General features: G+C 29.5%; 1 protein-coding gene across 1 annotated transcript; it reads right to left on the reverse strand.

The window, feature by feature from the left end:
• Positions 1–22,395: 22,395 nt before the first annotated feature.
• LOC107443081 (solute carrier family 7 member 14) lies at positions 22,396–104,978 on the reverse strand. The gene is made up of 12 exons (XM_016056829.4): positions 104,336–104,978; positions 52,035–52,175; positions 50,005–50,158; positions 44,212–44,442; positions 43,916–44,124; positions 40,773–40,931; positions 39,752–39,948; positions 37,253–37,377; positions 33,220–33,613; positions 30,251–30,502; positions 26,628–26,755; positions 22,396–23,301 (listed from the first exon to the last, which is right to left on the reverse strand). The coding sequence occupies exons 2-12, from the start codon at positions 52,152–52,154 to the stop codon at positions 23,021–23,023; spliced, it is 2,250 nt and encodes a 749-aa protein (XP_015912315.3). The 5' UTR covers positions 52,155–52,175; positions 104,336–104,978; the 3' UTR covers positions 22,396–23,020.
• Positions 104,979–111,604: the final 6,626 nt, after the last annotated feature.

Here is a 111,604-nt window from a genome sequence, read left to right on the forward strand (position 1 = left end):
ACTAACTCAGTGGCGCGACAGCCCATTAAGAGGGCCAAGGCCGACTGTGCCCATCTCAGTTTTCTTGACCTTGGGCTCTGGGGTGCAGGAGCATATGTTCCGGTCAGGTGGTCTGCCGAACGCGGAATCCCCAGTGTTAGTTCCCAAGCATGCTTGGTACTCATTTTATCGACCCACTGAAGGGATGAAAGGCTGAATGTATGTATATATGTAATAAAAAAATTATAAATACTTTTGTATTAATAAAAGCATTAAAACTCTTTCGTTTTCATAAAATATCTTTGGTAAAGGATAAGTGTAGAAATTCTATTTTGGGACTTCAAGGTTGAAAACATACCAATGAATAATAATTAGATTTATATTTCAAAAGAGGAGTTATTTTAAGATCTTTCACTTCCATATAAGGAAGGATTAAACGATTTTCTATGAGTAATAAATAATTTTGATGAGGAGTAAGAATACAGGGAAGGCAATATGACTGGCCTCTTCACATATTTTAATTATCGTATAAAGCAGAGGAGCGATGGTTTTTGCGTGCTTTTTGGTGTATAATGTTTACCAACTAAACTCCGTCGGATCTGACTGGAACTTTGTCTCCCCCTCTCTAGCCGGGAGAGCGGGGATGAGATTTATGCTTCACCATCGATTACTAAATAAAAGCTTGTGCACAACATGGCCTCATTATTCCTTTTTTTTGACTAATAAATCCACCAAAATATCGGGGTTGTTGCCCTGATATTACAAGTCGACAGGATGATTGCTTGCGGAGAAAACTTACGCATTTCTATCGCTTAGGAACTAAGCTTAACGGAGGCTAGTTGAGTCGTCGGAAATCCCATCACCCACCGGGGGAAAAATCGATGGTGAAAAAAATGCATCAAAAACATCGAATATCTCATTCGCATGGACAGTTGAAAATTTATCTAGTCAAATTCTTCTGCAACTCATGGTAATTAATAATTCATCCAGTATCTTCAACAAAAAGCAAGTTCTTCGATCATCAAACTTTTTGTTTATATAAATGATACCTAATCCAGTGGAGCTCATCTTAAAGATGAATCATCGACTTTCCTTTTGTGTATGCTGCATATTATGTCTAACGTTCTGAAGACGATGGATGCAACTAGAGAGCTGAGCTTCAATATTTCACCACCCTTGAACTCCCCACTGCTCTGGATTTAATCGTCGATGAAGTGTTTTCACACACCGGAAAGGTTTATGATGGTCTACTTAGATGTTCGACATTCCCTCCATCCTACTCAGAACTCAAAGCAAAATAAGCTTCAATTTCTCCTTCACGCTCGGTGTTAATTTATAAATCATTTTAACGAAAAAAAAATTTCCTTTCTATTAACTTTCATCTGATGTTGCGGCTTTCAAGATATGTTTTGGATTAATTCGAACTTTATCCAGCTGCGTATCCTTTGAGTATTTTTTTTAAAACATTTATTTCTTTGATTTATAGTGATTAATAAGAAAAAACACTCATGTAAATAAACAAAAATCATAGATTATGATTTTAAATTTTTTCTCATACTTGATGTTTCAATTGAAACTATTACTTTTTATACAGTGATCGTATTTACTGTAGACATTTTTTTTCTTCTTGAAAGTTTTATTTTCAGTGAACTGATTGTTTTGTTTGGCTTAAAAATGCTTCGAAAAATCATTTTCTTATTTATTGTCTAATGTGTTACAGTTTCTAAGATTTATTGATTGGTTGAATTTATATTTTTGGTTTACTGTGGTGTTTAGGGTGAAGATAAAAATGCCATTAGAATATTCTTATTTTGAATGCAATTGCGGTGTAGTAGAAATTAAAAATTAAATCAAGAAATGTATAACTAATACAAATAGTTTGGAAAATGATAAAACACAAATTGAAATGTATTATTAACTGAATACACTCAAAATAAATACAAAAAAAAAAAAGAAATTTGAAAAATTCTTACTTTTTAGGACTTGGTCAAAACTAAATATTCCTGTTAAAAAATGTGAAAACTTGAATGTTACCCAAACAAAAGGACAATTAACACTTAACAAAATTTGTGAGTTTCCATTATTACGATAGACGAAATTTTTAACTCAGTTAAATTTTTATACTTGATACTAATTTACCATATGCTTTAGTAGGGTTGTAAACTTGCAAAGATTTTTGTTTGTTTATTGATTGCGTCGGGCCAGTTGTTACTTAATGTGATAAGAGATTGATCACCTATGCTAATTCAAACAATGACAACTTACCTTTGCACATTAGACAGCAAACTTCTCAAAATGTTAAGGTTAAAAATTGTGGGGAAAAAAAAGTTTGATGTTTCAGTAAAAGTAAACATCAAAAAAATAAAAGTTAGATGTTTCAGTAAATGTAAACATCCAAAAAATAAGTTAAAGATGTTTCAGTAAATGTAAATATCCAAAAAATAAAAGTTGAAGATGTTTCAGTAAAAGTAAACATTGAAAAAAATAAGGGGAAGTGTAACAAAAAGAAAAGAAAAAATGGGAAAAAGAAAGATGGACCAAGAAACTGATTACAAAATAAAATAAAAATGAAAATGTAAGAAAACAAAATTTTGAAATAGTACATGTATCATGAATAGTATCCAAAAGAACAATTTTTTAAACTTTTTTCAAGGGAAGAAGTAATCCCTAAATGTTTGACAGATCCGAATCTCGTGTGGAGATGTTTGGCGAGGAAACTCGAATTTTTTTTCATCTCAACACAGTGAAAAAAAAATTATGAACTATTTTTGTTTATGTCCAATCTGGGTCTCTCAATTTTAATGTGCTTCATGAAATTCTGTTTTCCTCCATTTCAACGGGGAATACAGAATTTCATCTAGTAAATAACCCCATTAACCACACAGAATCTTAAATTCTGATTAAATGACACTTGTTGTCCAGTTCATTTTGCATAAAAATTTTGTATATTTATGTGTGGAAAAAATTTTGAAAAGTTTAGTAGAAAAATTATAAATATATGTTTAATTTTTCTTTCTGTTTAGTTCAATAAACAGAAAAATTTTATTATTATGTTTTTATTGTTGTTACTGTAAATAATTTTTTTCAGATAATTGAAAAAATGTTATTTATAGTTGGAAAGAGAACAGTCGTACCTATCTAAAGTTTATAAATTCATAGTATTCTAAAATTTTATTTTGGCTTACCAATATTTTTTTTTGGTGGGGATGTAATACAGAAATTATACATACTTTTGTATCAATAAAAGCATTAAAACTCTTTCGTTTTCATAAAATATCTTTGGAAAAGGATAAGTGTAGAAATACTATTTTGGGACTTCAAGGTTGAAAACATACCAATGAATAATAATTAGATTTATATTTCAAAAGAGGAGTTATTTTAAGATCTTTCACTTCCATATAGGGAAGGATTAAACGATTTTCTATGAGTAATAAATAAATTTGATGAGGCGTAAGAATACTTGGAAGGCAATATGACTGGCCTCTTCACATATTTTAATTATCGTATAAAACAGAGGAGCGATGGTTTTTGCGTGCTTTTTGGTGTATAATGTTTACCAACTAAACTCCGTCGGATCTGACTGGAACTTTGTCTCCCCCTCTCCAGCAGGGAGAGCGGGGATGAGATTTATGCTTCACCATCGATTACTAAATAAAAGCTTGTACATGGCATGGCCTCATTATTCCTGTTTTTTGACTAACAAATCCACAAAAATATCGGGGTTATTGCCCTGATATTACACACACACACACACACACACACACACACACACACGCACGCACGCACACACACACACACACNTTAATAAATATATATATATATATATATATATATATATCATAATTAATTCTGTACATTTAAATTTATAATTTTGGAGCCAAAATGAACAGTTATTATTAATATTCAGTTATTATTAATAATGAAAAAAATATTCCGAAAGTTCTTAAATGTTTTGCTATGTTATCAGGTAAGGTACTGTCTTAATAAAACTGCTAAATGATTTTTCTGCTTTTGAAAAAAAGCTACAAAAGTACAAATTTTCTCAAAAAATAAGTAAACTGCTTTTTTTTTTAACTTAATTAAATTATCTACAGCACGAAACTTGTAGCAGTTGTTTTAGTATTCTTCATATGGAGTTCGATATAGAGTTATGGAGATCAATATAGAGTGTTAAATTTCAATATTTTTTGTCGGTGATTGGTTGAAATTATTTTTTGAGGTCACGAAGATGACGTGAGTCTTTAGTCACCACCCAAGTGTGACTAACATTTTACTATTAGAATAAATAAGAGGAATTTTTGTTTAAATTAAGTAGTCCTGACTGAAGTTCTGTGGGAAACTTTCAGTAGGGAGAATTAGAGGGATATTTAGTTGGTGTTTAAGAAAGTATTTAGGACTTGGGTGGACAATTTCCACTGATACAATTTCATCACAAAAGTACTCATACTTTTTCATTTTAACAAGACACAATATTTTAAAACTCTTATTTACACTCAACGATCTTATTACTTTAATATACACTTCATTTTAAGAAAGTAATTGACTGTAAAATTCTTTTTACGAACCTGATTGTTGAGTTGATACATGAAACTTTCTATCTTTTCAAATAATTAACTAAAAACGTTTTACTCTAAAATAGCGTGTTATTATCATGAGAGTAATCGATGTTTAAACATATATCTAAGTAATAAGAAATGATGAACTGTCGAGAAACTGTATTAATTATTATAATATTATAAACATAAATAGTCTACAAAATTTAATAAAAATTGTAGCGTATCTACCACTACAAAATTACAACTACAACTCACTAGTATATAAGACATGTTAAATCAACTCCATGTTGGGGAACTTTTTCATAGATGACAGTTGACATGGTCGATAACTACTAACCCCTCAATAATTTTCAAAATTAGTTGTTTTTTCCATAAAAATTTGTTAGGAAAAGAGAAAAAACTTCATTGTTGTCATATAAGAAATATGTACTTCTAAATAACGTTGTGCACAAATTCTCACGTTAATAGCATATAGAGAATTAATTGCCTACATGCTATTATATAACCTTCAATATAATAATACTAAAAATAAGATATTAAGTATCAAAAAACGTGCCTCTTAAATGATAATTATCTTTTTAATAGCATACATAGGTGCTATGGCAGAATCCATATTCGAATGATACTTTATGAACCCTATTCGCCAATATAGCTGCAAAATCGCAATAATAAAACTGTTAGTCAGACATTTAACAATATTGATAAGCGTTTAAAATTTCAATTACATTTTTGAATGCATCGGGTATAAAAATTCATAAATTCGGGAATTTGTATGTTATCCCAGGAACGTGCCGTGCATTTAATCCTATGAATAAAGTTTTAATAAAAAAGCGATAAATAATTATAATCATTCCTTTATATTTTTAACAATAATTTTGCTATTTTTAATATTCCACGTTTAAATTCAGTTTTGATTTTTTTATTCTTAACATAAGTAGTGAATTATTTCCGCCCACTATTTTTTAAAATTAGGATATAAAAATTCTTATTTTGATGGTAGTGTTCATTATTTATTAGATTTATATAAAATATTTCTTAGGATATCCTTTAATGAAAAAGTTGATCTTTTATTTCCTACATCATAGAAAATGTCCGAAATTAAAAACGCATGCAAATTGTTTACTGGCGATTTTGTGATAGCCCGCAAAAAAAATTTTTGGAAAAAATTAGGCATAGGTATTTAGAATTTCCCAAAATTGACGTAAGCAGTCTTTGGAGAAACACAACTTCTTTATATTATTCATTGTTAAAATTTTAAGGATTTGAAATTTTATTCAGAGAAGAAGAATACTCGATATTTAAAAATCAACAATAATTTACAGCAAATTAAAAATGGTAAAAAACATATTTAACAGATGGAAGCACTAGGAAAAAGAAACTTTTTTCCTGGCAAGTGAATGTTTTGAAAAAAATATTAAGATGTCGCCACTAGCTTACTAAAGTTTTTGAGGCTCGGAAAATTATGATTTTTTTTTTAAAATTCAAAATACACAATCTAAATGTGAACTTAGAATATTTTACTTTCGAAATTAAAGATAATTCATTCACTAAGTTGGAACACGAAGAAAAATTATTCGTATCAGTTAACTCGTTCGATACACTTCTAGAAAATGTATATCGAATATTAAATATGTGTCTTTGCATTAGTCCTCCATTAGTACATTAGGAAAAACGGACTTTTTTTTTAAAAGTTTTCGATTGATGAATTGCATTTTAAGATGAAAAATTCTTAACTTATTTATGTAATTGGACACAAATATGAAAAATTATTCTCTGAAGTTATTTCCGAATACTAATAGAAACTAAAACATATTTAGTTGAGTTGCTTCTTTTCTTTCATGTGACATGAGGATTTTAGTGGGTTCGAGTATGGATCAAATTGTAGTATTGATGGTGTGTCTGAGTATTTGTGTCGCTAACCTTTAGAACTCTGTTTTATGACTTACAGAATGCTTTGTTTTATTTACGGAATCTTTTTCCTCTATCAGAAGTCGCTATTGTCCCGCAGTGGACTGATCGTTAAGACACGGTTCCCCAGCAGATCACTGAAGTCAAGCATCACTGGCTACTGTCAGTGTGCGGGTGGGTGACCACTTGGATCAGTCTGCATAGGGACCGAGGGTGTGCGGTATTGGTCCTCGTTAAACTGTGCTACCGTAAAGTGCTCGACTTCGCTCGCAGGTTGTCGGGCTACCGAGGCGGAGGTGCCATCCCCTCCGCAGAGGATCAAAATTGTGATGGCGTGTCTTCGGATCATCCTCCGGGATGTTGCCCAGACCGTCGCCAATAGCTCTGGTGCGACGTAAATTAACAACAACAACAACAACAGAAGTCGTTATTATTTTTTTTAATTTGTGTACAATTTTTTAAATACCATGGAGGCTTACAAAGTCAGTTTTTTAGTGCCGTTGTTGTAGTTGTAGTTCATATACGTCGCACTAAAGCTGCACTATAGGCTATTGGGGTTTTTTAGTATCAAAAAGCAGCTGGAAAATTCAGTGGAAAATACAAAGAAGTTTACTGACTATAAAAAGCAGGTAAATATGCATTTAAAAAAATGTCATAGTACACAAAGAAAATTTCCTGACGTATTTTAACTCAAACATGACTGAATTGTTTTGTACTGTACTTTTATTTACGTCGCGCTAAAACTGTACAATGGGCTAGTGGCGACTGTCTGGGAAGCATCCCTGAGGATGATCCGGATACAACATACAAACGTCACATCCCGTTTTACAGAGAGAACAAATTCACACACCATCATCCACTTGCAGATCCTAATTTTGACCTGAACCACAGCACAATCAATTTTCGTACCCCTGAAGGTATTTATCTGCATGGGAACTTGGAGGACTTTCGAACCCGACAGATTTAATGTGCACCAGTCACCGTTTAGTACACGAGAAGTCTTTGGCCAGCGGGGATCGAACTCACGACCTCTCGGACATGGGTCCAACGCCTTACCATTCAGGTTAGCTCAACTCCACACGAATATGAATAACTATTCATTGGAGTTAAGGAAGTATTTCCATTGCACGTGATTGCAGTAGACGATCGTGTGAATGTTTAAAAACTATATTTAAGGCGAACTGCTTGCTTACGCCCGTCCCGCAGTGGACTGATCGTTAAGACACGGTTCCCAGCAGATCATCGAAGTCAAGCATCACTGGCTGCAGTCAGTCTGCGGATGGGTCACCACTTGGATTAGTCTGCGTAGGGACCGAGGGAGTGCGATATTGGTCCTCGTTAAACTACTCTACCGTAAAGTTCTCGACTTCACGCCTAGGTCATCTGATCCTCTGCAGAAGATCAAAACTGTGATGGCATATCTTCGGATCATCCTCAGGGATGTTTCCCAGACCGTCGCCAATAGCCCATTGAGCAGCTCTAGTGCGACGTAAATATACAACAACAGCTAGCGCACGCGAGAACTGCATGACGTACGATCACATATACGAATTGCATGCATTGTAATGCTTCTACAAAGCGTTCCTGAATGCTAATGAAAAATCTGTGTCTTTGCATTAATCTGCAGTTCTGCAAATGAGAAAAAATGTGTTCTAAAACAGACGCACCATTTTACTGAAAATATTTTCTTTTACCTGTACATAATTTAATAACGAAATTCTTATCTTATTACAATCAATACCATTTATAATCAAACGAAGATTTTTAATCGTTCCCTGTTATTTTTTACATATTTGCAAAGCTAAGTTCGCATTAATTTTTCCCCGCTGTTCTTCAAAGTTTAGCATTGGAGAGTGTTTTGTCCGTGTACAAGTGTGCTAGGAAAAAGAGCTTGTCGGAATCTGAGCTAGTTTCAACATTGAAGGTCATGCTGTTTTCCCAAATGTAGCTTTGTAGTTGGGATCCTACTGCATTTTGTTGTGATTAATTGCTTATAACCCTAAACGATAAATATCAAAAGAAAAAACTTTGCTCTTGTTCTGGTAATTTTATGGTAAATTTCCTAGTTGTTATCCTGTTGATAAACATGTAAGTAATTCATTATTTTATTTAACGTATCTGCAATTTTATATGGTTCTTACTCAGGATTCGTACGGTTTTTATTTAATTAAATAAGTAAAAATGGCCTTAAAAAATCTTTATTAATAGAACCAAATAATTATATCTAGGCACGAAATCCAGTATACTGAAATTCGAATTTTAAAGTGAAATCTGATAAAAATAAATTTGAGGATTCTGTACTGTGACACAACTTTAAATTTCTAAAACCGTGCGAGTCCTCTTATTGAACGGAACTTTTATTTCTTTTATAAATACTAAATTATTTTCCGTTCTATTTGTGAATTCTGTTTCTGTTTTTCGTATATATATATCCGATGATGGAACATCTAACTTATATAGATAGAGGGATATAATAAATGACAGGACACTATTGTAAATTTTTTCTTGTATTGTATGATATTTTTTTTCTATTGCCTGGTATTTTTTTGTTCTATTGCATGATGTGTTTGCGTCGCTGTTATCCAATATGCAATTAATTTCTCTTTCAATAATATATTAATAACCAAGATTTTTCGTAAACACTAGTGAATACTAAGTATACCTCACTTCTCTGGTACGTAAGGAGTGGTAGGAAGAAGGTAAAAATACATTTAAGTTTATGATGGGATACATTAAGGTTATGTGTTTTTGTCTAAGTATTATTTTCAAACGACAAGTTATATGTATGTATATAAACCTATACGTTTTTTAAAAACTTGTACATTAAGGCAAAAAAAATAAACTAAACTGAAAATATAATTTGGAAAAAAATCTTCAGCTTTCCGAACAAATCTTAATTTTGGATTTGAAATTTCCACACCCTTATTATTTGTGAATTGATCAGGTATTTGTATAAATGTAAAAAATAATTTATTATCCAATGTATTCTATCGAACGACGATGACAGGCTGGATTTTATTTTTAATGGTGAAATCACAAATGCAAACATCCTAAAGGCTATACATTTTTGACAACCAAACATTGTAAATGTTTAAATTAAAATAAATTGCTTTCGTTACTTCTCCAAATGATCGATATATAACACTAATTCGTACTGAGGAAGCACAACTTTGATAATATCTGGAATTTTATGTTATTTAGGTTAGTTTGTGTTTATTTTTGCAAGGATTCTGTTTTCCTTACGTAAGGTTTCCAGTGAATTTGTAGCCCAGCACACGGAATATTGTTCACACGCAAAGTTTTTTGCCTTCCCTAAAAAATTATGAGTGAATTTGTCTTTAATTATTGACCAACCCCACATATGAAAGCAATTATTTTTCACTTTTGAAAAATGTGGTGTTAAAAATGTACTATTTTATGTTCCTTTACCTCTTAACCTTTTGACGCAGATTAAATACCGATGCCCTTTTTACATATTTTTTTCTGGCGCTCTAATTACAAGCAAAAATACATTTTGTACTTTATAATTGTAAAAAAATCTAAAAATATGTTAGATTACTACTACTAATACTGTCTACTAAAAAGTGTTAGATTAGAAACTACATTTGTACCAAACTTTAAAAATCCATAAAAAGTAGTTTGAATTTTGTTTCATTCGTGTTCAAAAATTTATCAATAATTGATTTTGTAAGTTAAAGAAATTTCCACAAGGAATAACTGTTTCCCTTATATCTAAATAACTGCAAGTTTGAAAAATTATTGTTTGGCCGTGTTTGGTAGTCTTACTTATGTAGCAGAAAAAGACACCGGTGTTTCATGCTGTATTTCCTGACCATAAATTATTAAAATGCTAAATAAATTATTTTTTTACTAATACTGTCTACTAAAAAGTGTTAGATTACTGAAACTACATTTGTACTAAAATTTAAAAATCCAAAAAAAGTAGTTTGAATTTTGTTTCATTCATGTTCAAAAATTTATCAATAATTGATTTTGTAAGTTAAAGAAATTTCCGTGAGGAATAACTGTTTCTCTTATATCTAAATGACTGCAAGTTTGAAAAATTATTGTTTGGCCGTGTTTGGTAGTTTTACCTATGTAGCAGAAAAAGACACCGGTGTTTCATGCTGTATCTCCTAACCGTAAATTATTAAAATGCTAAATAAATTATTTTTTTACTAATACTGTCTACTAAAAAGTGTTAGATTACTGAAACTACATTTGTACTAAAATTTAAAAATCCAAATAAAAGTAGTTTGAATTTTGTTTCATTCATATTCAAAAATTTATCAATAATTTATTTTGTAAATTAAAGAAATTTCCGCGAGGAATAACTGTTTCTCTTATATCTAAATAACTGCAAGTTTGAAAAATTATTGTTTGGTCATGTTTGGTAGTTTTACCTATGTAGCAGAAAAAGACACCGGTGTTTCATGCTGTATCTCCTAACCATAAATTATTAAAATGCTAAATATATTATTTTTCATTTATTGTGACCTGTTGTTGTTCTTGACATGTGCCTGTTTAGGCAGAGGGGGTGCGATTCTTCTTGTTTTTCCAGTGGCGCCATCTATGGCCAAGAATTCGACTTCTATCACACCATACGTCACACCCGTTTATAGGGCGGATCCATTCACGCATCCATTCATTCATCAACAGATCGTAATTTTGACCTGAATCAGAGAACGATCGATCTCCTATCCAGTACCCCCAGAGGTTTTGATTTGTTAAGGGAACATGGAGGACTTTATTGCGACCTAAATTAATTTAAAATATTTAAAAAAGTATGAAGAAAAAAAATTTTTTTTTTTAAAAATGAGTCAAAGGGTTAAGTCTTAAATTAAATTATGAAAATGCAGTCGCTGTTCTTGTAAATAGACAATTCTTTGAAACTGATTGAATCTCTTAGGCTAATCCTATGTAGAGTTCCTAATGGTATCGTTATCTTCGCGTTGGTGAAGTAAAATCATAACATAAAACATAGGATTTATCATTTTATTGCTACACATGAGAGAATAACTGAAATCTGAGATCCATCAAGATGGTAAATTCAGTACATATACTTCATAATAGTTTGATTCGATATCAGTACAGTGTACACCAATTAACGTAAAATATAAAACATATTGAAAATAAATATGGAAAGTGGAGATTTGTACACATGAAGAGTTTTGATTTCTTTTTTGTTAACAAGTGTACAGTTTAATATTTTTTTATACTTTTGCGATCGTATTAGTCTTATGTTGAATAACATAAAAACAGCTTGGAAATAGAATTTTTTGTGTTGTATTAACCGTTATCGAAATATTGCAATTCTTATTTTTATGCATTGTACCGCAATAAAGATTTAGGCTTTTATTACTAATGATGAATGAAAACAACACACACCTGCAGTCATATAAGATAGAAATATTGCTTATGAAATTTAATTCCTTACAGTTTGATTGATTTAAAAACTGAATTAGCAATAAATGTCAATGCTTCAATGGTAAGAATATATAATAAATTTAAAAAAATTCTAATTTATAAATTATTCATTATTACATCAGTGTTTATGCTCTTGTAGAAGAAAAATAAGATTTTTTTTAAAATTTTAATATAACAGGAACAGTAAGGATGTTGCCTTCTAAAGTTAAAGTATGCAAAACATTTGCTTTCAAATTATCTGTCACGAATGTATTAAAAATTTACTGTATTTAACTGTATATTCTTTTAACAATATAGTTTTTAATAAGACTTAAGAAAAACGATTCGAAACATTTACATATTTTTTAATAAAACTATATGTTAAAAACGCAAGGAGCAAACCCAAGAACTGAACTAAACTGTGAATACCGAGCAATATTCAACTGAGAATTGGTGGATATATAGCGGGCAATGGCCATTAACCTTAAAAAAAATAGCATAAGTGTTGGAAATACCAAGTGGTAGTTTACACCTGAAACTGTATTCATTTTGAACAAGATATCACCCTCTTATCACAAACTATTTATGGCGTTGTCTTATTCCAGAAATTCAATGTTGTTGATTTTGTCTGTTATAGAAACGATATTTTATTAGTTGTACAAAGTTTGAAAGTTAAATTTATAAGCAATATTTTTATAAAAGATCTGGACATATTTTTTTTACACTTTGCAGACACACAATTTTAGATTAACCACTGACGAATCGTAACTTATACTGCTATGAAAAAACAGCATTTTTAAAGTTTAGCTTTTTTATTAGTAAATTTTGTTCCTTATTAATACTCATATTCGAAATATTACATGAAATTAAAGACTTCAAATACAAAATCCCACTTTCCATCAGTTACATGTCTATTTTCAAATGCAAAATTTTAATTAACTCTTATAATCATCAATCACAAGAAGTATTTATTTTAGTAGCTTTGAAAATTTAAACATCGTTCAAGAAGTTGCTGCAATTGAAATGCTACAATTGCATTTATATTTATAGAACACGGAAAGAGGAAAGTTTAAAATATAAAACATACATTTCACATTTCGAAATATCACATCAAGAAAAAATATGCAAGATAACGTTATCGGTACTTATCGTTTATAAGAACCACACTGGCGATATTTCATTGAATTACGCCAAAAATGTAATTATACTGTGCATTTAATGTCTTCTAGAGGTCACGGTTAGCGCTCTTTTGCTAAATTGAGAAGTAAAATTAATGTGGTCCTTATAAAGGAACAGTATCGTATTATCAACATATACATATAGGAGAACGTCACAAAAAACTGTACAAGTGAATGTCTACTGTACAAATTATTGTCTGCAAAAATTGCAGCATTTAAGGCAGGAAATGCAATTATTTCGACCTTCTTTCTGGTCAAAAAATTATTCATAAGTGAATTATTCATTTTTTTTATTATTTTCTAACCTAATGTGCATTGAGCTTTATTATTAGCTAATTACATTCCAAATTTGGGCGCATTTATTTTATTATATTTCTTCCTTTTTAAACAAATGTTTTAGTTAACGATGGTGAATAATTCAAACTAATTGAAAGCAATACCATATACTCTGTATGTATTCTGTATTTTGCTTTCTGTTTGAATAACAGATGTCAGTAATCTTGCTGAAAAAAAACCTTTTAAAAATGAAAGAAGTTTTATAAATAAACACAAAAATTTTAATTGTTATAAAATGAAACTTTTTGATTTTTTGAGAAATAAATTAGTAAAAAGAACAAAACGGATATTAAGGCAGTTTACTTAATCAAGAGTACATGAATATTACAAGAAATGCAAAAGTATGAAGAAGAAATTTTAATATTTTGTATGTTTTTTCAGTGATCTGTACTACTTTAATGAATTAAGTAATCGATACTAAGTATAAATCAATTGGAATTTTTAATGCAGTTGCATTATTAACAAAATTAAAGCAAAATCACTTTTTTTCTTAAACCAAAATATTGTTTCAAATATTTTTTTCATATTGAAGTTAACTTTTGCATACATAGCATACGACAAGTGTGCTAACCAAAACAATGTCCGGACATTGTTGAACCAAGGTTATATTTACAAAATAATGTATTAATAAAATAATAATGCTAAAGATTATAGAAGTTTTAGAACATAATTGCTATAACAATTGTGGGAAAACTTATAAGAAATTAAATTTAAAAAAAAACAACGTACATACCTGTTAGGCGAAAATAATATATTTGAAATATTAAATTTCACTTTCAACATAACGTTAAAGATATTTTATTGGTAAATTTAACTGGATGTTCTTTAAAAGAATCTGATTTGTCTTTTTAATAAGTCCTATTTGAAGAGCTTAATGGGAAAGGTTCAAGTGAAATATTTATGAATTTAGAAACAGGAACATTGGAAACTATAAAAAGAGCAGTAAACTGTTTATAAGAAAAACTTTCAAATAAAAAGCTTCGTAATTTATAGATAGAATGAATATGCTGAACATAGTATGTTTTTAAACGTAACATTTTGTTAATTTTTCTGAAAGCAATGTCACTTAAAACCTTTTTCCATTAAGCTCTTTTTCTTCTTTGGCGCTTAAAAAATTAAAGTTTTAAATCAGAAAAAAAGTCAAAATTAAGGAAACAAAGTTGACACATAGTATTTGATGGAGGTTGGCAAGGAAAATATTCGCCAAACATCATTAGCATATGTGCCTAGTTGAGTATTTTGAAAAAGTAAGCATTTTACAGTGATATATTATTTCAGTACTTTTTTACACAATTTAATATTTGTTTCATGTTTCAGTATCCACATTCAAGAAGAAGGTAAAAAGAAATTCAAACATGCATTTTTTTAAATGTGGGAACATTAATCAAGAAATATGAAAGAACAAATGCTAGAATACAATAAAATACATATTAAAATGTAGTACATACATACATACAGACTCAAAACAATTGGCAAAATTGCCAGCCATTTATAGAAACATGTTTATCTAAAAATAAATACTAAAATTATCACATTATTTGACGTTACATGTTTAAGTTATTAGACATCGATTGAAAAGCTATATTTTTTTAATAGTGTTTGATAGTTTGTCATGAAGTGTATTCACTTTTATAACAACAATAAAAATTGTGTTCAACATATAATGAAATCTTTAGTTGATATATAATTAATAATTGTGCATCAATGTTTGGAAACGAATTCAAGTTCATTTTTCAATGAACAGCAATTCACAAGTTTCATTAAGTTCAATTGAATACTTGAAAATGATACAAATTAAAACGCCGATAACTGTTTACATAAATTATTTTCCAATTCCATTTCATAATCTTATTCTTTATCGTTCGTTGGAACAGTAATTTGAGAGCTTTTGTGTTATGCAATGGAAATCTTACTTAATAATAGATATTCATATAATTGAAGAGGTTGTAAAATTCTTTTATGTGTTAAAACAAAATATAAAACCATAGTTTAGTCTTTATGCAATTTTAATGTTTTAACTTTCAGCTATTATATATCACTTATATAAAGTACCTAACTGAAACAATACTTTCAAGAAATAAACAATATTTTATAATGTTAATTTGGTTTATTTGTGATCAATAATATAAAAATCTATTTTAAATTTTTCTAATTCTCCTATAAAAACACATAATAAAGAACAAAAAAAACTAATTTTATTTTAAAATATTAAAGGTCTTAAAATTTGCGACAGGAGTATTAACTTATGATAATTGGGCAAAAATTGAAACAATGGTAAAAATGGTTTGCTGATAGTGTTTATTAAGATTTCCAGTATTGAGCCTTAAAGAAATATTTAATGATTTTATGCAATATTGACAAATTTTAATGAGAAAATATCGCGTTTATTCAATAAATAAAATATTTCTTTAGAATGGCGGCAAATTTTTCTAGAGACGATCATTATTAGACAGAATCCCAGTTGCTAACAATAGCCTAAATACGTCAGCAAATTTATACTGTTAGCTTTTTGTATTGTTGCATTTGTTAAAAAAAGTTTCAAGGTAGCTAAACTAATTGTGCTCCTACCTCTTTATATTTTGGTTGGTTCAGGGGTAGCTAACATTTTACATACTTTATACCAGCCTTTTTAAGAGAGATCAATATAATTATAATTAAGCGTTGCTTTAAAAGATAAAAAAAGTTTTAAAAAAACAGGAGGAGCAGAGGTTTTCCGAAGTATTAAAACTGGCTGAAGCGCCGCTTTTAATCACCGTTGGCTACCCCTGGGTTAAGGAACCCCTATAAGAGATAACACCTTCCCACGGGTCACTTTAATAGTCCGAAGGAACAAACAAACTGCGCAGTAGGGGTGAATAAGAAACATGTCACAACCTTCGGATTACTAAAGGATCGGATTTCTCGCTTAAGGTAACTCGTTCGAAGGCATTTTCTCTTCTATAAGTTATGTCATTGAATAAAACATAAAGTGCAATTACGAAAATTTCTTTGTGCAAAACTAGGTCTCGGAAAACTATATTTTTTTCGTCATTGTCAAATAACTATATAAAAACGTTCACCGTTCACACTTGCTTCAATCACTGCTCACTCAATATAAGCAAAAATTTGTTTTGGCAAAAATTGATATGTAGCTTTTAGGAGAACATACAAATAAAGGCACTAGCCGTAGGGAAAAAGAAGGCAGTTAATTTTTGTTTCTTTAAATCGGATATCAACTCATTGCTATATTTTATTTTTCTATTTCTATTCAGTACAAAAAATAATTGATTTTAAAAATATTTTTCTCAAAATTAAACACTTTATGCACATGTGAAGTATTAATCAATTATAATCAAATATTATACATAAATACAACAGATCAAAACGTTGAAAACTGACCGATAAACTGCAATAAGAGTATAAAAACATCACATTTCATTTCTATTGAAACATATGCACAACATAAACATATATATTTACATCAAATTTTAATTTGCTGAACTTAAGGCGAAAACTTAAAATACAGATATACATTTTTAAAATTACATAATTAAATAGTAGGAATAAATTATGCTTGTGTTATTAGAAAAACTGATTCTTTTTATAGAATGAAAATATTGTTCATAAATTGATACCTTTATCTGTTTTATGATTTTTAAGAAAAAGAATACTTCACATTTTTTGATATCTGTTCACATGGATAGTTAATTGTAAAGTAGTCTGAATAAGTTTATAGCATAGCCCCACGTTGATATCAAACATAGAATTTACTTCATTGATTTATTTTTTAAAGTTTTATTGAATCGCACAACAATAAGGAAATTTTGAGCACCACTTTCGATACGACTAAAGAGTTATGCATAGTAAAGTCCTTGTCCTTAAAACTTCCTTGAGAATTTCAATATTTCTTTTATTTATTTAATAGTAGTAATAAGATATAAACCAATAAAAACTAAATTAGTTTGCTCTCATATTTTTAGCATTTTTACAAATTTACATTTAATAAATCACAGAGTAAAGAGGGCAAGCTAGAATTAAGCTTTGGATTCCTTACATTGGCCTCCATTTAATTCAAATTAAATTCATTTCTTAGATATATCACAAGTTGATAAAATCTACCGATTGCTGAAGAATTTTGAAAACTGATTTTTCAAATAAAGCATTTTCCCCCCTCTTTATTTTACCACGTTTTATTTTACTCGCTTTCGTATTTAAGGGGTAAATCTTGCCATCAATTCTAACTCATTCCAGCTTGCTAGACAACTGAAATTTCAGTGCCGGATTCAGTGGAAACCAATGCCGGATAAAGCAACACGTTTTAATTAGTTGCTTTAAGAAGAATTTATTTTTATTTTATCTCCAATCGGTAAAGAATTTTGAAAACTGATTGAAAAAATTCCGTTCCGAAAACTGATTTCCGTTTTACGACGTTTTACAACTTTGTTTCGTCTCTGTGGGATGGTAAGTTATGCAATCGAAATTTCAATCACTTCCCGACTCATATTTCAACTTTAAAATGTCAAAAAGAGTAAGTTTTAAGAATGTCAAACTCTATGTCAAAAAGAGCAAGTTTTAATTAGCCCATGACTGCTTCAAGAAGAATTTATTTTTATTTTATCTCCAATCGGTAAAGAATTTTGAAAACTGATTTCCGTTTTACGACGTTTTACATTTTTGTTTCGTCTCTGTCGGGTGGTAAGTTATGCAATCGAAATTTCAACCACTTCCCGACTCATATTTCAACTTTAAAATGTCAAAAAGAGTAAGTTTTAAGAATGTCAAACTCTATGTCAAAAAGAGCAAGTTTTAATTAGTCCCTGACTGCTGCAACTAAAATAAATTTTTATTTTATCTCCAGATAGGGATTTATCTTAAAGAGAAATTTCATTATTTTTTGACAATAGCTAACTGGCAAACACGAAACTAAAATAAGGAAATTAGAGAAATAATGTAATTTTTTTTTAAATTTAAAACTAAAAACGTGGGTGTGTTACTGTCGCAGTTAATTTCTATTATTACCTGAAATTCCTAAATTTTTCGGTAAGGGAGGTTGTTTTTCTTAAATGTGCTGTCAGCAATTTAGCTGATATATATTGATCACCTATATAAAAATTACTAGTGTTTTAATACACATCCTAAATCAGAAGTTCTTTTATTTATAAATTTCAATGTACATTTTATTTCCATTTACATTTTCCATTTACATTCTATTGATTTTCATTGAAAATAGCTAGGGCTAATTTTATTTAAGACACGTTAAGCATATTTTAAGAAAAGGTGAGTATTATATTTAATCACTTGACTTCTCGAAATAATGGTTACACATTTGGCACTTTTTTTAATTAAATTACAATATTTTAATATATTTTAGACCTTGCGATTATTTGCAATTTTGTGCTGTAAAACAATCTGCACATCAGCCAATTAGTTTTTTTTAAAGGTAAGTATGTTTTATGACCAACAACAGGACTATCTTATGCGACAACTTCTAGTCGCATCCCAGAATGATTGAAATTAAAAGAATAGGCCAAACCTGGTTTTTAAAGACAAATGTAACGTAAACTTCAATAATTTTAATTTTCATATTGCTATTGGTGTTCTCTGATTTCTATAAATTAAAACAGTATATTTATTGAAAATAAAATGTATTCTTAAAATTATATATATATATACAAATTTTAAATATAAATTTCATTTTTGCATTATATTAATACTGAAAAGAGCACGTCAATACAATTGAATTATAATACGATTAAAAACTACATGTGGAACTTTCACAGCTAAAACTTTTCACTAAAAATCATTGAAATTTTTCACTTTAAAGTATAGCGGTTTCTGTTTTCAATTATATATAGGACTTAGAAGCACCTTTTGCTAGAAAAAGAATTTAATAAAGAAAAGTTTTTAAGTTAATTTAATAAAAACAATCTTGTGTAAAATTTCAATACCGACTTTAACATTTTTTAGCACAGCCACTTAACTCAAAAAACAAATATTTTAAAAACTTAAAAGTTACAATAAGTTTTCATCTAAGATTTCAGCATGTATAGTGGATAAACTGGAAAAAAAATTCAGCTTACTAAAATATTATTTAAAAATTAAATTTATATTTTTGGAATAATGTTCCACAGTAGAGGCTTTTAAAATATAAAAGGTTAATTACTAAAAAATTTTTTAATTTTTTCACGCTTTAATTAGACATATAGTTTAGATTAAAGGCACTGTAACTATTTTCTTGAATTGATAAATTTTTCATCTGAATTAAATAAATCACTTTCGCACTTACTCTGTTTTCATAAAAATAATGACCCATAGACGAAAAATTTAGCATTTTGTAGTAAGAACAAAATACTGTTGCCGTTTAAAACAATATATTCGTTGTAATGATTCCCCGTTACGTCATCATTAAATATTGCAAAATTACACGACTTTCTTAAGTAATTAGTTTACTATATAATAAATTTATATTTATAAAAGATGAGTTTTAAGACATCTGAAATTTTAGTAGTTGTAGTTTGTAATCCAATTTGGTAATTCTGTCGAGACAGTAGAATTAAATATTGCCATTTCCAATTTTGATTTTAACTACTTTTTAAATTATTTCAAAATTCAAATTATTTTACCTGAAACGATGCGGACACCTATACAAAGCATAATTACAATTATGATGATTAAAGAATGTATGTTAAAAAAATGTATTGCTAACTTTTTGAGTAAAAAATTATAACTAGTGAAATATATTTTTATACCTGAATAATTTGTTTTAAATAATTATATCAGTTGTTTAAGAAAGAGTTTAGTCTTAAGCAAATATTCCTTGAAATTTTAAGTAATATTATACACAAAGATAAATAGTGTTGTTGCTTTAACAACAAATCAAATAAAATAAAATCTTTTCTATAAACTTGATATTAGTCATTTACTAAATATAATTAACGAAATCAAATAAACTAAGATCTTATATGTAAACTTGGTAGAGGTCATTTATTGAATTATTTGCATAGTTTTTGTTTCAAGAAAATACTAAAAATAGATATTTTACTTATAAAATGTTGGAGTTGGATTATATCATCAGACAAAAATTAGCCTTCCCTAGAGAAATCATAAAAACAATTTTATACGCTGTAATTCTGCCTCCGGAGTGGATAACCGTCTTGGTTCTGTTCGGAAGTGATTTTTCAAAATTTAAGAAGTACACCGAAGTGATTTCACAAAATTTAAGTGTATTCAGTTTAAATCCTTCTCTAAGGATTTGATATCGCAAATCCTTAGTCTCACAAATTACAAGGATGCTGTATTTGTTGTTGATTTGCATTAGCTGTCGGTCATCTCAGTAAGCTCTTCTAATGCGTAAGATGAAAAACACCCTCAAAACAAGACAGTTCTACCAGTATTAAATAAATCCCCTTCCTTCTCGCTCCCGTGAAAACAACGGGGTGACGTTTCGCCCTCTATTTCTCGCTCCCGTGAAACTTCCGGGCTGGAGTGTTCAGTAGTAACGCGCCAATAAGAGAAAAACTAATTCATTTCTTTTGCCCGGAAAACAATTTAATTCTCATTTTACGCACCAGATGGCAGTACCAGGATATTTTTTAGGTAATTGTAGATAGTTAGTTTATTTTAAACTCGATGTCAGCACTACTCAAATACGTGTATTTGGCAAAATGGGCACTTTTATGACCGTTTTCGTGAAAATTAACCGATCGTTAAGGGGATAACGTTTTTCATGAATTGTCTAGGGAATGACTATCTTGAGGTTTGTCTGGGTTGATATAATAACCGGTATATTAACAACAAGTTATCATTGTGCATATTTGCAATGCATTTTATCATTTAATAATGCGATCTTAAATCATTAAATGTAAATAATTAGCTTAAATTATTAATTATTTTAGGTCTGCCTACTTACAATATTTTGTTAAACAAAATATTTAAAATATTCAAAATATTCATTAAATTCTTCACAATTTATACCAAAAAGAGAAAGGAAATAAACGGGGAAAAAACTACTGGATTCGATGATATTTTATTTTGTTTGCTTCATCTCTCTCTAAGCATACTTATAAAAACATTCAAAACAATTGTGCTGAGAGAAAAACAATTGTGCTCCTTACAAAAAGTATAAAAGAATTAGCTAAATCATTAGTAGTTTTATTTCGTAAAAATCAAATTGAATATGATAAACGCCCGCGATGTGAATAAATTGTACTATTGAGAGTTTACGCAAAATGTGTTATTTATTTTATAAAATTAAGAATACATATTTAATTCTATAAGAAAAGTAGTTTTACCTAACTTATGTGTTAAATGGCTTAAATCAAATATACTTCAAAATACAAGAATTAGGTAATCATAATGCTTATGATATAATATTAAATTGAATTTAGAGATGTTTACATTACTGTTTTTATAAAGCATTCTTTTAATAAAGAGGAATGACTGTACCATATATTCGAATAGGGGGTTAGTAGTACTATTTACAATAATTATGGTGACAGGCGATTGGCTTTTACTAAGAAGGCTCATAAAAGAAGGCTTTGGAGAGTTTTCCAATGGCAGTCATAAATATCACAAAGATTCACTTTACTGAATAAAGCATACAAATATTTTGTGCATTGGCGGTTTCTTGCTAAATAATCACCAAACAATCGAAGACATCGGAGTTAAAAAGTAATAAGCCATGTCTTATTAAAGTTTCATTCCCCAACTGTAAACAATTATATTCATTATCATTTTGCTCAAGTAGCATAAATTTCTGTTGAGAAATAGATTAGATGTTACAGGAACTTAACTACAAAAATGTGGGTTACTTTTTACCCTTTAGGTCTTCAACTATTTTTGAAGTATGGTGATATTTATTAGTAAACAGTTTAAATTTATGAACTTTATTAAATAAAATTGTTTTTTTTTCTGAATCAAGTAAATCCCAATAGTATATAGACCAAAGCACAAAATATATTTGAAGCAAAGTGAATATTTCAATATCCTAATGACTTATTTGCGGTCAATGACACTTTTCAATTGATTTTGTTTTATTCACCCAAGGTATTGTATTTTTGGAATGTACATTTGAATGTACTTAAAAATTAATAAATCAGCATCATCTGTGATGTTAATAGCTTTCTTAACGATTAACAAAAGTTATGACGACAAAATATAACTCAATAAATTTTACATTTTCAATAAACTATGAATTTCGTAATTTTAATTCTATGACCTACGAATATCATAAATGTTAAGAAAGTTACCACCAAAATTGCTTTCATCTTCTATCACTAACTATCTAAGACATTTTCAATGAATCTTTAGATAGCATTATTGCTGAAGTACAAAGAAAGTCAACATAATTTAGACACACAAGTATAGTAAACAGGCACAACAAATTTGATTTAGAAAAGAAAATTGACTCTATGACAGCGGGGCCCGCTTTGTTTCCTTCCTCGCAGTCTGTACAAATATAGATATCTATACATGCATGTTACGTGTCAAAGCCCCTGACATCATGTCACAAAAATTGTTTCTGAAGTCTTATCGATGTATATCAGTATAATTGATTTCTTTCTTCAAAGGGCTGGGGCTATGTCCAGATTTTCTTCATTTTAAGCAAAAAATCCAGACAGGCCCCACCACGGAAAACAAGTACCCCACTAATATACATAATTAAATTTAAAAAAGGATCTAGTCGAATTTCGACCACGGATCTTCTTCTAATGGATCAGGAATAGGGTTGAAGTAGCCGTTACCAGTGGTTGTAGTGGGTACGTCATAAGATTCTTCTTGGTAATCATACGTTTGATGCTGCTGCTGTTGCTGTTGTAACATATACTGTTGTTGTTGGCTGTTATCTGGTGCAGCGAGATTTTGCATTCGTTCTTCGGGTATTTGTAATTCCAAAGGCTTATCCGTGTGGATTTCCAGAGAGCTGTTTTTGATGCCATAGTAGAAGTACATGAACATTCCTTATTGAGAAAGACAAAAAGACAGAAATAAATAAAACATAGGTGGGTGCCCATGAAATATGATAATAAATATCACTGAATAACAAAATTAAGCATTCTCAGACAGTATGAGCATTTTTCGACAATTAGGATATTTTGAAGTGGAGACTCATCCAATTTTAGATTTTGTCCAGCATTTAAGTTATCCTCATAAAATTGGGTTTGATATTTTATTTTGTCCCAAGTCATGTGGAATCCCAGGCACTGACTTGACCGATGTTGCTGCGCGATCTGCTATTAACCATTTCACTCTGTCTGTACCTTTCTCAGATATAAAAATACATGTACGACAGATATTATGAAATCTTTAGGGTTGTAACAATGGCATCTTCAAATCAATCATAAATTGCACTCTGTAAAAATTGATTTGAACCCATTGCCTGTGTTGCGTTACGTCTCCGAATCGGCCGCACTCAACCCCAATCTTCACTTGCTGTTTGGCCAACTTCCACCTCACTGCAACCTTTGTAACATTTTACTCACAATCCATCACTTTTTAATTATTTACCCATGTTTTAACCAATATCGTTTTATCTCTTTTTGGTAACTATATTTTTTGTATAAAAATTTTTCGGATAAAGTTTATGATCCTAACATCTTTGTATTTCTAAGCGCTATTTTATATTGTATATGACTATTCTTACCTATTTTGTGAAATTTTATCGTATTTACTCTTTTATTTACTTTTGAAGGCAGTTCAGCGCTATGTACAGTTTTAAAAATTTCATGTATTTTAATAAGATAAAATAGTAATATAGATATTATCTTTTGATTTGTTATAAAAATCGTTGATTTGGAGCAGCATGCTGAACCTTTTGCCATTAATATCTACATTCAATTCAATTTGAAATAAGCATTGAGCTGTTAAGTGGTGCTTTCACGTTTTTTTAAGCATTAAAAGATCAATTGTTTTAGTTTTCTCTTTTATATATCAAAAGCGAAAACTATTAGTAAAACCGCATCACTATATTTTATGATAAAAACAATATTTTATAATAATCTGAATAACAATATTTCCACTTGGCAACGGAATGATTTATTGAGCGCTCAGAGTTACTTTTGCGCTAAGAGTGGAGGATCTGTAAGCTGAATGCGAATGCTTTAAATAACAACAAAATAAAGCATGATTTTCTGAGTGGTGCTTACGGTTTCTCCACTCTTTGCAAAGCATTTAAAGAACGATTGTGTCAGTTTTGTCTCTTTTTACAGCAAAAGGCACACATTTAGTAGCAACTGAATAGCGAAATAAGAATATTCATTTGCTGATTGATGCTTAGTGTTCCTGAGGAATGCTCATCATTTACAAGGCTTATAGGGACATCCTTCATAAATTTATAAGTCTCCCCCCATTTCAGCAAACACAAGTATAGATGTGTATTTTTTTTTAGTCGGTTAGTTTTTTTTAAAATTTAACAATGTCATTTATGAACACATTACAAATTCCTTATAAAATTCACTGGTAACTGAGAGTAATATTTTGATTAGTTCAATTTTCAGGAGACAAAATTAACATCGTTAAAAAGAATCACAAACAAAATAGTCCGAAAAAGAAACATCGGAAATAAAAACGTCCTTTTAAGATTGTTATGCAAAACTGACTCACAAGGTATCAGTGTGTTTGTTTCAAAAATTATGTGAATTTCATAACCAATTTGAAAGTACATATTTTTTTAATTAGGCATCTTTCTTCTTTGATGGTATCACAACAACTATTAACAATGGTTTATCAGAGGATTAATCGTGTTTAAACTTAAAATTACTAACAAAATTGATGAAGCGTTTCACTTTGAAAGAATTTAAAAAAAATTAATTTGGTTATGATTATTATATCATAATACCATAGGTGAAATTATTAGAATTGAGAATATTTTTGAAATCCTTAAGATTCCCAGTAATTTAAATAAAATTTTGTGTAAAGTTTTTACCATTAACTTTAAACTAATTTTTACATGTTAATTAATTTTTACAAAAGTTAATTAATTTTGGGCACAGGTTTCATAACGAACTTTTTTATTCCAGTCCTTTTTCTTCGAATGCTTTATTTTAGGGTTGTTCTTTCCGGTGCTATTTCCTCATTTACAAGCGAAAAAGCAAATTCTCAAGCATGACACTATGGAGTCTATTTTATACAGGTTTGAATAAACTTAATGCCTTTTATGCAGAACAATTTGAAGCAGTTAATATAGCCAACAGCTGATAAAACTTCAATAATAAAACAATTGGAAAATAATAGAATCGGTTGATTATGCAAAAGAAGTCAGCCAAAAAAAAACTAAGGGGTTTTTTGAATAAAGGAAAAGCCCGAAGGGTTTTTAAAACATCCCAAACAACTAAATGAAATATATTTTAATTTCTTTGCGCTAATTTTGCAGCAGAAAGAGTGCCATTGTAGTTTTTTTCATCTGTACTATTTTGCATTAAATTTTAAATTAACACGAAACAATACAGATGTTAATAATTTTAAATAAGCAAACAAAATTTTTGTATCAAAATTTTTCCTGATTTCTATTAAGCAATTTTTTTCTTCCAAATTTATGGGCTCCACTTCTTGAACGCCATGTCAGCTATCGCTTACAATTCCATGACACAAAGTGTTAAAAGTATTTTTGATATTTTAATTTTCTTATTTTAATGATTTCTTAGGACACATGGCTGATAATGGATCGAACCATTGCAATCTTATTTTAAGTTAATATTACTTTTATTTTGCAAAAAATATGATTCAAATTTTCAGTTTCTACATTTTTTTATGGTTTTATTACCCAAAAGAATAACCATTCTATATATGTTTATTTTTTTAAAAGATTGTTCATAATTTTTCTTGATAATTGTGGCGAACAAAAAGTTTTGTCCGACTAGTACCTTTAAAACTGAAATTTCTTGCTCTGCTTTAAACCGTAAGGTTTTGTTTTTTCTTAATTGAGCGAAATAACATTTTGTTAATACACAAAAGATCACTTTAAAAAGCACATCTTATCAAGGTCAATCAGGATAATTTAGTTTAGCGAAGTTAAGTTAAACACCCAGAATAGACACCCAGGTACTTACAATATTTTAGTGTAGAGCAAAAATGGTAGTTAGGGGAAGAAAATTTTTTAATCAGTTTAAACTTGATTTAAAATGTACCATGGTTGCAAATATTGGACTAATATCTAACTCGCTCGAGCTCGCTTTAAAAAGGATAAAAGTAAAATACATAGATTTTCTTTTATTACAAGAAATAAGCACAATAACAAATTTCTATGCAAGTATTAGAGGGGGTTTGTTTTAGTTTCAAAGATGCTTACCTAAAGTCATCCAAATAAGAAACCTCACCAAAGTAAGGACAGATAATTTGAAGATAAGGTAGATGTTAACAGTTATAGCTATGCCAGGAATAAATGGAACACAGGGAGCTTTGAACTTGAGATCGCATCTTAAAACAAAAAAGGCACATATCAGTTTAAGAGATGCATTATTATCGAAACAAAGTCTTATGTTTCAATTAATGTAACAGGAATAAATCAGAATGGAACATAATTAAAGTTAATTTGTTTTAATAGTTATATCCTCAATGAAGAGCTCCTTTACCTTAAAGCTATCGCTGTCCAAACTCTCTAATTCGAACTGCAACTATTTGATCGCCTTACCTTATTTTATAGCCGTCGTTGAACAGCAGACCTAATTTAGGGATTGCGACTACTAATGTTCAACTCCGTAGCCTTGTAATTTTGAACCCAATTCAGAAGACAAGGGAATTCCTGGATCATGTATTGGGGGAAATTTGCCTTCGTGGACTTTTTTGATTAAACCAACCCGCATTAGCGTTACACGGAGAACGAAACACGAAAGATGTGTCCAAAATCGCCTTACCTTATTTTATTACAAGACCTTATTTTATTGCATTTATTGATTACCTTACCTTATTTTATTACATTTATTGATTTTCTATCGCTCTACATAGTTCGAGGTTAAATCACAGGTTTGAGTTTTTTTTCTGCTAATATTATTTATCACTGCTCTTCATACTCCGAACTTGATTTTTGGGAGTTATTTCATTTTGAAAAATTCTAAAAAATTTTTTGATAACTTTCTTGTATCCAACAGTTTTAAATATTTGGAAGTATATACACAATTTAATTTGTTACACATTGTGGTTCACACAAAAGTCCTTTCACACCTGTTTCTTAGTTTCTTATCTCATTTTTATATTTTTTGTTCAAACTTGTTATCTGTCGCTATTGATTATTAGCTTTACACGTGTTTGTTTCTTTAATTTCTATTTCATCATTTGGTGTTTAAATAGGAAGAATGCCCTTGTTTATGGAACTGAAACTATAGTATGTCCGCTTATGTACTTTTATTTGTGCTTTATTCGCGTTGCTTTTTACCTCGGTCTACATAGCATAAAATATACTTTATCCTTTGTTAGACATAATTAACGTATAAAATATTCTAAACGTTAAATGCACTTGCTATATAAAAAATGTTGAAATTGTTTCTGCAATGGTTGTAATTTTATTTCAATATAAGCTTCATGAGACTTGAATTACCTTGCATATTTTATGCGAAGTATATTTTCTGTGAACAACGTTTTATTTCTTGCATAAATTTTAGCTATTTTTTAGTGTGTTCGAATAAGATCAGTCATTTTGTTTACAATTTACCAGTTTTAAGTGGTGACTTTTTGTTAAATTCTTTAAATAATTATACTTGTCCAAATTAAAATTCAAACCTTTTAATATTTTCGATGCCTGTGAACAAAAGTGTAAAAAATATTAGGAGTTCAGTGTTGAGGGAATATTTTGCATTTGAGCTACAATTTTGAAGATGTCGTTATTAAAATTTTATTTAAATGGTTGCAATAAATAGGAATTTGAAAGTAAATCCAGAAATCTTAAAACTACCGGTTTTCTAGAAACAAATACAAATAATTAACTAATACATTTCATGAGTCATATGATTTAAATATTAGAATACTTGTTTTTGTAATAATTATAATATTATGGAAAATAATTACAGAAAATGTGTTATGGTAATTTTTAATAAGTTAGCGAAACTTGAATTGAGCGAACTATTTACTGCAAACTATGGCAAACCATAATTTTAATGGAAAAAAATATGTTAATTTTGAACTATAACAAAAAATTTATCTGATATTCTCAAAGTGCTTAATTTTATCTAAAAATCAATAGTGATAGCATGATGTGCTTTGGAGATAAAGACAACCTTAAAAACTTTTAACCAATATGAAAGTTTGTGCGTTCATATGCAATTTACCGTAACCAAATAAACTCATAAGTTAGAGTTTGCAGAGACGTCTCCATGCCTCATATTTTTCATTTCATCTTAGAGATTGTAAACTAGTTTATTTTTGACATTGTGAGGGAACCTTCTACGTAAAAATTTGAGTTTTAATCACTCTCTTTTAGAAGACCCTGGATGAATGAAAGCCGTAATTTAAATTTTGCAATACAGTATTCCGAATAGTCTCATATTTTTAAGTTTTGCTAAAATGCTGGCCGTTTTCACCCTAAGTTTGTAACTAAATCATGTTTGCAGAAAAAAGTTCAATTGAGGATAGGTTTATTGTGCATTTGATAAATATTTGACATAATATCAGAAATACGAAATTGTAATTTTGGTGACAATCACCATTTATACGGAAAGTAGATGAGTTTAGTCAGACTCTGTCTAAAACTTCTACAGAAAACATTCCCATTCTATATATTTAAAAAAAGCTTCCTTTTACATTTGATTTATTCATATTTGCTTGCAAAGCATATTTTGTTCATCTCAAATCAGTGACATTATAAAAAGGTCATTAAGCAATAAATTAGTGACATCATAAGAAAGATCATTAATCAATAAATTAGTGACATCATAAAAAGATCATTGATCAATAAATTAGTGACATCATAAAAAAGATCATTTTTTTAGCACATTAGTAACGACATAAAAAAGATCATTATTAGTGACATCATAAAAAAGATGATTTATCAATAAATTAGTGACATAAAAAGATCGTTAATCAATAATTATTTACATTATATATTATCAAAAAGATCACTCAACACTAAGAAACTAAAATATATCAATAAACTCTGACTTTTGAAAACTTCCTAACCACTGGTAAATGAAAAATGATACAAACCCCGCTATAGTGAACCTTCAAAGGACCGAAATTTCGGTTCACTATAACTGAGAGTTCACTATATTCGTTCCACAAACAATTTTAACTAATGATTCCGAACTCCTTCTTTTCATTATACATTATTTAAATAAATGACCAATAAAATGAAACACAAAAATGACTGAAAAATAATACGTAGTAGCAAAAAATGTGTTAACTTGCTTTTATTTGTTATTACTCTTCGTCTTGTGTACAAAAAAAATTAGTAATCTTTAGCTGATGCAGGGAAAAATTTGTTCATATATCTGCCTGGGTAGGCCTTAGTTTAGGGATGGAAAAGTGTAATAAAATAAGCAAACAAGCGAAAATGCTTAACGCTACATTCCACTCTACAGATGGTTTTAAAAGTCAGTATAAGTATTTATTTTGAAGTAGACATTTCAAAACTATTTTTTAAAAAAATTCGTCGTAGAAAGAAAAAATTTCATAATATCCAACTTCCTCACTTTTTCAGTTCACTATTTCCACAAAAAATAACATTATACGTGCATAGCAAGGCTCTGGACCGAACTATATTACTATATCCGGGAGATCACTATAAACCGTGTTCACTATAGCGGGGTTTGACTGTACTTTAGGATGAAGTTAAATGAAATTCATATTTTCAAAGGTTCTTTAGGAATAAAAGCTTGTTTTAGTTTGAGGGGGGGGGGGAAAGTTAGTCATTTTTTATTTTTGAGATATAATTTTCGAACTAAAAAAAAGGTATCAATGGTTGGATGGAGAGAAGAGACTCACCTAGTTTGTGGTTGGAGTGAAATGATGATGAGGCAGAAAATGATACCGAATAGGAAGACGAGCAGGAAGAAGATCGCTGCACCGCTTCTGTTTTCTAGAGCGGGCATCGCACACACTACGATCAAATCCATGATGATGATAAGCAGATAGAGCACACCCACCATCTTCATGACAAAGATACCTGTCGCTGCTGATGCCTCGCCTGGATTCACCCAATGGTAGGGCAAGAAACGTAAAAGTCTCATCATAATCCTTAGGACGATATTTAAAGTAATAATTAGCCAACTTCGATTGAATAAAAGGAATAACAACTCAATATTGAGTAGTGAACTGAATATTAAGCTAATGCAAATTTAATTTACTAAAGTTCTATAAATCTAGACCAGCGGTTCCCAATTTTTTTTGACTGTAGAAATGAAAGATCTTATTTTGGCAGAACCCTCAGACTTAGAATAAATTTCATTAGCGTTTGTGAACTTATTAACTAAAGAGTATTAATTATTTTGGAAAAATATAATGATCTAAATGTTTTTTTATTATTTTGTTAAGATGTCATGAAATAATGGAGAATGAAATTATTTCATCGCTTAGTTTTATCAAGATTATTCCTAAAAAATGGTTTTGTATCAGTTGAATTGACAGGTCTAGAGCGGTTAGATTCCGTTAAAATAAAAACAATAAGGGCGAAAATACATGTAAAGAATGTTTATCATCGAAACATGCTTCTTCATTGTTTAATTTTGTTATTCCTATTTGATGGGAAATACTAATTCAATAATTCATAAATACATTCTTCTTCATAATTTATTTATTATATTGTTATTAGGAAAAAAATATTGTTTTGAATTTTCTTTTTTCACACAGATTTCAATTAAATATAATTTCATAAAAATAACGAAAATGTTAAATAAATAATGGATTGTTAATTCGATACAAATTTAACTACAGGTTTCAAAAATCATAGCTGGTTAAAAGAAGTCTTAACTCTCGAAACCCCTATGACCTTAGGGTTCCTCGTAACACCATTTGTGAACCGTTAATCTGTACAAATCTTCCAGTTTTTTTTACAGATGAATTTTTATTGTTTCGATATGTTTTTGAACCGAAAGTGTAAGAGAAAAAGTTTAAAACCAAATATAAAGAAAATCATCAAAAAAAAACTGTCCGGGAATTTATTAGTACCCAAAATCACATTTTAAAAGCATAACAAAATTTTCTAGGATAATGAAACATCAAAATCCCCGTTTTGCTCAGATATGTATGCTCTTTTTAATTAATGTATGTAGTAATGTTATGTAAGTGGCTTATTCTTACATTGTCCCAAACTTTTCTATTCTTGTGAGCTCATGGTGTATTTTAAAAATTGTTGCTAAAAAGAATCGCTGTTATAACAGATTATAGCTAGGCTCTTATACATATACTGCTAATTTCATGTTAATGAAAAGTAAAAAAAAAAATCAGAACGCTCTTTATTCATTAAAAAATTTCACGTGATTCGTCTTATCGAATTAGAATATACATGTTTAAAATCATTTAAATTTTATGAAATAGAAATACTGTGAGTTTCAAAAAGCATGCATTAACTATAGCTACAAATTTTCTTGCTGTAATACATGTACTGTTCACAATTACCAAGGTTAGTGCATCCGATTGGTATTATTGTGTGAACAACATTTTCACTCCTTACAGTTTAAGGGCTTGGTTCAATCTAACGAACCACATGTTAGTCGCATTTTAAAATTGTCCAGAAGAACGTTTATTAAGAGCTACGTGGAAAACACATATAAAAAGGCAATATGATATTTTTCAGCGTTGTGCTGTTACCTAGTGAAAATTCCAGAGACTTCAAAAGTAGCTTTATAGAAACAATACAAAAGAACAGTTAGATGTAAAAATATCACCTTTTAAAAAAGTGTATTTTATTACTATATCTCTCAAACGAAATTAGTACGTATCAATCGAAACTATGCTTACTATTATTATACTTTATATAGTTGTATTACGCTTATAATAAAAACATTCACTTTTATGATTAATACTTTATCTATTCTTCAGAAATTAAGAGTAAAAGAGTAATCTAGGAGTAAAGATAAGTAAAAAGGAGTTACAAATATTTTGTTGATGCACATTTCAGTAAACTTTTTTTGATTATACATTCTCATGAATCCCTTTTAATTGAAAGTTAAGATACTCTGACCATTAAAATTTTTTATAAAATAAAATTTAATGTTATTAGCATCAAAACTTTCTTGCTAGAATCAGAACACTTATTTATAAAAAATTATCGCTCATAGGCTGCAATAGTGGCACAACTCAAAAAACACGCGTTTTGGACTAAGAACAGGTGTAAAAATGAAATGAAAATACGCATTCTTTTCAGAAGCAATACTAGCACAACTCATAATTCAATTTGAAGGTTATCTTCGTTTAAGCAAGCTAAAGCATTTCTTATGCATTTTCCTTAGCAATGAAAACTTTAAACCCACTAATCTCAAAACATGATTTTTTGAGCTGTGCCGCTATTACAGCCCATGACCGTTATAAGCATTAATAAAACAATAATTAACTATAATACTCGCTCAAAACACTGATTAAATAACACCCTAAATAACCTGATGCAAGAGAGCAGCAGAAAATTAGGTGATTTGAGCTAACTCTGTGAATGTGTGTTTTAGAATAAATCGCTTTTGGAGTGCAACTGCTTCTGTATTAAAATTCTTTTAAAAAATAAACATAAATTTTAAATAGCAAAATAAATGGGATTGAATTTTTATAAACGTTTTAAGTGATCACATTAGGTCAGAAAGACCGATCCCTATACAAAAGTTTTAATTTTTGTGTAGAATCATCTTAGTTTTTGATTTTCTGTGACTCTGCAGAATTCGTCTTATTTGCGTTGCTATGTTTTGTTTGCAGAGAATAATGTCTTGTTGAATATAATTCTGAACCAACCCAACATTATTACTAACCTTTGTGGTAAGCTAAATACTGCTGCTAGAGGTGGGGCTTGAGAAGAAGAGGGAGGCGGAGGAACTGCACCATAACTTGTGTCTGTACCATGCATCAATAGATCATCGTCTCTCTGAGCTGCGTCCCTGATTAAATCGGGTCGTTGATGATCCCCGAAGTCCAGATCACCTCTTGGACTTTCATCGCTATCTGAAGAATCGTATCGGTTTGTTCGTTTCGTATGAATGGTGGTTGTTGTAGTTGCTGGAAAAACGGGTGCAGGATGCTCTTTAGAAGGAGTGGGACATGCTGAGCGAATAGACTCAGGTAGTAGTTGTACTAGAGTAGTTCTAGGTGGTTGGTAACGCAGCAAAAGGACGCAGGTTGATACAAGAGTATATGCCATTAGTGTGCCTACAAAACGTATTTATTATTAGAAAGGATGAGAATGAAAATTCAGGTGAATAAGACTAAACAACTTGAATAAAGCACGAATAATGGTCCCAAAAAAAAGATGTATGGTAGTTTCGGTTCCATAAACAAGAATCTTCTTCAGTGTCAAAACAGGGAATGCATGTGTTTGTAATATTCTCTGTTTTGAAACTGAGCAGGTTTCTTGTTTATAGAATCGAAACTATAGCATGTCTGTTTTTGCACCATTATTTGTGCTTTATTCGTGTTTAGCTCATGCAGCACCAAAAAAATCCTTAATTTCATCTGGTAAATTCTGAAGTAAAGGATAGAGCAGAAGTAATTTTTTCTGTTAATAAAAGATTTATAATCAACCTTTTGCTAACGTTTAATCTTAATCTAGTAATACATTCTATCATTCTAATCCTAGCAACAAGAAAAAATAATTGTTGTAATGTGTATCAAACTGAATGCTAAAATGATTGAAAAGTATCGTTCGAAAACTAGTCGGGAAAATATTATTATTGAAAAATATATTTAGGAGAGCTGGGCTCTTAGTATCCAAATATTATAACTAGCAGTACAATAAAATTTACTTTAAATTCATCATCTAAAATCATAATTGTATTAATAGAACATTGTAATCAGTTAGAAAAACGAAAGTGTGTTTTAGTAGAACAGTAATTATTTAGTCAAATTGTTTACATACAGTGCACAACAATAATCATAATACATAATCATAAAAAAGTACAATGCAAAACTTATATGAATTAAATGAGATTATTAAGACAAACTAGTTTTATAATTCTGAAAAAGAAATTTTAAATTTTATAAATAGTTCTAGAAATATGTGAAGAAATCAATAAACCGTATGTAGTATGTTTTCCAAGTTGAATATGTATCTCACTCTTTTGTAAACTTAAAAATCTGATTCGGTTAAGCAAGATATATTTTTCAAAGAAAGTAAAATTTTGTATCTGATTTCTAAACTTAAGTTAGTAATAATTTCACTCGATTCCATAACTTGACTGTACTAGTTATGTAGACAATATGTTTAAGGTCAATCCCTCAAGTACATAAAAATATTAGTATTTGAAAATGCAAACATGATGTAAAAATACTATATAAAAAAAATTATACAACGTGTAATGATCTATTCAATGACAATACACATTATTTAAAAATAACATGCATACAACTAAGCAACATTTAACCCCTTCCTTCTCGCTCCCGTGAAAATGACGGGGTGAGGTTTCGCCCTCTATTTCTCTCTCCTGTGATATTTACCGGCTGGAGTGTTCAGTAGTAACGCGCCAAAAAGAATAAAACTAATTCATTTCTTTCATTTTATTTCTCATTTCACGCACCAGATGGCAGTACCAGGATATTTTTAAGGTAAATGTAGATAGTTAGTTTATTTTAAACTAGATGTCAGCGCTAATCAAATACGTGTATTTGTGATATGATATAAAAATAGGCGCTTTTATGACCGTTTTCTTGAAAATTAACCGATCGTGAAGGGATTAATATGTTTTGTCTCTTTAAATATTCCTGATAACTGAAAATTTGGATCATACGAAATTCCGAATACCGTCATGTAAATGAAATACGACGTTTGACTAAATTTTTGCCTATGTATTCAAACAAAGTTTTATATCAGAATAAATCGGAATTTCAGCCACAATTTTTAAATTTGTCAGTTAGAATTGCATTTGAACGTTTTTCACTTAGTCGCTATATCTGTGTATGCAAATGAAAGCGAATTCGATGGTTACTTTCCGACGTTATATTGCGAGTCCTATTCAGATACATGCTTTAGAATTCTTCGTCTCGATTCGTATTCACATACAGCATGATTCTTATTTCATGAATGCGAATCTCTTATTTATCCACGCAACGCTTTTATGATTTTTTAAAACTTTTTTTTATGAAGTTAAAGGAATGAGAAATTAAATGATAGATATTTAATGGAGAGATTATTTTTTAGAAGTAATTTCGGCTTTTATTATTCGGATTTGTGAGATACTACTGCACCATCAAAAATAACTCTCACTTTTGCTTTCAAATGTGTTACGAAAATGTTTCCTCAACTCCAAACTTCATTGCAATGCATTGTCGGAGATGGTTAACCTAAAATGATGAAACTAGAATTAAGATTAGACAATCGAAAATGGACGAATTCAGCCTACCGGTTTGTATGGTTATAAAAGTCAAGGAGTTTTAATTTCGTTTCGGGCGTGGTTGAAATTTACCCCTCTATTCTAGCTGTACTTGTAGTGTTGTGACATATATATGAAGCCCTCGATAAAGTGATTATTATAAAAGTTGGATACATTAGGCACTACGAGGGTTTTTTTCTGTTTTAAAAAATAGAATAACGAAATATTTTTACTTTTGACGAAATTCGTTTCGTCTTTATTTCGTCACTTTGACAAAATATACGCTCTGATCATATAATAGGAGACTGTTTCGTCAGAAACGTTTTGTGATATTTGAGTATCCATTTTTTACAGTGTGTATTTTCGCTGTTAACTGATCGTTGAAAAATATTGCCCACTACCGAGAAGAACTATAACCCTTACATTTTTTCGAATATTATTGCCTGTATATTACTGCCATTTAATTTTGATGAGTTTTTATTTCACAGTGCTCTTAGAAAGATTTTAAATACACAATCTTTGGTTCTGGACATTGCACCTTTCTTATCAGGAATGACAACTGAGACTGTCATGCATCATTCCTACTCACATCTATACTTACAGGGGGTGATCAAATGAAAAGGTACGAAACGACACGGTGGGTACAAATGTAGACTTTATTCAAAATATACACCATAGGCCTGAGCACAACGATCCCACTGATGAACAAGCTGCAGGATTCCTTGTTCCCAGAACTCCTGTGGCCGAGACGAGACCCAGTCCTTCACAGCGTCCTTGAGTACGTCGTCCAAGTTGAAGCGCTTCCCTTTCAGGCGTTTCTTCAGTGGACCAAACACATGGAAATCACAGGATGACATGTCCGGACTGTAGGGCGGATGGTCCAACGTCTCCCACTTGAACTTGGCTAGTTCCATGTGTGTGACTCTGGAGACGTGTGGACGCGCGTCATCATGGAGCAGAACCACACCCTCTGTGAGCAGCCCCTGATCTTTTGTTCTTAAGAACCTGCGTAGGCGTCGGAGTGTCTCACAGTACACATAGGAGTTAATGGTTTTTCTGTGCTCGAGTTTCTGTTCCTCATACGGACTGCTGCATCATTTAGACGCTGCTTTTGATAAGAGCCTCTGCTCTCTCCTGCGCATGCGGGTGCCCGCGCACGCTCCGACCCCCGTCAGGGACTCCAATCGCATCCCGATATGTCTCGCTACGTTCTCCCATGGCGGAATATGCAAATATTTAACTGTTACGTTTTTACGTCGTTTCGTACCTTTTCATTTGATCACCCCTTGTAGTACGACATACTTAGTTCGAAATCAGACCTGCTGTTTTGCGCAAACATTATTTTTTATTCTCCGTTTTACGTCGGCATATTTGATCAAACAAAATCATTGCAACTATCATGAAATAATCATTTAAAAACATATTATCTAGTCAATTATATTTTCATAAAAAGAGCTAAGAGCAAAAATGTCACTGTTTTTACCAATTGACATCATTTCCACAAGAACATCGAGACTCATTATCAGTGATACAAAAGCTGTCATGAGTCCCAGAATGCATGTTGCTTTGGCTGGAGTTCCGGTGAAAGGCCATACCACTGCCAGTGTTCTAAAAAGAAATATATAAGAAAGTCTATTATTCTAAGATATATATGAATGTCGCATGATAAATAAATAACTTTGTTCATTGCAAACAGCCGTCGTCATTTAGGATACGCCAGGCTAATTTAAAAATTTCCCAGGATTTTATAATCAGACGAGCACTTATTAAGCCAATGTATTGAACCCACATACCCTTAGGATAATTCGAAACCCACTTCTCAATTAACTCGATTTATTTCAGACTGTTTGCAAATAGTCCAGAGTTCTGAAGACTTATCGTTAAAAGTCTTATTAAAAGTGCAAAATTAGCCTGAATAATGTCCGTACATTTTATAATAAATTTAAAACCATGCAGGTTGTTTGTATTAAGATTAAATCTATTGTTTACCTATGGAAATAGTGAAAATTTTCTTAATGTGTTTGGTGCATTGCAAAAATATCGGCGCTGTTTGCGAAGGGCTGCATTTTTCAATTAAACAACTGAACAATAACAAATAAATTGTCAAAAATATCTTAAAATAGAGAAATAAATAATTCATGAATTTGATCATTTGCATTACATTTGTTAATTAAGAGAGATTTACTCTTAGTGGTATTAAAAGATTCTAATTACTGCGTTTTCCTCAAAAGATTTTATATAGTCGGAAAATTTTGTATATAAAGCATTTTAGCTCTTAAGCTACATATTTGATTTATTTATATGTGTTGGTGAACGAAATCAATTTAAATCGAATTAACTAAATCGATAATTTATATATTAAAACTAACACTTTGCGACCATCAGAAAAAATTAATTTACAAAGCAGAGCAAGTATTATTTCAAGGTAAAATAAAATGGTAATGAGTAAAAAATGCAAAATATTTGTTGTCACTTATTTGTTAATTTGTTTTCATATTAAATATACCTTTACACTTGAATAAAAATTTGCATTTTGCACTATAATTTAAATGCTTTTAGAAACTCGGAATTTCAACGTTTTTTTTAAAAATTGAAATTAAAAATAGTTTTCAATTGCGTTTTCCAAAAATAAAGTTTAATAATACTCGCAGGCTCGATAACTACTTTAACCGTATGCAAAATAGAAATATAGTTCCGATTTCAAGTATTATGTGTACAATACATATTAATTCTAAGATAAACAATGATTTACTTTCCATAAATCGTCAATTTGCTAAAAAAAAATACGTTTGCTTTTAAAAACCTTTTATATAATAGAAAAAAATTCTATAGTATCAACCAATTTAATTCTTATAATAAATTATAATTAAAATTTAAAATTCCAGCAGCCTCATGAAATATTTGTCATCACTTTTTTTTAATTTTTCCGGTAGCTGTCATCCTTTTTACATAAGTCATATCTGTATTTTTGAGACTACTTTTTACAATTTTTTACTGTGGATAGTCTGCTAACTCATTTTATTACGTTTTTCAATGTTTTCAATATATATATATAAGTTCAAAATGAAGAATAAAACAAAGAAAAATAATAGACATGAAAAAAAGGGGGTGGGAAATAATAAGNAAACTACCACTATATAAAGTATGCTTTAAAACAAGTACAATTTATTCACGCACATTGACCTCTCAGAACATCCCCCTTCTCCTCTAATTTTGGGCACTTAATTCTGACGAATAGGTATGACTAGAAAATAAACCATAAAAACATGAAGCAATGTTAAATTAAGATGGTTTATGCTCAGTGAGGTTCGCATTAAGATTGCATAAAAGCCCTTTTATATATATTAAATATACCTTGACTAAACAAGGCTAGAAAACCTTCTGAAAATCGAGACTGATATTGTTTCACGAGAAATAAGGTTTTTGTCGTATTTATGCAACGATACGAAAGAATAATTAAAAAACAAGGTTTATCTCATTGTATCAAGATTTTTATGCAAAGGATAAAAAATTTTAACATTTTAAAAGTCAAGGATTGGATTGATTAGTAAACTCTCATCATTAAAAAAAATATTGCGGTTGAGAACCTGAACATGCATAAGAAAAAAAAAGTTCAAAAATAAGGTTTGCAATAAAAGCCAAGAAGTTTTTTTTTGTAATGGTTTATGCGAGCCCATATTCGATCTTTAAAAAAGAATATTGGCATGGTAACATTTCTGCTTTGTTGGAATATTGATTAACCAGTCAAACTTCGGGACAATAAAAAAAATGTAAGTACAACGTTTGCCATAAGATTGTTTGCCATCTGGGATGGTATTTAGAGCGAAATAATAATTCATTTTAACACAAATTTAATAAAGGTAATGTACTTATATTACCATGAGATAAAAACTTATTAATAATACTATATTTAAAAATAAATACTTGCATATCTAATCTAGTGTATTTCTGAATATAGTAAAGGAATGAAAAAAACATTCACCTAAAAATGAGTCCATCTTTTGCCATTGCATATACAATTCTCGGCATAGGGAACATGGAACCAAACATGCTGACAGTTAAACCTGCGAGTGCACCGATTGCAACAATATACTTAGAGCTGTAAGCACCTTTTTGGGCGAACATTTCTACTAGAGCTGATTCGGCGTCTATTTTTTCATATGGAATTATGAGCGTGAGCTAGGAAAAATAATTTTAACATAAATTAACAATCGAACGTAATAAAATGCAACTTATAAATATTCATTTAATCATATAACTGAGCGAAAAATAAACCATTTTTAAGGAATTAATACCAGAAATATTCATAAAAAAATCATAAGTCACATTTACTATTGTTGTCACAAGCTTGAATAACCATCCATGTTTAAAACGATAGAAAGAAATTTATCTGTCTAATATTATTAACGAAACCTCAAGATGATATTAAAAACTATTAAGGATTTATCAAAAATACATATATAGCAAAGAAAAAATACATAGCAAAGAAATAAATTTGAGTCAATTTTTATTAGAATAAATCCATCAGAATAGTAAGTATGAAAGTATCGAAGTTCGTAATCATGAATTATGAATTTATTTAGTGCAGTTTTTCCTAATGTAATATAAGCAAGATGTAACAAAGTGAGAAACTTAATATTGTTCTACAAAGCTTTAAGACTCCTTAGCACATTTTAATTTATAATTATTAGTTGATATGAAATAAAAGCAGAAAAGGGCAATCTTAAAAATATATTTAATAAACTTGGAAGATAAAAGTAGTTCATTTCAAAATTAAAATATATTGAAGAACAAATTGAATTAATTTGCTAAAGTATTAAAAAAATGAAATTAGGTATTTTAACAAGCATTTACTTAGAGAAATATTTCAAATTGTGAAGAATCGAGAAGTACAAAACTAAAGAATATCTTTTTATTGGAGACTTTTCTCCGTCAAAATGCACTTTAAGTGCTCTTAAAAAGATCTCCATTACCGGTTTGGGTAGAGGTACTAGATTACTCACCATCATACTAGAAGTAATGTAGGCAGTTAGGACAATAACCAAGCTAATGATTACAGCCATGGGAATAGACCATTTGGGATTTTTCGCCTCCTCTCCAGTTGTTGCAATAATGTCGAAACCAATGAAAGCATAAAAACATACAGCTGCGCCAGACAAAACCTAAAAATTGGACTGATACATTAGATGAAAAAAAAAACAAATATTAGCTACCAAGAAAATATATTTTTATAAGAGATTATTTTGAATCTAACTATACATAAACATCTTTTGAAGAAAAATCTTCGTCTCGTAAAAATAGTAAAAACATATATTATGACGAATAGTAGAAGTCACGTTGTCTGATCTATGATTCAAAGAACACAAATGTGTTTGGTTGTCATCAGCATAAAATTAATAAAAGCGATAAAGCGATATATCAGTAATATTTATTTTTCACATTCCTTGATAAATTCTTTGATACTTATAAGATTCACAAAATTCAGACCTAGCTTTTAGCTGTAATTCCTCTCTTCTTCCTACCCTTAATTTTTATCAAATTATATGGAGAAAATAACCCTCTGTGTTAGGCACTCTGATTTAAATGTATCAGTCAGTCAGAAAAAAGTTTCTTTTGGATTTTGGTAAGTCATATTTACTTTTAAAACAACGTTATGTGAAATTCAGTTAACAAATGCAATGGAATACCTGCAAGTGACTTAGTGTGGCTATCTATATTCTGATTGGTTGTTGAAATTTGACATTTGTTTACGTTAGCATTGTTCTTCCCATTATATTTTGAGTAAGCCTAGCCCGTTCAGTATCAATTCTCTTAAATGATACATCATATCTTTCACTATATATCTTACTCAACACAAAAACAAGCATGAAGCCACGTGGAGCGTAAATTATTCATCGAAGTTGTCAGGTACACAAAACAAAAATATATCACCGATACAATAAAATGCTTTAACAAATAATAAATCTAAAATAAGCAAAAGACGTAGTTAAGAAAGAATTATATTTCAACAAATTCGATGTGCAATGCGACGCTATATTTAAATCACGTCGCGTTAATTAACATTGAAACTTATGTGGAGAAACTTTGCTCAACTTTAACTAGCCATTTTGATTATAAACAATCTGTTGACGTCATAAGTCACATGTGAGAGGGTATCTGGTCTTCTTGAAGTGCAAATGTTCAATTGAAATAATGAACTCAAAACAACTATTTGAAATAACGCAATATTAAGAACTAATTTTCCGCACTATTGCAAAATAAACACTTTAGAAATATAAAGAGAGTAACCCTTTGTGATAAAATGATTAAAAAATAACATTTAAACAACCACAAATAGTAAAATTCGAATAAAACCTAGATTCGTTTCGGTATGACATAGATATACCATTATCGGTAGCACAAATGGTAAAACAGAGATGACATAATACAACAGATGTTACACTACACTGATTGAAAGAAATATACTGGTAAAGAGTAACAAACAGTAAAATTAGTGCTTTTCAAATATTTGAAAAATATAGTACCATATTTTTCAAATATTTGGAAAACATCAAATCATGAAAATTGTCATCTCTGCCATTTACCCTACTGATGAAGGTGCACCTAATGGCCTCGATGCCTGTTTTGGTTTCACTAAAATTTTACCATCTGTTATTTTTAAATGTTGTTTTCAATCTATTTAAATTTAACGAGTTTTTGTAGAAATCAAATAATGAATAAGAATTTTAAAAGCAGGGTTGTGCATGAAGTAGTTATGGTAGTTGAGCAAAATTATTAGCTTCAATTTTTATTCCAGTAAACTCGAAAATTGAATCTGTGAAACCAGTTTTCAGTCTGAATACAATAATAAATTTTGGGATCTTCTAATTAGATTCTTGCAACTCGAGAAGAAGTGAAGTGATTATGTTAACCATGTGATATAAATCAGATTTAATTAGACACATGTAAGCAACGTCACGCATGTGTGTTCAAATTGATTGGCTCCTGAATCGACAAATGCCACGATTTACCTATAGTAACAACACTTGTAGGTAGCCAATTGAGTAGTTTTTAATATTGATGATCCAGTTTAAGGAAACAAAAACTATTTCAAAGCAGACTTAGAGAGTCTGTGACCAAAGCTAGTTAAAAATATAAGTGATAAAAACATATAAGATAGGAGAAGATTGCTATCGTAGGGCTGGCTCTTTCGTTTTAAAATTATTAGCAGCCGATATTCCATGAATGTTATGTATACTTTTTGTAATTTGAATATCTTTATCATTACCGTCTACCGGTAACGAAAATTTTCAAGACCGATATTCCAAATTCGATGAATTTCGTGGATTATTGAGCTAAGTATTTCTTAAAATACGAATCTCCAATGAATAAAATATTCGGCAAATAGGAATTTGTTTTTAAAAAGAAGTGGTAATAAACAGAACCACTAAAAGAGATTTTTGTTTGAGATTCTCGTTAACGATACACACTCTTGTTAATTCACGTCCAAACGAATTTTGCACTTTTCTAATATTTCAATGTATGCAAACTATGTATATCGGCTAAACGTTAAGCGTTTTAAATATTATTGATAATATTTAAAACTATATCATATTAATACTGATTGTTTCTTTGTTATAAGGAATTTAATGAACTTACATATTGATTGTTAGTTGCTTTTATTGAATAGTTCCTACGAATGGGCTGGTGACCCAACCATAGAAGTATTTTCCAGGCTAACATACTTTGAGTTGTGTAAAAAATGCCACTGTATCTAATTTAGTAAAAGTATATCGAGAATAATTAAATCTAAATTAAATAATCTAATATTGATTATCTAATATTGATTTTCTAATATTCTAGATAGATGTACACATATCAAAAATCTAGAAGCATTAGAAGTTTTCAAAAAATTGTGTAATGATGCTGATCCAACCAATCCCAAAATATCTTAATATTTTTAAATATTTTACAGATTTGTATGAAGGTGATACGCTATTTTTTTTTTAATAGCTACCTGCAAATTTATAAAAACTCCCTGGCTCAATAAAGGAATCCGGTTCATAACGTCTATTCTAAACTATTAATTACCATGTTTGACGCCAAATTCAATTACTTAAAGTAAATGGCACAATGATAACAACCTCTACCATTTTTGAAGCCTTACCCCAGACCATCCGAAAGGCATAAATCCACCATGCTCACTCCAGTTTGATGTGTCCACGTAAAACAAGCCAGCGGCCATGATGAATACCCATACAGATAAATTGACGGCATTTAGAATATTGGTGAAAAGTAGAGATTTCTTAACCCCTGCCACCATCAACAAGGTCATGAAGAATGTTATTAACGCAGCCAGAAAGTCTGGAGTGTGTCCTATGTAAAAATATAATAAAAAAATATATGATGATATCACTTAATAGTAATGAATCGCCAGTAGAATACTTTTATTTTAATACTCACCAACCAAAGTACCAACACCATTTTTTATTGCAAAGCTAATCGAACCTCCAGACATAGCGTCAACGCAAGCACTGATGGCGCAAGCGCCGGCAGCCGTGCCTATAAGATATTCTAAAACCATGTTCCACCCAATCACAAAAGCTATAAATTCACCAACTGTGACATAACTGTACATGTAGGCAGACCCTGTAGTATGAGGTACTCGGACACCGAATTCTGCATAACAAACGCCTGAAATATAAATATGAAACGGATAAAATAATGTAATAAAACATTTGTATGTAATTAAAGAAAAATTTATGATAGAAAGTGGACAAAAATTAGGGAAATTATTTTAAAATACTTACCACTCTATAAGAACGTTTCAAATTTGATTTACAGAATAAATTACTTAAATTTTATTATAGTAATGTTTATGGTTGGTTCTTTCATTTTAAAATTTGGCTAATCAGTACCTTCTAATTCAGGAAGTCTCAAAATTATCTGTTCAACTTCGACGCTATTATATTGCTTTTATGTTGCTATTATATGTCTTAGTTAGGAGAAAAATATTTGTTGAGTTCAATGATTTCTTTTCTCATGATAAAAGCCTAAGGACGAGTTTTATTTCTTTTACAGAATGGTTTCTCTTTACCATTCTAGCTATTGAAGTATGAAAAGAAATTTTCTCTTCGTAACTAACTAATTATAAGTTTTTGCTGGTCTCATTGGCGTGTGGCTTCAAAGGGTGGAAAGTGCCTTTACTTGAGACTAAATGTGAGTGTTTAAGAATGAACTTAAACATGAAGTTAAGCCATACTCGTATATAGTATTTCCCCACAGTTATTTTGATATCTCACCGGACGCGCATTGCAACACTCTATATGCATGCAATCACGTGATATTAAATTTTTGTGTTAGTTTCAATTATACTCAAACTTTGTAAACAGGAGACATATGAACAAAAAAATAAATACCTATTGCATTTAAATTATGGCATTAAATGGTGAATTGTACTCACACAAAAAAAGGAAATGGTCTTTTATAAAAAAGTTATTTTAATGAAACGTTTCCAAAAATTCAATAGTTAAATTGAAAGAAATGATACATTAATGTGAAGTTTGCGTGCGTACTTGAATGCTTTCTAATTGTGCTTTCCTTCCATTTATCGAACACCGTTTTTGTTCAAAGCTATGCACAATAAAAAATATCAAATTTATTCTTGAATAATTTGGAGAAAAGTAGTTTAATTGTTGCAACGATTTAGTAATAAGACTTAGTTTTTTTTCTCTTTCTTATATGCTCAACAGTATTTAATTAATTTGTGCCTAAAATAATTTTGAGAGAACCTGTTACGATCGCGTACTACGATGTACTTATACATCGTATAAATATACTGTATTTGAGTATGTTTTTAAAATATAATTTGTGAATATGTCCTTATGTGTTTGGAAACCTATGAATAATGAAGGAGTGAAAAAAGAACGGCTTTATGTTTGCATGTACATATGTTAACATAAAGCCGTTATTAAATGTGTTATAATATGTTAGTCAAATATGTTAGATATATATAACTATGTCAGTCAGAAAATATGTTAATAATGATGATATAAAATATGTTAGTCAGTATTCTTCCGTATCTTACAGATTTCTAAAAGTGCTATAGAAAACGAAATAAATGTCAATGTGCTGGAATGTTAAATATTCATATATCTTAGAACTTTAACACAAGGTAGGTGGCGCAGTATGCGTCTATGTAACACAGGAGTAATCTTGTAAAAACCGAAGACAGCAGTCCCCCCAAATAATCCACTAAAAACTTTTATTGTTTATTATATACTGACATCGTTATTCAGAATTTATTTTTACTTGACTTAAAAAAAGTATAAAATGTGGAACTGAAAATCAAAAAACTATGACTATCTTGAAAGGAAATTTATGGCTACTCTAACATAATAAATTTCGAGGAGTCAAGTAAAGTTGATAAGCCTTTGATTAGTTTCGAATTGTAAAATGTAAAGAAAATTAAAATTATTGTTTATTAATGTTTTTTTAAAGGAAAATAGCACAGAATTACTTTATCTATATAAAAACTACAATTTTGCATAAAGGGTCCTAGGAAATTCTTCTAAATATATATATATAAAAAATTTTGTGCTTTGGAAAGGGGTCCGCAATAAATTTTGTCTTGTAGCCCTTAAAAGCTTTGTTCAGCCTTGGATGTAATTATCTTCTACAGTTTTTGTGGGCCCATCATAGACACTAATCAAGGACGGGGGAGGGGGCTAGATTGCTAAGCATTATTTCAATATTTCCTAAATTCTAGCTATTACTAGGTTACCTAGCGAAGAGGTTATCGAAACGAAACAGAATAATGCTACCATTAGGCTAAACGTTTATTGTTTGTTAGTAGGGTATGAATCTTTAGTAAATGTATAACGAGCTGAACTGAAAATAATTTTTTATAACTGTAATGACCAATAATTGAGGGGAAAAATTAATTGGGCTTAAAAAAAGAGAACATCAGCTGAGCAAAGATCTTCATGTCCTTGATTGTAGCAGTGGTAGCCACAAAAGTTCATTTCGCATCAAAACAAAAGATATATATATTTACTACCAACATGTTATTTTTTCTAAAAATTAGGAACTCTGCGTGAATTAGTTAGTGTTAGGCCGAAACTGAATACTCGTGTAATATTTCAAAATTACGTCATTTCAAGCTGTTATTGAAGGGAAAAAAACCAAGCTTATTGTGTTAAAATTTCTGATTCTTTGTTGATTATCATGATTATTTCTTATCGTAAAATTATCGAGCGATTCTTGTTATTGTGTGAAATTTTCTGATTCTTTGTTGATTATCATGATTATTTCTTATCGTAAAATTATCGAGCAAATTCTTGTTATTGTGTTAAAATTTCGGATTCTTTGTTGATTATCATGATTATTTCTTATCGTAAAATTATCGAGCAATTCTTATTTCTGCCAATGGTGAAAACACTCGAGCGGTAAACGCGCTCCAAAGATGCAAGCAACACAAGTACCATTTAAGTGGCAGCAAAGCGGAAACGGAAGAGAGCGCTGGTGTAAGCTTGATATTTTTCAGATCGATATACATTCGCTAATAAAAGCACTGGTACAGAAAAGTCGGCTACAGAATCTACGTCGGGTTTTTCTGGCTGTCTGCCAGAAATTTCGGGTAAATGGGGGTGTAAAGGGTAAAGGACTGTTTTTATTGCTTAATGATCATGAGTTGATTTTAGTTACCTTTTTTATTATGCCTCTTTTTTTATGGAATGAAAGTTGGAAAATTTATGCGTCATGAGCTATTCGACTTGAAGCTTCATAGAAATATGCTAATTCTTGATCTTTATAGATTGAATGTTAATTGGATTAATTAAGCCCTTTATATTTTCTATGTTTATTGAATTTTGCGTAAAAATATTTAGAGCGTTGGGTATGAAATCTTGATAAATCAATTAATTATTTGGGCATTAATACGAACGTCTCTTTGTGAAATTTTTACTATTTACAAAGAAAACAATAAAAGGGAGGAGAAATATTAACATAAAATTAAATCTGAGGATGTTTCATTGTTTAAGCAACCACTTCAAAAGTTTTGTAGCCATCGTGAATTATTTGTGCGTTGCCACTTCTTACAGAAATAAATCCAGTCCTTTTTTTTAAATTATCATAAGTTGTTGTAGTTCATTTACGCCACACTAGAGTTGCACAATAGGCTATTGGCGACGATCATCCGAGAAACATCCCTGAGGATGATCCGAAGATATGCCATCACAATTTTGATCCTCTGCAGAGGGGATGGCACCCCCGCTTTGGTAGCCCAACGACCTGCACGCGAAGTCGAGCACTTTACGGTACAACAGTTTAACGAGGACCTATAGCGCACACTTTCGGTCCCTACGCAGACTGATCCAAGTGGTCACCCATCCGCACACTGACCGCAGCCAGTGATGCTTGACTTCGGTGATCTGGTGGTAACCGTGTCTAAACGATCAGTCCACTGCGGGACTAAATTATCATAAAACATACTGATTAATTGACTGTCACGAGGAAAATTCCACCAGGAAGTCTTACCAAAAATAAAAACTGTAAGAAAACCATCTCGTTTCTAAAATGTTTTCGGAATGGAAGGAGTAAAACATTTGTGACTACCATAACTTATTACAGTTGTAATATATACAGATTAATAAGTCATGACAGTCGCAATAAATTTACTCCTCTAAATCATAGAAATGAAATTGTTTTACTATCAGTCTTCCTCTCATTTCTATAAAAGAGTTTTTCTTGTGTTGGTAAGTCAATATAACTTTCCTCCAAATAAATTCTTTGTGTGACTGGATGTTTGAAAAAGTACAACAATTATAACTTGCGAACTATTAGATTTTAAATTTTTTTTCTTTTTAAAAATCTTGAAAAAAAATTAAAATGATCTTGAAAAAAAATTAAAAATTAACATTTTTCATCGAAAAATTTTTTTGCACAATGCATACATTTCTCAAAACTGTATTTACACTTGAAAACTAGTTTCAAAATATGTTTGAAAACCCAAAATAATTAATAAGTTATTTTCAACTTTCATAAATATCGCCCAAATCCCCCTCTCTACTTCAGTGTGATTCTCCTATTAACTTAAAATAAAAAAAATCATGGAAGTATATCAATGCAAATAAGTGAAATAGTGTTTAAATAATAAAATATTTGGAAACTTAATCTTAAGTGTCAAAATTATAGGAAAATTAATTACGTAGATAACAGAAAAATTAAATAAAAAGGAATTTGATAGACAGTAATTTGAAGTCTTAAGTTACAAAGTGACTTATTTTTTCATTCAAAATTAGTTCGAAGTACTATTTGTATGAAAGTATTAGGTCAGCAAATTCCACGAGCCACTTAATCACGAATTATTTCGCTTTGGCTACTTTTTCCCGATATCCCACGCATACCAGTAGCCTCACTTTAAATAATAGAAAAGAAAAAAATGACTTTAGGTTGAAGAACAATTTATATGCTTGAAATACCCTAGCATATAAACTTTGTTAAATATATGATTTCATGTGGTTAGATTGGCGTAAGTGCTAACTTTTGGCACTTTTTGTGGAAGTTTTTCCCACTGCTAGGAAAGAAAGTTGAAGCATATAAGAATTTTTTTTAATTTCATCAACATTGGGAAAAAAAACTATCACATGCTTCAAGTAATTATCCCATGATTATTTGTTTCTTAGATGTATATATGTTTGATTTATTGAAGGGCTATGATGATCAAAATTTATTTGAATTAAGTTTATAGTAGTGCCAGGGCAACTTTGTTATTCTCTGTAATATATAAACATTACTACGAAATTAAGTATTTGATAAGTTTTTACTTGCAAATCGCTGATGCATCCATGGCTTTTCAAACAAGCGTAATATCTGACATAAGCACTTGAGAATCGGCCACAAAGATTCAGAAATCAGCATAACGTATTAATGGAAGCGATAGGGTATTTTAATTTTAAATACTGGCTATATGTAATTTAGGAATCATGTTATTGTAAATAAATTGTTAAATGACTCACGAAAGTGACATCTAAACAACGTAACATTTTGATTTTAAGAATTAGGATAGGGGTCTTTACCAGAAAACAATGAAGCTACTGCAGCTACTATGAATGACATATAAACAATGTAACATTTTGATTTTAAAAATTAGGATAAGGGTCTTTACCTGAAAACAATGAGGCTACTGCAGCTACTATGAATGACATATAAACAATGTAACATTTTGATTTTGAAAATTAGGATAAGGGTCTTTACCTGAGAACAATGAAGCTACTGCAGCTACTATGAATGACATGACCACGGCTGGGCCAGCTACTTTGTGCGCTACCATTCCAGCGACTAAGTACATTCCTGTGCCGACACAACTACCAACGCCTAGAGATGTCAGGTCTAATGTCGTCAGTACTTTCTATGAAACGAAAAACAAAAAAAATTACAGAAACGTTTCATTTAATCTATTCTCTGACCAGTCGAAAACTGGTCAACTTAACACTGATTTTTTCCCTCATGGTCAAACAAAGGGCTATAATTTATATTTCTGTCAAAAAATGGCAGCCTCGGTACAGACTGCTATTTCTGAGACTTACAGATAGTTCACATTAAAAAATGACAACAAGTTCTTACCTGTACTATACACTGATTACACGTTTTTATAAATTCTAGTGCAGGTATAGTAACATGTAACTAATATTAAAGTCAGATATTGAAGATTAACTTAATAGAAGGTACTATTAGAATGCAGGGCAGCTAGTTATGTAGCCTGGTCTAGAAAGAAAACTATCATTCGTGTCCCTAAATAATTATAGTAATTAGTCTGGTGCAGATAAATGACTAATAGAATTTATCTTTAGATTTAAAGTCAAGGTAAATACTAATAGGTTAAGGTTTTAATAAATCTGGAATTAGAGTTTGTCCTTATATTTCGAGGCAAAAAGGTTATAAGTAATCTTAGACTCAAATAATGATATTTTTATTGAATTATACTGGGTAAAAAATTTTCTGTTTCATTTATTCAAATACTTGATATTGCCCAATTCGGATTTAGGGATTTCAAATTTGAAATTAGTTTTTCTCTTAAGGCTGTGGATTTACTTAAATGACATTTAGTTCATTTTCTGCCGAAATGTACTAGTTTAAAAGCGTTTTATATATAAGGGGTGGTCCTGTAAATGCTGTGACAAATTTCTAGAAGAGTTAGGACACACCATCAGGATTAAAATTACGTAGGAACCCATACCTGGAAATATCATCGTACGCGGTTAGTGAAGCTTCCCTTATGACCTGTTCAGAAGCATTCGAGAATAAATCCATTATAGGGAAGTGCCCTTGTGTATGACATTTCCGTACAAGGGTTCCTATGTAGTTTTAATCTTGGTGATGCGCCTTAACTCTTTTAGAATTTTGCTGCAACATCTATGCGACCCCCGTTATACATAATATTTCTAAACTTGCACATTTAGATTATAAATAGACTAAAAAGTTTGTTTTAAAAAAACTGTAGCTGGGAGATAGAAACCGATTACAGATTTGAAATCAGCGACACGAAAGCATCTAAGACAGTGGTTCCCGAACTCTGCTCCGCCTCGCAGACCCCTTGCCATGTTTTTCCGTTTCATGTAAACCCCTGCCTTCCTGATATTGATTTTTTGCAAATTCATCAACTTCAAATGTTTTTTTGACAGCTGGTATAGTGCTACTCACTGTGAAAGATTTAAATTTCTAACTATAGTGAAGTGTAGTGTGAAGAAAACACATGTTAATTTTATACATTTATTAATTAAATTCAAACTAATTTAATTAATATGTAAATGGAATAAAATAATTGCACAATAAAACCTGTACTCCGCTACTAATATTATAATTGCGGAAATAAGTTTGTATACAAAACCGTAGTAGTGTATTGTCGGTCTGTTTATTACGTTTTCACGTAAAAAGTATGTAGCAAATCTTCGTGATCTTGTGCGCACATAAAGTTGGAAGTCTAGCTAGCTAGAGTTGACATCATAGAGTTGTCCCCGTATTTCAACTCTAACCCCCAATTTTTTTTCACTTGAGATGAACCCCTTGCAGGTTGCCGTCGACCCTCGGGGGTCGATATATACTACTTTCGGAAACACTGATCTAAGATCTGCTTAAAAATTGCATGCATGAAAAGTAAAAAAACATTTACCACAGTTTTTTCATATCATAAAGTATCTCAACTATTTTAAATGTGCTATTTTTTATGTTTGATCTTACTTATATAAACTATGTTTGTTATTTTACATTCTAACTAAATGCCCTACCTTCAATTGCGTTGCCGTTTTTGCTTCAACTGGATCAGCTAATTCCACATCTTTCGTCCTTATCAGCTTCCCAACTATCACCAGCATTTTCTGGCGCACGCTCTCGGATATCACGAACATTGTCCTTCTTGGCTATTTGACCTAGAAAGACAAATTCTATGTGAGATAATAATTGCACTTTAAATATATATCAATTTCAACATAAAATTGGTAAAATATTAAATTCTCATAAATATATATCGACCAGCCATCGCTGCTATTCGAACTCATTGGGAGGTGAACGCTCCATTTCCTGAGTCACCACGACACAATTTCAACATTTTTTCACATATTGAGTTGCTGAATGTTATATTTAAAGATCTGAAACGCCACAAATGATTTCAGATTTGAAAAAAAAATATGACCTGCTCTATAAATATAACGCTAGGCGCGAACCTGTTTCGAACTTGCGTGTTCGATAACTTTCATAGAATTAAGATCTTATGGTGTGTCAGATAAAGAGAACAGCTCCATAATGCCTATTGCCAGAGCCGCGAGGGCTCAGGGGATAGAGCGTTCGCCTTCCAATGAGGCGAATCGGGTTCGATTCCCAGTCGATACGAATTCCGCATCCGACTTGCACTGACCACAGTGCTGACGTGAAATATCCTCAGTGGTAGACGGATCATGGGTTAGTCCCTTTGCCGTCAGGCTAACCGTGGGAGGTTTTCGTGGTCTTCCTCTCCATGTAACGCAATTAGTTCCCTCAAAAAGTCCACCAGGAAGGCAAATTTCTCCCATTACTCGATCCAGGAGTTATTTCCCTTGTCTTCTGGATTGAGTTCAATATTACAAGGCTACAATTTGAACATTAGTAGTCTAATAAAAGTGTTTTGCAAGTTCAAAGGTGAGTTTTCAATTATGCTTGCTTGGCATTTTCCAATACGCACTAAACTGTTCCAGTAATAATAAAGATATTTTAATTTGAAACAATTTTCATTATTTACAACACAATAGGTTGACTGTTTCTGAATTCTTTCCTAATTTTCTAACAAAATCGAGTGCATAATGTTATTTATTTATAGGTAAATAAAGAGATCACGTTAAAGCAATTCGAAATCGAAACAATTTTCTGTAATTTTTCTTCACTCGTTTTTTTCAATCAATTTATTCTGAGAACAACAGATATTTGTTATTTTCCGTTTTTGAATTAAATTTGTATAATGTAAGAAATTTGAATTCCTTATAGGAACGTGGATAGATTAAAATTTTTGTCACGAATTCGTTAAACTTGAAAAAAAATTTATCGTTGGAATAAACTACTAAAAAAAGTGCTTTTTAAGTATAAAACATCCCTTTTTACGTAAATGATCGAAACTAATGGAATTTTTGACCTAAAAAGAAGTTTTATTGATCTTGCTTTGCTTTTAAAACTTCCCACTTTAGTTAGGATTTTTTTTTTCCACGAACAGCCCTCTTTTCAATTCGCGAATATTTATTTCAGCTAGTGTATAATGCATACATAAATAATTGCGTTTTTTTTTGTGGAAAGGTTAAAGGGAAGTTAATTAAGAATATTAAAAGTTAAAGGGAAATAATTTTAGAATGCTAACATTCTAACTCCAAAATGTGAACTATAAATTTTATGTTTAACACCAGACTTTATAAAAAGACTTAAATATTTTTCTTCCTTTACGTTAAAATATAAATTTTTTTTTTGTTCAATAGTTTTCTGAAAGCACAAAGAATAATAGAGGCGAGGCGGTCTCATTATCTGAAAGAAGGTTTTTGATCATATGAACAAATCAATTATAATTTCAGCAGAAATGTGTATAGATTATCTTTGACAGATCGTGACATTGTGTGATTATCATGCATTTATATGTATGTTTGTATCATTTATTTGCAGCAGTGATTTAAATAATTTTTACCCTATTTGTACATAATGTTTTTTTTAATTGCAGTTTTTTTTAACAAAGCAGACACCAGTTTAGCAGTAGTTTCATTATTAGAACTTATGGTAGATAGAACTATCTTGTTTCTATAAATAGTTATTTATAGAAGCAAGATAGCTATCTTGTTTCTATTAATAACTATCTTGTTTCTATAAATATTCATAACATAAATATTAAAGACATGAAGTCAAAACGAAATGCTTTTTTTAAAGCTAAAGTGGTAAGACAGCAGAAAGAAATACACATGTATTAAAAATTTTATTTTACAACCAGCTTTGAAGAGCTGACCTAATCCTGAGTTGACGACTATCAGTGTTCAACTTCATAGCCTTGTAATTTTGAATCCAACCCAGAAGACAAGAGAACTCCTGGATAAAGCATTGGGACGAACCAGAGGACTTTTTCTGGAACTAACCCGTACTTGCGTTATATGAAAAGGTATATCTCGAAAACCTCCCACTGTTAGCCCGACTGCAAGGGGATTCTATGGGTACCGTCTACGCCTACCACTGAGGATATTTTACGTCAGCACTATAGTCGGTGGAAGCCGGAAGCTAAATTCTTACCAACCAGCCACCACTGAGATTCCGAACCTGAGTCACCTCATTGGGGGGCGAACGCTGTATCCCCTGAGCCACCGAGGCTCTGAGAAGAAATATTCATTTTGGTGCAAACAAGTTTGTAATACCACACTTTTCATATCAATGTTAGACCGGGATAGTCTGGTTGGTATGGTGCTGGGCCCATGTCCAAGAGGTCGTGGGTCCGATCCTCGCCGGCCGAAGACTCCCCGTGTAGTAAATGGTGACTGATGCACGTTAAAACTGTCGAGTCTCAAAGTTCTGCATGTTCCCATAACAAATTAATACCTCTGGGGATACTGATCCAGGAGTTTCCTTGTCTTCTGGATTGGTTCAAAATTACAAGGCTACGGAGTTGAGCATTAGTAGTCGTAAACGCATGAAATTGGGTCGGCTGTTCAACGACGGTAATGAAATAAAATAAAATATAAATGTATTTCATACATTATATTTTTGGCCAAGTACTTATGGATTAAATTTATGAATCAAAAAGTATAATTATTCCTTACACTTAAAATCCTTATACTTCAAAAATTCCTTACACTTTAAAAATCTTATGGAGATAACCGTTGTGTGTGGATTCTCTGCGGAGCATCTTAGTTATATCAGGGTAGGGGGAACTTAAGGACCAAGTACAAGTTACATGAGTAAACCCTTATCCGTAGGATAATACGAATAAATAGATTTGTTAACGTGAGAGAGAATAGCAAATCAAAATAAATCCTGCTTTTAGAAGCACAGATTGCGAGGGAAAAGAAATCTTCCGCCTTGCATTGATCCAAGTATTTCCGATAGGAAGTAGGGAGGGATTCCGGATTAAAATTCGATCCATTCCCATTCCCCTTTTTCCTTTCTTTAAGTGGCGCTTAAACAGAAGATGGGATTGGGTGTGGGTAGAGAGTCAGTGAAGTCCATTGTAGCACTGCCCCCTGTGTCTTGAGATGAAGAAAAAATATTGCCGGTCCCAGAATCGATTTGTCTCGTGTTTTATGAGCGAGGCTACTGGGAAACTGCATCAGTTGAAAGATTAAAGTTTCTATACCAATTCGAGCGTTCTTTTTCTATTAAGTAATCATTCCTAACGTAAACAGAAACAAAACCATAACATTTATGGTAAAAAAAATAAGTTTAAGATATTTTTAAACATAAATTAACATTATATAAAAACTCCCTTGCGTCCACATTTGAAGACAGCTCTTTTTTAATACAATTTTTTAATACAATTTTTTAAAAAAAATAAATGAATAGAGATAAAAATGGGTTGCAGTACTACTTCATTATTGGTTGTTATTGTGAAAAATTAAAACATACCTGCATTATGTGATATAATAGAAATTATAAATCATGTAATTTGGATATGTAATCATTGAATAGGGATTTTCGAAAAGCTTATGTAGCATAACGATGAAAACTCTTAATTTAACGTCCCGCGATAAAAATCTAATATGACTGAAAAAAATCCTCCACGAAAGAAAGTTAGTTTTATCGCTTGATTTAGGAGTTTCCTTGTCTTCTGAATTGAGTTCAAAATTATAAAGCAACTCGATCATTGATCAGATGTGAATTGGCTATTGACTACCACTAAAAATTAAATATTTTTTTCTATTGATAATCTCCAGTAAGTATCATCGAATTTCCTGAATATAATCCAAGACTATTAATACTAGCAACATTTTCTAACTCATTTCTTTCAGTTAATTATTAAAATTGAATTCAATCTTAACATAACTTAGGTAATGATATGTTGATAGTTACAGTTACGAACGAAATGTTAAATTGAAAGTTCTTCTTCTTATGCTCTACAGCCTATTTGCAATTCAAGGTCGTCTGAATCAGTTTCGATCATTTGATCCTATACACAGCAATGCTACTCCAATTTTCTTTGTAAATGGTATAAAATTGAAACTAGACATCAAAATGAAGAATTTTTTAGCTCCCACAGGGTTTGTGAGTTAATCTTTTTTAATTTGTTTATGTTATCCGTATCAAATCAATGCCCAAAGTAACGTACCTTTAGACTTCTTATGACTTTCGCAGGGTGTATAATCTACCGATGACAATAATCTCAATAAAAAAATTCTTTCAATGGATCTGTTAATCAACACTTTTTAGAAAAAATATTATACAATTTTAAGCTTGTGAGAAATATACTATTAAAATATGTCAAAGTAACGATATTTCAAAGTATCGATATTAAATTTCGATACTTAAAAGTATTAATACAAAAATACTTTAAAATACCAATATTAAGCAAAGAAGTTTAAATATTTTACTATCGATTTAAGTAATTTGCATGGATTAAGTGGTTCATGGTCTGAGTCACGCACAAATTTGAGCAATGTAATTAGTTCGATGGACTGAGGAATATCTCTGAGCCCCAAATCCAAAGCCAAAAAGCGGCAGTTGCCATTCATAAAGAGAGACCGATAAAAATTCCGAGCTGTTAAAAGACAAATAATATCGAGTAACTAATATCGATATTTGAATGTGTTTTAGTAATCCCAACGTGCCAGTTTTAGTAATTACATAAGTAATTGTTTCAATAAACCATCATCTAGCGAAGTTGATACTAGCTTTTTAAGGTTTGGATAGGCCTAAAGTATTTAATTTCTTTATAAGGAACAACTTTAACTTTACAACAACTTAATACTTCGAGAAAATGCAAATTAAAAACATTAATTTATAATAGCTATATATAGACATTTAATTTATAGTAGTTATATAGACAAGATCATTAGTTTCCTTATTCAAGTCAAAAAGAAGCTGCAACTATAGTTTAAAATATCTGCTTGAAACTACATTTTTTCGTATTTCTAACCTGTTCTGCTTTAATTATTTACGCCTTATGGTCTTGAAATTAAGCGTCGCATCTATATAATAATGTAATGTAATGCAATACAATGTAATGTTATACAATGTAATATTATATAGTGTAATGTAATGTATTGTAATATAATATAATATAATCCAGGCCGGGATAGCCTGGTCGGTAGGGCGCTAGGCCCATGTCCGAGAGTTCGTGGGTACTAACCTCGCCGGCCGAATACTCCCCGTTAGTAAACGGTGACTGATGCACGTTAAATCTGTCGAGTCACAAAGTCCTCCATGTTCCCATAACAAATCAATACCTCAGGGGTACTGGATTGAAGATTGATCGTTCTCTGATTCAGGTCAAAATTACGATCTGTGGATTCATGGATCCACCCTATAAAACGGGCTGTAACGTGTGTGTGGCTGAAGACGAATTCTTGGCCATAGGATGGCGCCACCGAAAAACAAGAAACGCACACTGTACCTTTAATTTGCCCGATTTCACCAAGCAGACTTGCCCGTGTGGCAAGTGACATTAGAAACAACAACAACATAATATAATCCACGGGAACCCTAACATTATCTTCATATCAGCATGATCATACAGCACTATCTTTTTCCTTGAATTCACATCGTTATAGATAAAGTTGCGTCTTATCTTGAATATGAGCATTATGTATGTAATAATATAATGTATGTTATAACATAATATGATCCGTTAGAACCCTAACATTAACCTCATATCAACATCATCATATCTTCAGTTTTCTTCAATTCACATCTTTATAGATAAAATTAAAGCTCAGAATAAGTTTTGAAAACAATTCAGAAGTATGCATTAGCAGTGAGTTAGTTGAATAATTTCAAAGCTACAGTAACTAGCTTTTTATTTTCTTTATACGATGTCCATCACTATCACTAACTTGTTAAGATATTTAATGACCAAAAACTCTTAGAAATGAGAAGATTTTGTAAAGCTCGGCAACTTCTTTCCATTTAAATAAAATATCTAACAACTGTTCTCACTGAAGTGAAATTTGTTTTCATCAGTAGGATAAGTTACAACTCTTTTAAATAATCTATAAGGACTCGGTCTCACGGAATTGAGATGCATGAGAAGTTCCTACTATGCAATCCAATGTCACTTTCAATTCACGTGCTTGTCTTCTCTTTTGTTCTCTTAAATAAAGAGTTGGAAAAGAGTTCTTTTTCGCACAAAAGCCAGGAGTTTTCCACCTTTCTCTTTTATTGCAGAAAAGATAGAGATTTAAGGATGGTGCTTTATATAAATATTCATTACTATTATAAATAGAAATGTTTTTTTTTTTCAATTTCATAATTTACTAAATAATTGGGATCAAATGTTACAATGTTATAATTTTCATTCCAAAATTAAGGTAAAATAATCGGCAGCACACTACCCGTCTGATTAACCATAGAATTAATGGCTAGGAACATTTTTTTTACCGTTACGGTTTTGTAACCATTTACAACTAGCATAGTTTCTAAACCATGAAAATAAAACTTAAACTGACATTGGCACTCTGTGGGTGCAGCGCCATTTATGCGTAAATGATAATCTCGTATTCTGATGAGCCTGGGTCACCGATTAAAGAGTGTAGGAGGACACTGAAAACTTCTCATGCGCTGAAGGAATGGAAGAAACATTGCGGTATCAACGCTGGGATTCGAACCCTTGTTTTGCCAGTTATGAGATTGATCAATCAGCCCTATCAGTATGTACTCACATGCCCAGAATAAAATGGCTTAAGGTAGGCCTAATTGGCGGACATGGAATTCTAGTTGTTAAACCGTATTAAGTAAAAACAATCAAACGATTTTTCTCACTTAAGTTTGAATATCATCTTTTAATGGGTATTTGACTTTTTTGGTTAAATATTGTAAAGTGACAAATAAATTGCTGTTTAACCATTTTTATCGAGGAATTTTTCACAGTTTATATTTATACTTATTTTTAGTTTCATATAATCCTCAAAACAATAATAAGAAGGGAGCGTGGTAATATACTAAGCAATAAGATTAGGAAATCGGAAGATTTTATTAGAGTGCTTATCAATATCAAATGTGAGACAATCAGAAACTATAATTTGTTATACAGCTTAAGTTGTTTAATAAAGTTTAGTTAAGTTTTTTTAATAAATCTGAATAAAATTATTTTAAAAATTTATATTTGATGCAAAGTTCTTAGCATTTTTTTAAACTTAAATATAAATTGGAATCTGTTACACTCTGGTAAAGAACAGTACATACCCTCCAACTTTTGAGGTTTTCTTATTTTTTTAAGTGTATTGAACTAAAGCAGACATTTTTAATACAATTCTATAATTTTTATAAAACTTTAGCCTCAGCATAAGAATCTTACTTTCAGAGTTTTTATATACATGTTCAAATTACTTATATGTAACCATGAATAAAATTATTTTAATTCTTTTTTTCAGTAGTAAAATATTATCTAAAACTACTTAAATTCCGCACTAGTTAGACTGTATGTATAGCAGTATGTCACAAATGGTGTTCTAGGCGGAATCCTAGGATTTCGTGTAAGAGGCACAGGGGTTCAGAGACTTAGAACTTTGTTTGCAATATCCAAAATACAACTATTCAAAAAAACTGTTATGAAAACGCAACAGGAATATCATTCCTGCTTAGTAACAGGATTGGTCAATCTGATAAACTACACACGATTGCAAAAAAAAACTTACTATGTATGACAGAAATAGTTGTCTGCGTACTCAAGGAAATTGTGAAGAAAGGTGTTTCTAAATTATTAAACAACCAATTTCTAGATCCGCGAATTTTCTTATTTTATCACTGTCTCGCAACAGTCGACCCAATTTTGAGTTTACGAGTACCAACATTCAACCTCGTAGCCTTGTGATTTTAAACTCATGCAGAATACAAAAGAGCTCCTGGATTAAGCATTGGGAGGAATGTGCTTTCGTTGAGGACTTTTTAATAGGAATTCACCTGCATTTGCGCTCCATGGAGAGAAAAACCATTAAAATCTTTCATAGTTAGCCTGACGGCAAGGGGATTCTAGTCCGTGATCCGTCTTATTTTACGTCTGCACTGGTCGGGTGCTGAATTCATATCGACCTACCTCGTTGAGATTCGCACGCGGGTACTTCATTCGGTTCTATTCCCTTAGCCATCACGATTCTAGATCCGTGATTCATATAAAGATATATTACATGATTACAGCTTGTGAAATATTGGCTTTTTCACCAATATATTCGACAATCTCAAGTCTGGTTTCGTCAAAAAATCAATCATTGAGGGTTCCAGAATGGAAGAAAATCGGGGACCGCTGTGTGATGGAATTTCTGTCGATTTAACTTTAGCTTATAGTCTGTATCGTATAAGAAATATAAAAATATTTTCATTAAAAATTGTTGGTGCTGTAATATTCTAACAATACTTGTTCATGGGCTGCTTAAAATTAACTTTTACTCTATGTTCATGTTTGGGTAAGAAATTCTTTAAGCCATTTGAATAGAGTACAACGAAATGGATTTTTATTTCCAAATGCTATTTGTAGCCATTGAGAACATTCTTTTTTATTTAATCCTTCTTTAAAATCATAACACGATAATGCTCTGTCGCTCCATTTTCTCTTCTATCTGAAATGTATTCTATGCTAAACAACTTGAAACTAAGTAAATAAAATATAATCTGCTACGCTATATTCGTTTGTAATTTCATATTAAAATGTTAGCTTCTTTTTTGTTGCTATTACTCCTCTACGTGGGCCACAAGAATTTCAGAGTCACCCTCAATAGCTGAACTTTTAAATTTACATGCTTTACGATCCTCTTACTATACACTTTGTTCTATAACGTATTTTGAGTTACATGTTATGTTGAGTAACAGATTGAATACGGAATTTGTTATAGAACTGGAAAACGAATTTAAGAAAATGAATATCAGAAGACAACAATGATTGTAACACTTATAGCCAAAGTATTTTGTTGAAAATTAAATTATGGAACGAAAAATATTTTAAACCAACTTATATCTTTCGACTGCAGTAATTGTAATGGTTTCTTTTCAAATGAACTTCATAAAAATAAAATAATATATTTATTGAACAAAAGTAAGTTTAAAAACGTAAATCTTAAGACTACAATGATTGGAATGATTTTTTCTTAAACGTAATATTTTACCAAAATAACTATTTATATTGATTTATATACTATGAATAGTACAATTTGTATTTTATTTATAAACAGCACAGTTTGTGTATTGGTTTCGATATAAATATAATAATATATATTGCTTTTGGGGAAATATTGATACCTTCGAAATTCTTTAGATGTGGGTATTCAAACAACAATTTGATGTTCTAAAAACTTTAATTTAATCTGAGCGATGTTTTGTCAAAATAGTTTCGAGGAAAAAGAAAATTATTCTTAATTTGCGAGTCTTACTACCAGGAAAATTTAAAACATTCTGGAAATTAATTACCATTTTTTCTGTTATCCTTAACAAAGAATAAATTAACTATACAGCGCAATATTATAAGATGCTTTTAATTTTGTAAATCATCATCAGCTGCTACAACTTCACGGAAGCAAATTATTGATCGAAGCTCTCTAGGCGCCAGTTAAATGTTTCTAATATCTTCAAAATTACGAGCATATTCCAAGTAAGGCAGGAAAGTTGAAAGCAGAGCATTACACTAGATATAAAGAAATTTGGGGTTAAAATTTCAAGTATAGAAAAAAAGTGCTCACAAAAAAGCTTATTTTTTCTTTATTAGCTTTCATTTTTTTTAGTAAATCTTGTGGTGTTATTAAAATATAGTGACCTTTTTGTTAATATAATAAATTTCTCAATTTTATCATCAAAATATAAGATTTTTTAGACGGTAACTTTATCATACTCCTACTTAAAATTACTTTTACAGTTATACACATAAGAATAATATAGTACTTTTAACTCATTCTTTTCTGAAAAAAATGAATAATTTCTATAATTTGCTACCGTTTTTTTCTCTATATAAGATTAAAAGCGACGTTGTTTTGGGTGTTTATTATACATTTTGATTTGCTAAGCACAAACTATTAAAGTTTGAAACTACTAAGATGTGTAGTAAAAAGTACAGGAAATATCATGGAATAAAAAAATTAATATTTAATAATTAGTTTGAGATTTAATGCTTGTTATATTTGTAGGTGAAAAATGTATAATGCAGATCACTCTGCAGCCCACAGAAATGCATCTATAGTGCGAAAAATTAAAGTGATGAAATGGCCATTATTATTTATAAACTTGCTTATGATGTATCAGATGATGGCGAAAGTAACAAGAAAAAATAAGAAAGAAGTCAGATATTGCCAGATATGAACTTAAATGGTGTTAAAATTCTTAAAAATTAACAAATTTAATTAAAAAAAAAGGTGAAAACCATTTTCTATTATAAAAATACTATTATAAAAACATATGCTATTATAAAAACATATAAAGTTATCGATACATATCGTTAACAAGTAAAATTTCTTCTCATTTGTTTCTTCCTATTATGTCACATATTCTGTATTCCTAAATTTAACCAACTGATTTTGCAGAAAAAAAAATTATCCAGGTAATCTTCGATTTTGTAACAATTAATTTTAGAAAAATAGCATTCGAATGATTTCAGATAGGTATAAAGATATTTAAATTAATAATCTATTGCCGTCTAATCGAACATCTAGTTTTGGAAAATAAATGCCAAGGATGAAATAATTTAGTTATCGTTGTTTGTCTTTTTTAAGAAAACGGCATGGAACATAGGCACCTAAATAGTTAATAAAACAATTGATAATTAATTTATTTACTTTGAAGAATTTTATGTAACGTAATTTTCCTTATAAAAACCTATGTATGTTTAATTCTAAATTATAATTTTCACCTGCCCTACTTTTTAACAACTTTAACTTAACTACTTTATTATATATTTTTTGAAGTACATTAAGTTAATCTTAACTCTTTTATAAAGTAAAATTTAATTTTTTGCTCCTAAAACATGTTGACGCAAAATATTAACCAATAATATCATGGGATTATGTAACATGCTAACAAAAACATACCCCTATAATTTTTTTTAAAGGAAGAAAAAATATTCTTTTTTTTTAATAGGTAAAATTTTCTTGAATATTCCAAAGGTTTTCAAATTTTATGTTTGTCATTTTTTAATAAATAAATTTGATTTATAATGGTTTTGAAAATCGTTATATACAAATAATTAAGCAAATATATAAGATCTAATAATAGTGTAGTGAAGTTTTTAAACTCTGGGAAAATTAAACAAATTATAAACTAGCAATAGTTATTATTTTGCTATAACTTAAAATGTTGCTGTTAAAACCATCTTAGAATGCTTTTCGAGAATGCATACTTTTGCTCTTGTTAGTGTTTAGGCTAAAATGCTCAAAATGCAGTGTTTCTGAGAGTAAATCAATCAAGGCCTACTATTTGAGTAATAAAAGCCTGGTTTTAAAAAAATTGATACAGGCTTGATAGATCAAGACCAAATTGGACTAGCAGCAAAACTATTTAAATTATAGCTAGTTTTTGGAATGAATAAAATATGGTCTTATTTTTCTTAATTATAAATATTCATCAATGTTTACTTTTTGTGAGTAAGAAACAAGTTGAATAAGTCTTATATACTTGTCATAACGATTATAACCTTTAAACAAGATAGAATGAATTGATTTTCAATCCAGATTTTGTTCTTTTTCCATCTTGATATCAATTAACTTTTAGGCTTATTATAGAGTGTTTAAAATCCTGGAAGAGCACATTAGAGAGAATATTTTGGCCGTAGGGGGGATTTGAAGGCTTCTAGAATATTAATTGGTTTGCCACCTTCATCTGTAGATTTCAATCCTTGCGACTCATTTTTTAAGACAATATTAAAAACAACAGTTGCGCAAATAACCTCAAAACTGTTCTTGAGTTAAAAGCAATTATTCGAAAGGTAAAAGTTATGATGCCTCGAAACTTAAGCGAGGTTTGCAGTATATTGTTGTTCGTGTGCACCACAACACAATCATTGATGATTATCATGATACAATCATTGATGGAGCATATTAAACAAGCCATGCCATAAACTAAATCGAAACTTTTGTTGTAACCTTTGAAATTTACATAAAATGTTTGAACGTATTAGTTTTTGAAAATCCAATATTTCAATCTGATCATTAATTGTGACCACGAATTTACTTATAACCAATTCCCACTAATGTAAATGTTTCTACATATTAGTCTTCATAAAACACTCTCCTAAATGTTTAGCAACTTTGTCTTATCAGTACGTCGTAATTAATTTAACTTAATAATAAATGAAGGGTTTCGAAGCAATTAACTACTCAAATAGGAGAGGAAAAACTTGATATTGTTTTCTAATACATTTTCCTTCTTTTTTCGTATCTGCTTCATATCTAATGATTTTCAAGTATGCAAAATGTTTCTACGTGATGCTACGTCAACACGCAAATTTCAGTATAATTTCTACATTAATCCAAAATATAGGTTTCTTTTAGTCTTGCGACTGAGTAAATTGATCACATGTGTCAATTAATCAGCGTTAAACATCTTTATTTCTTCTGACATTAACAGTGAGAATTGCTGAAAAGAATAAAAATAATAACGGGAAAGCTGTCACTTATAATTTCCTTCGTAATAAATATTGATCATTGGATTATACTGAATAATGGATATTTTTATTGCGAGATGGAATCCATATAATTGTATATTAATTAGGATATCAATTGTGTTAGATTAATTCAAATTCTATTTTGTGGCAATTTTCCTGGGCAGTTTAATAATATACAATTTTAAAGAACAAATAATGATTTTGCGCAGGTCTTTTCTTATAAATATGCATAAAAAACTTTTTTAAATTCATATTTGATTTAAGATATTTCAGGCATAAATACATTATTGTATAATTGTTTATGCCTAGAGTGAGGAAAATCGTGGAATCACTTTCTTTATTCTTATGTCAAAATCAATCGCATATTTTCAAAGAGCCATTAAAACATAGTTCATTTTACTTATAAATAAGGTAACCAGTTGTCCTCGACTCTGGAGGACAGTACCTGAACTTCAATAAATGTCTTCAAAAGCTTTCAAACTCCTTGAGGACGGAAAATGTCCTCAAATCGTAATGCATGTCCTCCGCTTTTATATAGAATGGATTTTAAGAAAAAAGATCGCGACTTCGCATGTTTTTTTTTTTAAACTAGATAATTTTTTCTTACGGAGAATACCAGCGAAGAGCATAAAAGTACCATGCTAAAACTAACTATTGGAGATTTAATGCTCGCCTGAAAAAAATTTAAAAAAAAATCTAATCAAAGTTCATACGCACCTGGAAAATATTAAAAAGTTTTAATAAAATTAATTAAAAAAAAATTATAGTATGTTTGTAGCTACCTAAATATTTTAGTTTTTTAAGTAAATCTATGTAGGTACGAAGGTGGTGGATATGAAATTTTAATTCGATAGTGGAAACTAAGATTAAGAAATGTTTGATACCAGTATCTTAATTTCTTTTAGATGCTGTGAAACTTCAAGGAGGAGGTAATTATAATTATCATTTCTCTCATATCACCATTATGGATTTTAACTTATTAGCATTCAATATTAAAGTAAATAAACTGTAACATACACTATTTTTAACTTTCCGAGTTATTATGCGAGCATATGTTGTGGAGGAGACGAAATAACTTAAATCATAGAGTCCAAAAATTTCAAACTCAGATGAAGCTTTTAGGGCGTTTTTTTTCCCAGTAATGTTATGTTAAAATATTTTGACGTTATATTTACGTTAAAAAAATTTTGATGTAGTGAACTGAGACTGACTCATAGAAAGAAATTCATTTAGAATTCTACTAAATATTAATTTGATTCTTATGACGATTTTTCAGTTAGAAGATGATTGGGATTTTCGAAAATTTGCCTACTGGAAAGAATTGGTTATAAACTTGAATATCCGAGCTCATAAATAATCGAAATTATAAATTCTGTATTTATAACGACAAATAAACTCAATAAGAAGTGATCCAATGCACGACATATTAGAGAAAATAGCTTCCCCAGTATTTACCTTTTTTCTTGATCTCGTGAAAACCTTTACTGTTACCCACAATTATGTTAACGAAGTCCTTCATTTATACAGTCTAACCCAGTGAACATGATTTATAGTGAACTTCCGAATATAGTGAACTCCCGGATATAGTGAACGAAATGTTCGCTCCCGTTACTTTACTATACACATATAATATTATTTTTTTTTAATATAGTAAACCAAAAGAAGAGAGGAAATTGGATATTACGAACTTTTTTCTGTCTTCGATTGATTTTTTTTTACCTTCATTTTTTGGTAAGTTTGAAATTCTTACATAAAATACTTATACCGATTTTTAAAACCGTCTATTGAGTGAAATGTAGCCATAAGTATTTTTTCTTGCTTGCTTCTTCTAAATTTCCCATCTCTAAATAAAAGACATCCCTAAAATTTTTGTACGCAAGAGCAGTACAAAATAAAAGTTAATACATTTTTTGTTAATGCATATTGTTTTTTAATCATTTTTATATTTATTTTTATCGGTCATTTATTTAAATAATGTGTAATAAAAGGGAGCAGTTCGGAAAAAATTAGTTAAAATTGTTTGCAGTAGGGATATAGTGAACAACCGGTTATAGTGAGCCGAAATTTCGGTCCCTTCAGGGTTCACAATAGCGGGGTTTGACTGTATTTTCTAAACTTATTAGCAGATGACCGAACAAATCAAATCATAGTTTGAAAAATAGCCTTCCATCAACATTTAGACACATATTCCCCACGGCTTAATAAAGAAACACATTCGAGCTCCTACTGTTCCCAAAACTATCTCAACTGTTTTACTAGCAGAAGACTTCCTAACCCAACTTAGAATATTCCGGACGAATCAAAACAATCCTTACCCCTATTCGAAGTGAATGTCTATTTGAATATCTGTGACGTCTCTTTGTTGAAACTGCTAACTATGATTACACCGAGAAACTACTGAGTCCTTATTCTCCTCTTCATACTATAATTTTATTGCTTTTTTAAAACTCGCAAAGCAAAGTTCTCAAACAAACATGAAAACATTACTATACCTGCAGTATAGTTACAAAAAAAAACTTTATTAAGTACTTTTTCTTTAATTTTATCAATTGCAACAAGCACAAAGTTAATAATATGGCTTTTTTTCACGTCCGACTCGAAAGCAGTTTTTTGCCATGTCTAGAAAAAAAGGGCTAAATTTATTAAATTGTTTAATCAATTTGTTTTCAGCTTGCAAATTATTAAATACAATTTGGAGAATTTTTTCTCAATTTTACATCAATTAGGATTTTAATGATTTTTTAACATTTTAGAGTAAGTCTAAAAATTGAAAAAAATTTCCATTTTCGCAAATGAAACAAAATTTAAGCCTGTTTTTAACCTATTTTCCTGTTTATTTTACTCCTACATTTGATATGAATATATACAATTTACAGAAACATTGCGAATCGGGAGTTGAAAAGACCATTTTCAAAATAGTATTAATACAAGCGATTTTAGCTTTTTTATTAAAAAAATTTTCGTTTTAATAAGAATAAAATGGCAAATATAAATGTACCTGAATCGGGAAAAAAGAAAAACATGACTAATATTTCATTATTCAAAGTCAAGATTTAAAGAGATTTAAGTTTTGCAAGCAGTTACATAAGTATAGAACATTCAAAGAAATTCACGTTAGATTTTTCAGACTAAAAACAATTTTTTTCGTTTTTCCCATTTACTGCGCGAAACAAACTCGTAATAACGAATAAAGGACAAATGCATTCTTGACAGATACTACTTTTTGTGCGAGTAGAGAAGATTTATCCAGTTTTTCTTTATGAACGCTGACAGTTATTTCTTCTTGGGCAATTTTTTTGAAAAGCCAATTTTTATTCTCACTTTAAGTTACGTCAGTATTTTTTTCGGATTCTAATAAGCTTTTTTCATTTAAAAAAAAAAGGAAGGGATATTAAGAGTAGGATTATGATATATTTCTTTCATTTTTTGCCATGGAACTTATCAAAACTAGCTGGCATATTAAATTTTTAAACTTTTTCTTTTGTGAAAGAAAGTGGAAATACTTTTTTAAATGAGAAGTAATTTTTAAGTGTTTTTTATTGTATTAAAAACATTATTTAGAAAACTTATTTCGTTAACATACATCTTTAATAAAAGGCACAGTAGATTTACAAATCCAATCTGAAAATCATACTTTTAATTAAATTCATAATAAGTTTTTCAACATTTTTCTAAACATTATCGTTATTACATTTTAAGATTGTGAATTTATCAAATTATAAAGAGAATTTTTAATTCGGACGAGAATATGTTTGTAGTCCTATGTAAAAAAACAACAACATAATCTGATGAAACAGCTTACAACAATATAATAGCGATATAATTTCGAAGAAGTCTACGACTGCTATATCTCCACACGATCTGCAGACAATGGCCAAATTCGTTGTAAAGTCCTATTTTAAGGCCCTATAACATATTTTCTTGTTTCACCAATTTTCATTTTCATAGCCTTTAACCCCTTAACAATCGGTTAATTTTCAAGAAAACGGTCATGAAAGTGTCTATTTTGCCAAATACACGCATTTGATTAGCGCTGACATCTAGTTTAAAATAAACTAACTATTTACAATTACCTAAAAAATATCCTGGTACTGCTATGTAGTGTGTAAAATGAGAAATATGATGTTTGAAATAAATGAAACAAAAGAAATGAATTAGTTTGATTATTTTTGGCGCATTACTACTGAACACTCCAGCCCGCCAATATCACGGGAGCGAGAAATAGCAAGCGAAAACTTACCCCGTCATTTTCACGGGAGCGAGAAGGAAGGGGTTAAAAAACTTTGCTTTGTAACAAATACGGATCTATGTAATAAATTAAAACTCAAATCTTAAATACTACACCACAATGGTAGGATGTATGAAATGTATTTATGATCGTGAAGTATTTATCTTCAAAATTTTTATTGCAGCAACAATTTTACAAATCTTAAATTTTTCGCTGGAATTTCTTTCTACAACTTTATTAGTGATGCCAATTTTTTACGCTTTGTTCGAAAATTTTTACTTAGTGGTAGCAAAGTTTGTTTTTATGCTTTAGAGCAGCGGTTCCCTTTTTTTTTCCTGCCATGGAACCCTAAATGATCAACCTTCTTTCGGCGAAACCCTCGAGATTTATTAAATTTCATTAGCAATTGCAAACATTTAAAGCAACAAAAAACTATTACTCATTTTAAAAATATTCAATTTTTGAAATTTTATTAATTATTTTAGAAACATTTAGTAAATTAATGAATAAACTTTTTTGCAACATATTGCTTAATCAATCGTCTCAAAACGGAATTTTATGTCAGTCAGTTGAATTCACAGGTCTGGAGCGCCATCTTGTTTGGCTCTTGATTTTTTTTTTGTCCAGTTCTTAATTTGATAAAAACTGAAATAGAAGGAACTGAAATGTGGTTTCGGTTGAAATATTTTTTTTCCAATGCCCACCTGTGTTAATATCCCTCAATTCAGGCCCTTACAGGGCAATTTTATTGGCCTTTCTTTCAGGGGCACCATATTAGGTGGGCCAACGTCGCTCCCGCATTGAGGACAGATAGTACAGAGAAGGAAAGAACATCCATGTCTTTCCCGGGATTCGAACCCAGAACCTTTCTGGTGCAAGGACAGTTCCCTGCCCCCTACACAGACCGGTCGGCTTTCTGTTGAAATAAAAACGAAAATAACAGTTGAGAACGGTTATTATTATTGAGAACGGTTATCTTGAAATTGGTTATTTTTATTCGATGCGAATACTCATAAATCGTTTATTACACCCCATAGATAAATCATTTACCCTGCATATCCTCTTTATTATTCTTCAATATTATTTATTAGAAAGAACATACATTTTTAATTTGGCTTTCTATTCTTTGCAAGCATTACAAATAATATCCTTAAAATAACGGAAATATTCTAGAAATAATGGATTATTAATTGGATATAAATTTAATTACAGGTTTCGAAAATCATAACTTTTTAAAAAGATAGTCCTAACTCTCGAAACCCCTGTTACACTTCCATGGAACTATAGGCTTCCGCGAAACACCATTTGGGAACCATTGTTTTAGAGTAGGAATCTTTGTTTAGTTAACAAGATTCTGCACTATTTTTTCTATTACTATTTTCTACACCACTACATGCGAGTGATTCAAAAACTCATATAAAAAGCTACTTTGTTCAAGTTCTCACGAGGTGAGGCTTTTAAAAATCTTGGCAAAATTCACCAAAACTTTGAAAGCTTTAATATTTGATTGTCTCCCTCTCTATAAAATCTTTTGGAAAAAAAGCTTAATTGGCAGCCCTACATTATTAAGTGTATTCTTAATATGTAACAATTCTTAATATGTAACAATTATCAACAATTTTTTAACAATGCAACGCAGCTTTTCATATTAATGATGCATATTTTATTATCAGATGAAAGGGACCGCTTCTTCCTAGAACGTTTCATAAAAACAAAAAAATACCTTATTCTTTATAAGATCAATAAAACAATGGAAAGGGGTTCTCTGCAGGTGCGCCCAAATCATTTTATCTATGGTATTGATTTGTTCCAAACATACATAGAACAAAAAGAGGAAACTGATCTTTTGTTATATGTACAATAGTTTTTGTTTCTTCTTCTTTGACACTATTTTCGATTGGGATTGACCACTTTGTTACTTTTTCGAAGCTGTTTCTTTGTTTTTCAATATTAACGTTTTATGAGTTTTGGCTTTCAGCTATGGTTGAGATTAAATGCTTCTCAATGTTTATCTAAACAAAGCTTTCGCATTAACCAACAGATTATAGAAAAAAATAATGGTATTTCAACCAGAAGAGGGGTCAAAAACTTTCTAAAGAGGAAATAAAATTGGACTTCCGTATATTTGTCTTGCATTCTTAATGTAATTGTAATTTATTTAACCCCTTAACGATTAGTTAATTTTCTAGAAAACGGTCATAAAAGTTCCTATTTTTCTTATCAAATCACAAATACACGTATTTGATTAGTGTTGACATCTAGTTTAAAATAAACTAACTATCTACAATTACCTTAAAAATATCCTGATACTGCCATCTGGTGTGTAAAATGAGAAATAGAATGTTTGAAATAAATGAAACAAAAGAAATGAATTAGTTTTATTCTTATTGGCACGTTACTACTGAACACTGCAGCCCGGAAATATCACGGGAACGAAAAATAGAGGGCGAAAACTCACCCCGTAATTTTCACGGAAGCGAGGAGCCAAAATTAAAATTATTTGCAATTTCTCCGTTCAGTAACAAAATATATATTTATATTTATTTAGATATTATAGTTTCAATCTCAGCGTGATTACACATTTCTTCTCAAGGCGTTATTGTAATCGTGAAAGTTTTTTGTATGCTGTCGTTGCACCACAACATAGGGAAACTACTGAGATATGATCAAACAAAAAAAAATCATTCTTCTTAATTTGACCAAAAAAAGTTTTCAAAAAAAAATGTGCAAATATGAACACATTTAAAATTTCAAAAATATGAAAAATTCAAGTATATTAACAAAACAAAATATCAGGTCATCTCTTACACGGAGAAGAAGAAAATTACTTTTTAGGAATTGATTTTCATGTAACAATTTTGTAACACTTTCTATGGTCGGACTAAAGAGCCATCGGGCATTCAAAACCCCCCAATCTTAACACCAAGAAGTTCAAATTTCCAATAAATGCATAATTACTAACGGGTACTTAGGAGCATGAGAAGAGATAAAAAATTTGGCGAGTTTTCGATAGTTAACATAGCCAAAAATAAAACCAACCACGCGTTATTAATATTAAATTTTAAATAACTTGGATACAACTCCAAAATGACCGTTAGTATTAAATATAATCCTGTTACCAAAACATTTTGGTGCTTAGTGGAATAAAATAGCTTAAAGAAAAAGAAAATTAAAAATAGATTTTAATATTCGATTAGTTGCGATTCTGAATTATACCAGTTGCATTGAATTAAAAAGATAGCCGTTGGTTGGTTGGTGTCGTATCCTCTATAGAATCATATTTCATGGTGTGCTTGAATAGTTTTTGTTATTTCTGTGGCATTAAAAGAATACAAATCCTCTTCTGTGGGGTAGTTTAAGAGGTGAAGGCCTGCAGCGACTGCAGGGCAGTTAAAAACATGATAAGATAGCCGTTACATTAATTGTTAAGAAAAGAATTATAACTGGATTAAGAATAATTAAATAAGCTAAATTTATGAAATTAAAGAAATTTTAAAAGCGGGGAAATGTATTATAGCTTCACGTTTCCTTTTTTGATAAAAAAAATTTTGTTATAAAGTTATGAACAAAAAAAATATCACTAAGAAAAATTAATATTTTGTAATGTTGACGTATTGTTTTAAAATTATGTAATTAGTGGTTCCACAATCTATTTCGAATATTTTTATGTCGGTGGGCAAATTAAAATTTTACACACGTTTTTCACAAATATAGAATAAATAAACTTTTAATGCATTCACGCTTGGTACTACAATATTTCTGGCTTATGCATTTTTATTGCATTTTCTTTATTAATGCATTGTTTGATTTCATGTGCAACGTGTGGTTCAAAATCTTAGAATCTCCCATTTTTCAATCGGATGTTATGCTTATCTATCGTAATAATTGTAATAACATTTTTCTTTTTATAAACTTCATATATTTCCAAGTAATAGAAGAATTTCAGAGCACGACAAAATAATTTATATCGCGTTGTTTACTTGCTTAGTTTACCTTATACAGCTGAAAGAGTTTAGTAACATATTTCAAATTTTTTCGTATCAACTGAAAAATTAATTACCTTAGGGAAAGACAAGAAACATTTTTAAGGTTAGTACTTCTATAGAAATCAGAGATAAGAATATAAGTCCATGAACCTCAGCTTTCCTAATTTGATTACTTGACAATAGCTTTACTTAACAATACTTGACAATTTGTTTCATTACTTAACAATAGCTTTTTCATTTTATTCATAATTTATTGATTATCAATTTTGTTTATTTCATTTCTAAACTTTAAAAGTTTAGAAATGAAGAGTTGTTTTTTTCGAAATCATAGATAAGATGTATTCTAACATTGAAAATCCTTTAACAAGTGTTGCTAACTTTACAACTGCTTGGTGTTATTTGGAGTTTAATCTATTACTGTTTTAAAGGGGCTTTCGTAACTCATTTTGTCACAATTTGCACTGAAATTTTGGTTTAAATTATTCTGAGTCAGTACTTATTATCACTGGCAAGCAAACTGAAAATTTGATAAAACTTTTAGTCTTATTTTACCAAAATTTCGTTATAGAAGTTCCAATTTGTTTTATATATATATATATATATATATATATATATATATATATATATATATATATATATATATATATATATATATATATATATATATATNTACAAACAATATATGTATATATATATATATATATTGTGTGTGTGTGTGCTAATGAGTGTGCACATTCTGTCTTAACCACAATTTAATGTTTAATTGAGATGCAAATAATCTCAGCAAATTTGTTAATCAGCAAATAAATTGCAATAATATAATTTCTAAATAATTCAAACGAGATTGAGTTAAAAGCCATAACTTTTGACAAGATATATTTTAAAATAAGAGGTAAAAGAGTGTGGAGGTTACAATAAGTTAAGTAAAGTGAAAGTTAGTTTACTAATCCCGTTTTATAGCTTAGTTTTCAAATAACAGTTGATGCTACTTCCTCTTTTCTGTACTTAGAGAAAGGACAAACAATGGGAGTGCAATTGAAATCGATGCTATGTCTAGAAACTAAATATATATTTAAAGGACAAAATAATTGAGTTTTATGGATATTTCAATAATGTACTGAATCGATTTTAATTATAGGCGTTTGGAGAACACTAAACTCTTTAGTAAGAGTGTGTTTGGAGGAAAATGTTTTTTTAAATTTTTATTAAAAGCCATTTAGTCAATTTTGTAATTTTTGAAAAACAATAGAGTTGAATAAAATTACTTTTATTTGAATATAAACTGCTGTTTTATAGTTTGTTGAAAAATTAAGAAAGATCAGAAATTCAAAAACTTAGTAACCATTAATTCTTTTAAATAATAACACGAACAGCTAAATTAAATAAATTCTGTTGATAAAGGATAATTAATTTTTTAATACATAGTTAAAATTTCTGTTATGAACATTTCTCTTAATCATATGTAGGCATATTATAGGTGGATAAAAAATGATACGAAGTAAATTTTTATTAGCCAAAAGAAAAGAGAACAATCGATAATAGTTTTTAACAATTTGGAAACGTTTCAAATACTATGACAACAAATACAATAAGCGAACATTTATTACGTCTAAGTTAATATTTAAAGTAGTTATTTAATTTAAAAGGGGGATTGGGTATCCTTTGTTATGTATAGACAAATAAATTATAGAAATGAAGTATCCAAAACTATAGTTTCGATTATCTTAACACGAACCTGCCTCAGATTAGAGACTGAGTATCATGCTTCCTTTCCAAGTTTTATTTAATGATTATAATCTAGTTTTTATATATAAAGATATAAACGTTAGATTTTTTTTATTACTATGAAGAGGAAAAATTATAGATAAATGGATATATTAAGAGGTTGTAGGGAGAAAATGATAAATGAAGTTCTGGAAAATTTGAGAAATCATTTTGACAATGTATAGAAACGATAGTAATCTGTCAGCAAAACAATTTTTTCTCATTAAAAATTAGCTTATTTAATTAAAGGCATGACATACATATGTAGCGAAAACGTATTATGTAATATATATGGCGTACAGTGTTCCCATTCTTAGCCTTTTAGTTGCTTTTAAATAAATGTTCATTATCTTTTTGTGCTAAATATTCATGATTATTTGCATGGATGATTTTTAACTTGAAATTCATGGAAAACTGTTCACGTACTTGGTAAAAATGTTTCAGAGAAGTTTAAAAACTGTAAAAAGTCAAAATTTTGAGACGGAAAAAAATTATGTTTGAACATAAAATCCGTTTTTTTAAAAACAGCGAATGAAGATTTTTCTTAATATAAAGAGAAATACAGTGGTCGCAGTGCCGTATTAAAAATTAAGAAGCTGCAACTTTATTTCAAACTAACAAAAACTTTAATTTGATCTAAAGTTAACAAAATATTTAATTTCTATATTTCACTTTAACTAACTCTGCTGAAAGTTTTAGAGCTAAACATATTCCTTAAAATTTTTAATGTGATCTCAAGAAATGATCTCATTTTCCTGCCACTATTTTATTTTTAGCGGGACGCTCAGAAATCTTATGACGTTTCCAGCTTAATATACAATCGTAATAAAAACTTCAGATATAGCAATTGGCAAACTTTGAAATTGTGTTCATGCTATTATATCATCGTACAAGATCATATATGATTAATCATAAATCTAATAAGAAATAGATGCAATTTTATATTATATTTAAGTGGTAGAAAAAATTTCTGATTTAGTATTTTTATTAATTTAATCAAGTTACCTTAAAATAATTTTAACTCACACTACAAATAGATATTCTAACTGAATTTATAGTTGACAAATTTACAGCTCGTGAGATTTAAAGTTTCGCAAAATCAAAATTTATAATCGTAAAATAAATTCTTGGTTCACTATCACTATCAAAAATCACAATTAGGAACCTTAAAACTTTTCAGCTTTGGAACTGAATGTTGGATAAAGAACGTTGGAAATATAATGGGCCTCGGCATAAAAGCCTTTGACCGTTTCGTCCATTCTTAAAGTCGTTTGTTGACTTGTCGGTTGTTAAAAGATAAAACTGGAAAAGAAGATGTAACCGAAGTTTGAAGGCGAAGCTCCGGCAATTTTCAGGTCGGGGATTTGAAACTAGACTGGCTAGGAAGAATTGCTAAGAAGATAACTTTTATCACGAGGGTTTAAGTTGAAACATCTTCCATTTAACTAATTGATTCAACTTCATAATTACAAGAAGTAGTCTTGCAGTAGGAGCTGTAATTTTGTTGTTAGTAGAGAATTTAAACACCACACTGTTAAAATTGTCATTCTAAGATTATGATAAAATAACTGGCAGCTGTCTGTCCATCCGATTAAGCGTCAAGTTTAAGGTAAAGAACATTTTTTCCTTTATGGTTTTGAAACCATTTACAAAACGTATGGTTATAAAACCATGAATACAAAACTAAACGGTTTTTTAACCATTTATTACTAGCATTTTTTAAAAACGTTAAAAAAAATGGTAATAATAATTATTTAACTAGGCATAGGAGCTCAGGTTTTCGAAAAGTAATGGGCAGTGGAGAGTGCCGGACACCGGAAATTCTTCATGTGTTGAAGGGAATGGAGGAAATATTGTGGTGTCAACACTAGGACTCAAGCTCCAGTTCTGCCGGTCATGAGATTGACTGATAAATCCGCTCGGCTATGGTATGTTCGCAGTTGCAAAGAACTAAGTAGATTTTTCAGGTGGTTCTAGTAGGTACAATAGAATTCTGGTTGTTAAACCGTATTAGGTGAAAGCAGTTAATAAACAGTTTTTATCAAACGTAGCAGTTTGATTACCATTTTATTTATGGTTATTTGACTGTTTTGATTAAATATGGTAAAATAACCATTCAATAAATTGTTATTTAACCATTTTTTCCGAGAAATTTCTAACAGTGCATATTTTAGCTGGGTGTCTGAGGCTGCGAAGCTGCCCCTTTCCCATTTATCATGAAATTGATTCGTTGAGGTATGAGAGTGAGATGTTGAATGCAAACGGAATTACAAATAGGGGGTTACCGGGCCTTAAAGGTTATGTATTGATGATGATGCATGATATTTACAGATGTGCAACATGGGGGAGTAAGATGTAGTTGTATGTTCAGATGATGATACTTGAGCTTCATTGAATAAGTTAGCTATTAATGTTTAGACATTGTGGCATTATTAAAGAAGAATGCTGCTAGTGGTCTTATTGTTCTGGCTTCCTTGAAGTTTTAGAAAAAAAATCTCATTAAAATGGGCGGATTGGCATCACGTGGCTTCGTAAAAAAAATTGGCATTAATTTTGGCAATATGTTGGCGCATTCTATTTATGCTAATATCCTTATAGGACTAGAATGAAATAAACAAGCTTTGCTGTTGTCAAATAATTCAATTAGTGGTAACAAAACTAAATTCGTTTTAGCATTGCTTATGGAAAACTAAAATGATTTTTATTATCTAAATTTGCAAATATACCAAAGTATTTACCTCTACCAAAATCGTTTGACTTTTCATTCTAAATTCTTCAATTATTGACGTAACATATTTTTAACAAACATTTTCATAACGCAATATGAAATCATAGAATCGTGAGTGTTTTTTACATAGTGGAATTTTCTCGAGGAAACTATTGGGAAACATTCTCAAAAGTATTATTCATATACACCTTGTTTGAATAGTTAAGAAGATATGTATTTTAATCTAGTTATAGAAAGAAGGTTGTACCAATTTTATGAAACTTTTACTATCACATAAAAAAGATTTTCCGTGTATTTCATGCAGTTTTTTGCCAACTTAATATCTTTTGTTTCGTAAATTGCAGAAGTAACCAAAATAAATGTTTTTCTATTTGAAACGATTTGAATAGCTTGATCTGTAGTGGTCACACATTTTAAATCTTTAATAAATCTCATCCGATTCTGAAATCCAATTTTTATAATATCTTTAAGACATGCTTTTAAATTAAAAATCGAATAACTTCATTTTAGTTTTTGATTATGAAAAATGCTGATCAAAAATTCTTTACAAAAACTCAATTGTAATGTAAAATTTATGAAATGCTAACCTCTAATTAACAAAAATCTTTTTGCTATTAATTAAACAAGTTTGCTCTAACCATTATTTTACTTTAGAACAGCGATTAACAATTTTTCAAGTCTACGGAACATTAAATGATCGAGCTGTTTTTGGCGAAACTTCAAGTTCATAAACAAAAGAAACAGTTGTGAACATACTGCCCTCTATCTCCAAAAAACAAAACAAACAATAATAATAAAATATTGAATAAATAAAAGATACAATTGTATGGATCGTATTAATGTAAAGAACGAAATTCATTCAGTCATCGTTTTATCAATAATGTACTTAAAATTTTAGAATTTATATCAAGCAGTTAAATTCGCTGCATAAGCGGAAAACAAATGAAGTACGATGAATTATAGTTTTCAAAAAACAATTGTAATAAACATTGAGAATATATATCAAATAAACAAAATTCTTTGCTCTGTGATTTGATCATTTTATGTTGAACTGAGAAGCTCGATGAGAAATAAAAATGCAATTTCTTATAAATGCATATAGTTTTCATAATTTATTCAATATTCTTGGAAGAAATTTTTAAAAAAAATGCTTTTCATTTTCTTAATTTTTATTATTTTGCTAAAATGGTTTCATAAAAATAACCAAAAATAAAATAATGGATGGTTTATTGTTAGGATATAAATAGCATGATGACAGGTTTAAAAAATCATTACTGGTTTAAAAACCTTAAATGCTCAAGACCCGCGTGAGCCTTTCATGGAACCCCAATGCTCCACGGAACACCATTTAAGAACCGCTGCTTTAGAAAATAATTTTACTGGTAAGTAATAAATATTTAATCGTAATTAGTTGATCGCAGGTAAGTTAATGCAATAAAAGACTTCTATTTAATAGGTCAATAGTTACAGCAAGATTTTTGTCAGCAAACCTCAGAACGTTAAACTTTTTATTGCATAAAAATGGTAAAATTGTAAGGTAATATATTAAAAAACATTCGAACGTATAAGGTGCCTTAATGATTAGTAGTTACCATAGTTACCAAATGTGCGTGCTATGAGTCATAAAACTTTCCATTTGCCTTGCATATCGTTTTAACGCCCAGAATTCAGATCTTTTGAGGTAAAATGTAATGAGTTTACAACACATAAGATTGCTATTTTGATGACAATAGATAAATTTGTTGCATGAATTGAAACAGCTATAATTTTGGTAAATAAAGATGTATGCATTTAAATGGCATTGTGGTAAAGATCTGGAACAGAAAAAAATGAATAACCCTTTATATATATAAATACATACTGCTAGAAAGTTGCATGTTAAATAAAATATCATAAAAAATTTATCACAAGCTTTTGCATTGTGAAAGAGATATTGATATTTCCATATTCTTATGGGACTAATAAATATTTTATTATTCAATGAATGAAATTTTAACTGATGCTAAGACGGAATGTATTTATTTTACAACGGATGTAAGCACTATAAATTATATATTAATAAGTAAATTATTCAAAATGCAAGGAAAATAAAGTAAAAAAGTGAGAGATTATTGTGGAATAAAATTTAGATTAATCATTAAACAAAATTAATAAACGAAATTCATTCTGAAATGTTAGGTAAAATTTATTACATAGATTAATCAAATGAATGTTAATGTAAACAATTTTATATTCACGTAAAAATATTTAAATATACTTTGTAACTTTATAAATGTTTAACATTCATAAACTTATTTATCAATTTTAGTGCGTCGGATGCAACAATTAAGTTTATTAATGAAAACATAAAAAAGTAAGTTTTTCAACAAATATTTAGTATTAATATTTTACTTTAACTCTAGGAGGCTTCGCCCCCTGCTCGCTGGCGCTCATACCTGTACTTTTTTTAAAATTAAATAAGGAGTTTAAATAAAGAGACTTTGATTTAATACGACGCGTAGTTTTTACACTATGTCCAAACTTACTGAGATTTTTTATTTTAACTTTTCAAGTAAAGTTTTCTGCCGTTATTAATATATTTAGTTTATCAGTTTAATGCAAACAGCTTATTTTTACCCAAAAAAAAATTTACAAAGATTCTTATCTATAAAACTCTCATTAGGCCGGTCCTAATTAATGGTTCTGAAATCTAGTCTTTAACTAAAAATAAAAAACACAAAATAGCAGTTTTAAAAGAAAGATTCTCAGAAGCATCCTTATCGGTGTCAAAGAAAATTTCCATAGGCGAAGACTTTTTAATTGAGAAATTTATGGAACTTTTTAAGGCTCCGATATTATCCAAAATATTAAAATTTATAGAATGGATTTATCTTTTATTTTATTTTCTCCAAGTTTTGGGCATGTGCCTAGGTCGTCATGGACCTTTTACCATATGGCCTAAAGCTTGGATACTGGTCCGGATCCACCCCAGCCTAGGGACGAGTCCGGTCAGCAGGTTTTTATTGAAAATTTTGATTTATGCATAAATAAAATGACTTAAAAAATATAAAGTACAATTTGAAATAAGTAGTTTGCAGTAAATTGTACAAAAAGGAGGAAAACATAATACTGTAACATGACAGTAATTGCAATAAGCAAAAATCGAAGGAGCTCTCTCTAAGAGGAAATGTACAAAAATTTTGTTAAACATAAATCAAGCCTTAAAGGAGAAAAAAGTAAATAGAAAAATAGTTTTTTTTTTAAATCTGAAAAGTCACAAACTTTCAAAAGTTTTTGAGAGGTTGATTAATAGAAAGTCGAGCCGCTAGCTGTCGTATGAGTGCATTCTAAACGAATGTAACATTTGATTGTAGGTAGGCAAAAAAATCTGGATGGTCAGGATTATGTTCGGTTCCCATGTACGTGTTTGAATGCCAGCAGTTGAAACAGTATCGCTCATCACTGTTGCTTACGTGACAATAGAATGGACTAAGCTCCTCATATCTCTATATTTGATTAAAAAAAATAGTAAGCAAGACGTTTGTTTTAAAGCCTTATACTAGTCGAAAAAGTAAGGCCAAAGCAACAATTGCTCAGTTCTGTGAAATCAGGCATTAGAGTGATTAAGAAAAAGAACTGATAATTTCCAAGGAAGTAATCCAAGTCACACAGGGCAAAAAGTATGTTATCCAGGAGGAGTCTTCAACAAAAGGCCCTAGCCAAACCAAAGTTGTCGTAGCAAATATTATGGTAAATGCAAATAGCTTTTTAAAAACTTATTGGCAGTCTTATTAAATCTTATTAAAATCTTATTTAAAATCTAAGTGATCGTTGCAGTACAATTTTATTATATGAAAGTCAACGAAAATATTCAACATTAAAACAAGAAACAAATTAGTTAGGTTTAGTTCTAGAAAGTAATTTTTTATATTTAATTTAAATTAGTGGATTGTTAATCATGCTCTTCTCGGTAAAAATATCCATTGTTACAAAAAAGTATTTCATACATATTTAAATTACTAACAACCAAATCTCAAAAATACACTTGATAAATTTCGGAAATTTCATACACTAAATCCTGATATTTACTTCCAAGATGTTGAGAATTCGCTATATATTTGCTTAAATAATTTCTCCTCGTTAACTTACTTTTGCTCTACCATAAAACTAATTACTACTTTCCTCCTTACAACTAAACTCTTCCACTTCTAGTCGGAGTCTCTAATCAAGTAAATGGTAGTATAAAAGCTATTATCCAATGAAATGTCTTTCATTGACGTAGTTTACTGGAGTATTGTAAATCTGCTATTTCTGATAGCCAATTTAAGTAGATTGCGCTTACGATTTTACGATTCTTCTTTAATCAATCTAAAAAAGAATTAAAGTGGATGTCGTAAGACCCGTATGTTGATAAACGCAATGGACTTGGAGAGAGCAATTCATTGAGTAAAGAAATTATTGAAACATATTTCTGTCAACTTAATTTCTAAAAACACCTTTTTTGTGCTTGAATATCGAATATAAAACATATTTGTATATACCTGTCTCTGCATGATTATTGCGTGTACTATCTCTTTCAGTTTGAGAAGTAAAAGGAAACCTTATGAGTAGTTCTTTTAGACCTGATATGTAGTGCTAAGGAAAAAATATTAAATATAAAGTTTAATTCCAAAAACACAATAAATAAGATTGGAATTAAGTGTCTATGAAATAGATTTTTTGTCATATTCCAGCTCAAGGAGGTTGTTTTACATATGGTTGTTTTGATGAAGTTTACGGATATAAATCCCTAGAAAGTTAGGATTTCTTTAGATAAATATGGATCTATTGACCTAAAAGTACCCAGTGTTTTTCCTTCATTTTTATACCAGTAAGGAGGTACAGATACTACCGATGTATGTTTCAAGCTTTTATATTATTTCAAGGTGTATTTTCAGCTAACATGTTTATTCGTGTGACAACTTAAAGTAAGACAGAATTTTTGATATGATTAAAAATGGAATATAAAAATACACAAAGCATTTGTAGATAGAAGAAAAATGGAACACAAATATGCGAGATGCGTTTTTCTGTAGAAGAAAAAAAGGAAACATAAAAATGCAAAATAAGCTTCACGATGAAAAAACAAAAGAAACATAAATGTGCGATATGTTAATAAGAAGTGGAACTGTTTTATCATGACTTATGAAATTAATAATATTCAAAAATCATTATGAAATTCATATAATTTTATATTATCCAGAGATGCCAACTTGCTTTGCTTAGGTTCAAATTTTTATTTTCAAGCTATTGTAAACTTAACGTTTAAAGGAACAATTTCTATTATTAAAAATTTGTTTTAAAGTTATTTTGCTCACTACTATATTTAATAATTCAAAAGTTGAAATAAATTGCCAATTGTAAGCAGTTTTTCCAGTTGACAACTGTAAATTGACAGCTGCAACTGCCTTGAAGTTTAGCAAAATTATTTGTAATAAAGTAGTTTTAATTTTAATTTTCAAATTCTCTACGATGTTTAAAAAAATTTGACGCAAGTGGAGCAGTTGACTTCCTTGTATTATCGTGTCCCCGAAATAAAAAATGTTTTAGTTTTATTCGTTATTAAAATTATTTTAATATTGCACTTTTAATCAAGTAAATAAATTCTTTTAGAAATCAATAACTCATTTGAATTTATCTTTTCAACCACTCATTCCACTTGATAAGTTAAGGGGAAAATTTTTATTTTCGAATAACAATATGTGCTTTTTTATAAAAATTAAACTATTGATATATATTTCTTCAATCTAAACCAAACTCTTTAAAGTATTTTGTTCATTTTAAAGTTGTTGTTTTTTAAATATGCTATAGTTATTTATTTCACTTCGCACTTTTTTTAAAGGAAAAAAGATAAAATACTTTTGAAGGAAAATTTTTTTTGAAGTAGGCCATCTTTTACTTTCAATGAAAATAAAAATTAGATCCTTAGGTACAGAAACTTTTTATTATTACCTTTACTGGCAATGAGACAAACGTTCGTAAAACTAATTTGTGTGACTTCCTTTCAATTTAGACGGCTAGTTTTTTTCGTTGTTGAAGATGTCGTTCTTTCTAACCCATTTCATCAGTTTCTTACTACAGTTAGAAATAAAGAAGCTATATATCTTCATTTTGTGGGATCTTTTCATCATATGGGAAATCTCAATCTTGAGTATTTTTTGATGGAACTAATTTTCCTTCTAAGCCAATTCATTTATCTTGTGCTGTTATCGTCTGGCTTCTTTTATTTGCTTCCCCTAAACACTTTTTCTGATCTGTACTTTATATGGTATTACGTCGGTAAAAACTTTTCCGGATTGATGCTGCTATAAAAAAAAATATACAGCCAAATATATATAAATTGCTTTTAATTGAAAACTTAATTTTTATCTTAAAATGTGATGTGGACTCGTCTCTCTCAAAATCATTTTTCAGTTTATTTAGCCCCTTCTTTCTCGTTCCCGTGAAAATGACGGGGTGAGGTTTCGCCCTCTATTTCTCGCTCCCGTGATATTAACGGGCTGGAGTGTTCAGAAATAACGCACCAATAAACATAAAACTAATTCATTTCTTTTGCCCGGAAAGCATTTTATTACTCATTTTACACACCAGATGGCAGTACCAGGATATTTTTAAGGTGATTGCAGATAGTCAGTTTATTTTAAACTAGTTGCAGCACTAATCAAATACGTAATACAATTACAAAAGCCAAAAAAATAGGCACTTTTATGACCGTTNTTCTCATTTTACACACCAGATGACAGTACCAGGATAATTTTAAGGTGATTGCAGATAGTCAGTTTATTTTAAACTAGTTGCAGCACTAATCAAATACGTAATACAAATACAAGAGCCAAAAAAATAGGCACTTTTATGACCGTTTTCTTGAAAATTAACCGATCGTTAAGGGATTAAAAGAATCAAACAAAAAATCTCGAATGTTTCTTTATCTATGTTGGCAACATTTCCCTTGAAGGAAATTCCTTCAAGTGAAATGTTCTTTCGATCTATTGTTTCCTTCAAGAATCGGTGTGACAAAATTAAACCCCATCACGGCGAGATTTTATTTCTAAGAGGTTACTGGTAATAGCGCCACTGAAAACAATTACCAGTAAGGAAAATTGATAATGAATTATCTAAATAGTTTATTATGTGTATTTGAAATAAAAAAATGAATTGAAAAATAATAATTTGGAACATAATTTGCAAAAATAAATTATGAAGAAATAAAGTTAGTTCTTGATATTTTATTGTTTATAGGGTAATAAAAGACTAGTGAACTACGAAATAATATAACTTCTGTGATATTTTGGCGATTCTATTTACTGAATGCGTGATATTTAGCTAGCCTCATACAAGAAGTATTCAATAAAATTGAGCAATGTGATAAATTTTAAAAAATTAAAAGAATGCAGCGTTGCTGCTTCTAATGTCACTTGCTGTACCAGCAAGTCTGCTTGATGAAATTAATTTAAGGCAGATGGTGCATTTTTTGTTTTTCAGTGGCGCCATCTATGGCCAAGAGTATGACTTTAGCCACACACGCGTCACATACCGTTTATAGGGCGGACCCATTCATACATCCATTCACAGATCGTTATTTTGACCTGAACCAGAGAACGATCAATCTCCAACGCAGAACTCTCAGAAGTATTGATTTGTTATGGGAAGATGGAGGACTTTGCGACCCGACGGATTTAACGTACACCAGTCACTATTTACTACACGGGGAGACTTCGACCGGCTGGGAACAAACTTACGACCTCTTGGACATGAGCCCAATGCCCTACAAATCAGGCTATCCCGATCCCAAAAAATTAAAAAAAATAGATAAGGTAAATCAACACTATATACTTTTGGGATGAAAAAAAACCCTTAATTTAGCAAAATTAAAAATATTCAGTTATGGAAATTCAACATAACTCAAATTGAAAATATTGATTGCAACCGAATTTTTTCAACATCTGGCTGTTGTGTTGTGTAGATGAAGTACTCAGATTTCAATTTTAACTAATTAAAGAGTTGTTCGCGAAGTTTTCTACGTATTGAATTTTAGTAATAATTTAAAATCTGTTTGGCAGTCTTTAAATCACACAATAAACCGTAAGTATCGCCACTACTGCAGCGCTGTGAGAATCAGAATTATTTTGTTGATATGGTCATAACTGCAGCGCGATGAGATTATGGATTATTTTATGCAGATAATTCATAACAGAGGCACAGTCAATTTCTGAATTGGGTTTTGTTTACATGGTAGCAGAGCATCGCTGGGCTTTTTTTTTCTTTCCTGAATGTGAGTCAAAAAGTCAAGCTCGGTGGCACTTTTTTTCCTGATTGTGAGTCAAAAAGTCAAGTTCGGTGGCACTTTTTTTCCAAACAGTTCTTACAGTTGAAAAAGTGCCGTTAATTTGAGAAGTAAGTACTTTAATTAGCTCGTTTTGGATTAGTTGGTAAACGTCATAATGTCCTTCAGAAGTAGCAAAAAGCAATCTACATCTGGAGTTTTTCCCCTACATCAAGTATATCATATAACACTTTGTTATGATGGGTCTCGAATACAAAGAGATAATGGTTGATGTGTGAATCAATTTAGTTCAGGACATTACGATGTAGTAAACAACAGAGGTATTAAAATTATTTCCTTCTTTTTTCGAGAGTTAATATTTGTAAAAAAAAAACTCATCCCAATGCTTTATTGCGTGGGTTCTATTTCTACATGCATTTCTCGAGCCATACTTTAAGTGCCCTGTAATACATGCATGCTTTTGCCCCTATGACCAATAATTTAGTGTATAATTTGTATATATATTTGGCACCACAGAACCGCTTATGGTTAAAATTTCTATAGCCGGTTCAAGGAGGATCAAAAATAAATCTAAATAACTGCTTAACTTTCAACTAACTATTCAACACGGCTTAAATTATTTTTAAAAAAAATGATTCTAAATACTTAAAGCATAAAAAACATTTTTGACACTAGTTAAATTATTATTTAAGACAACCTAACAAAATAAATAATAACTACAGTGTTGCCAATAGATAGTGAAGTAGCCGAGTTTACGGTGACGCGTAGATAATTATTTAAAGTACATAAAATTTAACGTTTGCGATCAAATATTTTATTTTCTAATTTTTACTTTTTAGAACATTTCAAATAACATATTAGAATGAAATAACATAGCATAATTATAATTCTCGGAAAAGAACTTGACTTCAGATGATTAGTTTAATATGCATAATCATTAACTTTGGGAGACAGCTTATGTTTAAGCAATTGAACCCCAGCGTCAGTTAGTATTATCAGCTCTACCGATATTAGTTTGTCACTACTTAATACTATGATTTAATATAAAAAATAATGTAATCCTCAATGAATTTAAAGTTAAGAATATAGCACAATTACACTTAAAATTATTGAAATGGCAGTTCTAGCAATCTCAAAAGTTGGAATATCCAAAAATCTTATTCATTTTTTATTATAATTTTAATTTCTGGATAAATTGTTTTAAGCTGAGTCAGCCTTAAGATTATTTCTTTGGAGTCTGAAAAGTTAGTTCTTTAAAAGTTCTCTCACTATCTAATATTCTGTTATATATTGGCAACTATTTCCTTTCTATATTTAGATAAGAATTCTCTGCACTTTAACTTTCTTTCAAATTCCAGAAACCTTTACGAATTTATTTACTTGCGGCTTATACATATTTAACATCACTCCACCTTTTACGCACATTATTATTGAATCAAATCTGGCAACGGGCCAATTTTACTAGAACTTTTCAAAGACTTCGTTTTATTCATTATTCTGCTCTAGAACGTCTGGGAGCTGAGGCCACAGGTCGCCTCTCTCATATTTTAGTTAGGTGATGAATATCGATGGAAATAGACCATTGGATACTGAAATAATTCGATTTGGTTATTCAGCCAATGAAAAGATCTGTTTACTACACCCGTGCTCTCTCTAAGCGCAGTGCAGACAGTTCAGGCTTTTGTGAATTGATCGTTTTATGTATGGAGTAGTCTTCATTCACGAGTTGAATATTATGAGGGCATAGTCAAATTGTTAGGAGTCTGAATTTTAAGATATTTAACATTGTATGTAATAAGTTTAGAGTGTTTATATTTATTAATTAATCGTATTTTTAACTATTGTAATGCTGTTCCAAAACAATGTACTAGTTTTAAAGACGTTTTTTATAATTTGAGATGAGATTATATTACAATTTGGAATACTATTACTTAGGTTTGGAAGCAAAAATTTTATGTTATCTATGTTAGTTATCTTCATATTCACAGGAGTTTTAATAAATTATTGCCATTTTTAACAAAATATTTTTGTTTAAAAATAAAGTGTATTGCTATTTTTGACTAAAAATGTATGATGCAACGATAATTGAAGTGCTTCGATATTTCAGTATTTTACAGCAGCATGTAAATGTATCTAATTATGCGTTAAATGTATATATATTTTATGTTATCTACGTTAATTCACCGGGTTTTTAAATAGGTTACAGTCATTTTAATAGAATATTTTTTAATTTAAAAATGCCTATTTTTGACTTGCTGTAAGGAAGTGCTACGATGTTTGAGTATTAACTCAAAAATAACCCTAAAATATCAATACAAATATGAAACATAATATTTAACATAATTTTCAAAAGAGGAAGAATCACAAATAATTGTACAGCAATATTCAGTATTTTAAACTAGTTGCATTAATGTTAAATATTTTAAAATCCTGTTTCAGCGCTCATTTTCTTAATCATCACATTAAATCAATGATGGCTAAGTTAAAATGATGTTCCGTACATCAATGTTCCATATGTTATACTCGTATATCAGTGCTTAATATTTCAAAAACTATTTTTTTCTCCATAAACTTGTGCCTATCGAAATATCTAAGGTGATGAGGGGTACGTTTTAAAAATTCAATAACATGTTAAAGTGTATCTGTTTATGAGTTTTTCAATTTTGAAATCAGTATCTTTTTCACTAAACACCATGTATATAATGTGCATTTAAGAAAACACATGCAAAATAGAGTAAATAGACATAAAAAATATTTGTTGCCAAATGGCAGTGCTTTGATGCCTAAGGATTTCCAGAAGTGCGAACTTAACTTATGAATTAAGACTTTAGAATATGACTTTACAAAATAATAGATTAAGACTAAAAAATGAGATACAAAGAAACCATTAAGTTTCAATATGATTAAATTATTTCTCTAATTAAAGCATTTTTTTCTAAATTTAATTATAAAGGATTATGGGATTAGCATTAATTCTGTTTTAATTTATTTAAGTATACATGCAAACAAGGTTGTCCTTTTTTTATTATTTGTGAATCCTTTTGAAATTTTCTTTATAAATTCTTATGCTGCAATCTGAAATAAAGCCTAAAAAAAATTCTCCCTGAACTTCTTTATTCGAGAGGAGTTTGAAAAGATTCGAAAACTCTCCCTAGCCTGGAAAAATGTATGGGAGATTGCAGAGTGGCCTTGTCATCTACAGATCTATTTGTTGTGATGGTATGGAGCAGCCATTCAAAGGACACCCCATGAGAGCTTTTTGTTGGTGGTACCGTCGAACAATTTTCTTTCCAGACCAATAAATCGATTTTTTCTCTTCCAATCAAGCATTCTTTGTTAGGAATAAAAAAAAAACATTGCTTTCAAGATTGGTTAAAATATCAATGTTAAAAATTATGGCTTCTCTTTCATATATTTTTCTCGAATTGTTAGAGTAAATTTCATTTAAAGTTAATTTGTTTTATGATAATGAATTGAGTTATTAAAATGCATATGTTATGCGCTAGTTTAAACTTTTTTTAAAAAAAACATGCGATTTGCCATTTTTTTTCACCTAGTTTTTTTTTATTTTATTCGAATGGTAAAATAATAACTAGAATCATGTTTCCCCATCGTCATGTCTTAACGCTTAGAATAATATTACCTTTTATTACCTTTATAAGTAATAATTATTGCCTTTTATAATTTTATTAAAATGTATATCTTAAAACAAAAATATAAATTTTTTAATTCCTTTTTCAGAAATAACACGCGATTTGCTTTTTTTTTCTTTTCACTTAGCTTTTCTTTTTGAATGGTAAAATCATAACTAGAACTGTGTCTCTCAATCAGTTGTCTTAACTCTTAGAATAATACCGGAACCTTTATACTGACAACGAATCGCTAATGAGAAACTATAAATTTTTTTCTTACATAAATTATATCGCTTACATCATAAAAAACATTTATCTTGCATGCCGTTTTTTTAGTAAAATCGAAGAATTGTTACTTTTTCACCAACCCCTTTATTACATTATGGTGAGTTGTATTAAATACCTCCTAGTAAAAATAATTTTAAAAATGATTAACAATAAAGAAATAAAATATTTTTATGCGCACCCAGAAAAAAATATAGTCAAAACTACCAGAATATGGTAAAAGGAACCGTGTTTCTGGTTCTATAAAAAAAAAGACCAAAAATCTCGGTTATTTTAACCAAAGTGTTTGGTAATGATTTTGATAAAATTAACAATAAAATATGGTTTTATGATAAGTAATGAAATTTAGTAATTGTATCATGGTACATTAGAACATGGAATAAAAGCCTTTTATTTGGTTCAATTTACTTTGCAGGTTTTATTGATGTTATACACGTTATGCAGTTTTTAATATGCTTTACTAACTTTAAGGTAATAAAAACATTTAATTTTGAAAACCCGAATTTCCGGTAAACCGTTCCATATAAACGGAAAAATTACGAAATGAATATATGTTGAATATAATGCATATTTATATGATTTTGATATTCGCGATTATTTCTTTTATATTAAAAGAAGTATAAACATTTAAAAGTGCTATTTCGTATAGTTAATGCTTTTCACCATCTAAGATTTTTTTTCTCAGTTTATTGTTAAATAAAGTAGTAGTTAGTTTGTTTGTTTTTTAGAAGGAAAAAAAAACTTTTGAAAATATGAAAAAAAATTGAAAATTAAACATGATTTTAAAAGTATGAAAGAAACATTAAATTATGGAGTGTTAACTAAGCCTCAATTACACATTTCCATTCAAAGTTAATAAGAGGCTCATCTGTAACTAGGACAAAAAGAAACTTTTTAAAATGCGCTGCTGTGACGTCACAGTGGAACGTTCTTAAATGCTAATTTATGATTGTCTCAAAATAAAAAAGACATTAAAAAAATCTTAATAGGATGAAAAAAGGTGTTCGCATTTAACATATAGTTTTTGTTAAATATTTTTGTTTAAAAAAAATATCTCGCTAAATTAGCAGTAAGAAGCTCTTCTGTAACTAGGACGAACAGCAAATTTTTAAAATGCGTTGCTGTGACGTCACAGTGAAGCGTTCTTAAATGCTAATTCATATGATTGTCTCAAAATAAAAAAGACATTAAAAAATTCTAAGTAGGATGAAAAAAGGTATCCGCATTTAACATATAGTTTTTGTCAAATATTTTTGTTTAAAAAAATATCTCGCTAAATTAGCAATAAGAAGCTCTTCTGTAACTAGGAAGAAAAGAAAATTTTTAAAATGCGTTGCTGTGACGTCACAGTGAAGCGTTTTTAAATGCTAATTCATATGATTGTCTCAAAGTAAAAAAGACTTTAAAAAAATTCTGAATAGGATGAAAAAAGGTATTCGCATTTAGCATATAGTTTTTGTTAAATATTTTTTTTTAAATATCTCGCTAAGTTAGCAGATGATTTTTCTTATTAAAGTCTCAATTTTTCATCGTAAGCAATTTAATTGCGTTCAGAATAAATCGAAAACATCGTGAAAGATATAGTCTGCTACCTTAAAAAAATAAATAAATGAACCGGGGAAATACAAAAATTTCGCTGGAAGTAATTCTCATTAAGAGACTCTCCAAACGATATAAAGCGTTTTCTCCAATTATTTTGGCGAAATTTTCATTAGCTCTTGGCGTTGCCGTGGGGGGAAAGAGAAGATAAAATGATCTGCCTATGTAGAGATATATATTCCACTTCTCAAAGTGCGAAGCCTTTTGGGATTTTAATTAAAGTTTGGAAAAATTATGTTTGCCTTCCTGTTTGGAGAATAACTCGAAAATCGAAAGATTAAAAAAATAAAATTTATTGAGCGCTGTTGATTTTGTATCACTAACTTAGGAAAGAGAGAAAATGGCTCGGTGTATGATAAAATATGATACTGTTCTTTGTTTACTAAGTACTTTCGAATTAGATTGACTTAAATAATATTTTGTATAGATTAAAAAATAGGTATTCTTATGAAAATGAACTGATACTATTAGAAGTAAAAAGTATGCATAACGAAAAAAAATTATTATTATTATTTTTTTTTGAAATTTGAAATTTCCAGTCGATAGAAGAATGTCTCCGTGGTCAAATATTTACCAAAAATTATTTTGGTCAACTTATGGGGAACTGAAATTATGGGGGTCAAAAATTTAAATTTAAATTTAAGAAAAATCATAAATACCTGTATATAGTGAATTTTAAGTTTCAAGTTAAAAACTGCAAAGTAATAGTAAAAAAAATATATAATGCAACTGGGAAACTTACATTTAATTAAGAAATACATATCTTACAATTTTCAACCCAATTTTTAAATTAAGTTATTCATTCAGAATCCGGGATCTGCATTTCCCTTCGAAGCAGAATTTTTATTGAACATATTTTACATACTTTTTTTATTATATTGTAAAATAAAAAAAGCGAAATAAATTAAAATAAGCGAAAAATATTATGTTTAGCATTTTTATAATTCATGCAGCATAAAACACCGGTGTCTTTATTATTATTATTATTATTTTATTTTTTTTGCGTTAAAGATAAAATCTTTGTAACACAGCTCACTTCCAAACGATTATTTTTCAAATTTTCTTTCATTTGTAGTTATTTAGCTCTATCAGTAACAGTTATTTATTATTGAAATTTCTTTAATTTACTAAGTCAATTATTGATAAATTTTAGAATATGGCAGGAAATTTGTTTAACTTCTTTTTTGTTGGATTTAATGTTTTAGTGCAAATATAATTCAAATAATCTAACAGATAATTTTTTAATGACAAACGTACTGTTTTTCATGATTAAAAAATACCAAAATATATTTTTACTTGTAATTAATATGCACAATATTTGTCAAACTTGAAGACTAAGAAAATGAATAATGAGAAATGTTTTTTTAATTTATGGCATTTTAATGACAATAGCCGTAGTTTTGCTCATACAAAGTTAATATGTCTATCCTATTTCTCATATAAATTAAAGGTGACATTATATATATATATATATATAATAAAGAATGGTTTTGAATGATTTTACAATTTTAATTGAATTTTATAAACTTCTTATCCTATTATGGGTTTTGTTACTTAAATTATCCAGTTATTACTATTCCTATTACTATTCTCTGATCCAAATATTACTATTCTTTTGCTTCATTTTGGTAAGTTTGTTTTCTACTTTTCTTCTTTCATTTTAATAAAATTTACAATTGCATTGTTTTTTTTTTGTTTTGTTTATTTTTAAAGACATCGACGCATCATATAAATGAATTTTTACCTTAGTATAATTATTCTTAATTTTGAAATATCTCCCGTAAGAGAACCTTAACTTTTATTTCATCAAATTTTATCATTAAATAAATGCATGAATTCAGGAAATTCACATTAATGGTTTTAAAGCTTCCAGCAAAATACGAAAAAAATATTGCCAACAATTTTCCCTCCGCTGCTATTTGGAAAAATCATCCACGAATAGAATAAAACTTATCAGGTATATATACATTATATAAATATGTTCTAAAATGCAAAACGAATATAAAATACAAAGAAGTAAAAAGAAAGATTCACCCATATACCAAACATACATAAATATAAAGAAACGTTAAATGATGGGAGAAAAGGAATACATTGAATGTATTGAAAAACATCTCAAAAATGAAAAATTTCTAATATATTTAGATATTTTCATTACTCTAAACTTGTTATTCTCTATTATTTGCCATATGATTTGCGAATAAGCTAATTTCTTTTAATAAAAATGTTCTTTTTTTTAATTTAACTAAACGAATTTTGTTTGAAAATTGTATGCTAGAATATTATTGAACTATATCCAGCTCATATTGTTGGATTAAATTGTTTAAAAGATATGTTTCATTAAATTTTGTCATCATCCTTACGTTTTCAATTTAGAATTAATTTATACAAATTTCCAACTGTAATATAAAATGAAGATTTTTCGATAACTATTATAGTGCTGTTAACGTATATTTGAATTGATTAGTTGTTGATGTTCTAATCAAGTTACAACTGAAATATCTTATTTAGTTTTAATTTCCAGTTCCATTTAGAAAGAATGTCTGTAGCCAAATGATTGCAAAATTCAATTGTTGCTATGGCTACAAGCACTTTCTCATTATTTCTACATTAAGCTTGAACTTATGAGAATTGAGGGAGAAACTTTAATTTTCTATTTTCTAATGTGTTTGTAATTTAATATGATTCGCTTCTTTACCATAGCTTTTTATTTTTTATCAATTGTTTATGGCGTAGAAAATATGACTTTGATGAAATTAAAAAAAATAATGAAATGGAAATTGAAATACTACATGAAAATTGTTTTCAGTTTTCAGTACTGTAATTACTATTTGAAACTTCTTATTGTATTTCGTCGAAGAACTTCCTGCTTTTTCTTTCTTTATAATTAAAAAAAAAATTATAGAATTTAATCGGATAATAATTTATTTCAATTTTACAATATACGAAATGCATTTAATAGCACTGTAAAATGCAAATTATTAAAAGGTATTATAAATTACATACATCTTTAAAATTGAAAATAACAAGATCATTACCAATTTTAAACATTGAATTGTGTGTTTACTAATAATGTGAAATAATATTTGGTGAAAATGCTTAAAAATTAAAAGTAATAGTTTCGTTAAAGTTCATTTAAAATACAGTTTTCTAAATTTGTTTTTTAATAATTTACAACACCGAAATGCGTATTTAAAGTAGCAACAAACGTTTGTCTTATTCACATAAAAAACTATGATTTCTATTAAGAATTTTGAATATTATAAATTTGATTTCAGCGCTATATATATATATACAATTTTATTAATATTAATAATATTAATATTTTATTTTATTAATAATATTTACCCCGTGAAATTAGTGTTGTTTCGAAATCATGATGATAATTTCAATTTTTTGGATTTGGGTACTATAAAGGAAGAAAATATCTACTTTGTTGATTTATACGAAAACAGAAATGACTTTAATTTAAGATAAATAACCTATTTACTTGGAATTCTAATGTTTCTAAAAACATCTATTTATGTACCATTTTTAATCAAATGAATATAATTAAAAGAACATGTAGTAATGTTTATTTATCCAAAAAACGAATCGACAAACTCTTTCAAAATTTGATTTAAAAAAAACAATGGATACCAAACTAAAGTAGTTAAATTATATACAAAAGCATTGAGTTAATTGTATGTTATTGTAAATAAATTTGCTAAAAAGTTCTTAGTTAATTTATATAATTTTCACCATGTGCAAATCCATTCCGGGCCAGTAAGTAACAAATCAAACGCGCAAACAGTGTTTTTAAAATCCATAAAAAGAAAAGCATTTTGAAGAGACATATTTGGAAGAGAAATGTTTCTGATGCAACCATTTTATTATTTTTACTTTATCTATAGAATCCCTGTAAAACTGTAGCTTACTGCAAACCTTTAAGTTCTTTTTTCTCCCCAGAGTAAGACTTCACTGCTCATTAAAATCTATTAATATTAGATAAAGTACTAATACGTAGATAAAAGAAACAACAACAATAAAATGTATTTCTTGTGAGAGCAACAAAAATCTAAATTATCATTTGAGTAAGAAGTAAGAGTATGAATCATAAACAATCAGCGTATGTGTATGCAATACGCAATCATATGCAATAGCGCATATGTTTACAAATTTCCGATTGAAAATTATTTTCTCGCGAGGACAACAAAAAATTGAAATTAGCCAAAGTTGGGCAGAAATAAAGGTTGAAAGCGAACTAGTTCATAATGCGGGCAAGCACTATTCAATACAATTTAACTACAATACAATACATCACAACTGAAAGCTTTGTGCAAACGCTATTATAAAATTCTGGTACAAACGTTCTACTTCTAATTTTAAATTACAGATATTTTTGAAATATTATCATGAACTTTTTTAAAATGATTTCTAGATTCTGATAGCAATATTTCCTCTCAAATTTAATTTAATATGATTGTAAACGTAAATTTAAATTAGAGATAAAAAAATTAAATAACTATAATATAGTCAATCATTTTATATAAACTTTATAAAAATTCCTAAACTAATTCTTTGAAAAATCCCTTCATTCTAAAAGCAATATTTCCTATCAAATTTAATTATAATATGATTGTAAATGCAAACTTAAATTAGGGATAAGAGAAATTTAATTATTATAAAATAGTCAATTATGTACAGACATTTACTTTTAACATGTGCATGAAATTTTTAAAAATATTCCATAAATTCTATAAATAATATTCTTGAGTAAATGTCATGGTATTGTAATTGTAAATATAACTTAAATTAGAAAATATAATTAAATTATTATAAAAATTTAGTCAGTATTATGTGAACATTCTTCTATACGCGTCTTTGAATCAGAATGAAAAACTACTAAATTGTACTGAATTTATAGCATATCTCATTGGGCCTTTACATGACGTAGTGGCGTAGGGTAGGTATTTTGATTCTGATTTCTTGTTGAAACGGAGCATTTGTTTACGTTGACAACTGCTCTTTCCACTTTGTTTCGAGTAAGCCAACCCCGTCAAGCATCAATTTAAAGTGACACATTCTATATTCTTTCACAAAGATTTCAATTCTTTTACTATCTATATCTTAATACAAAAACAGACACGAAGCCATGTAGAACATAAACAAACTAATTATGCATCGAAGTTGCCATGCACGCAAAACAAAAGTATATTACTGTTACCATAAAATACTTAAGCAAATAATAAATCTAAGTTAAGTAAAAGACATAGACGATAAAGAATTGTATTTTAACAAATTCGATGCGTGATACGGTGTTGCATTTAATTAACTCCACGTTAACTAACATTCTTACTTATGTGAATAAACTTAGCTCATCTGTAAAACGCTATTTGGCTTATAAACGATCAAGTGACGCTGAGTTCATAGATCACTTTTTTGTGTATCGTCGTTTTCTCGAGTCTCAAGCATAGAGTTGAGATAGTTGGTACCCAAGCATAGAGTTGAGAAAGTTGGTTGATACCTCAGTCTGTCAACTCTATGATTGCAAGTACCCAATTGTAGTCTAACCTTTGTGACATATGTTACCTAATTTCGTGTTACACATTAGCTTTAATTTCTTAACTAGTCTTAAACTTAAAAAAAAGAAGAAGAAAATCTGATTCCTGTTAGATAAAATACATTTTCTAATTGTTTATTTTACTAGTAGTCTCTGCACCCTGATCGCTCAGCTCGCCAACTCTCATGGTGGCTTCTCATTTTTATTTTTGTTTTTTTTTCTTTTAAATTCGATACTTTAAAAGCAAAAGAGATCATTTTGTTTGTAAAATGAATAATTATTATAATTTTACGTAAGAAAAATTTTGTTAATAATCGTAACAAAATAGAAGATTACTTATATTTGAAAAATAATCAACTGCACTTAACGGTATGAAAAATAATCAACTGTACATAACGGTATGAAAAATAATCAACTGTACATATCAGTATGAAAAATAATCAATTGTCTGAAAAATAATGAACTGCCATAAAATCAACCAACTGTGTTCAATAAGAAATATTTAAACTTGCGGATATACAATGCGTGGCACAATAAGAAATTTATTAATCGTTTTTGTATATTAATCGTAACAAAATGAAAAATTACTTAGGTTTGAAAAATAATCAACTGTACATAACAGTATGAAAAATAATCAACTGTACATAACGGTATGAAAAATAATCAACTGTGTGAAAAATAATGAACTGCCGTAAAAATAACCAACTGTGTTCAATGAGAAATATTTAAATTTGTGGATATACAATGCGTGACACAATAAGAAATATATTAATCGTTTTTATATATTAATCGTAACAAAATGAAATATTACTTAGGTTTGAAAAATAATCAACTGTACATAACGGTATGAAAAATAATCAAATGTCTTAAAAATAATGAACTGGCGTAAAAATAATCAACTGTGTTCAATAAGAAGTATTTAAACTTGTGGATATACAATGCGTGACACAATAAGAAATATATTAATCGTTTTTATATAATTGTTTAATATATTAATTTTGTTAATATAATAATCGTAACAAAGTGAAAGATTACTTAGATTTGAAAAATAATCAACTGTACATAACGGTATGAAAAACGATCAACTGTCTGAAAAATAATGAACTACCATAAAAATAATCAACTGAGTTCAGTAAGAAATATTTAAACTTGCGGATATACACAATGTGTGACACAATAAAAAGTAATGAATGAGTAATAATTTTACTTCTTAACAATCCATAACGATAACCTGATATTGCAAAACAGTTCGAATTACAAACGATTTTGATCTCTAAGACATTTATATTTTTTAAAAAAAAATTCGATATAATTTATTATCCATTGATTTATTATTATTTCGATATGATTCGATAAATAACAATTATGATTTGTATTTGGCAGCATCTAATCGATTTTTTTTATTTCATTGATGTATACTTTTTTTGCGCGTGCAAAAAATAACTATCTCGAGCGAAATAAATTTTTCTAGAACATTGGATAAATAATCATTATTTAAAAGCAAAATAAGTGAGAAAAAAATCACGAAAATTGTACTTCGAACTACGATAACTATCAAGCAAATTGGAAATTTGAAAAAAAAAAAAAAACTCGTTAAGTTTATAATTGAATATGGCCCTTTCAGTATGATAAATTTCAACTAAATTACATTCCTACGAACTGTAGAGTGTTGAATAGTTAACACAAGTTAAACAGTTAATAATAACTAATTATCTTATGTTAATTTTTTATTCCATTGAATTCTGTGTACATTTTTTCATACACCTTCGTAACCTCAATTTCTAATTCTTAAAGTGTTTAGAAGCAAAACCAAAAAATGTAGCGTTAAATTGAACATCCAAAACAGTGGCGGCTTTGACGATCTTTTAAAATAGAACGAAAATTAACTTTCGTCTGATGCTACAATATACGCACCATATAATTTTAAATTTTAAAGTAGACACTCCGTATGACTTTAAACCACTTAAAGGCTCTTCGCAACCCGTGTGCATTCAATTATTATTATTTTCAAAATAAATATGGAATTATGAATATTTTACAATAGTTTGAAAATTACAATAATTTGAATATTTTACAATGTTTTGAAAATTACATTATTTTGAATATTTTACAATATTTTGAAAATTACAATAATTTAAATATTTTACAATGTTTTGAAAATTATAATATTTTGAATATTTTACAATGTTTCGAAAATTAAAATATTTTGAAATTATTTTATGCTTGTTTCGTACAATTTTTCTTCAATTTCACATTTACCATAGTTTGAGAAATGCTTCAAAGGAAAGCCTTACATTATACATATAAACGTGTTTTTAATCGCTTAAAATTTTAAATTTTCTAAAAAGTGTTAAGAACTTTTTACAAAATGGCAACAGTAAAAAATGTTATAACTGATGAATAGCAAAATTTCTTAATTTTGCCTTGTTAATGTAAGCAATCTTAAATAATATATTACAATAAATTCGAATTTTGCCATGATGGCTCAGGGGATAGAGCGTTCGCCTTCAATGAGGTAAACCGAGTTCGAATCCCAGCGATGGCTGGCCGATACGAATTCCACACCGACTTCAGTAATGAAGTAAATATATCCTCAATGGTAGACGGATAGTGGGTTTGAGTCTCCTTGCTGTCAGACCAACTGTGTGAGGTTTTCGTGGTTTTCCTTTCCATTTAACGCAAGTGCAGGTTAGTTCCATCAAAAAATCCTCCACGAATGTAAATTTCTCCCAATCTTAATCCAGGAGTTTTCTTGTCTTCTGGATTAGGTTCAAAATTACAAGGCTATGGAGTTGAACATTGGTTGCCGTAAATTCAAAAATGGGTCTGCTGTTCAACGACGGTAATAAAATAAAATAAATTCGAATCATTTTTTTATTATTTTATTTTATTACTTTTAAACTGACATATTACCTACCGCATTCTGACTCAGAATTCGTACGCATCGCATGATATTATCCCTCTTTTGATAGACTGCTAATAGACTGGTTTGAGAAAATTACGATTGATTGTCATTTCGATGAATAGTTTCGCCAGTTAATCAAAGCTTCAATTGATCGATTCTGCCAACAGACTGAACAGAAATGGGCAGTGAAGTTCGATAAACCTATATTAAAATATCAGAATTCTTCACAAAAAAATTCATACCTATGTTTATTTATAATCATTGGTATTGTGTTTATGTATTGGCAATAAAAATCTAAGCATATTTCAATAATTAATTAGAGCTAGTTTTATAATAACTGNAACTGCCATAAAATCAATCAACTGTGTTCAATAAGAAATATTTAAACTTGCGGATATACAAGGCGTGACACAATACGAAATATATTAATCGTTTTTATATAATCGTTAATATGTTAATTTTGTTACTATATTAATCGTAACAAAAGGAAAGATTACTTAGATTTGAAAAATAATCAACTGTACATAACGGTATGAAAAATAATCAACTGTCTGAAAAATAATGAACTGCCTTAAAAATAATCAACTTTTTTCAATAAGAAATAGTTAAACTTGCGGATATACACTGTGTGACACAATAAGAAGTAATAAATCAAAAATAATTTAGCTTGTTAACAATCCATAACGATAACTTGATATTGCAAAACAGTTCGAATTGCAAACGGTTTTGATCTTTAACAAGACATTTATATTTTTAAAAAAAAATTCTATATGATTTATTATTATTTCAATACGATTTGATTGATAACAATTTTGATTTATATCTGGCAACATCTAATCGACTTCTTTTATTTTATTTATATATTTTTTTTTTGCGATTTCAAAAAATAACTATCTCGAGCGAAATAAATTTTTCGACAACAATGGATAAATAATCATTATTTAAAAGCAAAAAAAGTGAGAAAAAAATCACAAAAATAAAACTTTAAATTACGATGACTGTCAAACGATAACTGTCGAAATTTTTTTAAAAAGCTCGTTAAGTTTATAATTGAATATGGCCCTTTCAGTATGATAAATTTCAACTAAAAAATTACATTCCTACGAACTGTCGAGTGTTGAATAGTTAACACAAGTTTAACAATTAATGATTAATCATAACTAATTATAGTATGTTAATTTTTTATGCCATTGAATTCTGTGTACATTTTTCCATACACCTTCGTAACTTAAATTTCTAATTCTTAAAGTCAAACAAAAAAAAATGTAGAGCTAAATTGAACATCCAAAACAGTGACGGCTTTGACGATTTTTTAAAATAGAACGAAAATTAACTTTCGTCTGATGCTACAATATATGCACCATATAATTTTAAATTTTGAAGTAGACAGACTCCATATGCCTTTAAACCAAATAAGGGCTCGCGCAACCCGTATCCATCCAATTATTATTTTCAAAATAAATATGGGATTTTTATGAATATTTTACAATATTTTGAATATTTTACAATATTTTGAATATTTTACAATATTTTGAAAATTACAATATTTTGAAAATTACAATGTTTTGAAATTATTTTATGCTTGTTTCGTAAAATTCTTCTTCAATTTAATATTTACCATATTTTAAGAAATGCTTCCTTACATTATATATATAAACATGCTTCTAATCACTTAAAATTTTAAATTTTCTAAAAAGTGTTAAGAACTTTTTACAAAATGGCAATTGTAAAAAATTTTACTACTCATGAATAGCAAAATTTCTTAATTTTTCCTGGTTAATATAAGTAAGCTTAAATAATATGTTACAGTAAATTCGAATTTTGAAATGATGGCTCAGGGGATAGAGCGTTTGCCCTCAATGAGATAAACCGAGTTCGAATCCCAGCGATGGCTGGCCGATACGAATTCCACATAGATTCACACCGACTTCAGTGATGAAGTAAATATATCCTCAATGGTAGACGGATAGTGGGTTTGAGTCTCCTTGCTGTCAGGCCAACTGTGTGAGGTTTTCGTTTTTTTCCTTTCCATTTAACGCAAGCGGGTTAGTTCCATCAAAAAATCCTCCACGAAGGTAAATTTCTCCCAATCTTAATCCAGGAGTTTTCGTGTCTGCTGGATTAGGTTCAAAATTACAAGGCTATGGAGTTGAACATTGGTGTTCGTAAATTCAAAATTGGGCCGGCTGTTCAACGACGGTTATAAAATAAAAGAAATTCGAATCATGTTTTCATTATTTTATTTTATTACATTTAAAATGACATATTAACTACGGCATTCTGGCTGCGAATTCGTACGCATCGCATGATATTATCCCTATTTTGATAGACTGCTAATAGACTGGTTTGAGAAAATTACGATTGATTGTCAGTTAGATGAATAGTTTCGCCAGTTAATCAAAGCTTCATTCGATCGATTCTGCTAACAGACTAAACGGAAATGGGCAGTGAAGTTCGATAAACCTATATTAAAATATCAGAATTCTTCACAAAAAAATTCATACCTATGTTTATTTATAATCATTGGTATTGTGTTTATGTATTGGCAATAAAAATCTAAGCATATTTCAATAATTAATTAGAGCTAGTTTTATAATAACTGGTTAAATTCATGAAAATGGCAGAAATTATGCTTTATGTGATTCTATCTATATTGAAAAGAAAAGAATATCAAATACAAATTAATTGATTTTAATTTTGATTTTTATATTATTGATTTCTAGACATTTTTCTTTTTGTGGCTTTTAACAGAATGAGAGAGATTTTTTAATTATTTTACAACTTTCACTTAACTTTAGCATTTGCAAAAAATTTTTATTTTTTTATTTTTACTTCAAACGATTTGAAACTGATGTTTATGGGCTTAAATTGATCTAAGATTAAAAATTGATACTTATATACTAAAGTCCCCACATTTCATGCTATTACTTGTATTCCATATATTTTATAAGTAATGTAGAATATCTAAAAAGTTTTATTATTTGCGCGAAGTGTTAGTAAATTGAAAATTGAATTTCATTTGTAGGCTGGAATAGTTTTTTATTTTGTTGAAACCTATATACACCATCGAAATCATTATCATACATTTATATGGAGTGGTGGTTAAAATTATTTTAAATGAAAATTGGCAAGAGAAAGCAAAGCATAGATTTGCTACTACTTTAAACATAAATAAAAATAAATTTTTAATTGTTTTTTAAAATTTTCTTTTAAATATATAATTGAATCTCTGGCAGTATTAAGTTCTAAAGCAAAATGCTATATGTAACAGTAATTTTCTCTTAAGTTACGAATTCATTCATTTTTTTTAAACTTAAAGCGGTTTATGTACTGTTGCCAGATGAAAAATAGAAACAATAAGCACTTCTTCATAAATTTATTTAGTGATTAAAAAAGTAATGAAAAGAAATACTAGATTAAGGTAACACGACTACATTAAGGGAGCACCAAAATTTTTTCTTAATTAAAATAGAGTAATTAAAAGATATAATTCTTTAAAAAGTTGATTATAAAATTATTTATAATTGCTTTGTTTAGTACAACAATGAAAAGTTGAAGAATTTTACACAAAAAGTAACGAATAACAATAATTAGAATTAAGAAGTAATTGGTTATTTCGATGAGATCTATAAAAATAAAACCAATATATAAACATTATGGATATAGTTTTGTCATTTTATAGTTCTTGAACGATGTACATTAAATGTAAGCTTTATTTATATTTCAAGTTTTTTTTATTATTTTTTACTATACTAAGCAGTTCCTCTAATTTTTTCCTAGAGAAAAACTAAAAAATTTAGTTAACACTCTGATAAAATTTTATCCAATAATTAAGCAATTAATGTAAATAAGGCCTACGTTTAGGTTACGTTCCAAAGGAAATTTAAATAACTTTCTCTTGTTTTATTACTTAAAACGTAGTTTATAATAATAATTACTCATAATTTAAATACTTTATTGAATTATTTACATTAGTAGAAAATGGAAAAATTTCGTAAGAAGTTGGACGTACCAAACGACTATTTAAATCTATCACGTAAAATCAAAACGATATGACAATATTCTTTTGAATTAAAATTCAAATTGGTATTTATGTCTATTTTATTTCAATTTTATGCAACGAATTTCAGATAACAAATTCGCCCATTCATGCAATTATTTTTTTATAAGAATTCCACACTTCGTCTCTGCATTACGACCTCCAAGGAGAAAACGTGAAAATCGAGACTCCAGAAATCGATTTCATGAAGCTAGAGAAATCGTCTGCATTGATATAAATTTAAATCGAATCATAAGTACAGAAATGCATTGAAAACGATAATATAAATAGAATATTCTTACCCCCAAACGACTTTAAAATGAAGGACTCGTTCCAAAGTAAAGGTGAATGAGAAGAAATTCTAGTAGCATCTCCTGAATTGGGGAAACCTCGAAACCGGGAAAATATACGCAGGGAACAGGAAAATTCTTCACTACTGCCCTCTTGCGAACGGTCTTGGATAGATCAATGAGTATCGTGGCCGTTTTCGTGGAGTGGGGAAATGAATTTAGATAAATAAGACAGAAAATGAGTTTGTTTTAGAAAACGCCAAGCTTTAGAATGAGAAGGTTTTGTTAATTAAAATTTCAGAAATATTTTCGAAGTTTAGTTTTTGTGTCCTGGAAAAAATAGATTTTCATTCAAGTTAAAAACAAATTTCGTTGTCTTAAGTCGTATACTGCAGAAATCGACTGGTTTTTATCGCACTAAAATTAACCTAATTTATAAAAGGAGAATGTATTTTTTATTTTTTTTATAAATGATATTTAAACTAAGTGGATATTTTTTGTAAGTTCTTTTTGTAGTTTTAAAATCAAAAATGTGCTCAAGTTTATATTCAAGAATAGTTATAAAACTATTGTTGTCTTATTATGATAAGAATAGATATTTTCTAAGATAACCCTCTTAAACATACCATAAGAAGTTTTTAAAAACTGTTAACACATTGAGCCATGGGGTCACCGGTGACCGGCACTGAGTTTGTTCGTAGCGCCAAGGGGGTTACCGGTGACCGGCGAGGCCAAGATTATTAGAAACACATAATTCGAGTAAATTTTTAATTTTTTTTATATTATCGTTACTAAAATTGTTCGAAGAAATTAATGCAATATAGAGCACACAAAAATAGTTCTATTTATATACACAGAGATGCCACCTTGCTCTGGACAGTGAATGAATATTTTCAAGTGGTAGTTTAATAATTGTGATTCTTGGTTTAATAAATTCAATTTAGTAGATTTTTATCCACCATTATTTCTAACCAATTCATTGGCTTATATAATTCACCACTGTTTTTCAGATATGTCATGCTAAACAAACCTTTTAAAAAACTAGCAAAATCTGTCTAATATTTGCAAATTTAGTTTGTAGTTATCTACCGTGTGGTCAGTCGGGCAAACCATGTGAAATTAGCGTGGTATTCAATGTGTTAATAGCTTATTCATATGGTTGTAAGAAATAATTAAATTTTGATATACATTTTAGTTTTGAAAATGACACTTAAAAATTTTTTTAAATCGAAATCTATTTTTTTTTTAAAAAGTCGATTCGCTATCAATTTTGCTACTATTTTTTGAAAGGTAAGAGCATTTGAAATCCTGGATGTATGTTTGATGGTGCGACTTTACCATAAAACGCCTTTCTTCAGTAGCTGAGTGAGATACGACGCTTTGAGGAAAATGATCAGGATGGTATTTAAGCATTTTTTATAACAGGTAAAAGGTTTACATTTGTAAAGTGAAAAAAAATTAAACATGAATGAAGGCTGGTTGTGCCCCGGAAGAGAAGAAAAATTGGCAGTAAAATCATTTTATAACTAGACTGTTTTGGAGAAAATCCGGGCTACCAAGTTAAAAGTTATAATGGATTAAAATGTTATAATGGATTAAAAGTTGGAATTTCTATACTGAACAGTTTGCCTTGCTGGAAAAATAACTGTAAATAAGTCTTGGTAATCAGGAACATTTATTCCTTATAAAAATAAGCTAGAAATTAAATTATTTTACTACCAGATACTTCTCTTTCTTGAAGCAGTAAAAACAGCACTGATTAATAATGGTGTCATACACTTTGAAATTAAGCTTCAAATTTGCCTGCTAATAGCNCACACAAAAATAGTTTTATTTATATACATAGAGATGCAAACTTGCTCCGGACAGTGAATAAATATTTTCAAGTGGTAGTTTATTAATTGTGATTCTTGGTTTAATAAATTCAATTTAGTAGATTTTTATCCACCACTATTTCTAAACAATTCATTGGCTTCTAAACAATTCACCACTTTCTTTAGATACGTCATGCTAAACCTTTTAAAAAACTAGTAAAATCTGTCTAATATTTGCAAATTTAGTTTGTAGTTATTTACCGTGTGGTCAGACGGGCAAACCATGTAAAATTAGCGTGGTATTCATTGGTGTTACATATAGGCTTATTCATATAGTTGTAAGAAATAATTAAATTTAGATATACATTTTAGTTTTGAGAATGACACTTTAAAAATTTTTTGTATCGAAATCTATTTTTTTTAAAAAGTTTGCTAATTTTTTATAGTCGTTTCTGCTATCAATTTCGCTACTACTTTCTGAAAGGTAAGAGCATTTGAAATCCTGGATGTATGTTTGATGGTGCGACTTTACCATAAAACGCCTTTCTTCAATAGGTGAGTGAGCTTCGACGCTTTGTGGAAAATTATCAGGATGGAATTTAATCATTTTTTATAACACTTAAAAGGTTTACATTTGTAAAGCAAAAAAAAAATAAACATGATTGAGATCTGGTTGTTCCCCGGAAGAGAAAAAAAATTGGCATTTTATAACTAGACTGCTTTGGGGAAAATACTGGCTACCAAGTTAAAATGGATAAAAATGTTATAATGTATTAAAAGTTATAATTTCTATAAAAAACAGATTGCCTTGCTGGAAAAATAACTGTAAATAAGTTTTGGTAATCAGGGGTATTTATTCCTTATAAACATAAGCTAGAAATTAAATGGTTTTACTACCAGTTACTTCTCTTTCTTGAAGCAGTAAAAACAGCACTGATTAATAATGGTGTCATACACTTTGGAATTAAGCTTCAAATTTGCTTGCTAATAGCAGCAGAAATTTCATATTTAAGTTAATAAAACTGCATTTCTAGATTACAATGAGCACTTTAAAGGTTGCACCACAAAAGGTACAGAGATTAGACAAAATTATGGAAATACTACAATACTTTAGGAGGCGTATATTTATATTAGAATGCTTTTCTAATTATAATGATATTGAAAAATGAAAAAGCTTCCTACGTGAACTTTGGTCAATGCAAATTTTGAATGAGTAAAAAAGACACCATTTCGAAAAGCTTCAAGCAAGATTGGTGTTTTAAGTTGTGTAAACAGTTTTACCGTGCAAAATCTTCCGAAACATTTGCTGCGGAGGGAAAAATTATTTATATGGAGTTACTATAGAAGTGTTTCCATATTCTTATCCAATCTCTGTATATTTATGAACCATGTATGTATTTTATAAAAGTCAATCTTTAATTTTGTGTCATACATTAAAGAATTAAGCTTCAAATTTACCAATCTATGACAATCAAAATAAAATGTTTCGGTTGAAAAGATTGAATTTTAACAATAAATTTTAATTCGATAAGAGTCATTCGTCAAAATAGTGTCATACATTTTGGAATTGAGCTTCAATTTTGCCTGCTAATGGCAGCAGAAATGTCATAATATGTTTAAGCGAAAGCAAAACAGAATTTTAACGTTACGATGACACTTTAGACGTTGACTTCACAAATTTAAGCAGCAAAAGCTGATTTTTTTGGACGTGAAGGCGTTCTATGAAGATCGTTCTTTAACATGTTGACAGAAACTCATGAATTGATCTTCAACTTTGTCTGCAAAGAGGAATTAAAGTATGCTTTAGGTGAAAATAAGACTGGATTTTGAATTTCAAGGGATCCTTTAGAAGTTGATAGCAAAACTATAAAACAACATCGCTTAATTGCTAACGTTTTTCCATCTATCTATCTTCCGCCTCTCTCGCTATGTTTATATATATATATATATATAATAAAGACAAAAAGGATAAAAGAGAGATAGATAGATTAGTGAAGAAAATTAGGAAAAATGGATGAGATAATGAATTAAAAGAAATTGGTTTAGCCGATTCGGGTAAATTAATGGCTAAAAATCTTCTAATATTTAATTTTAAAAAAAATTATAAAATTTTTTCAAATATTTTTTTTCATTAAATGTTATAATATCTCTAAATTCAACCTTATTAATATTAAAATTTTATAATTAAAATTCATTATATACTTATTAATTATATACTTTGAATTACCCAGTATAATATTATTACCTTTCGCACTTCCATATTCGGGCCAATCCAAGGTAACTAACAAATCAAACACGCTTCTGTACTACAGTAAGAACGCGCCAGAAGTTGATTCCCCTTATCCTCTATTTACGCTTCTATTTTCCTAATTACAATCTGGTAAACTTGTTACGAGCACATTTAAAATCATTTTTGAAAAATGCCTGTAAATGTAAGTACTTTTGAATTCGCTACTCGCTTTATGTATTACATTTTGAGTTTTATTCTTTATTTTCTTGAGTTTTTATTATCTATTTTTAATTTGCATTTTTTGCTTAATGAGTTCGATTTTCGTTTCAATTTTTTTGATACTCCTCACACTGTTGTATTTATATGTTTTTCTTTGGCTATATTAATATAATATTAGAAAGCACTATTTTTTTTCGGATGTAATCATGTTAGCTGATGATGAGATTATATATTTTCTAAATTTTACTTTCTAATATTTTCTTTTAATTTTTTCTTTTTCTTTAGGAAATCTTTCCTTATTTTTTTCTATATTTTTAATTTATATATATATATATATATATATATATATTTACAATAAAGATTTATTTTATATTTTATGCCACTGTCTTCACCTTTTTAATGTTTGCTTTTTAATTTATTCATAATTTGATGATTTGGTGGTCTTAAATTTTACAAACTACTTGAAAAAATAGAAAAAGATTTTTAACTCCTATTCTCAACACGTTTCAATTGAGGGATTTATTGAAACTTTTATGAATTTACCACGAAAATAAAAAAATAACAAAAAAGTTTAACTTATAAAAAATGTGTGAAGACACGCTTTTATGATTCTCAAAACGTGTTTTAAAATTTATGAAGTAACTTGTCTAGAAAAGTGTGAAGCATCTTGGAACATTAGAAATTTCTATGAGTGCCATGGCAACACTAACAATATTCTTATTTCATCTATGGTCTTAACACATACATGATACAACTGTGACAATTAGCTTTGGAATAATTGACTTGGCGAGAGAAAGAAATTTTATTCGTCAAAAGTAAATGATTTTTTATTTTCTAAAAAGGAAATTATGAAGCTTTTCTACTGAATTTTATTTGAGNTATATAACACTTTCCGAATCAAGAAAGTATTCCCACGCACTATTATTTCAAACATAAAGTTCTTTAAAGAGGGAGTGTAACAACATTCCAGTAAAAAAATGCTTGAATCCCATTCTTCGTAATAGTTTTCTCCTGCTTACTCCAAATTCTAACAACAGAAATAAAAACCAAAACTCCGGAATGTACGCCTACGTCTTTTTTTTTTTTTTTTTTTTTTTTNTTTTTTTTTTTTTTTTTTTTTTTGTATTTTTAATTCTGAACTCCCACGAAATCGGAGAGAAAAACTGCTAAGAAATAAAAAGGGCTTGAAGATGTTATCGATTTCAATCCCTGCTATGATAGGAGGACTGTAAACCCAATAAAATTTCGATTGGTCGACGAAAGATCAGCGGAATTTCATTTTTGTTGCGTGACAGGAATGCGAATCAAATAGATCTCTATAAAACAGTTAATAATTTTGTCGCGCAATAGATTCGTATTTGTCAAAATTTATATAAATAGATTCCAACAAATGTCACGAATGAGGTGGCATTCATTTTCTTCCGAATTGTGTTGTAGAAATAAATGTCTGTACTGAATCTTTTCAATTTTTTGTGTTTCAGAATCAATTATATTACCTCTCATCTTCTTCAGAGGAAGTGACGTTAAAACTAGGTGTAGTCAAAATTGTTTACGTATAACATTTTACCCCGTGGAAACATTTTACCCGTTGTAGTAGCTATATTCGTTTTCATATAAATAAAAACAGAAAAAAAAATTCTTTTTTGATTTCCATTAAAGGTTTCACACTGGTCTTGCTAACTCTAAAAAGTGGTGACAAAATTTAAACAAATGTTGATATTTTAAAACACTCGTAACCACAAGTAACCATAATTTTTTAAGGACCTGTATGAAAATTCTCAGTTAGCAGATATCTCAGAGACGCGAATTTGTGCAGGACAGCGGATAAACATTTTCGAGTGGTAGTCTTTTAATGTATGATTCTTGGTTTTGTAAATTCGATTTATGAGGTTTTTAGTCACCACTACTTTTAAATAATTCAAACTCCTATGGACTACGCTACCTTGCTACAGTTAAATTGAGTTGGGCCTTTGGGTATAATATATTGTTCTAATATATTGTAACCTTAGTTCTCGCCACGTTGTGATCGCGGTTGATCGCCAAGCTGGACGATGCTGAAACCCAATCGTGATTCTAATTGGTTTAGATTTTAGCGTTATTTTTAAATGTTCAATTTCAGAGGCCCGTTAGTTCTACGTTGGATACCGGCTGGTAAGGTTACTTTTGAATCTGGTCAATAAGATCGAAGGTATATGGGCAGTCGTAAAAAGGGATTTAAGAAGAAAATGTCACCGCTAGTCCGGTATTACAGACGCCATTTTCAATTCATATTTCGTCGAATTTATGTGGCGATGGATGTACACAGATTCTATTCATGATAAATTTAGACAGTATCTAACTGTTATTAGATAATTCTGTGCACCTAAATTTGAGAATATTCAAGCTTAATGAAGATGTCAGTAGCTTTTTTTTTCTTTTTCTTTCTGCACCTACTCCATTAATTTTTGCTTCAATTCAAAATCCTTTTTATTGGCTTTATTAATTTTGCTTATATTGGGTTCATTGCAAGCTTTATCCGATGTTTTGTAGAAATTTTCCAATGTTTTATTGAAATATCATTATGTTTTGGCCGCCATTCCTGTTACCACAGTGTTCCGCGCAAACAGGAATAGCGCTAAACATAAGTCCCCATACAGCACATTGACTTCGTTATGACATCCTAAAGTTGTCATCTTTAGGATTCTGTGACTTCCAGAGGAAGTCCTATATTTACCGCTAAATGTCCTACGGATGTCATCTGCGTGTTAGAATGTCCCACCTGCAGATATCTTAATGATGTCATAACTAGGACAGTTTCAGGATACCTTTAGAACGCTTTAGGATGGCATTAGGACATAATAAGACCTGTTTAGTAAGGATTTAGGTAACTTGTGGGATGCATGTTGGAAATGGTATGATAGTAATAGGAGGGTGTCTTATTTTGGAAATAAATTTCATCTTTGAAATTTTTATTAATTTTAGCAACTTAAATAAGGTTTTTCTTTTAAATTTACTGAATTAGAGGTCAGAAAAATGTTT

Source organism: Parasteatoda tepidariorum, chromosome 10 (assembly GCF_043381705.1).
Source record: "Parasteatoda tepidariorum isolate YZ-2023 chromosome 10, CAS_Ptep_4.0, whole genome shotgun sequence".
NCBI lineage: Eukaryota > Metazoa > Arthropoda > Arachnida > Araneae > Theridiidae > Parasteatoda > Parasteatoda tepidariorum.

Bases quoted from the DNA above. Each gene is read 5' to 3' on its own strand.
- LOC107443081 (XM_016056829.4), bottom strand. From the start codon at position 52,154: ATGTTCGTGATATCCGAGAGCGTGCGCCAGAAAATGCTGGTGATAGTT. The intron at 50,159-52,034 runs GTAGGGCATTTA...TTCGTTTCATAG, and splicing joins AAACGGCAACGCAATTGAAG to AAAGTACTGACGACATTAGA. The intron at 44,443-50,004 runs GTAAAGACCCTT...TTTATATTTCAG, and splicing joins AGTAGCTTCATTGTTCTCAG to GCGTTTGTTATGCAGAATTC.